The sequence below is a fragment of the Camelus bactrianus genome, chromosome 3 (genome assembly GCF_048773025.1).
Source record: "Camelus bactrianus isolate YW-2024 breed Bactrian camel chromosome 3, ASM4877302v1, whole genome shotgun sequence".
In the NCBI taxonomy this organism is placed as follows: domain Eukaryota; kingdom Metazoa; phylum Chordata; class Mammalia; order Artiodactyla; family Camelidae; genus Camelus; species Camelus bactrianus.
In genome coordinates, this window is record NC_133541.1 from 150,550,199 (window position 1) to 150,694,377 (window position 144,179).

Sequence of the window (144,179 nt, forward strand, 5' to 3'; positions counted from 1 at the left end):
GAAGTGTGTTCGGAACACAGAATATCACGGTGAGTGAATCCATTAAAAATACATGTCTAATGGTTAGATCCCGCTCCAAGAGGTTTTTGCCGTGAAATCGGCTTCATTTTCGTAACTGGCGTTTGGAAAAATCTGTGAAATCACAGAAAATGCTTCTAAGGATCTATATGCATTCCATAGTGAGAAAGTGCAGTAATCCACATGCAAACAACCCTGTAGTGTATATTTGTCGAATATTTTCGGTATGTAGCATGTTCAAAACACGTAAATCCACAGCGGGAGAATCTATGTTATTTACATATCTAATGGGTACAACACGCTCCAACAGTTTTTCCTTTGAAAACTGCCTGATTTTTGAAACTGTTATTAAGAAATATCTGCGAACTCAATGTTAAAGTTTCTAGGTGACAATATGCCTTGTATGGTGGATGAAAGTTGTGTAATACACATGTACACAACTCATTAAGAATGTTTGTCAAATCCGTGATGTGTGTAGCGATTTCAGAACATGGACTGTCACAGTGAGGCAAACTATGTAAATTACATATCTATTGGTTTAGAACACTCTCCAGGAGCATTTTAATGAAAAATCTGACTCAGTTTGGAAACTGGTGTTATGAAAACGCTGCAAAATCGGAATAAAAGCTTTAAGGTGAAAATATGTTTTCAATGGGATATTAAAGATGTGTAATTCACATGCTAAAAGAACTAAGCAGTGAATATTAGTTGAATCCGTGGTGCATGGACCATTTTCGGAACACGGAATGTTACGGTGAAGGTATCTATGAAAATGAGATGTCTATTGGATAGAACATGCACCAAGAGAATTTCTCTGCAAAAACTGCCTGATTTTCGTAACTGACGTTAGGAAAACCGGCGAAATCTATGTAAATGTTTCTAGGTGTAAATATGCCTTGTATTGTGGTTGAAAAACCGGTAATCCATATGCTCACGGTCTTTAAAGAATGTTTGTCGAAGCCGTGATGAATGTAATGTTCTCGGAACACGGAATGTCTCGGTGAGTGAAGCTCTGAAAATAAAAATTCTGCTGGATAGAACTCGCTTGAATTGAATATTTCAGTGAAAATTTCATGATTTTCAAAACTGGATGTTAGGAAAAAACTGTGAAATCAGAATAACTACTTCTAGGTGTAAATATGCTTTGTATGGTGGATGAAAGTTCGGTAATCCACATGCTAACAAATTTGTAGTGAATGTTTTTCGAGTCCTTTATGCATGTAACATGTTCGGAACACGGAATTTCACGGCCAGGGAATTTATGTAAATTACATTTCCCTTGGTTAGAAATCACTCCAAGAGTTTTTTCCTGAGAAATCGGCCTGATTTTCGAAACTGGTGTTAGGAAAAACCTGCGAACCCAGATTACTAGATTCTCGGTGTACATCTGCCTTTTATGGTGGATGAAAGTTCGGTAATCCGCATGCTAACTAGTCTGTAGAGAATATTTGTCGAATCCGAGATACATGAAGTGTGTTCGGAACACAGAATATCACGGCGAGCGTATGTATGTAAAATAAATTTCTCTTGGGTAGAATTTGCTCTAAGAGTTTTTTCTGAGAATTCTGCCTCATTTTTGAACCTGGCGTTTGAAAATCTCTGCAAAATCAGAGAAAATGCTTCAAAGTGTCAATATTCCTCGTATTGTGATGCAAGATCGTAAAACCACATGCAAACAAATCTGTGGTGAATATTTTTAGAAAGCGTTATGCATGCAGTGGGATCGTATCACGGAAAATCCCCGTGATGGACTCAATGTAAATTACACACCTCTTGGTTAGAATTCGCTCCAAAAATTTTTCCCTGATAAAACGGCCTGATTTTCCAAATTGGCATTAGGAAAAAGCTGCAAATTCAGAGTTAATGTTTCTACTTCTAAATATGCCATGTATGGTGGATGAAAGTTCTGTAATCTACATGTTCACAACTCATTCGAGAAAGTTTGTTGAAACCTTGATGTATGAAGCGTGTGACGAAAATGGAATGTCACTGTGAGGGAAACTATGTAAATTACAATTCTATTGGGAAGTACACGCTCCACGAGAATTTTTCTGCCAAATCTGCCTCCTTTTCAAAACTGGCATTAGGAAAAACTTTCGAAATGTGAGAAAATGCTTCAAATTGTCAACATGGCTTTTATGGTGGATGAAAGTTCGGTAATCCACATGCTAACAACTCTGTAGTGAATATTTGTTGAATCCGTGATGCATGTAGCTTTTTCGGAACACGGAATTTCACGATGACGGGTTCTATGTAAATTGCATGTCTATTGGGTAGAACTCGCTCCAAGAGGATTTTTCTGTGGAAACTGCATGATTTTAGAGACTGACATTAGGAGAACACTACTAAATCAGAATAAAATTTCTATGTATAAATATGCACTGTAAGGTGGATTAAAGTTCGTTAAAACACATGTACACAACTCATTAAAGAATGTTTGTTGAATCCGTGGTGCATGTAACGTGTTCAGAACATGGAATGTCACGGTGATTGAAAGTAGGGAAATTACCTATCTTTTGGGTAGAAATGGCTCCAAGAGCATTTTTCTGCCAAATCTGCCTCATTTTCAAAACTGGCGTTCAAACTAACGTGTGAAATCTGAGAAAATTCTTCAAATTGTCAGTAAGCCTTATATGGTGGATGAAAGTGCTGTAATCCACTTGCTAAAAACTCTGTAGTGAATATTTGTCGCATCCGAGTTGCTCGTAGCGTGTTCGGAACACGGAATTTGACGGTGAGCGAATCCATGTAAATTACTTGTCTATTGGTTAGAACCCACTCCAAGAGGTTTTTGCCGTGATATCGGCCTCATTTTCGAAACTGGCGTTTGGAAATCTCTGTGAAATCACAGAAAATGCTTCTAAGAATTTATATGCCTTCTATAGTGAGAAAGTCCTGTAATCCTCATGCAAACAACACTGTAGTGTATTTTTGTCGAAACTTTTCTGCATGTAGCATGTTCGTAACACGTAAATTCACAGCGGGAAAATCTATGAAATTTACATATCTATTAGATACAACACGCTCCAACAGTTTTTTCCTTTGAAAACTGCCTGATTTTCGAAACTGCTATTAGGAAATTACTGCGAACTCAGTGTTAAGGTTTCTAGATGTCAATATGTCTGGTATGGTGGATGAAAGTTGTGTAACACACATGTACACAACTCATGAAGAATGTTTGTCAAATCGTGATGTGTGTAGCGCGTTTGGAAAAAGGACTGTCACGGTGAGGCAAAGTATGTAAATTACATTTCTATTGGTTAGAACACGCTCCAGGAGCATTTTACTGAAAAATCTGACTCAGTTTGGAAACTGGTGTTATGAAAACGCTGCAAAATCTGAATAAAAGCTTTAAGGTGACAATATGTATTCAACAGGTTATTAAAGATGTGTAATTCACATGCTAAGAACTCAGAAGTGAATATTTGTTGAATCCGTGGTACATGGACCGTTTTCGGAACACGGAATGTTACGGTGAAGGTATCTATGAAAATGAGATGTCTATTGGATAGAACATGCACCAAGAGAATTTCTCTGCGAAAACTGCCTGATTTTCGTAACTGACGTTAGGAAAACCGGCGAAATCTAAGTAAATGTTTCTAGGTGTAAATATGCCTTGTATTGTGGTTGAAAAACCGGTAATCCATATGCTCACGGTCATTAAAGAATGATTGTCGAAGCCGTGATGAATGTAATGTTTTCGGAACACGGAATGTCTCGGTGAGTGAAGCTCTGAAAATAACAATTCTGCTGGTTAGAACTCGCTTGAATTGAATATTTCAGTGAAAATTTCATGATTTTCGAAACTGGATGTTAGGAAAAACCTGTGAAATCAGAATAACTACTTCTAGGTGTAAATATGCTTTGTATGGTGGATGAAAGTTCGGTAATCCACATGCTAACAAATTTGTAGTGAATGTTTTTCGAGTCCTTTATGCATGTAACATGTTCGAAACAGGGAATTTCACGGCCAGGGAATTTATGTAAATTACATTCCCCTTGGTTAGAAATCACTCCAAGAGCTTTTTCGTGAGAAATCGGCCTGATTTTGGAAACAGGCGTTAGGAAATCCTGTGAACCAAGATTACTAGATTCTCGTTGGACATCTGCCTTTTATGGTGGACGAAAGTTCGGTAATCCACATTCTAACAAATTTGTAGTCAATATTTTTCGAGTCCTTTATGCATGTAACATGTTCGGAACACGGAATTTCACGGCCAGGGAATTTATGTAAATTACATTTCCCTTGGTTAGAAATCACTCCAAGAGTTTTTTCCTGAGAAATCGGCCTGATTTTCGAAACTGGCGTTAGGAAAATCCTGCGAACCCAAATTACTAGATTCTCGGTGTACATCTGCCTTTTATGGTGGATGAAAGTTCAGTAATCCGCATGCTAACTAGTCTGTAGAGAATATTTGTCGAATCCGAGATACATGAAGTGTGTTCGGAACACAGAATATCACGGTGAGCGTATCTATGTAAGATACATTTCTCTTGGGTAGAATTTGCTCTAAGAATTTTTTCTGTGAAATCTGCCTCATTTTTGAACCTGGCGTTTGAAAATATCTGCAAAATCAGAGAAAATGCTTCAAAGTGTCAATATGCCTTCTATTGTGATGCAAGATCGTAAAACCACATGCAAAACAATCTGTGGTGAATATTTTAAGAAAGCGTTATGCATGCATTGGGATCGTATCACGGAAAATCCCCGCGATGGAATCTATGTAAATTACACACCTATTGGTTAGAATTCGCTCCAAAAATTTTTCCCTGAGAAAACGGCCTGATTTTCCAAATTTGCATTAGGAAAAACTGCAAATTCAGAGTTAATGTTTCTAGTTGTAAATATGCCATATATGGTGGATGAAAGTTCTGTAATCTACATGTTCACAACTCATTCGAGAAAGTTTGTTGAAACCTTGATGTATGAAGCGTGTGACGAAAATGGAATGTCACTGTGAGGGAAACTATCTAAATTACATTTCTATTGGGAAGTACTCGCCCCACGAGAATTTTTCTGCTAATTCTTCCTCCTTTTTCATACTGGCATTAGGAAAAACTTACGAAATGTGAGAAAATTCTTCAAATTGTCAACATGGCTTTTATGGTGGATGAAAGTTCGGTAATCCACATGCTAACAACTCTGTAGTGAATATTTGTCGAATCCGTGATGCATGTAGCTTTTTCGGAACACGGAATTTCACGATGACGGGTTCTATGTAAATTGCATGTCTATTGGGTAGAACTCGCTCCAAGAGGATTTTTCTGTGGAAACTGCATGATTTTAGAGACTGACATTAGGAGAACACTACTAAATCAGAATAAAATTTCTATGTATAAATATGCACTGTAAGGTAAATTAAAGTTCGTTAAAACACATGTACACAACTCATTAAAGAATGTTTGTTGAATCCGTGGTGCATGTATCGTGTTCAGAACATGGAATGTCACGGTGAATGAAAGTAGGGAAATTACCTATCTTTTGGGTAGAAATGGTTCCAAGAGCATTTTTCTGCCAAATCTGCCTCATTTTCAAAACTGGCGTTCAAACTAACATGTGAAATCTGAGAAAATTCTTCAAATTGTCAGTAAGCCTTGTATGGTGGATGAAAGTGCTGTAATCCACTTGCTAAAAACTCTGTAGTGAATATTTGTCGCATCCGAGTTGCACGTAGCGTGTTCGGAACACGGAATTTGACGGTGAGCGAATCCATGTAAATTACATGTCTATTGGTTAGAAACCGCTCCAAGAGGTTTTTGCCGTGAAATCGGCCTCATTTTTGAAACTGGCGTTTGGAAATCTCTGTGAAATCACAGAAAATGCTTCTAAGAATTTATATGTGTTCTATAGTGAGAAAGTCCTGTAATCCACATGCAAACAACAATGTGGTGTATTTTTGTCGAAACTTTTCTGCATGTAACATGTTCGAAACACGTAAATTCACAGAGGGAAAATCTATGAAATTTACATATCTATTAGATAGAACACGCTCCAACAGTTTTTTCCTTTGAAAACTGCCTGATTTTCGAAACTGCTATTAGGAAATAACTGCGAACTCAGTGTTAAGGTTTCTAGATGTCAATATGTCTGGTATGGTGGATGAAAGTTGTGTAACACACATGTACACAACTCATGAATAATGTTTGTCAAATCCGTGATGTGTGTAGCGCGTTTGGAAAATGGACTGTCACGGTGAGGCAAACTATGTAAATTACATACCTATTGGTTAGAACACGCTCCAGGAGCATTTTACTGAAAAATCTGCCTCAGTTTGGAAACTGGTGTTATGAAAACGATGCAAAATCTGAATAAAAGCTTTAAGGTGACAATATGTATTCAACAGGTTATTAAAGATGTGTAATTCACATGCTAAGAACTCAGAAGTGAATATTTGTTGAATCCGTGGTGCATGGACCGTTTTCGGAACACGGAATGTTACGGTGAAGGTATCTATGAAAATGAGATGTCTATTGGATAGAACATGCACCAAGAGAATTTCTCTGCGAAAACTGCCTGATTTTCGTAACTGACGTTAGGAAAACCGGCGAAATCTAAGTAAATGTTTCTAGGTGTAAATATGCCTTGTATTGTGGATGAAAAATCGGTAATCCATATGCTCACGGTCATTAAAGAACGTTTGTCGAAGCCGTGATAATGTAATGTTTTCGAAACACGGAATGTCTCGGTGAGTGAAGCTCTGAAAATAACAATTCTGCTGGATAGAACTCGCTTGAATTTAATATTTCTGTGAAAATTCCATGATTTTCGAAACTGGATGTTAGGAAAAACCTGTGAAATCAGAATAATTAGTTCTAGGTGTAGATATGCTTTGTATGGTGGATGAAAGTTCGGTAATCCACATGCTAACAAATTTGTAGTGAATGTTTTTCGAGTACTTTATGCATGTAACATGTTCGGAACACGGAATTTCACGGCCAGGGAATTTATGTAAATTACATTTCCCTTTTTTAGAAATCACTCCAAGAGTTTTTTCGTGAGAAATCGGCCTGATTTTCGAAACTGGCATTAGGAAAATCCTGCGAACCCAGATTACTAAATTCTCGGTATACATCTGCCTTTTATGGTGGATGAAAGTTCGGAATTCTGCATGCTAACTAGTCTCTAGAGAATATTTGTCGAATCCGAGATACATGAAGTGTGTACGGAACACAGAATATCACGGTGAGCGTATCTATGTAAGATACATTTCTCATGGGTAGAATTTGCTCTAAGAGTTTTTTCTGAGAAATCTGCCTCATTTTTGAACCTGGCGTTTGAAAATCTCTGCAAAATCAGAGAAAATGCTTCAAAGTGTCAATATGCCTTCTATTGTGATGCAAGATCGTAAAACCACATGCAAACAAATCTGTGGTGAATATTTTAGGAAAGCATTATGCATGCATTGGGATCGTATCACGGAAAATCCCCGCGATGGAATCTATGTAAATTACACACCTATTGGTTAGAATTCGCTCCAAAAACTTTTCCCTGAGAAAACGGCCTGATTTTCCAAATTGGCATTATGAAAAAGCTGCAAATTCAGTGTTAATGTTTCTAGTTGTAAATATGCCATATATGTTGGATGAAAGTTCTGTAATCTACATGTTCACAACTCATTCGAGAAAGTTTGTTGAAACCTTGATGTATGAAGCGTGTGACGAAAATGGAATGTAATTGTGAGGGAAACTATGTAAATTACATTTCTATTGGGAAGTACTCGCTCCACGAGAATTTTTCTGGCAAATCTGCCTCCTTTTCAATACTGGCATTAGGAAAAACTTTCGAAATGTGAGAAAATTCTTCAAATTGTCAACATGGCTTTTATGGTGGATGAAAGTTCGGTAATCCACATGCTAAACTCTGTAGTGAATATTTGTCGAATCCGTGATGCATGTAGCTTTTTCGGAACACGGAATTTCACGATGTCATGTTCTATATAAATTGCATGTCTATTGGGTAGAACTCGCTCCAAGAGGATTTTTCTGTGGAAACTGCATGAGTTTAGAGACTGACATTAGGAGAACACTACTAAATCAGAATAAAATTTCTATGTATAAATATGCACTGTAAGGTGGTTTAAAGTTCGTTAAAACACATGTACTCAACTCATTAAAGAATGTTTTTTGCATTCGTGGTGCATGTAACGTGTTCAGAACATGGAATGTCAAGGTGAATGAAAGTAGGGAAATTACCTATCTTTTGGGTAGAAATGGCTCCAAGAGCATTTTTCTACCAAATCTGCCTCATTTTCAAACCTGGCGTTCAAACTAACGTGTGAAATCTGAGAAAATTCTTCAAAGTGTCAGTAAGCCTTGTATGGTGGATGAAAGTGCTGTAATCCAATTTCTAAAAACTCTGTAGTGAATATTTGTCGCATCCGAGTTGCACGTAGCTTGTTCGGAACACGGAAATTGACGGTGAGCGAATCCATGTAAATTACATGTCTATTGGTTAGAAACCGCTCCAAGAGGTTTTTGCCGTGAAATCGGCCTCATTTTCGAAACTGGCATTTGGAAATCTTTCTGAAATCACAGAAATTGCTTCTAAGAATTTATATGCGTTCTATAGTGAGAAAGTCCTGTAATCCACATGCAAACAACACTGTAGTGTATTTTTTCGAAAATTTTCTGCATGCAGCATGTTCGAAACACGTAAATTCACAGCGGGAAAATCTATGAAATTTACATATCTATTGGATAGAACACGTTCCAACAGTTTTTTCCTTTGAAAACTGCCTGATTTTCGAAACTGCTATTAGGAAATATTTGCGAACTCAGTGTTAAGTTTTCTAGATGTCAATATGCCTGGTATGGTGGATGAAAGTTCTGTAACACACATGTACACAACTCATGAAGAATGTTTGACAAATCCGTGATGTGTGTAGCGCGTTTGGAAAATGGACTGTCACGGTGTGGCAAACTATGTAAATTACATATCTATTGGTTAAAACACGCTCCGGGAGCATTTTACTGAAAAATCTGCCTCAGTTTGGAAACTGGTGTTATGAAAACCCTGCAAAATCTGAGTAAAACCTTTAAGGTGACAATATGTCTTCAACGGGTTATTAAAGATGTGTAATTCACATGCTAAGAACTCAGAAGTGAATATTTGTTGAATCCTTGGTGCATGGACCGTTTTCGGAACACGGAATGTTTCGGTGAAGGTATCTATGAAAATGAGATTTCTATTGGATAGAACATGCACCAAGAGAATTTCTCTGCGAAAACTGCCTGATTTTCGTAACTGACGTTAGGAAAACCGGCGAAATCTAAGTAAATGTTTCTAGGTGTAAATATGCCTTGTATTGTGGTTGAAAAACCGGTAATCCATATGCTCACGGTCATTAAAAATGTTTGTCGAAGCCGTGATGATGTAATATTTTCGGAACACGGAATGTCTCGGTGAGTGAAGCTCTGAAAATAACAATTCTGCTGGATAGAACTGGCTTGAATTGAATATTTCAGTGAAAATTTCAAGATTTTCGAAACTGGATGTTAGGAAAAACCTGTGAAATCAGAATAATCAGTTCTAGGTGTAAATATGCTTTGTGTGGTGGATGAAAGTTCAGTAATCCACATGCTAACAAATTTGTAGTGAATATTTGTCGAGCATTTATGCATGAAACTTGTTAGGAACACGGAATTTCACGGCCAGGGAATTAATGTAAATTGCATTTCCCTTGGTTAGAAATCACTCCAAGGGATTTTTCTAAGAAATCGTCCTGATTTTTGAAACTGGCGTTAGGAAAAACCTGTGAACCCAGATTACTAGATTCTCGTAGTACATCTGCCTTTTATGGTGGACGAAATTTCGGTAATCCACATGCTAACAAATTTGTAGTCAATATTTTTCGAGTCATTTATGCATGTAACATGTTCGGAACACGGAATTTCACGGCCAGGGAATTTATGTAAATTACATTTTGTTTGGTTAGAAATCACTCCAAGAGATTTTTCCTGAGAAATCGGCCTGATTTTCGAAACTGGCGTTAGGAAAAACCTGCGAACCCAGATTACTAGATACACGGTGTACATCTGCCTTTAATGGTGGATGATAGTTCGGTAATCTGCATGTTAACTAGTCTGTAGAGAATATTTGTCGAATCCGACTTACATGAAGTGTGTTCGGAACACAGAATATCACGGTGAGCGTATCTATGTAAAATACATTTCTCATGGGTAGAATTTGCTCTAAGAGTTTTTTCTGAGAAATCTGCCTCATTTTTGATCGTGGCATTTGAAAATATCTGCAAAATCTGGGAAAATTATTCAAAGTGTTAATATTCCTTGTATTGTGATGCAAGATCATAAAACCACATGCAAAAAATCTGTGGTGAATATTTTTAGAAAGCGTTATGCATGCAGTGGTATCGTATCACGGAATATCCCCGCGATGGAATCTATGTAAATTACACACCTATTGGTTAGAATTCGCTCCAAAAATTTTTCCCTGAGAAAACGGCATGATTTTCCAAACTGGCATTAGGAAAAAACTGCAAATTCAGAATTAATGTTACTAGTTGAAAATATGCCATATATGGTGGATGAAAGTTCTGTAATCTACATGTTCACAACTCATTCTAGAAAGTTTGTTGGAACCTTGATGCATGTAGCGTGTTCAGAAAATGGAATGTCACTGTGAGGGAAACTATTTAAATTATATTTCTATTGGGAAGTACTCGCTCCACGAGAATTTTCCTGCTAAATCTGCCTCCTTTTCAAAACTGGCGTTAGGAAAAACTTTCGAAATGTGAGAAAATTTTTCAATTTGTCAACATGGCTTTTATGGTGGATGAAAGTTCGGTAATCCTTATGCTAACAACTCTGTAGTCAATATTTGTTGAATCCGTGATGCATGTAGCTTTTTCGGAACACGGAATTTCACGAAGACGGTTTGTATGTAAATTGCATGTCTATTGGGTAGAACTCTCTTCAAGGGGATTTTTCTGTGGAAACTGCATGATTTTAGAGACTGACATTCGGAGAATACTACTAAATCAGAATAAAATTTCTATGTATATATATGCACTGTAATGTGGATTAAAGTTCGTTAATACACATGTACACAACTCATTAAAGAATGTTTGTTGAATCCGTGGTGCATGTAACGTGTTCAGAACATGGAATGTCACGGTGATTGAAAGTAAGGAAATTACCTATCTTTTGGGTAGAAATGGCTCCAAGAGCAGTTATCTGCCAAATCTGCCTCATTTACAAATCTGGCTTTCAAACTAACGTGTGAAATCTGAGAAAATTCTTCAAAGTGTCAGTAAGCCTTGTATGGTGGATGAAAGTGCTGTCATCCACTTGCTAACAACTCTGTAGTGAATATTTGTCGCATCCGAGTTGCACGTAGCGTGTTAGGAACACGGAATTTGACGGTGAGCGAATCCATGTAAATTACATGTCTAATTGTTAGAACCCGCTGCAAGAGGTTTTTGCCGTGAAATCGGCCTCATTTTCGCAACTGGGTTTTGGAAAACTCTGTGAAATCACAGAAAATGCTTCTAAGAAGCTGTATGCCTTCTATAATGAGAAAGTCCTGTAATCCACATGCAAACAACACTGTAGTGTATTTTTGTCGAAACTTTTCTGCATGTAGCATGTTCGAAACACGTAAATTCACAGCGGGAGAATCTATGTAATTTACATATCTATTGGGTAGAACAAGCTCCAACAGTTTTTTCCTTTGAAAACTGCCTGATTTTCGAAACTGCTATAAGGAAATATCTGCGAACTCAGTGTTAATGTTTCTAGGGGTCAATATGCCTTGTATGGTGGATGAAAGTTGTGTAACACACATGTACACAACTCATTAAGAATGTTTGTCAAATCCGTGATGTGTGTAGCGCGTTCGGAAAATGGACTGTCACGGTGAGGCAAACTATGTAAATTACATATCTATTGGTTAGAACACGATCCAGGAGCATTTTACTGAAAAATCTGCCTCTGTTTGGAAACTGGGGTTATGAAAACGCTGCAAAATCTAAGTAAATGCATTAACGTGACAATATGTCTTCAACGGGTTGTTAAAGATGTGTAATTCACATGCGAAGATCTCAGCAGTGAATATTTGTTGAATCCATGGTGCATGGACCGTTTTCGGAACACGGAATGTTACGATGAAGGTATCTATGAAAATGAGATGTCTATTGGACAGAACATGCACCAAGAGAATTTTTCTGCGAAAACTGCCTGATTTTCTTAACTGACGTTAGGAAAACCGGCGAAATTTAAGTAAATGTTTCTAGGTGTAAATATGGCTTGTATTGTGGTTGAAAAATCGGTAATCCACATGATCCCGGTCATTAAACAATGTTTGTCGAAGCCGTGATGAATGTAATGTTTTCGGAACACGGAATGTCTCGGTGAGTGAAGCTCTGAAAATAACAATTCTGCTGAATAGAACTCGCTTGAATTGAATGTTTCTGTGAATATTCCATGATTTTCGAAACTGGATGTTAGGAAAAACCTGTGAAATCAAAATAACTACTTCTAGGTGTAAATATGCCTTGTATGGTGGATGAAAGTTCGGTAATCCACATGCTAACAAATTTGTGGTGAATATTTGTCGAGTCTTTTATGCATGTAACATGTTCGTAACACGGAAATTCACAGCCAGGGAATTTATGTAAATTACATTTCCCTGGGTTAGAAATCACTCCAAGAGATTTTTCCTGAGAAATCGTCCTGATTTTCGAAACTGGAGTTAGGAAAAAACTGCGAACACAGATTGCTAGATTCTCGGTGTACATCTGCCTTTTATGGTGAATGAAAGTTCGGTAATCCGCATGCTAACTAGTCTGTAGAGAATATTTGTCGAATCCGAGAGAAATGAAGTTTGTTCGGAACACAGAATATCACGGTGAGCGTATCTATGTAAAATAAATTTCTCTTGGGTAGAATTTGCTCTAAGAGTTTTTTCTGAGAAATCTGCCTCATTTTTGAAACTGGCGTTTGAAAATCTCTGCAAAATCAGAGAAAATGCTTCAAAGTGTCAATATGCCTTGTATTGTGATGCAAAATCGTAAAACCACATGCAAACAAATCTGTGGTGAATATTTTTAGAAAGCGTTATGCATGCAGTGGGATCGTATCACGGAAAATCCCGGCGGTGGAATCTATGTAAATTACACACCTATTGGTTAGAATTTGCTCCAAAAATTTTTCCCTGAGAAAACGGCCTGATTTTCCAAACTGGCATTAGGAAAAAGCTGCAAATTCAGAGTTAATGTTTCTACTTGTAAATATGCCATGTATGGTGGATGAAAGTTCTGTAATCTACATGTTCACAACTCATTCGAGAAAGTTTGTTGAAACCTTGATGCATGTAGCGTGTTCGGAAAATGAAATGTCACTGTGAGGGAAACTATGTAAATTACAATTCTATTGGGAAGTACTCGCTCCACGAGAATTTTTCTACCAAATCTGCCTCCTTTTCAAAACTGGCATTAGGAAAATCTTTCGAAATGTGAGAAAATGCTTCAAATTGTCAACATGGCTTTTATGGTGGATGAAAGTTCGGTAATCCTTATGCTAACAACTCTGTAGTCAATATTTGTTGAATCCGTGATGCATGTAGCTTTTTCGGAACACGGAATTTCACGATGACGGGTTCTATGTAAATGGCATGTCTATTGGGTAGAACTCGCTCCAAGAGGATTTTTCTGTGGAAACTGCATGATTTTAGAGACTTACATTAGGAGAATACTACTAAATCAGTATAAAATTTCTATGTATAAATATGAACTGTAAGGTGGATTAAAGTTCGTTAATACACATGTACACAACTCATTAAAGAATGTTTTTTGAATCCGTGGTGCATGTAACGTGTTCAGAAAATGGAATGTCACGGTGATTGGAAGTAGGGAAATTACCTATCTTTTGGGTAGAAATGGCTCCAAGAGCATTTTTCTGCCAAATGTGGCTCATTTTCAAAACTGGCTTTCAAAATAACGTGTGAAATATGAGAAAATTCTTCAAAGTGTCAATAAGCCTTGTATGCTGGATGAAAGTGCTGTCATCCACTTGCTAACAACTCTGTAGTGAATATTTGTCGCATCCGAGATGCATGTAGCGTGTTCGGAACACGGAATTTGACGGTGAGCGAATCCATGTAAATTACATGTCTATTGGTTACAACACGCTTCAAGAGTTTTTGCAGTGACATCGGCCTCATTTACGAAACTGGGGTTTGGAAAACTCTGTGAAATCACAGAAAATGCTTCTAAGAAGCTACATGCCTTCTATAGTGAGAAAGTCCTGTAATCCACATGCAAGCAACTCTGTAGTGTATTTTTGTCGAATATTTTCTGCATGTAGCATGTTCGAAACACGTAATTTCACAGCGGGAGACTCTATGTAATTTACATATCTATTGGGTAGAACAAGCTCCAACAGTTTTTTCCTTTGAAAACTGCCTGATTTTCGAAACTGCTATTAGGAAATATCTGCAAACTCAGTGTTAATGTTTCTAGGTGTCAATATGCCTTGTATGGTGGATGAAAGTTGTGTAACACACATGTACACAACTCATTAAGAATGTTTGTCAAATCCGTGTTGTGTGTAGCGCGTTCGGAACATGGACTGTCACGGTGACGGAAACTATATAAATTACATATCTATTGGTTAGAACACGCTCCAGGAGCATTTTACTGAAAAATCTGCCTCAGTTTGGAAACTGTTGTTATGAAAACGCTGCAAAATCTGAGTAAATGCTTTAAGGTGACAATGTGTTTCAATGGGTTATTAAAGAAGTGTAATTCACATGCTAAGAACTCAGCAGTGATATTTGTTGAATCCGTGGTGCATGGAACGTTTTCGGAACACGGAATGTTACGGTGAAGGTATCTATGAAAATGAGATGTCTATTGGACACAACATGCACCAAGAGAATTTTTCAGCGAAAACTGACTGATTTTCGTAACTGTCATTTGGAAAACCGGCGAAATGTAAGTAAATGTGTTTATGTGTAAATATGCCTTGTATTGTGGTTGAAAAATCGGTAATCAACATGCTCACGGTCATTAAATAAAGTTTGTCGAAGCCATGATGAATGAAATGTTTTCGGAACACGGAATGTCTCGGTGAGTGAAGCTCTGAAAATAACAATTCTGCTGGATAGAACTCGCTTGAATTGAATGTTTCTGTGAAAATTTCATGATTTTCGAAACTGGAGGTTAGGAAAAACCTGTGAAATCAGAATAACTACTTCTAGGTGTAAATATGCCTTGTATGGTGGATGAAAGTCCGGTAATCCACATGCAAACAAATTGGTAGTTAATATTTGTCGAGTCCTTTATGCATGTAACATGTTCGGAACATGGAATTTCACGGCCAGGGAATTTATGTAAATTACATTTCCCTTGGTTAGAAATCACTCCAAGAGTTTTTTCCTGAGAAATCGGCCTGATTTTATAAACTGGCGTTAGGAAAAACCTGCGAACCCAGATTACTAGATTCTCGGTGTACATCTGCCTTATATGGTGGATGATAGTTCGGTAATCCGCATGCTAAATAGTGTGTAGAGAATATTTGTCGAATCCGACTTAAATGAAGTGTGTTCGGAACACAGAATATCACGGTGAGCGTATCTATGTAAAATACATTTCTCATGGGTAGAATTTGCTCTAAGAGTTTTTTCTGAGAAATCTGCCTAATTTTTGAACCTGGCGTTTGAAAATCTCTGCAAAATCAGAGAAAATGCTTCAAAGTGTCAATATGCCTAGTATTGTGATGCAAGATCATAAAACCACATGCAAAAAAATCTGTGGTGAATAATTATAGAAAGCGTTATGCATGCATTGGGATCGTATCACGGAAAATCCCCGCGATGGAATCTATGTAAATTACACACCTATTGGTTAGAATTCGCTCCAAAAAATTTTCCCTGAGAAAACGGCCTGATTTTCCAAACTGGCATTAGGAAAAAGCTGCAAATTCAGAGTTAATGTTACTAGTTGAAAATATGCCATATATGGTGGATGAAAGTTCTGTAATCTACATGTTCACAACTCATTCGAGAAAGTTTTTTGAAACCTTGATGCATGTAGCGTGTTCGGAAAATGGAATGTCACTGTGAGGGAAACTATGTAAATTACATTTCTATTGGGAAGTACTCGCTCCACGAGAAGTTTTCTGCTAAATCTGCCTCCTTTTCAAAACTGGCATTAGGAAAAACTTTTGAAATGTGAGAAAATGCTTCAAATTGTCAACATGGCTTTTATGGTGGATGAAAGTTCGGTAATCCTTATGCTAACAACTCTGTAGTGAATATTTGTAGAATCCGTGATGCATGTAGCTTTTTCAGGACACGGAATTTCACGATGACGGGTTCTTTGTAAATTGCATGTCATTTGGGTAGAACTCTCTCCAAGAGGATTTTTCTGTGGAAACTGCATGATTTTAGAGACTGAATTTAGGAGAATACTACTAAACCAAAATAAATTTCTATCTATAAATATGCACTGTAATGTGGATTAAAGTTCGTTAATACACATGTTCACAACTCATTAAAGATTGTTTGTTGAATCCGTGGTGCATGTAACGTGTTTAGATCATGGAATGTCACGGTGATTGAAAGTAGGGAAATTACCTATCTTTTGGGTAGAAATGGCTCCAAGAGCATTTTTCTGCCAAATCTGGCTCATTTTCAAAACTGGCGTTCAAACTAACGTGTGAAATCTGAGAAAATTCTTCAAAGTGTCAGTAAGCCTTTAATGGTGGATGAAAGTGCTGTCATCCACTTGCTAACAACTCTGTAGTGAATATTTGTCGCATCCGAGTTGCACGTAGCGTGTTAGGAACACGGAATTTGACGGTGAGCGAATCCATGTAAATTACATGTCTAATTGTTAGAACTCGCTCCAAGAGGTTTTTGCCGTGAAATCGGCCTCATTTTCGAAACTGGGTTTTGGAAAACTCTGTGAAATCACAGAAAATGCTTCTAAGAAGCTGTATGCCTTCTATAATGAGAAAGTCCTGTAATCCACATGCAAACAACACTGTAGTGTATTTTTGTCGAAACTTTTCTGCATGTAGCATGTTCGAAACACGTAAATTCACAGCGGGAGAATCTATGTAATTTACATATCTATTGGGTAGAACAAGCTCCAACAGTTTTTTCCTTTGAAAACTGCCTGATTTTCGAAACTGCTATAAGGAAATATCTGCGAACTCAGTGTTAATGTTTCTAGGGGTCAATATGCCTTGTATGGTGGATGAAAGTTGTGTAACACACATGTACACAACTCATTAAGAATGTTTGTCAAATCCGTGATGTGTGTAGCGCGTTCGGAAAATGGACTGTCACGGTGAGGCAAACTATGTAAATTACATATCTATTGGTTAGAACACGCTCCAGGAGCATTTTACTGAAAAATCTGCCTCTGTTTGGAAACTGGGGTTATGAAAACGCTGCAAAATATAAGTAAATGCATTAACGTGACAATATGTCTTCAACGGGTTGTTAAAGATGTGTAATTCACATGCTAAGAACTCAGCAGTGAATATTTGTTGAATCCATGCTGCATGGACCGTTTTCAGAACACGGAATGTTACGGTGAAGGTATCTATGAAAATGAGATGTCTATTGGATAGAACATGCACCAAGAGTATTTTTCTGCGAAAACTGCCTGATTTTCTTAACTGACGTTAGGAAAACCGGCGAAATTTAAGTAAATGTTTCTAGGTGTAAATATGGCTTGTATTGTGGTTGAAAAATCGGTAATCCACATGATCCCGGTCATTAAACAATGTTTGTCGAAGCCGTGATGAATGTAATGTTTTCGGAACACGGAATGTCTCGGTGAGTGAAGCTCTGAAAATAACAATTCTGCTGAATAGAACTCGCTTGAATTGAATGTTTCTGTGAATATTCCATGATTTTCGAAACTGGATGTTAGGAAAAACCTGTGAAATCAAAATAACTACTTCTAGGTGTAAATATGCCTTGTATGGTGGATGAAAGTTCGGTAATCCACATGCTAACAAATTTGTGGTGAATATTTGTCGAGTCTTTTATGCATGTAACATGTTCGTAACACGGAAATTCACAGCCAGGGAATTTATGTAAATTACATTTCCCTGGGTTAGAAATCACTCCAAGAGATTTTTCCTGAGAAATCTTCCTGATTTTCGAAACTGGAGTTAGGAAAAAACTGCGAACACAGATTGCTAGATTCTCGGTGTACATCTGCCTTTTATGGTGAATGAAAGTTCGGTAATCCGCATGCTAACTAGTCTGTAGAGAATATTTGTCGAATCCGAGAGAAATGAAGTATGTTCAGAACACAGAATATCACGGTGAGCGTATCTATGTAAAATAAATTTCTCTTGGGTAGAATTTGCTCTAAGAGTTTTTTCTGAGAAATCTGCCTCATTTTTGAACCTGGCGTTTGAAAATCTCTGCAAAATCAGAGAAAATGCTTCAAAGTGTCAATATGCCTTGTATTGTGATGCAAGATCGTAAAACCACATGCAAACAAATCTGTGGTGAATATTTTTAGAAAGCGTTATGCATGCAGTGGGATCGTATCACGGAAAATCCCGGCGGTGGAATCTATGTAAATTACACACCTATTGGTTAGAATTTGCTCCAAAAATTTTTCCCTGAGAAAACGGCCTGATTTTCCAAACTGGCATTAGGAAAAAGCTGCAAATTCAGAGTTAATGTTTCTACTTGTAAGTATGCCATGTATGGTGGATGAAAGTTCTGTAATCTACATGTTCACAACTCATTCGAGAAAGTTTGTTGAAACCTTGATGCATGTAGCGTGTACGGAAAATGAAATGTCACTGTGAGGGAAACTATGTAAATTACAATTCTATTGGGAAGTACTCGCTCCACGAGAATTTTTCTACCAAATCTGCCTCCTTTTCAAAACTGGCATTAGGAAAATCTTTCGAAATGTGAGAAAATGCTTCAAATTGTCAACATGGCTTTTATGGTGGATGAAAGTTCGGTAATCCTTATGCTAACAACTCTGTAGTCAATATTTGTTGAATCCGTGATGCATGTAGCTTTTTCGGAACACGGAATTTCACGATGACGGGTTCTATGTAAATGGCATGTCTATTGGGTAGAACTCGCTCCAAGAGGATTTTTCTGTGGAAACTGCATGATTTTAGAGACTTACATTAGGAGAATACTACTAAATCAGTATAAAATTTCTATGTATAAATATGAACTGTAAGGTGGATTAAAGTTCGTTAATACACATGTACACAACTCATTAAAGAATGTTTTTTGAATCCGTGGTGCATGTAACGTGTTCAGAAAATGGAATGTCACGGTGATTGGAAGTAGGGAAATTACCTATCTTTTGGGTAGAACTGGCTCCAAGAGCATTTTTCTGCCAAATGTGGCTCATTTTCAAAACTGGCTTTCAAAATAACGTGTGAAATATGAGAAAATTCTTCAAAGTGTCAGTAAGCCTTGTATGCTGGATGAAAGTGCTGTCATCCACTTGCTAACAACTCTGTAGTGAATATTTGTCGCATCCGAGATGCATGTAGCGTGTTCGGAACACGGAATTTGACGGTGAGCGAATCCATGTAAATTACATGTCTATTGGTTACAACCCGCTCCAAGAGTTTTTTGCCGTGACATCGGCCTCATTTACGAAACTGGGGTTTGGAAAACTCTGTGAAATCACAGAAAATGCTTCTAAGCATCTATATGCCTTCTATAGTGAGAAAGTCCTGTAATCCACATGCAAGCAACTCTGTAGTGTATTTTTGTCGAATATTTTCTGCATGTAGCATGTTCGAAACACGTAATTTCACAGCGGGAGAATCTATGTAATTTACATATCTATTGGGTAGAACAGGCTCCAACAGTTTTTTCCTTTGAAAACTGCCTGATTTTCGAAAATGCTTTTAGGAAATATCTGCGAACTCAGTGTTAATGTTTCTAGGTGTCAATATGCCTTGTATGGTGGATGAAAGTTGTGTAACACACATGTACACAACTCATTAAGAATGTTTGTCAAATCCGTGTTGTGTGTAGCGCGTTCGGAACATGGACTGTCACGGTGACGGAAACTATATAAATTACATATCTATTGGTTAGAACACGCTCCAGGAGCATTTTACTGAAAAATCTGCCTCAGTTTGGAAACTGTTGTTATGAAAACGCTGCAAAATCTGAGTAAATGCTTTAAGGTGACAATGTGTTTCAATGGGTTATTAAAGAAGTGTAATTCACATGCTAAGAACTCAGCAGTGATATTTGTTGAATCCGTGGTGCATGGACCGTTTTCGGAACACGGAATGTTACGGTGAAGGTATCTATGAAAATGAGATGTCTATTGGACACAACATGCACCAAGAGAATTTTTCAGCGAAAACTGACTGATTTTCGTAACTGTCATTTGGAAAACCGGCGAAATGTAAGTAAATGTGTCTATGTGTAAATATGCCTTGTACTGTGGTTGAAAAATCGGTAATCAACATGCTCACGGTCATTAAATAATGTTTGTCGAAGCCGTGATGAATGAAATGTTTTCGGAACACGGAATGTCTCGGTGAGTGAAGCTCTGAAAATAAAAATTCTGCTGGATAGAACTCGCTTGAATTGAATGTTTCTGTGAAAATTTCATGATTTTCGAAACTGGAGGTTAGGAAAAACCTGTGAAATCAGAATAACTACTTCTAGGTGTAAATATGCCTTGTATGGTGGATGAAAGTCCGGTAATCCACATGCAAACAAATTGGTAGTTAATATTTGTCGAGTCCTTTATGCATGTAACATGTTCGGAACATGGAATTTCACGGCCAGGGAATTTATGTAAATTACATTTCCCTTGGTTAGAAATCACTCCAAGAGTTTTTTCCTGAGAAATTGGCCTGATTTTATAAACTGGCGTTAGGAAAAACCTGCGAACCCAGATTAATAGATTCTCGGTGTACATCTGCCTTTTATGGTGGATGATAGTTCGGTAATCCGCATGCTAACTAGTCTGTAGAGAATATTTGTCGAATCCGACTTACATGAAGTGTGTTCGGAACACAGAATATCACGGTGAGCGTATCTATGTAAAATACATTTCTCATGGGTAGAATTTGCTCTAAGAGTTTTTTCTGAGAAATCTGCCTAATTTTTGAACCTGGCGTTTGAAAATCTCTGCAAAATCTGGGAAAATGCTTCAAAGTGTCAATATGCCTAGTATTGTGATGCAAGATCATAAAACCACATGCAAAAAAATCTGTGGTGAATAATTTTAGAAAGCGTTATGCATGCAGTGGGATCGTATCACGGAAAATCCCCGCGATGGAATCTATGTAAATTACACACCTATTGGTTAGAATTCGCTCCAAAAAATTTTCCCTGAGAAAACGGCCTGATTTTCCAAACTGGCATTAGGAAAAAGCTGCAAATTCAGAGTTAATGTTACTAGTGGTAAATATGCCATGTATGGTGGATGAAAGTTCTGTAATCTACATGTTCACAACTCATTCGAGAAAGTTTTTTGAAACCTTGATGCATGTAGCGTGTGAAGAAAATGGAATGTCACTGTGAGGGAAACTATGTAAATTACATTTCTATTGGGAAGTACTCGCTCCACGAGAAGTTTTCTGCTAAATCTGCCTCCTTTTCAAAACTGGCATTAGGAAAAACTTTTAAAATGTGAGAAAATGCTTCAAATTGTCAACATGGCTTTTATGGTGGATGAAAGTTCGGTAATCCTTATGCTAACAACTCTGTAGTGAATATTTGTAGAATCCGTGATGCATGTAGCTTTTTCAGAACACGGAATTTCACGATGACGGGTTCTTTGTAAATTGCATGTCATTTGGGTAGAACTCTCTCCAAGAGGATTTTTCTGTGGAAACTGCATGATTTTAGAGACTGACATTAGGAGAATACTACTAAACCAAAATAAATTTCTATGTATAAATATGCACTGTAATGTGGATTAAAGTTCGTTAATACACATGTTCACAACTCATTAAAGATTGTTTGTTGAATCCGTGGTGCATGTAACGTGTTTAGATCATGGAATGTCATGGTGATTGAAAGTAGGGAAATTACCTATCTTTTGGGTAGAAATGGCTCCAAGAGCATTTTTCTGCCAAATCTGGCTCATTTTCAAAACTGGCGTTCAAACTAACGTGTGAAATCTGAGAAAATTCTTCAAAGTGTCAGTAAGCCTTTAATGGTGGATGAAAGTGCTGTCATCCACTTGCTAACAACTCTGTAGTGAATATTTGTCGCATCCGAGTTGCACGTAGCGTGTTAGGAACACAGAATTTGACGGTGAGCGAATCCATGTAAATTACATGTCTAATTGTTAGAACTCGCTCCAAGAGGTTTTTGCCGTGAAATCGGCCTCATTTTCGAAACTGGGGTTTGGAAAACTCTGTGAAATCACAGAAAATTCTTCTAAGAAGCTATATGCCTTCTATAGTGAGAAAGTCCTGTAATCCATATGCAAACAACACTGTAGTGTATTTTTGTCGAAACTTTTCTGCATGTAGCATGTTTGAAACACGTAAATTCACAGCGGGAGAATCTATGTAATTTACATATCTATTGGGTAGAACAAGCTCCAACAGTTTTTTCCTTTGAAAACTGCCTGATTTTCGAAACTGCTATAAGGAAATATCTGCGAACTCAGTGTTAATGTTTCTAGGGGTCAATATGCCTTGTATGGTGGATGAAAGTTGTGTAACACACATGTACACAACTCATTAAGAATGTTTGTCAAATCCGTGATGTGTGTAGCGCGTTCGGAAAATGGACTGTCACGGTGAGGCAAACTATGTAAATTACATATCTATTGGTTAGAACACGCTCCAGGAGCATTTTACTGAAAAATCTGCCTCTGTTTGGAAACTGGGGTTATGAAAACGCTGCAAAATATAAGTAAATGCATTAACGTGACAATATGTCTTCAACGGGTTGTTAAAGATGTGTAATTCACATGCTAAGAACTCAGAAGTGAATATTTGTTGAATCCATGGTGCATGGACCGTTTTCGGAACACGGAATGTTACGGTGAAGGTATCTATGAAAATGAGATGTCTATTGGATAGAACATGCACCAAGAGTATTTTTCTGCGAAAACTGCCTGATTTTCTTAACTGACGTTAGGAAAACCGGCGAAATTTAAGTAAATGTTTCTAGGTGTAAATATGGCTTGTATTGTGGTTGAAAAATCGGTAATCCACATGATCCCGGTCATTAAACAATGTTTGTCGAAGCCGTGATGAATGTAATGTTTTCGGAACACGGAATGTCTCGGTGAGTGAAGCTCTGAAAATAACAATTCTGCTGAATAGAACTCGCTTGAATTGAATGTTTCTGTGAATATTCCATGATTTTCGAAACTGGATGTTAGGAAAAACCTGTGAAATCAAAATAACTACTTCTAGGTGTAAATATGCCTTGTATGGTGGATGAAAGTTCGGTAATCCACATGCTAACAAATTTGTGGTGAATATTTGTCGAGTCTTTTATGCATGTAACATGTTCGTAACACGGAAATTCAAAGCCAGGGAATTTATGTAAATTACATTTCCCTGGGTTAGAAATCACTCCAAGAGATTTTTCCTGAGAAATCGTCCTGATTTTCGAAACTGAAGTTAGGAAAAAACTGCGAACACAGATTGCTAGATTCTCGGTGTACATCTGCCTTTTATGGTGAATGAAAGTTTGGTAATCCGCATGCTAACTAGTCTGTAGAGAATATTTGTCGAATCCGAGAGAAATGAAGTTTGTTCGGAACACAGAATATCACGGTGAGCGTATCTATGTAAAATAAATTTCTCTTGGGTAGAATTTGCTCTAAGAGTTTTTTCTGAGAAATCTGCCTCATTTTTGAACCTGGCGTTTGAAAATCTCTGCAAAATCAGAGAAAATGCTTCAAAGTGTCAATATGCCTTGTATTGTGAGGCAAAATCGTAAAACCACATGCAAACAAATCTGTGGTGAATATTTTTAGAAAGCGTTATGCATGCAGTGGGATCGTATCACGGAAAATCCCGGCGGTGGAATCTATGTAAATTACACACCTATTGGTTAGAATTTGCTCCAAAAATTTTTCCCTGAGAAAACGGCCTGATTTTCCAAACTGGCATTAGGAAAAAGCTGCAAATTCAGAGTTAATGTTTCTACTTGTAAATATGCCATGTATGGTGGATGAAAGATCTGTAATCTACATGTTCACAACTCATTCGAGAATGTTTGTTGAAACCTTGATGCATGTAGCGTGTTCGGAAAATGAAATGTCACTGTGAGGGAAACTATGTAAATTACAATTCTATTGGGAAGTACTCGCTCCACGAGAATTTTTCTACCAAATCTGCCTCCTTTTCAAAACTGGCATTAGGAAAATCTTTCAAAATGTGAGAAAATGCTTCAAATTGTCAACATGGCTTTTATGGTGGATGAAAGTTCGGTAATCCTTATGCTAACAACTCTGTAGTCAATATTTGTTGAATCCGTGATGCATGTAGCTTTTTCGGAACACGGAATTTCACGATGACGGGTTCTATGTAAATTGCATGTCTATTGGGTAGAACTCGCTCCAAGAGGATTTTTCTGTGGAAACTGCATGATTTTAGAGACTTACATTAGGAGAATACTACTAAATCAGTATAAAATTTCTATGTATAAATATGAACTGTAAGGTGGATTAAAGTTCGTTAATACACATGTACACAACTCATTAAAGAATGTTTTTTGAATCCGTGGTGCATGTAACGTGTTCAGAAAATGGAATGTCACGGTGATTGGAAGTAGGGAAATTACCTATCTTTTGGGTAGAAATGGCTCCAAGAGCATTTTTCTGCCAAATGTGGCTCATTTTCAAAACTGGCTTTCAAAATAACGTGTGAAATATGAGAAAATTCTTCAAAGTGTCAGTAAGCCTTGTATGCTGGATGAAAGTGCTGTCATCCACTTGCTAACAACTCTGTAGTGAATATTTGTCGCATCCGAGATGCATGTAGCGTGTTCGGAACACGGAATTTGACGGTGAGCGAATCCATGTAAATTACATGTCTATTGGTTACAACCCGCTCCAAGAGTTTTTTGCCGTGACATCGGCCTCATTTACGAAACTGGGGTTTGGAAAACTCTGTGAAATCACAGAAAATGCTTCTAAGCATCTATATGCCTTCTATAGTGAGAAAGTCCTGTAATCCACATGCAAGCAACTCTGTAGTGTATTTTTGTCGAATATTTTCTGCATGTAGCATGTTCGAAACACGTAATTTCACAGCGGGAGACTCTATGTAATTTACATATCTATTGGGTAGAAAAAGCTCCAACAGTTTTTTCCTTTGAAAACTGCCTGATTTTCGAAACTGCTATTAGGAAATATCTGCAAACTCAGTGTTAATGTTTCTAGGTGTCAATATGCCTTGTATGGTGGATGAAAGTTGTGTAACACACATGTACACAACTCATTAAGAATGTTTGTCAAATCCGTGTTGTGTGTAGCGCGTTCGGAACATGGACTGTCACGGTGACGGAAACTATATAAATTACATATCTATTGGTTAGAACACGCTCCAGGAGCATTTTACTGAAAAATCTGCCTCAGTTTGGAAACTGTTGTTATGAAAACGCTGCAAAATCTGAGTAAATGCTTTAAGGGGACAATGTGTTTCAATGGGTTATTAAAGAAGTGTAATTCACATGCTAAGAACTCAGCAGTGATATTTGTTGAATCCGTGGTGCATGGACCGTTTTCGGAACACGGAATGTTACGGTGAAGGTATCTATGAAAATGAGATGTCTATTGGACACAACATGCACCAAGAGAATTTTTCAGCGAAAACTGACTGATTTTCGTAACTGTCATTTGGAAAACCGGCGAAATGTAAGTAAATGTGTCTATGTGTAAATATGCCTTGTACTGTGGTTGAAAAATCGGTAATCAACATGCTCACGGTCATTAAATAATGTTTGTCGAAGCCGTGATGAATGAAATGTTTTCGGAACACGGAATGTCTCGGTGAGTGAAGCTCTGAAAATAAAAATTCTGCTGGATAGAACTCGCTTGAATTGAATGTTTCTGTGAAAATTTCATGATTTTCGAAACTGGAGGTTAGGAAAAACCTGTGAAATCAGAATAACTACTTCTAGGTGTAAATATGCCTTGTATGGTGGATGAAAGTCCGGTAATCCACATGCAAACAAATTGGTAGTTAATATTTGTCGAGTCTTTTATGCATGTAACATGTTCGGAACATGGAATTTCACGGCCAGGGAATTTATGTAAATTACATTTCCCTTGGTTAGAAATCACTCCAAGAGTTTTTTCCTGAGAAATTGGCCTGATTTTATAAACTGGCGTTAGGAAAAACCTGCGAACCCAGATTAATAGATTCTCGGTGTACATCTGCCTTTTATGGTGGATGATAGTTCGGTAATCCGCATGCTAACTAGTCTGTAGAGAATATTTGTCGAATCCGACTTACATGAAGTGTGTTCGGAACACAGAATATCACGGTGAGCGTATCTATGTAAAATACATTTCTCATGGGTAGAATTTGCTCTAAGAGTTTTTTCTGAGAAATCTGCCTAATTTTTGAACCTGGCGTTTGAAAATCTCTGCAAAATCTGGGAAAATGCTTCAAAGTGTCAATATGCCTAGTATTGTGATGCAAGATCATAAAACCACATGCAAAAAAATCTGTGGTGAATAATTTTAGAAAGCGTTATGCATGCAGTGGGATCGTATCACGGAAAATCCCCGCGATGGAATCTATGTAAATTACACACCTATTGGTTAGAATTCACTCCAAAAATTTTTCCCTGAGAAAACGGCCTGATTTTCCAAACTGGCATTAGGAAAAAGCTGCAAATTCAGAGTTAATGTTACTAGTTGAAAATATGCCATATATGGTGGATGAAAGTTCTGTAATCTACATGTTCACAACTCATTCGAGAAAGTTTTTTGAAACCTTGATGTATGAAGCGTGTGAAGAAAATGGAATGTCACTGTGAGGGAAACTATGTAAATTACATTTCTATTGGGAAGTACTCGCTCCACGAGAAGTTTTCTGCTAAATCTGCCTCCTTTTCAAAACTGGCATTAGGAAAAACTTTTAAAATGTGAGAAAATGCTTCAAATTGTCAACATGGCTTTTATGGTGGATGAAAGTTCGGTAATCCTTATGCTAACAACTCTGTAGTGAATATTTGTAGAATCCGTGATGCATGTAGCTTTTTCAGAACACGGAATTTCACGATGACGGGTTCTTTGTAAATTGCATGTCATTTGGGTAGAACTCTCTCCAAGAGGATTTTTCTGTGGAAACTGCATGATTTTAGAGACTGACATTAGGAGAATACTACTAAACCAAAATAAATTTCTATGTATAAATATGCACTGTAATGTGGATTAAAGTTCGTTAATACACATGTTCACAACTCATTAAAGATTGTTTGTTGAATCCGTGGTGCATGTAACGTGTTTAGATCATGGAATGTCATGGTGATTGAAAGTAGGGAAATTACCTATCTTTTGGGTAGAAATGGCTCCAAGAGCATTTTTCTGCCAAATCTGGCTCATTTTCAAAACTGGCGTTCAAACTAACGTGTGAAATCTGAGAAAATTCTTCAAAGTGTCAGTAAGCCTTTAATGGTGGATGAAAGTGCTGTCATCCACTTGCTAACAACTCTGTAGTGAATATTTGTCGCATCCGAGTTGCACGTAGCGTGTTAGGAACACAGAATTTGACGGTGAGCGAATCCATGTAAATTACATGTCTAATTGTTAGAACTCGCTCCAAGAGGTTTTTGCCGTGAAATCGGCCTCATTTTCGAAACTGGGGTTTGGAAAACTCTGTGAAATCACAGAAAATTCTTCTAAGAAGCTATATGCCTTCTATAGTGAGAAAGTCCTGTAATCCATATGCAAACAACACTGTAGTGTATTTTTGTCGAAACTTTTCTGCATGTAGCATGTTTGAAACACGTAAATTCACAGCGGGAGAATCTATGTAATTTACATATCTATTGGGTAGAACAAGCTCCAACAGTTTTTTCCTTTGAAAACTGCCTGATTTTCGAAACTGCTATAAGGAAATATCTGCGAACTCAGTGTTAATGTTTCTAGGGGTCAATATGCCTTGTATGGTGGATGAAAGTTGTGTAACACACATGTACACAACTCATTAAGAATGTTTGTCAAATCCGTGATGTGTGTAGCGCGTTCGGAAAATGGACTGTCACGGTGAGGCAAACTATGTAAATTACATATCTATTGGTTAGAACACGCTCCAGGAGCATTTTACTGAAAAATCTGCCTCAGTTTGGAAACTGTTGTTATGAAAACGCTGCAAAATCTGAGTAAATGCTTTAAGGGGACAATGTGTTTCAATGGGTTATTAAAGAAGTGTAATTCACATGCTAAGAACTCAGCAGTGATATTTGTTGAATCCGTGGTGCATGGACCGTTTTCGGAACACGGAATGTTACGGTGAAGGTATCTATGAAAATGAGATGTCTATTGGACACAACATGCACCAAGAGAATTTTTCAGCGAAAACTGACTGATTTTCGTAACTGTCATTTGGAAAACCGGCGAAATGTAAGTAAATGTGTCTATGTGTAAATATGCCTTGTACTGTGGTTGAAAAATCGGTAATCAACATGCTCACGGTCATTAAATAATGTTTGTCGAAGCCGTGATGAATGAAATGTTTTCGGAACACGGAATGTCTCGGTGAGTGAAGCTCTGAAAATAAAAATTCTGCTGGATAGAACTCGCTTGAATTGAATGTTTCTGTGAAAATTTCATGATTTTCGAAACTGGAGGTTAGGAAAAACCTGTGAAATCAGAATAACTACTTCTAGGTGTAAATATGCCTTGTATGGTGGATGAAAGTCCGGTAATCCACATGCAAACAAATTGGTAGTTAATATTTGTCGAGTCTTTTATGCATGTAACATGTTCGGAACATGGAATTTCACGGCCAGGGAATTTATGTAAATTACATTTCCCTTGGTTAGAAATCACTCCAAGAGTTTTTTCCTGAGAAATTGGCCTGATTTTATAAACTGGCGTTAGGAAAAACCTGCGAACCCAGATTAATAGATTCTCGGTGTACATCTGCCTTTTATGGTGGATGATAGTTCGGTAATCCGCATGCTAACTAGTCTGTAGAGAATATTTGTCGAATCCGACTTACATGAAGTGTGTTCGGAACACAGAATATCACGGTGAGCGTATCTATGTAAAATACATTTCTCATGGGTAGAATTTGCTCTAAGAGTTTTTTCTGAGAAATCTGCCTAATTTTTGAACCTGGCGTTTGAAAATCTCTGCAAAATCTGGGAAAATGCTTCAAAGTGTCAATATGCCTAGTATTGTGATGCAAGATCATAAAACCACATGCAAAAAAATCTGTGGTGAATAATTTTAGAAAGCGTTATGCATGCAGTGGGATCGTATCACGGAAAATCCCCGCGATGGAATCTATGTAAATTACACACCTATTGGTTAGAATTCACTCCAAAAATTTTTCCCTGAGAAAACGGCCTGATTTTCCAAACTGGCATTAGGAAAAAGCTGCAAATTCAGAGTTAATGTTACTAGTTGAAAATATGCCATATATGGTGGATGAAAGTTCTGTAATCTACATGTTCACAACTCATTCGAGAAAGTTTTTTGAAACCTTGATGTATGAAGCGTGTGAAGAAAATGGAATGTCACTGTGAGGGAAACTATGTAAATTACATTTCTATTGGGAAGTACTCGCTCCACGAGAAGTTTTCTGCTAAATCTGCCTCCTTTTCAAAACTGGCATTAGGAAAAACTTTTAAAATGTGAGAAAATGCTTCAAATTGTCAACATGGCTTTTATGGTGGATGAAAGTTCGGTAATCCTTATGCTAACAACTCTGTAGTGAATATTTGTAGAATCCGTGATGCATGTAGCTTTTTCAGAACACGGAATTTCACGATGACGGGTTCTTTGTAAATTGCATGTCATTTGGGTAGAACTCTCTCCAAGAGGATTTTTCTGTGGAAACTGCATGATTTTAGAGACTGACATTAGGAGAATACTACTAAACCAAAATAAATTTCTATGTATAAATATGCACTGTAATGTGGATTAAAGTTCGTTAATACACATGTTCACAACTCATTAAAGATTGTTTGTTGAATCCGTGGTGCATGTAACGTGTTTAGATCATGGAATGTCATGGTGATTGAAAGTAGGGAAATTACCTATCTTTTGGGTAGAAATGGCTCCAAGAGCATTTTTCTGCCAAATCTGGCTCATTTTCAAAACTGGCGTTCAAACTAACGTGTGAAATCTGAGAAAATTCTTCAAAGTGTCAGTAAGCCTTTAATGGTGGATGAAAGTGCTGTCATCCACTTGCTAACAACTCTGTAGTGAATATTTGTCGCATCCGAGTTGCACGTAGCGTGTTAGGAACACAGAATTTGACGGTGAGCGAATCCATGTAAATTACATGTCTAATTGTTAGAACTCGCTCCAAGAGGTTTTTGCCGTGAAATCGGCCTCATTTTCGAAACTGGGGTTTGGAAAACTCTGTGAAATCACAGAAAATTCTTCTAAGAAGCTATATGCCTTCTATAGTGAGAAAGTCCTGTAATCCATATGCAAACAACACTGTAGTGTATTTTTGTCGAAACTTTTCTGCATGTAGCATGTTTGAAACACGTAAATTCACAGCGGGAGAATCTATGTAATTTACATATCTATTGGGTAGAACAAGCTCCAACAGTTTTTTCCTTTGAAAACTGCCTGATTTTCGAAACTGCTATAAGGAAATATCTGCGAACTCAGTGTTAATGTTTCTAGGGGTCAATATGCCTTGTATGGTGGATGAAAGTTGTGTAACACACATGTACACAACTCATTAAGAATGTTTGTCAAATCCGTGATGTGTGTAGCGCGTTCGGAAAATGGACTGTCACGGTGAGGCAAACTATGTAAATTACATATCTATTGGTTAGAACACGCTCCAGGAGCATTTTACTGAAAAATCTGCCTCTGTTTGGAAACTGGGGTTATGAAAACGCTGCAAAATATAAGTAAATGCATTAACGTGACAATATGTCTTCAACGGGTTGTTAAAGATGTGTAATTCACATGCTAAGAACTCAGAAGTGAATATTTGTTGAATCCATGGTGCATGGACCGTTTTCGGAACACGGAATGTTACGGTGAAGGTATCTATGAAAATGAGATGTCTATTGGATAGAACATGCACCAAGAGTATTTTTCTGCGAAAACTGCCTGATTTTCTTAACTGACGTTAGGAAAACCGGCGAAATTTAAGTAAATGTTTCTAGGTGTAAATATGGCTTGTATTGTGGTTGAAAAATCGGTAATCCACATGATCCCGGTCATTAAACAATGTTTGTCGAAGCCGTGATGAATGTAATGTTTTCGGAACACGGAATGTCTCGGTGAGTGAAGCTCTGAAAATAACAATTCTGCTGAATAGAACTCGCTTGAATTGAATGTTTCTGTGAATATTCCATGATTTTCGAAACTGGATGTTAGGAAAAACCTGTGAAATCAAAATAACTACTTCTAGGTGTAAATATGCCTTGTATGGTGGATGAAAGTTCGGTAATCCACATGCTAACAAATTTGTGGTGAATATTTGTCGAGTCTTTTATGCATGTAACATGTTCGTAACACGGAAATTCAAAGCCAGGGAATTTATGTAAATTACATTTCCCTGGGTTAGAAATCACTCCAAGAGATTTTTCCTGAGAAATCGTCCTGATTTTCGAAACTGAAGTTAGGAAAAAACTGCGAACACAGATTGCTAGATTCTCGGTGTACATCTGCCTTTTATGGTGAATGAAAGTTTGGTAATCCGCATGCTAACTAGTCTGTAGAGAATATTTGTCGAATCCGAGAGAAATGAAGTTTGTTCGGAACACAGAATATCACGGTGAGCGTATCTATGTAAAATAAATTTCTCTTGGGTAGAATTTGCTCTAAGAGTTTTTTCTGAGAAATCTGCCTCATTTTTGAACCTGGCGTTTGAAAATCTCTGCAAAATCAGAGAAAATGCTTCAAAGTGTCAATATGCCTTGTATTGTGAGGCAAAATCGTAAAACCACATGCAAACAAATCTGTGGTGAATATTTTTAGAAAGCGTTATGCATGCAGTGGGATCGTATCACGGAAAATCCCGGCGGTGGAATCTATGTAAATTACACACCTATTGGTTAGAATTTGCTCCAAAAATTTTTCCCTGAGAAAACGGCCTGATTTTCCAAACTGGCATTAGGAAAAAGCTGCAAATTCAGAGTTAATGTTTCTACTTGTAAATATGCCATGTATGGTGGATGAAAGATCTGTAATCTACATGTTCACAACTCATTCGAGAATGTTTGTTGAAACCTTGATGCATGTAGCGTGTTCGGAAAATGAAATGTCACTGTGAGGGAAACTATGTAAATTACAATTCTATTGGGAAGTACTCGCTCCACGAGAATTTTTCTACCAAATCTGCCTCCTTTTCAAAACTGGCATTAGGAAAATCTTTCGAAATGTGAGAAAATGCTTCAAATTGTCAACATGGCTTTTATGGTGGATGAAAGTTCGGTAATCCTTATGCTAACAACTCTGTAGTCAATATTTGTTGAATCCGTGATGCATGTAGCTTTTTCGGAACACGGAATTTCACGATGACGGGTTCTATGTAAATTGCATGTCTATTGGGTAGAACTCGCTCCAAGAGGATTTTTCTGTGGAAACTGCATGATTTTAGAGACTTACATTAGGAGAATACTACTAAATCAGTATAAAATTTCTATGTATAAATATGAACTGTAAGGTGGATTAAAGTTCGTTAATACACATGTACACAACTCATTAAAGAATGTTTTTTGAATCCGTGGTGCATGTAACGTGTTCAGAAAATGGAATGTCACGGTGATTGGAAGTAGGGAAATTACCTATCTTTTGGGTAGAACTGGCTCCAAGAGCATTTTTCTGCCAAATGTGGCTCATTTTCAAAACTGGCTTTCAAAATAACGTGTGAAATATGAGAAAATTCTTCAAAGTGTCAGTAAGCCTTGTATGCTGGATGAAAGTGCTGTCATCCACTTGCTAACAACTCTGTAGTGAATATTTGTCGCATCCGAGATGCATGTAGCGTGTTCGGAACACGGAATTTGACGGTGAGCGAATCCATGTAAATTACATGTCTATTGGTTACAACCCGCTCCAAGAGTTTTTTGCCATGACATCGGCCTCATTTACGAAACTGGGGTTTGGAAAACTCTGTGAAATCACAGAAAATGCTTCTAAGCAACTATATGCCTTCTATAGTGAGAAAGTCCTGTAATCCACATGCAAGCAACTCTGTAGTGTATTTTTGTCGAATATTTTCTGCATGTAGCATGTTCGAAACACGTAATTTCACAGCGGGAGACTCTATGTAATTTACATATCTATTGGGTAGAAAAAGCTCCAACAGTTTTTTCCTTTGAAAACTGCCTGATTTTCGAAACTGCTATTAGGAAATATCTGCAAACTCAGTGTTAATGTTTCTAGGTGTCAATATGCCTTGTATGGTGGATGAAAGTTGTGTAACACACATGTACACAACTCATTAAGAATGTTTGTCAAATCCGTGTTGTGTGTAGCGCATTCGGAACATGGACTGTCACGGTGACGGAAACTATATAAATTACATATCTATTGGTTAGAACACGCTCCAGGAGCATTTTACTGAAAAATCTGCCTCAGTTTGGAAACTGTTGTTATGAAAACGCTGCAAAATCTGAGTAAATGCTTTAAGGTGACAATGTGTTTCAATGGGTTATTAAAGAAGTGTAATTCACATGCTAAGAACTCAGCAGTGATATTTGTTGAATCCGTGGTGCATGGACCGTTTTCGGAACACGGAATGTTACGGTGAAGGTATCTATGAAAATGAGATGTCTATTGGACACAACATGCACCAAGAGAATTTTTCAGCGAAAACTGACTGATTTTCGTAACTGTCATTTGGAAAACCGGCGAAATGTAAGTAAATGTGTCTATGTGTAAATATGCCTTGTACTGTGGTTGAAAAATCGGTAATCAACATGCTCACGGTCATTAAATAATGTTTGTCGAAGCCGTGATGAATGAAATGTTTTCGGAACACGGAATGTCTCGGTGAGTGAAGCTCTGAAAATAAAAATTCTGCTGGATAGAACTCGCTTGAATTGAATGTTTCTGTGAAAATTTCATGATTTTCGAAACTGGAGGTTAGGAAAAACCTGTGAAATCAGAATAACTACTTCTAGGTGTAAATATGCCTTGTATGGTGGATGAAAGTCCGGTAATCCACATGCAAACAAATTGGTAGTTAATATTTGTGGAGTCCTTTATGCATGTAACATGTTCGGAACATGGAATTTCACGGCCAGGGAATTTATGTAAATTACATTTCCCTTGGTTAGAAATCACCCCAAGAGTTTTTTCCTGAGAAATCGGCCTGATTTTATAAACTGGCGTTAGGAAAAACCTGCGAACCCAGATTAATAGATTCTCGGTGTACATCTGCCTTTTATGGTGGATGATAGTTCGGTAATCCGCATGCTAACTAGTCTGTAGAGAATATTTGTCGAATCCGACTTACATGAAGTGTGTTCGGAACACAGAATATCACGGTGAGCGTATCTATGTAAAATACATTTCTCATGGGTAGAATTTGCTCTAAGAGTTTTTTCTGAGAAATCTGCCTCATTTTTGAACATGGCGTTTGAAAATCTCTGCAAAATCTGGGAAAATGCTTCAAAGTGTCAATATGCCTAGTATTGTGATGCAAGATCATAAAACCACATGCAAAAAAATCTGTGGTGAATAATTTTAGAAAGCATTATGCATGCAGTGGGATCGTATCACGGAAAATCCCCGCGATGGAATCTATGTAAATTACACACCTATTGGTTAGAATTCGCTCCAAAAATTTTTCCCTGAGAAAACGGCCTGATTTTCCAAACTGGCATTAGGAAAAAGCTGCAAATTCAGAGTTAACGTTACTAGTTGAAAATATGCCATATATGGTGGATGAAAGTTCTGTAATCTACATGTTCACAACTCATTCGAGAAAGTTTTTTGAAACCTTGATGTATGAAGCGTGTGAAGAAAATGGAATGTCACTGTGAGGGAAACTATGTAAATTACATTTCTATTGGGAAGTACTCGCTCCACGAGAAGTTTTCTGCTAAATCTGCCTCCTTTTCAAAACTGGCATTAGGAAAAACTTTTAAAATGTGAGAAAATGCTTCAAATTGTCAACATGGCTTTTATGGTGGATGAAAGTTCGGTAATCCTTATGCTAACAACTCTGTAGTGAATATTTGTAGAATCCGTGATGCATGTAGCTTTTTCAGAACACGGAATTTCACGATGACGGGTTCTTTGTAAATTGCATGTCATTTGGGTAGAACTCTCTCCAAGAGGATTTTTCTGTGGAAACTGCATGATTTTAGAGACTGACATTAGGAGAATACTACTAAACCAAAATAAATTTCTATGTATAAATATGCACTGTAATGTGGATTAAAGTTCGTTAATACACATGTTCACAACTCATTAAAGATTGTTTGTTGAATCCGTGGTGCATGTAACGTGTTTAGATCATGGAATGTCATGGTGATTGAAAGTAGGGAAATTACCTATCTTTTGGGTAGAAATGGCTCCAAGAGCATTTTTCTGCCAAATCTGGCTCATTTTCAAAACTGGCGTTCAAACTAACGTGTGAAATCTGAGAAAATTCTTCAAAGTGTCAGTAAGCCTTTAATGGTGGATGAAAGTGCTGTCATCCACTTGCTAACAACTCTGTAGTGAATATTTGTCGCATCCGAGTTGCACGTAGCGTGTTAGGAACACAGAATTTGACGGTGAGCAAATCCATGTAAATTACATGTCTAATTGTTAGAACTCGCTCCAAGAGGTTTTTGCCGTGAAATCGGCCTCATTTTCGAAACTGGGGTTTGGAAAACTCTGTGAAATCACAGAAAATTCTTCTAAGAAGCTATATGCCTTCTATAGTGAGAAAGTCCTGTAATCCATATGCAAACAACACTGTAGTGTATTTTTGTCGAAACTTTTCTGCATGTAGCATGTTCGAAACACGTAAATTCACAGCGGGAGAATCTATGTAATTTACATATCTATTGGGTAGAACAAGCTCCAACAGTTTTTTCCTTTGAAAACTGCCTGATTTTCGAAACTGCTATAAGGAAATATCTGCGAACTCAGTGTTAATGTTTCTAGGGGTCAATATGCCTTGTATGGTGGATGAAAGTTGTGTAACACACATGTACACAACTCATTAAGAATGTTTGTCAAATCCGTGATGTGTGTAGCGCGTTCGGAAAATGGACTGTCACGGTGAGGCAAACTATGTAAATTACATATCTATTGGTTAGAACACGCTCCAGGAGCATTTTACTGAAAAATCTGCCTCTGTTTGGAAACTGGGGTTATGAAAACGCTGCAAAATATAAGTAAATGCATTAACGTGACAATATGTCTTCAACGGGTTGTTAAAGATGTGTAATTCACATGCTAAGAACTCAGAAGTGAATATTTGTTGAATCCATGGTGCATGGACCGTTTTCGGAACACGGAATGTTACGGTGAAGGTATCTATGAAAATGAGATGTCTATTGGATAGAACATGCACCAAGAGTATTTTTCTGCGAAAACTGCCTGATTTTCTTAACTGACGTTAGGAAAACCGGCGAAATTTAAGTAAATGTTTCTAGGTGTAAATATGGCTTGTATTGTGGTTGAAAAATCGGTAATCCACATGATCCCGGTCATTAAACAATGTTTGTCGAAGCCGTGATGAATGTAATGTTTTCGGAACACGGAATGTCTCGGTGAGTGAAGCTCTGAAAATAACAATTCTGCTGAATAGAACTCGCTTGAATTGAATGTTTCTGTGAATATTCCATGATTTTCGAAACTGGATGTTAGGAAAAACCTGTGAAATCAAAATAACTACTTCTAGGTGTAAATATGCCTTGTATGGTGGATGAAAGTTCGGTAATCCACATGCTAACAAATTTGTGGTGAATATTTGTCGAGTCTTTTATGCATGTAACATGTTCGTAACACGGAAATTCACAGCCAGGGAATTTATGTAAATTACATTTCCCTGGGTTAGAAATCACTCCAAGAGATTTTTCCTGAGAAATCGTCCTGATTTTCGAAACTGAAGTTAGGAAAAAACTGCGAACACAGATTGCTAGATTCTCGGTGTACATCTGCCTTTTATGGTGAATGAAAGTTTGGTAATCCGCATGCTAACTAGTCTGTAGAGAATATTTGTCGAATCCGAGAGAAATGAAGTTTGTTCGGAACACAGAATATCACGGTGAGCGTATCTATGTAAAATAAATTTCTCTTGGGTAGAATTTGCTCTAAGAGTTTTTTCTGAGAAATCTGCCTCATTTTTGAACCTGGCGTTTGAAAATCTCTGCAAAATCAGAGAAAATGCTTCAAAGTGTCAATATGCCTTGTATTGTGAGGCAAAATCGTAAAACCACATGCAAACAAATCTGTGGTGAATATTTTTAGAAAGCGTTATGCATGCAGTGGGATCGTATCACGGAAAATCCCGGCGGTGGAATCTATGTAAATTACACACCTATTGGTTAGAATTTGCTCCAAAAATTTTTCCCTGAGAAAACGGCCTGATTTTCCAAACTGGCATTAGGAAAAAGCTGCAAATTCAGAGTTAATGTTTCTACTTGTAAATATGCCATGTATGGTGGATGAAAGTTCTGTAATCTACATGTTCACAACTCATTTGAGAAAGTTTGTTGAAACCTTGATGCATGTAGCGTGTTCGGAAAATGAAATGTCACTGTGAGGGAAACTATGTAAATTACAATTCTATTGGGAAGTACTCGCTCCACGAGAATTTTTCTACCAAATCTGCCTCCTTTTCAAAACTGGCATTAGGAAAATCTTTCGAAATGTGAGAAAATGCTTCAAATTGTCAACATGGCTTTTATGGTGGATGAAAGTTCGGTAATCCTTATGCTAACAACTCTGTAGTCAATATTTGTTGAATCCGTGATGCATGTAGCTTTTTCGGAACACGGAATTTCACGATGACGGGTTCTATGTAAATTGCATGTCTATTGGGTAGAACTCGCTCCAAGAGGATTTTTCTGTGGAAACTGCATGATTTTAGAGACTTACATTAGGAGAATACTACTAAATCAGTATAAAATTTCTATGTATAAATATGAACTGTAAGGTGGATTAAAGTTCGTTAATACACATGTACACAACTCATTAAAGAATGTTTTTTGAATCCGTGGTGCATGTAACGTGTTCAGAAAATGGAATGTCACGGTGATTGGAAGTAGGGAAATTACCTATCTTTTGGGTAGAACTGGCTCCAAGAGCATTTTTCTGCCAAATGTGGCTCATTTTCAAAACTGGCTTTCAAAATAACGTGTGAAATATGAGAAAATTCTTCAAAGTGTCAGTAAGCCTTGTATGCTGGATGAAAGTGCTGTCATCCACTTGCTAACAACTCTGTAGTGAATATTTGTCGCATCCGAGATGCATGTAGCGTGTACGGAACACGGAATTTGACGGTGAGCGAATCCATGTAAATTACATGTCTATTGGTTACAACCCGCTCCAAGAGTTTTTTGCCGTGACATCGGCCTCATTTACGAAACTGGGGTTTGGAAAACTCTGTGAAATCACAGAAAATGCTTCTAAGAAGCTATATGCCTTCTATAGTGAGAAAGTCCTGTAATCCACATGCAAGCAACTCTGTAGTGTATTTTTGTCGAATATTTTCTGCATGTAGCATGTTCGAAACACGTAATTTCACAGCGGGAGACTCTATGTAATTTACATATCTATTGGGTAGAAAAAGCTCCAACAGTTTTTTCCTTTGAAAACTGCCTGATTTTCGAAACTGCTATTAGGAAATATCTGCGAACTCAGTGTTAATGTTTCTAGGTGTCAATATGCCTTGTATGGTGGATGAAAGTTGTGTAACACACATGTACACAACTCATTAAGAATGTTTGTCAAATCCGTGTTGTGTGTAGCGCGTTCGGAACATGGACTGTCACGGTGACGGAAACTATATAAATTACATATCTATTGGTTAGAACACGCTCCAGGAGCATTTTACTGAAAAATCTGCCTCAGTTTGGAAACTGTTGTTATGTAAACGCTGCAAAATCTGAGTAAATGCTTTAAGGGGACAATGTGTTTCAATGGGTTATTAAAGAAGTGTAATTCACATGCTAAGAACTCAGCAGTGATATTTGTTGAATCCGTGGTGCATGGAACGTTTTCGGAACACGGAATGTTACGGTGAAGGTATCTATGAAAATGAGATGTCTATTGGACACAACATGCACCAAGAGTTTTTTTCAGCGAAAACTGACTGAATTTCGTAACTGTCATTTGGAAAACCGGCGAAATGTAAGTAAATGTGTCTATGTGTAAATATGCCTTGTACTGTGGTTGAAAAATCGGTAATCAACATGCTCACGGTCATTAAATAATGTTTGTCGAAGCCGTGATGAATGAAATGTTTTCGGAACACGGAATGTCTCGGTGAGTGAAGCTCTGAAAATAACAATTCTGCTGGATAGAACTCGCTTGAATTGAATGTTTCTGTGAAAATTTCATGATTTTCGAAACTGGAGGTTAGGAAAAACCTGTGAAATCAGAATAACTACTTCTAGGTGTAAATATGCCTTGTATGGTGGATGAAAGTCCTGTAATCCACATGCAAACAAATTGGTAGTTAATATTTGTCGAGTCCTTTATGCATGTAACATGTTCGGAACATGGAATTTCACGGCCAGGGAATTTATGTAAATTACATTTCCCTTGGTTAGAAATAACCCCAAGAGTTTTTTCCTGAGAAATCGTCCTGATTTTATAAACTGGCGTTAGGAAAAACCTGCGAACCCAGATTAATAGATTCTCGGTGTACATCTGCCTTTTATGGTGGATGATAGTTCGGTAATCCGCATGCTAACTAGTCTGTAGAGAATATTTGTCGAATCCGACTTACATGAAGTGTGTTGGGAACACAGAATATCACGGTGAGCATATCTATGTAAAATACATTTCTCATGGGTAGAATTTGCTCTAAGAGTTTTTTCTGAGAAATCTGCCTCATTTTTGAACCTGGCGTTTGAAAATCTCTGCAAAATCTGGGAAAATGCTTCAAAGTGTCAATATGCCTAGTATTGTGATGCAAGATCATAAAACCACATGCAAAAAAATCTGTGGTGAATAATTTTAGAAAGCGTTATGCATGCAGTGGGATCGTATCACGGAAAATCCCCGCGATGGAATCTATGTAAATTACACACCTATTGGTTAGAATTCGCTCCAAAAATTTTTCCCTGAGAAAACGGCCTGATTTTCCAAACTGGCATTAGGAAAAAGCTGCAAATTCATAGTTAATGTTACTAGTTGAAAATATGCCATATATGGTGGATGAAAGTTCTGTAATCTACATGTTCACAACTCATTCGAGAAAGTTTTTTGAAACCTTGATGTATGAAGCGTGTGAAGAAAATGGAATGTCACTGTGAGGGAAACTATGTAAATTACATTTCTATTGGGAAGTACTCGCTCCACGAGAAGTTTTCTGCTAAATCTGCCTCCTTTTCAAAACTGGCATTAGGAAAAACTTTTGAAATGTGAGAAAATGCTTCAAATTGTCAACATGGCTTTTATGGTGGATGAAAGTTCGGTAATCCTTATGCTAACAACTCTGTAGTGAATATTTGTAGAATCCGTGATGCATGTAGCTTTTTCAGAACACGGAATTTCACGATGACGGGTTCTTTGTAAATTGCATGTCTATTGGGTAGAACTCTCTCCAAGAGGATTTTTCTGTGGAAACTGCATGATTTTAGAGACTGACATTAGGAGAATACTACTAAACCAAAATAAAATTTCTATGTATAAATATGCACTGTAATGTGGATTAAAGTTCGTTAATACACATGTACACAACTCATTAAAGAATGTTTGTTGAATCCGTGGTGCATTTAACGTGTTTAGAACATGGAATGTCACGGTGATTGAAAGTAGGGAAATTACCTATCTTTTGGGTAGAAATGGCTCCAAGAGCATTTTTCTGCCAAATCTGGCTCATTTTCAAAACTGGCGTTCAAACTAAGGTGTGAAATCTGAGAAAATTCTTCAAAGTGTCAGTAAGCCTTGTATGGTGGATGAAAGTGCTGTAATCCACTTGCTAACAACTCTGTAGTGAATATTTGTCGCATCCGAATTGCACGTAGTGTTTAGGAACACGGAATTTGACGGTGAGCGAATCCATGTAAATTACATGTCTAATGGTTAGAACCAGCTCCAAGAGGTTTTTGCCGTGAAATCGGCCTCATTTTCGAAACTGGCGTTTGGAAAACTCTGTGAAATCACAGAAAATTCTTCTAAGAAGCTATATGCCTTCTATAGTGAGAAAGTCCTGTAATCCACATGCAAACAACTCTGTAGTGTATTTTTGTCGAAACTTTTCTGCATGTAGCATGTTTGAAACACGTAAATTCACAGCGGGAGAATCTATGTAATTTACATATCTATTGGGTAGAACAAGCTCCAACAGTTTTTTCCATTGAATACTGCCTGATTTTCGAAACTGCTATAAGGAAATATCTGCGAACTCAGTGTTAATGTTTCTAGGGGTCAATATGCCTTGTATGGTGGATGAAAGTTGTGTAACACACATGTACACAACTCATTAAGAATGTTTGTCAAATCCGTGATGTGTGTAGCGCGTTCGGAAAATGGACTGTCATGGTGAGGCAAACTATGTAAATTACATATCTATTGGTTAGAACACGCTCCAGGAGCATTTTACTGAAAAATCTGCCTCAGTTTGGAAACTGGGGTTATGAAAACGCTGCAAAATATAAGTAAATGCTTTAAGGTGACAATATGTCTTCAACGGGTTGTTAAAGATGTGTAATTCACATGCTAAGAACTCAGCAGTGAATATTTGTTGAATCCGTGGTGCATGGACCGTTTTCGGAACACGGAATGTTACCGTGAAGGTATCTATGAAAATGAGATGTCTATTGGATAGAACATGCAACAAGAGTATTTTTCTGCGAAAACTGCCTGATTTTCGTAACTGACGTTAGGAAAACTGGCGAAATATAAGTAAATGTTTCTAGGTGCAAATATGGCTTGTATTGTGGTTGAAAAATCGGGAATCCCCATGATCACGGTAATTAAACAATGTTTGTCGAAGCCGTGATGAATGTAATGTTTTCGGAACACGGAATGTCTCGATGAGTGAAGCTCTGAAAATAACAATTCTGCTGGATAGAACTCGCTTGAAATGAATCTTTCTGTGAAAATTTCATGATTTTCGAAACTGGATGTTAGGAAAAAACTGTGAAATCAAAATAACTACTTCTAGGTGTAAATATGCCTTGTATGGTGGATGAAAGTTCGGTAATCCACATGCTAACAAATTTGTGGTGAATATTTGTCGAGTCTTTTATGCATGTAGTATGTTCGTATCATGGAAATTCACAGCCAGTGAATTTATGTAAATTACATTTCCCTGGGTTAGAAATCACTCCAAGAGGTTTTTCCTGAGAAATCGTACTGATTTTCGAAACTGGAGTAAGGAAACAACTGCGAACACAGATTGCTAGATTCTCGGTGTACATCTGCCTTTTATGGTGGATGATAGTTCGGTAATCCGCATGCTAACTAGTCTGTAGAGAATATTTGTCGAATCCGACTTACATGAAGTGTGTTCGGAACACAGAATATCACGGTGAGCGTATCTATGTAAAATACATTTCTCATGGGTAGAATTTGCTCTAAGAGTTTTTTCTGAGAAATCTGCCTCATTTTTGATACTGGCGTTTGAAAATCTCCGCAAAATCTGGGAAAATTATTCAAAGTGTCAATATGCCTAGTATTGTGATGCAAGATCATAAAACCACATGCAAAAACATCTGTGGTGAATATTTTTAGAAAGCGTTATGCATGCAGTGGGATCGTATCACGGAAAATCCCCGCGATGGAATCTATGTAAATTACACACCTATTGGTTAGAATTTGCTCCAAAAATTTTTCCCTGAGAAAACGGCCTGATTTTCCAAACTGGCATTAGGAAAAAGCTGCAAATTCAGAGTTAATGTTTCTACTTGTAAATATGCCATGTATGGTGGATGAAAGTTCTGTAATCTACATGTTCACAACTCATTCGAGAAAGTTTGTTGAAACCTTGATGCATGTAGCGTGTTCGGAAAATGGAATGTCACTGTGAGGGAAACTATTTAAATTACATTTCTATTAGGAAGTACTCGCTCCATGAGGATATTTCTGCTAAATCTGCCTCCTTTTCAATACTGGCATTAGGAAAAACTTTCGAAATGTGAGAAAATGTTTCAAATTGTCAACATGGCTTTTATGGTGGATGAAAGTTCGGTAATCCTTATGCTAACAACTCTGTAGTGAATATTTGTAGAATCCGTGATGCATGTAGCTTTTTCGGAACACGGAATTTCACGATGACGGGTTCTATGTAAATTGCATGTCTATTGGGTAGAACTCTCTCCAAGAGGATTTTTATGTGGAAACTGCATGATTTTAGAGACTGACATTAGGAGAATACTACTAAACCAAAATAAAATTTCTATGTATAAATATGCACTGTAATGTGGATTAAAGTTCGTTAATACACATGTACACAACTCATTAAAGAATGTTTGTTGAATCCGTGGTGCATGTAACGTGTTTAGAACATGGAATGTCACGGTGATTGAAAGTAGGGAAATTACCTATCTTTTGGGTAGAAATGGCTCCAAGAGCATTTTTCTGCCAAATCTGGCTCATTTTCAAAACTGGCGTTCAAACTAAGGTGTGAAATCTGAGAAAATTCTTCAAAGTGTCAGTAAGCCTTGTATGGTGGATGAAAGTGCTGTAATCCACTTGCTAACAACTCTGTAGTGAATATTTGTCGCATCCGAATTGCACGTAGTGTTTAGGAACACGGAATTTGACGGTGAGCGAATCCATGTAAATTACATGTCTAATGGTTAGAACCAGCTCCAAGAGGTTTTTGCTGTGAAATCGGCCTCATTTTCGAAACTGGGGTTTGGAAAACTCTGTGAAATCACAGAAAATTCTTCTAAGAAGCTATATGCCTTCTATAGTGAGAAAGTCCTGTAATCCACATGCAAACAACACTGTAGTGTATTTTTGTCGAAACTTTTCTGCATGTAGCATGTTTGAAACACGTAAATTCACAGCGGGAGAATCTATGTAATTTACATATCTATTGGGTAGAACAAGCTCCAACAGTTTTTTCCTTTGAAAACTGCCTGATTTTCGAAACTGCTATAAGGAAATATCTGCGAACTCAGTGTTAATGTTTCTAGGGGTCAATATGCCTTGTATGGTGGATGAAAGTTGTGTAACACACATGTACACAACTCATTAAGAATGTTTGTCAAATCCGTGATGTGTGTAGCGCGTTCGGAAAATGGACTGTCACGGTGAGGCAAACTATGTAAATTACATATCTATTGGTTAGAACACGCTCCAGGAGCATTTTACTGAAAAATCTGCCTCTGTTTGGAAACTGGGGTTATGAAAACGCTGCAAAATATAAGTAAATGCATTAACGTGACAATATGTCTTCAACGGGTTGTTAAAGATGTGTAATTCACATGCTAAGAACTCAGCAGTGAATATTTGTTGAATCCGTGGTGCATGGACCGTTTTCGGAACACGGAATGTTACGGTGAAGGTATCTATGAAAATGAGATGTCTATTGGATAGAACATGCACCAAGAGTATTTTTCTGCGAAAACTGCCTGATTTTCTTAACTGACGTTAGGAAAACCGGCGAAATTTAAGTAAATGTTTCTAGGTGTTAATATGGCTTGTATTGTGGTTGAAAAATCGGTAATCCACATGATCCCGGTCATTAAACAATGTTTGTCGAAGCCGTGATGAATGTAATGTTTTCTTAACACGGAATGTCTCGGTGAGTGAAGCTCTGAAAATAACAATTCTGCTGAATAGAACTCGCTTGAATTGAATGTTTCTGTGAATATTCCATGATTTTCGAAACTGGATGTTAGGAAAAACCTGTGAAATCAAAATAACTACTTCTAGGTGTAAATATGCCTTGTATGGTGGATGAAAGTTCGGTAATCCACATGCTAACAAATTTGTGGTGAATATTTGTCGAGTCTTTTATGCATGTAACATGTTCGTAACACGGAAATTCACAGCCAGGGAATTTATGTAAATTACATTTCCCTGGGTTAGAAATCACTCCAAGAGATTTTTCCTGAGAAATCGTCCTGATTTTCGAAACTGATGTTAGGAAAAAACTGCGAACACAGATTGCTAGATTCTCGGTGTACATCTGCCTTTTATGGTGAATGAAAGTTCGGTAATCCGCATGCTAACTAGTCTGTAGAGAATATTTGTCGAATCCGAGAGAAATGAAGTTTGTTCGGAACACAGAATATCACGGTGAGCGTATCTATGTAAAATAAATTTCTCTTGGGTAGAATTTGCTCTAAGAGTTTTTTCTGAGAAATCTGCCTCATTTTTGAACCTGGCGTTTGAAAATCTCTGCAAAATCAGAGAAAATGCTTCAAAGTGTCAATATGCCTTGTATTGTGAGGCAAAATCGTAAAACCACATGCAAACAAATCTGTGGTGAATATTTTTAGAAAGCGTTATGCATGCAGTGGGATCGTATCACGGAAAATCCCGGCGGTGGAATCTATGTAAATTACACACCTATTGGTTAGAATTTGCCCCAAAAATTTTTCCCTGAGAAAACGGCCTGATTTTCCAAACTGGCATTAGGAAAAAGCTGCAAATTCAGAGTTAATGTTTCTACTTGTAAATATGCCATGTATGGTGGATGAAAGTTCTGTAATCTACATGTTCACAACTCATTCGAGAAAGTTTGTTGAAACCTTGATGCATGTAGCGTGTTCGGAAAATGAAATGTCACTGTGAGGGAAACTATGTAAATTACAATTCTATTGGGAAGTACTCGCTCCACGAGAATTTTTCTACCAAATCTGCCTCCGTTTCAAAACTGGCATTAGGAAAATCTTTCGAAATGTGAGAAAATGCTTCAAATTGTCAACATGGCTTTTATGGTGGATGAAAGTTCGGTAATCCTTATGCTAACAACTCTGTAGTCAATATTTGTTGAATCCGTGATGCATGTAGCTTTTTCGGAACACGGAATTTCACGATGACGGGTTCTATGTAAATTGCATGTCTATTGGGTAGAACTCGCTCCAAGAGGATTTTTCTGTGGAAACTGCATGATTTTAGAGACTTACATTAGGAGAATACTACTAAATCAGTATAAAATTTCTATGTATAAATATGAACTGTAAGGTGGATTAAAGTTCGTTAATACACATGTATACAACTCATTAAAGAATGTTTTTTGAATCCGTGGTGCATGTAACGTGTTCAGAAAATGGAATGTCACGGTGATTGGAAGTAGGGAAATTACCTATCTTTTGGGTAGAACTGGCTCCAAGAGCATTTTTCTGCCAAATGTGGCTCATTTTCAAAACTGGCTTTCAAAATAACGTGTGAAATATGAGAAAATTCTTCAAAGTGTCAGTAAGCCTTGTATGCTGGATGAAAGTGCTCTCATCCACTTGCTAACAACTCTGTAGTGAATATTTGTCGCATCCGAGATGCATGTAGCGTGTTCGGAACACGGAATTTGACGGTGAGCGAATCCATGTAAATTACATGTCTATTGGTTACAACCCGCTCCAAGAGTTTTTTGCCGTGACATCGGCCTCATTTACGAAACTGGGGTTTGGAAAACTCTGTGAAGTCACAGAAAATGCTTCTAAGAAGCTATATGCTTTCTATAGTGAGAAAGTACTGTAATCCACATGCAAGCAACTCTGTAGTGTATTTTTGTCGAATATTTTCTGCATGTAGCATGTTCGAAACACGTAATTTCACAGCGGGAGACTCTATGTAATTTACATATCTATTGGGTAGAAAAAGCTCCAACAGTTTTTTCCTTTGAAAACTGCCTGATTTTCGAAACTGCTATTAGGAAATATCTGCGAACTCAGTGTTAATATTTCTAGGTGTCAATATGCCTTGTATGGTGGATGAAAGTTGTGTAACACACATGTACACAACTCATTAAGAATGTTTGTCAAATCCGTGTTGTGTGTAGCGCGTTCGGAACATGGACTGTCACGGTGACGGAAACTATATAAATTACATATCTATTGGTTAGAACACGCTCCAGGAGCATTTTACTGAAAAATCTGCCTCAGTTTGGAAACTGTTGTTATGTAAACGCTGCAAAATCTGAGTAAATGCTTTAAGGGGACAATGTGTTTCAATGGGTTATTAAAGAAGTGTAATTCACATGCTAAGAACTCAGCAGTGATATTTGTTGAATCCGTGGTGCATGGAACGTTTTCGGAACACGGAATGTTACGGTGAAGGTATCTATGAAAATGAGATGTCTATTGGACACAACATGCACCAAGAGAATTTTTCAGCGAAAACTGACTGATTTTCGTAACTGTCATTTGGAAAACCGGCGAAATGTAAGTAAATGTGTCTATGTGTAAATATGCCTTGTATTGTGGTTGAAAAATCGGTAATCAACATGCTCACGGTCATTAAATAATGTTTGTCGAAGCCGTGATGAATGAAATGTTTTCGGAACACGGAATGTCTCGGTGAGTGAAGCTCTGAAAATAACAATTCTGCTGGATAGAACTCGCTTGAATTGAATATTTCTGTGAAAATTTCATGATTTTCGAAACTGGAGGTTAGGAAAAACCTGTGAAATCAGAATAACTACTTCTAGGTGTAAATATGCCTTGTATGGTGGATGAAAGTCCGGTAATCCACATGCAAACAAATTGGTAGTTAATATTTGTGGAGTCCTTTATGCATGTAACATGTTCGGAACATGGAATTTCACGGCCAGGGAATTTATGTAAATTACATTTCCCTTGGTTAGAAATCACCCCAAGAGTTTTTTCCTGAGAAATCGGCCTGATTTTATAAACTGGCGTTAGGAAAAACCTGCGAACCCAGATTAATAGATTCTCGGTGTACATCTGCCTTTTATGGTGGATGATAGTTCGGTAATCCGCATGCTAACTAGTCTGTAGAGAATATTTGTCGAATCCGACTTACATGAAGTGTGTTCGGAACACAGAACATCACGGTGAGCATATCTATGTAAAATACATTTCTCATGGGTAGAATTTGCTCTAAGAGTTTTTTCTGAGAAATCTGCCTCATTTTTGAACCTGGCGTTTGAAAATCTCTGCAAAATCTGGGAAAATGCTTCAAAGTGTCAATATGCCTAGTATTGTGATGCAAGATCATAAAACCACATGCAAAAAAATCTGTGGTGAATAATTTTAGAAAGCGTTATGCATGCAGTGGGATCGTATCACGGAAAATCCCCGCGATGGAATCTATGTAAATTACACACCTATTGGTTAGAATTCGCTCCAAAAATTTTTCCCTGAGAAAACGGCCTGATTTTCCAAACTGGCATTAGGAAAAAGCTGCAAATTCAGAGTTAATGTTACTAGTTGAAAATATGCCATATATGGTGGATGAAAGTTCTGTAATCTACATGTTCACAACTCATTCGAGAAAGTTTTTTGAAACCTTGATGTATGAAGCGTGTGAAGACAATGGAATGTCACTGTGAGGGAAACTATGTAAATTACATTTCTATTGGGAAGTACTCGCTCCACGAGAAGTTTTCTGCTAAATCTGCCTCCTTTTCAAAACTGGCATTAGGAAAAACTTTTGAAATGTGAGAAAATGCTTCAAATTGTCAACATGGCTTTTATGGTGGATGAAAGTTCGGTAATCCTTATGCTAACAACTCTGTAGTGAATATTTGTAGAATCCGTGATGCATGTAGCTTTTTCAGAACACGGAATTTCACGATGACGGGTTCTTTGTAAATTGCATGTCTATTGGGTAGAACTCTCTCCAAGAGGATTTTTCTGTGGAAACTGCATTATTTTAGAGACTGACATTAGGAGAATACTACTAAACCAAAATAAAATTTCTATGTATAAATATGCACTGTAATGTGGATTAAAGTTCGTTAATACACATGTACACAACTCATTAAAGAATGTTTGTTGAATCCGTGGTGCATTTAACGTGTTTAGAACATGGAATGTCACGGTGATTGAAAGTAGGGAAATTACCTATCTTTTGGGTAGAAATGGCTCCAAGAGCATTTTTCTGCCAAATCTGGCTCATTTTCAAAACTGGCGTTCAAACTAAGGTGTGAAATCTGAGAAAATTCTTCAAAGTGTCAGTAAGCCTTGTATGGTGGATGAAAGTGCTGTAATCCACTTGCTAACAACTCTGTAGTGAATATTTGTCGCATCCGAATTGCACGTAGTGTTTAGGAACACGGAATTTGACGGTGAGCGAATCCATGTAAATTACATGTCTAATGGTTAGAACCAGCTCCAAGAGGTTTTTGCCGTGAAATCGGCCTCATTTTCGAAACTGGCGTTTGGAAAACTCTGTGAAATCACAGAAAATTCTTCTAAGAAGCTATATGCCTTCTATAGTGAGAAAGTCCTGTAATCCACATGCAAACAACTCTGTAGTGTATTTTTGTCGAAACTTTTCTGCATGTAGCATGTTTGAAACACGTAAATTCACAGCGGGAGAATCTATGTAATTTACATATCTATTGGGTAGAACAAGCTCCAACAGTTTTTTCCATTGAATACTGCCTGATTTTCGAAACTGCTATAAGGAAATATCTGCGAACTCAGTGTTAATGTTTCTAGGGGTCAATATGCCTTGTATGGTGGATGAAAGTTGTGTAACACACATGTACACAACTCATTAAGAATGTTTGTCAAATCCGTGATGTGTGTAGCGCGTTCGGAAAATGGACTGTCATGGTGAGGCAAACTATGTAAATTACATATCTATTGGTTAGAACACGCTCCAGGAGCATTTTACTGAAAAATCTGCCTCAGTTTGGAAACTGGGGTTATGAAAACGCTGCAAAATATAAGTAAATGCTTTAAGGTGACAATATGTCTTCAACGGGTTGTTAAAGATGTGTAATTCACATGCTAAGAACTCAGCAGTGAATATTTGTTGAATCCGTGGTGCATGGACCGTTTTCGGAACACGGAATGTTACCGTGAAGGTATCTATGAAAATGAGATGTCTATTGGATAGAACATGCAACAAGAGTATTTTTCTGCGAAAACTGCCTGATTTTCGTAACTGACGTTAGGAAAACTGGCGAAATATAAGTAAATGTTTCTAGGTGCAAATATGGCTTGTATTGTGGTTGAAAAATCGGGAATCCCCATGATCACGGTAATTAAACAATGTTTGTCGAAGCCGTGATGAATGTAATGTTTTCGGAACACGGAATGTCTCGATGAGTGAAGCTCTGAAAATAACAATTCTGCTGGATAGAACTCGCTTGAAATGAATCTTTCTGTGAAAATTTCATGATTTTCGAAACTGGATGTTAGGAAAAAACTGTGAAATCAAAATAACTACTTCTAGGTGTAAATATGCCTTGTATGGTGGATGAAAGTTCGGTAATCCACATGCTAACAAATTTGTGGTGAATATTTGTCGAGTCTTTTATGCATGTAGTATGTTCGTATCATGGAAATTCACAGCCAGTGAATTTATGTAAATTACATTTCCCTGGGTTAGAAATCACTCCAAGAGGTTTTTCCTGAGAAATCGTACTGATTTTCGAAACTGGAGTAAGGAAACAACTGCGAACACAGATTGCTAGATTCTCGGTGTACATCTGCCTTTTATGGTGGATGATAGTTCGGTAATCCGCATGCTAACTAGTCTGTAGAGAATATTTGTCGAATCCGACTTACATGAAGTGTGTTCGGAACACAGAATATCACGGTGAGCGTATCTATGTAAAATACATTTCTCATGGGTAGAATTTGCTCTAAGAGTTTTTTCTGAGAAATCTGCCTCATTTTTGATACTGGCGTTTGAAAATCTCCGCAAAATCTGGGAAAATTATTCAAAGTGTCAATATGCCTAGTATTGTGATGCAAGATCATAAAACCACATGCAAAAACATCTGTGGTGAATATTTTTAGAAAGCGTTATGCATGCAGTGGGATCGTATCACGGAAAATCCCCGCGATGGAATCTATGTAAATTACACACCTATTGGTTAGAATTTGCTCCAAAAATTTTTCCCTGAGAAAACGGCCTGATTTTCCAAACTGGCATTAGGAAAAAGCTGCAAATTCAGAGTTAATGTTTCTACTTGTAAATATGCCATGTATGGTGGATGAAAGTTCTGTAATCTACATGTTCACAACTCATTCGAGAAAGTTTGTTGAAACCTTGATGCATGTAGCGTGTTCGGAAAATGGAATGTCACTGTGAGGGAAACTATTTAAATTACATTTCTATTAGGAAGTACTCGCTCCATGAGGATATTTCTGCTAAATCTGCCTCCTTTTCAATACTGGCATTAGGAAAAACTTTCGAAATGTGAGAAAATGTTTCAAATTGTCAACATGGCTTTTATGGTGGATGAAAGTTCGGTAATCCTTATGCTAACAACTCTGTAGTGAATATTTGTAGAATCCGTGATGCATGTAGCTTTTTCGGAACACGGAATTTCACGATGACGGGTTCTATGTAAATTGCATGTCTATTGGGTAGAACTCTCTCCAAGAGGATTTTTATGTGGAAACTGCATGATTTTAGAGACTGACATTAGGAGAATACTACTAAACCAAAATAAAATTTCTATGTATAAATATGCACTGTAATGTGGATTAAAGTTCGTTAATACACATGTACACAACTCATTAAAGAATGTTTGTTGAATCCGTGGTGCATGTAACGTGTTTAGAACATGGAATGTCACGGTGATTGAAAGTAGGGAAATTACCTATCTTTTGGGTAGAAATGGCTCCAAGAGCATTTTTCTGCCAAATCTGGCTCATTTTCAAAACTGACGTTCAAACTAACGTGTGAAATCTGAGAAAATTCTTCAAAGTGTCAGTAAGCCTTGTATGGTGGATGAAAGTGCTGTAATCCACTTGCTAACAACTCTGTAGTGAATATTTGTCGCATCCGAATTGCACGTAGTGTTTAGGAACACGGAATTTGACGGTGAGCGAATCCATGTAAATTACATGTCTAATGGTTAGAACCAGCTCCAAGAGGTTTTTGCTGTGAAATCGGCCTCATTTTCGAAACTGGGGTTTGGAAAACTCTGTGAAATCACAGAAAATTCTTCTAAGAAGCTATATGCCTTCTATAGTGAGAAAGTCCTGTAATCCACATGCAAACAACACTGTAGTGTATTTTTGTCGAAACTTTTCTGCATGTAGCATGTTTGAAACACGTAAATTCACAGCGGGAGAATCTATGTAATTTACATATCTATTGGGTAGAACAAGCTCCAACAGTTTTTTCCTTTGAAAACTGCCTGATTTTCGAAACTGCTATAAGGAAATATCTGCGAACTCAGTGTTAATGTTTCTAGGGGTCAATATGCCTTGTATGGTGGATGAAAGTTGTGTAACACACATGTACACAACTCATTAAGAATGTTTGTCAAATCCGTGATGTGTGTAGCGCGTTCGGAAAATGGACTGTCACGGTGAGGCAAACTATGTAAATTACATATCTATTGGTTAGAACACGCTCCAGGAGCATTTTACTGAAAAATCTGCCTCTGTTTGGAAACTGGGGTTATGAAAACGCTGCAAAATATAAGTAAATGCATTAACGTGACAATATGTCTTCAACGGGTTGTTAAAGATGTGTAATTCACATGCTAAGAACTCAGCAGTGAATATTTGTTGAATCCGTGGTGCATGGACCGTTTTCGGAACACGGAATGTTACGGTGAAGGTATCTATGAAAATGAGATGTCTATTGGATAGAACATGCACCAAGAGTATTTTTCTGCGAAAACTGCCTGATTTTCTTAACTGACGTTAGGAAAACCGGCGAAATTTAAGTAAATGTTTCTAGGTGTTAATATGGCTTGTATTGTGGTTGAAAAATCGGTAATCCACATGATCCCGGTCATTAAACAATGTTTGTCGAAGCCGTGATGAATGTAATGTTTTCTTAACACGGAATGTCTCGGTGAGTGAAGCTCTGAAAATAACAATTCTGCTGAATAGAACTCGCTTGAATTGAATGTTTCTGTGAATATTCCATGATTTTCGAAACTGGATGTTAGGAAAAACCTGTGAAATCAAAATAACTACTTCTAGGTGTAAATATGCCTTGTATGGTGGATGAAAGTTCGGTAATCCACATGCTAACAAATTTGTGGTGAATATTTGTCGAGTCTTTTATGCATGTAACATGTTCGTAACACGGAAATTCACAGCCAGGGAATTTATGTAAATTACATTTCCCTGGGTTAGAAATCACTCCAAGAGATTTTTCCTGAGAAATCGTCCTGATTTTCGAAACTGATGTTAGGAAAAAACTGCGAACACAGATTGCTAGATTCTCGGTGTACATCTGCCTTTTATGGTGAATGAAAGTTCGGTAATCCGCATGCTAACTAGTCTGTAGAGAATATTTGTCGAATCCGAGAGAAATGAAGTTTGTTCGGAACACAGAATATCACGGTGAGCGTATCTATGTAAAATAAATTTCTCTTGGGTAGAATTTGCTCTAAGAGTTTTTTCTGAGAAATCTGCCTCATTTTTGAACCTGGCGTTTGAAAATCTCTGCAAAATCAGAGAAAATGCTTCAAAGTGTCAATATGCCTTGTATTGTGAGGCAAAATCGTAAAACCACATGCAAACAAATCTGTGGTGAATATTTTTAGAAAGCGTTATGCATGCAGTGGGATCGTATCACGGAAAATCCCGGCGGTGGAATCTATGTAAATTACACACCTATTGGTTAGAATTTGCTCCAAAAATTTTTCCCTGAGAAAACGGCCTGATTTTCCAAACTGGCATTAGGAAAAAGCTGCAAATTCAGAGTTAATGTTTCTACTTGTAAATATGCCATGTATGGTGGATGAAAGTTCTGTAATCTACATGTTCACAACTCATTCGAGAAAGTTTGTTGAAACCTTGATGCATGTAGCGTGTTCGGAAAATGAAATGTCACTGTGAGGGAAACTATGTAAATTACAATTCTATTGGGAAGTACTCGCTCCACGAGAATTTTTCTACCAAATCTGCCTCCGTTTCAAAACTGGCATTAGGAAAATCTTTCGAAATGTGAGAAAATGCTTCAAATTGTCAACATGGCTTTTATGGTGGATGAAAGTTCGGTAATCCTTATGCTAACAACTCTGTAGTCAATATTTGTTGAATCCGTGATGCATGTAGCTTTTTCGGAACACGGAATTTCACGATGACGGGTTCTATGTAAATTGCATGTCTATTGGGTAGAACTCGCTCCAAGAGGATTTTTCTGTGGAAACTGCATGATTTTAGAGACTTACATTAGGAGAATACTACTAAATCAGTATAAAATTTCTATGTATAAATATGAACTGTAAGGTGGATTAAAGTTCGTTAATACACATGTATACAACTCATTAAAGAATGTTTTTTGAATCCGTGGTGCATGTAACGTGTTCAGAAAATGGAATGTCACGGTGATTGGAAGTAGGGAAATTACCTATCTTTTGGGTAGAACTGGCTCCAAGAGCATTTTTCTGCCAAATGTGGCTCATTTTCAAAACTGGCTTTCAAAATAACGTGTGAAATATGAGAAAATTCTTCAAAGTGTCAGTAAGCCTTGTATGCTGGATGAAAGTGCTCTCATCCACTTGCTAACAACTCTGTAGTGAATATTTGTCGCATCCGAGATGCATGTAGCGTGTTCGGAACACGGAATTTGACGGTGAGCGAATCCATGTAAATTACATGTCTATTGGTTACAACCCGCTCCAAGAGTTTTTTGCCGTGACATCGGCCTCATTTACGAAACTGGGGTTTGGAAAACTCTGTGAAGTCACAGAAAATGCTTCTAAGAAGCTATATGCTTTCTATAGTGAGAAAGTACTGTAATCCACATGCAAGCAACTCTGTAGTGTATTTTTGTCGAATATTTTCTGCATGTAGCATGTTCGAAACACGTAATTTCACAGCGGGAGACTCTATGTAATTTACATATCTATTGGGTAGAAAAAGCTCCAACAGTTTTTTCCTTTGAAAACTGCCTGATTTTCGAAACTGCTATTAGGAAATATCTGCGAACTCAGTGTTAATGTTTCTAGGTGTCAATATGCCTTGTATGGTGGATGAAAGTTGTGTAACACACATGTACACAACTCATTAAGAATGTTTGTCAAATCCGTGTTGTGTGTAGCGCGTTCGGAACATGGACTGTCACGGTGACGGAAACTATATAAATTACATATCTATTGGTTAGAACACGCTCCAGGAGCATTTTACTGAAAAATCTGCCTCAGTTTGGAAACTGTTGTTATGTAAACGCTGCAAAATCTGAGTAAATGCTTTAAGGGGACAATGTGTTTCAATGGGTTATTAAAGAAGTGTAATTCACATGCTAAGAACTCAGCAGTGATATTTGTTGAATCCGTGGTGCATGGAACGTTTTCGGAACACGGAATGTTACGGTGAAGGTATCTATGAAAATGAGATGTCTATTGGACACAACATGCACCAAGAGAATTTTTCAGCGAAAACTGACTGATTTTCGTAACTGTCATTTGGAAAACCGGCGAAATGTAAGTAAATGTGTCTATGTGTAAATATGCCTTGTATTGTGGTTGAAAAATCGGTAATCAACATGCTCACGGTCATTAAATAATGTTTGTCGAAGCCGTGATGAATGAAATGTTTTCGGAACACGGAATGTCTCGGTGAGTGAAGCTCTGAAAATAACAATTCTGCTGGATAGAACTCGCTTGAATTGAATATTTCTGTGAAAATTTCATGATTTTCGAAACTGGAGGTTAGGAAAAACCTGTGAAATCAGAATAACTACTTCTAGGTGTAAATATGCCTTGTATGGTGGATGAAAGTCCGGTAATCCACATGCAAACAAATTGGTAGTTAATATTTGTGGAGTCCTTTATGCATGTAACATGTTCGGAACATGGAATTTCACGGCCAGGGAATTTATGTAAATTACATTTCCCTTGGTTAGAAATCACCCCAAGAGTTTTTTCCTGAGAAATCGGCCTGATTTTATAAACTGGCGTTAGGAAAAACCTGCGAACCCAGATTAATAGATTCTCGGTGTACATCTGCCTTTTATGGTGGATGATAGTTCGGTAATCCGCATGCTAACTAGTCTGTAGAGAATATTTGTCGAATCCGACTTACATGAAGTGTGTTCGGAACACAGAACATCACGGTGAGCATATCTATGTAAAATACATTTCTCATGGGTAGAATTTGCTCTAAGAGTTTTTTCTGAGAAATCTGCCTCATTTTTGAACCTGGCGTTTGAAAATCTCTGCAAAATCTGGGAAAATGCTTCAAAGTGTCAATATGCCTAGTATTGTGATGCAAGATCATAAAACCACATGCAAAAAAATCTGTGGTGAATAATTTTAGAAAGCGTTATGCATGCAGTGGGATCGTATCACGGAAAATCCCCGCGATGGAATCTATGTAAATTACACACCTATTGGTTAGAATTCGCTCCAAAAATTTTTCCCTGAGAAAACGGCCTGATTTTCCAAACTGGCATTAGGAAAAAGCTGCAAATTCAGAGTTAATGTTACTAGTTGAAAATATGCCATATATGGTGGATGAAAGTTCTGTAATCTACATGTTCACAACTCATTCGAGAAAGTTTTTTGAAACCTTGATGTATGAAGCGTGTGAAGACAATGGAATGTCACTGTGAGGGAAACTATGTAAATTACATTTCTATTGGGAAGTACTCGCTCCACGAGAAGTTTTCTGCTAAATCTGCCTCCTTTTCAAAACTGGCATTAGGAAAAACTTTTGAAATGTGAGAAAATGCTTCAAATTGTCAACATGGCTTTTATGGTGGATGAAAGTTCGGTAATCCTTATGCTAACAACTCTGTAGTGAATATTTGTAGAATCCGTGATGCATGTAGCTTTTTCAGAACACGGAATTTCACGATGACGGATTCTTTGTAAATTGCATGTCTATTGGGTAGAACTCTCTCCAAGAGGATTTTTCTGTGGAAACTGCATTATTTTAGAGACTGACATTAGGAGAATACTACTAAACCAAAATAAAATTTCTATGTATAAATATGCACTGTAATGTGGATTAAAGTTCGTTAATACACATGTACACAACTCATTAAAGAATGTTTGTTGAATCCGTGGTGCATTTAACGTGTTTAGAACATGGAATGTCACGGTGATTGAAAGTAGGGAAATTACCTATCTTTTGGGTAGAAATGGCTCCAAGAGCATTTTTCTGCCAAATCTGGCTCATTTTCAAAACTGGCGTTCAAACTAAGGTGTGAAATCTGAGAAAATTCTTCAAAGTGTCAGTAAGCCTTGTATGCTGGATGAAAGTGCTGTAATCCACTTGCTAACAACTCTGTAGTGAATATTTGTCGCATCCGAATTGCACGTAGTGTTTAGGAACACGGAATTTGACGGTGAGCGAATCCATGTAAATTACATGTCTAATGGTTAGAACCAGCTCCAAGAGGTTTTTGCCGTGAAATCGGCCTCATTTCCGAAACTGGCGTTTGGAAAACTCTGTGAAATCACAGAAAATTCTTCTAAGAAGCTATATGCCTTCTATAGTGAGAAAGTCCTGTAATCCACATGCAAACAACTCTGTAGTGTATTTTTGTCGAAACTTTTCTGCATGTAGCATGTTTGAAACACGTAAATTCACAGCGGGAGAATCTATGTAATTTACATATCTATTGGGTAGAACAAGCTCCAACAGTTTTTTCCATTGAAAACTGCCTGATTTTCGAAACTGCTATAAGGAAATATCTGCGAACTCAGTGTTAAAGTTTCTAGGGGTCAATATGCCTTGTATGGTGGATGAAAGTTGTGTAACACACATGTACACAACTCATTAAGAATGTTTGTCAAATCCGTGATGTGTGTAGCGCGTTCGGAAAATGGACTGTCATGGTGAGGCAAACTATGTAAATTACATATCTATTGGTTAGAACACGCTCCAGGAGCATTTTACTGAAAAATCTGCCTCAGTTTGGAAACTGGGGTTATGAAAACGCTGCAAAATATAAGTAAATGCATTAACGTGACAATATGTCTTCAACGGGTTGTTAAAGATGTGTAATTCACATGCTAAGAACTCAGCAGTGAATATTTGTTGAATCCGTGGTGCATGGACCGTTTTCGGAACACGGAATGTTACGGTGAAGGTATCTATGAAAATGAGATGTCTATTGGATAGAACATGCACCAAGAGTATTTTTCTGCGAAAACTGCCTGATTTTCGTAACTGACGTTAGGAAAACTGGCGAAATATAAGTAAATGTTTCTAGGTGCAAATATGGCTTGTATTGTGGTTGAAAAATCGGGAATCCCCATGATCACGGTCATTAAACAATGTTTGTCGAAGCCGTGATGAATGTAATGTTTTCGGAACACGGAATGTCTCGATGAGTGAAGCTCTGAAAATAACAATTCTGCTGGATAGAACTCGCTTGAATTGAATGTTTCTGTGAAAATTTCATGATTTTCGAAACTGGATGTTAGGAAAAAACTGTGAAATCAAAATAACTACTTCTAGGTGTAAATATGCCTTGTATGGTGGATGAAAGTTCGGTAATCCACATGCTAACAAATTTGTGGTGAATATTTGTCGAGTCTTTTATGCATGTAGTATGTTCGTATCATGGAAATTCACAGCCAGGGAATTTATATAAATTACATTTCCCTGGGTTAGAAATCACTCCAAGAGGTTTTTCCTGAGAAATCGTCCTGATTTTCGAAACTGGAGTTAGGAAACAACTGCGAACACAGATTGCTAGATTCTCGGTGTACATCTGCCTTTTATGGTGGATGATAGTTCGGTAATCCGCATGCTAACTAGTCTGTAGAGAATATTTGTCGAATCCGACTTACATGAAGTGTGTTCGGAACACAGAATATCACGGTGAGCGTATCTATGTAAAATACATTTCTCATGGGTAGAATTTGCTCTAAGAGTTTTTTCTGAGAAATCTGCCTCATTTTTGAACCTGGCGTTTGAAAATCTCCGCAAAATCTGGGAAAATTATTCAAAGTGTCAATATGCCTAGTATTGTGATGCAAGATCATAAAACCACATGCAAAAACATCTGTGGTGAATATTTTTAGAAAGCGTTATGCATGCAGTGGGATCGTATCACGGAAAATCCCCGCGATGGAATCTATGTAAATTACACACCTATTGGTTAGAATTCGCTCCAAAAATTTTTCCCTGAGAAAACGGCCTGATTTTCCAAACTGGCATTAGGAAAAAGCTGCAAATTCAGAGTTAATGTTACTAGTTGAAAATATGCCATATATAGTGGATGAAAGTTCTGTAATCTACATGTTCACAACTCATTCGAGAAAGTTTGTTGAAACCTTGATGCATGTAGCGTGTTCGGAAAATGTAATGTCACTGTGAGGGAAACTATGTAAATTACATTTCTATTAGGAAGTACTCGCTCCATGAGGATTTTTCTGCTAAATCTGCCTCCTTTTCAAAACTGGCATTAGGAAAAAATTTCGAAATGTGAGAAAATGTTTCAAATTGTCAACATGGCTTTTATGGAGGATGAAAGTTCGGTAATCCTTATGCTAACAACTCTGTAGTGAATATTTGTAGAATCCGTGATGCATGTAGCTTTTTCGGAACACGGAATTTCACGATGACGGGTTCTATGTAAATTGCATGTCTATTGGGTAGAACTCTCTCCAAGAGGATTTTTCTGTGGAAACTGCATGATTTTAGAGACTGACATTAGGAGAATACTACTAAACCAAAATAAAATTTCTATGTATAAATATGCACTGTAATGTGGATTAAAGTTCGTTAATACACATGTACACAACTCATTAAAGAATGTTTGTTGAATCCGTGGTGCATGTAACGTGTTTAGAACATGGAATGTCACGGTGATTGAAAGTAGGGAAATTACCTATCTTTTGGGTAGAAATGGCTCCAAGAGCATTTTTCTGCCAAATCTGGCTCATTTTCAAAACTGACGTTCAAACTAACGTGTGAAATCTGAGAAAATTCTTCAAAGTGTCAGTAAGCCTTGTATGGTGGATGAAAGTGCTGTAATCCACTTGCTAACAACTCTGTAGTGAATATTTGTCGCATCCGAATTGCACGTAGTGTTTAGGAACACGGAATTTGACGGTGAGCGAATCCATGTAAATTACATGTCTAATGGTTAGAACCAGCTCCAAGAGGTTTTTGCCGTGAAATCGGCCTCATTTTCGAAACTGGGGTTTGGAAAACTCTGTGAAATCACAGAAAATTCTTCTAAGAAGCTATATGCCTTCTATAGTGAGAAAGTCCTGTAATCCACATGCAAACAACACTGTAGTGTATTTTTGTCGAAACTTTTCTGCATGTAGCATGTTTGAAACACGTAAATTCACAGCGGGAGAATCTATGTAATTTACATATCTATTGGGTAGAACAAGCTCCAACAGTTTTTTCCTTTGAAAACTGCCTGATTTTCGAAACTGCTATAAGGAAATATCTGCGAACTCAGTGTTAATGTTTCTAGGATTCAATATGCCTTGTATGGTGGATGAAAGTTGTGTAACACACATGTACACAACTCATTAAGAATGTTTGTCAAATCCGTGATGTGTGTAGCGCGTTCGGAAAATGGACTGTCACGGTGAGGCAAACTATGTAAATTACATATCTATTGGTTAGAACACGCTCCAGGAGCATTTTACTGAAAAATCTGCCTCTGTTTGGAAACTGGGGTTATGAAAACGCTGCAAAATATAAGTAAATGCATTAACGTGACAATATGTCTTCAACGGGTTGTTAAAGATGTGTAATTCACATGCTAAGAACTCAGCAGTGAATATTTGTTGAATCCGTGGTGCATGGACCGTTTTCGGAACACGGAATGTTACGGTGAAGGTATCTATGAAAATGAGATGTCTATTGGATAGAACATGCACCAAGAGTATTTTTCTGCGAAAACTGCCTGATTTTCGTAACTGACGTTAGGAAAACCGGCGAAATTTAAGTAAATGTTTCTAGGTGCAAATATGGCTTGTATTGTGGTTGAAAAATCGGTAATCCACATGATCACGGTCATTAAACAATGTTTGTCGAAGCCGTGATGAATGTAATGTTTTCGGAACACGGAATGTCTCGATGAGTGAAGCTCTGAAAATAACAATTCTGCTGGATAGAACTCGCTTGAATTGAATGTTTCTGTGAAAATTTCATGATTTTCGAAACTGGATGTTAGGAAAAAACTGTGAAATCAAAATAACTACTTCTAGGTGTAAATATGCCTTGTATGGTGGATGAAAGTTCGGTAATCCACATGCTAACAAATTTGTGGTGAATATTTGTCGAGTCTTTTATGCATGTAGTATGTTCGTATCACGGAAATTCACAGCCAGGGAATTTATGTAAATTACATTTCCCTGGGTTAGAAATCACTCCAAGAGTTTTTTCCTGAGAAATCTTCCTGATTTTCGAAACTGGAGTTAGGAAACAACTGCGAACCCTTATTGCTAGATTCTCGGTGTACATCTGCCTTTTATGGTGAATGAAAGTTCGGTAATCCGCATGCTAACTAGTCTGTAGAGAATATTTGTCGAATCCGAGATAAATGAAGTTTGTTCGGAACACAGAATATCACAGTGAGCGTATCTAAGTAAAATAAATTTCCCTTGGGTAGAATTTGCTCTAAGAGATTTTCTGAGAAATCTGCCTCATTTTTGAACCTGGCGTTTGAAAATCTCTGCAAAATCAGAGAAAATGCTTCAAAGTGTCAATATGCCTTGTATTGTGATGCAAGATCGTAAAACCACATGCAAACAAATCTGTGGTGAATATTTTTAGAAAGCATTATGCATGCAGTGGGATCGTATCACAGAAAATCCCGGCGGTGGAATTTATGTAAATTACACACCTATTGGTTAGAATTTGCTCCAAAAATATTTCCCTGAGAAAACGGCCTGATTTTCTAAACTGGCATTAGGAAAAAGCTGCAAATTCAGAGTTAATGTTTCTACTTGTAAATATGCCATGTATGGTGGATGAAAGTTCTGTAATCTACATGTTCACAACTCATTCGAGAAAGTTTGTTGAAACCTTGATGCATGTAGCGTGTTCGGAAAATGGAATGTCACTGTGAGGGAAACTATGTAAATTACAACTCTATTGGGAAGTACTCGCTCCACGAGTATTTTTCTGCTAAATCTGCCTCCTTTTCAAAACTGGCATTAGGAAAATCTTTCGAAATTTGAGAAAATGCTTCAAATTGTCAACATGGCTTTTATGGTGGATGAAAGTTCGGTAATCCTTATGCTAACAACTCTGTAGTCAATATTTGTTGAATCCGTGATGCATGTAGCTTTTTCGGAACACGGAATTTCACGATGACGGGTTCTATGTAAATTGCATGTCTATTGGGTAGAACTCGCTCCAAGAGGATTTTTCTGTGGAAACTGCATGATTTTAGAGACTTACATTAGGAGAATACTACTAAATCAGTATAAAATTTCTATGTATAAATATGAACTGTAAGGTGGATTAAAGTTCGTTAATACACATGTATACAACTCATTAAAGAATGTTTTTTGAATCCGTGGTGCATGTAACGTGTTCAGAAAATGGAATGTCACGGTGATTGGAAGTAGGGAAATTACCTATCTTTTGGGTAGAACTGGCTCCAAGAGCATTTTTCTGCCAAATGTGGCTCATTTTCAAAACTGGCTTTCAAAATAACGTGTGAAATATGAGAAAATTCTTCAAAGTGTCAGTAAGCCTTGTATGCTGGATGAAAGTGCTCTCATCCACTTGCTAACAACTCTGTAGTGAATATTTGTCGCATCCGAGATGCATGTAGCGTGTTCGGAACACGGAATTTGACGGTGAGCGAATCCATGTAAATTACATGTCTATTGGTTACAACCCGCTCCAAGAGTTTTTTGCCGTGACATCGGCCTCATTTACGAAACTGGGGTTTGGAAAACTCTGTGAAATCACAGAAAATGCTTCTAAGAAGCTATATGCTTTCTATAGTGAGAAAGTACTGTAATCCACATGCAAGCAACTCTGTAGTGTATTTTTGTCGAATATTTTCTGCATGTAGCATGTTCGAAACACGTAATTTCACAGCGGGAGACTCTATGTAATTTACATATCTATTGGGTAGAAAAAGCTCCAACAGTTTTTTCCTTTGAAAACTGCCTGATTTTCGAAACTGCTATTAGGAAATATCTGCGAACTCAGTGTTAATGTTTCTAGGTGTCAATATGCCTTGTATGGTGGATGAAAGTTGTGTAACACACATGTACACAACTCATTAAAAATGTTTGTCAAATCCGTGTTGTGTGTAGCGCGTTCGGAACATGGACTGTCACGGTGACGGAAACTATATAAATTACATATCTATTGGTTAGAACACGCTCCAGGAGCATTTTACTGAAAAATCTGCCTCAGTTTGGAAACTGTTGTTATGTAAACGCTGCAAAATCTGAGTAAATGCTTTAAGGGGACAATGTGTTTCAATGGGTTATTAAAGAAGTGTAATTCACATGCTAAGAACTCAGCAGTGATATTTGTTGAATCCGTGGTGCATGGAACGTTTTCGGAACACGGAATGTTACGGTGAAGGTATCTATGAAAATGAGATGTCTATTGGACACAACATGCACCAAGAGAATTTTTCAGCGAAAACTGACTGATTTTCGTAACTGTCATTTGGAAAACCGGCGAAATGTAAGTAAATGTGTCTATGTGTAAATATGCCTTGTATTGTGGTTGAAAAATCGGTAATCAACATGCTCACGGTCATTAAATAATGTTTGTCGAAGCCGTGATGAATGAAATGTTTTCGGAACACGGAATGTCTCGGTGAGTGAAGCTCTGAAAATAACAATTCTGCTGGATAGAACTCGCTTGAATTGAATATTTCTGTGAAAATTTCATGATTTTCGAAACTGGAGGTTAGGAAAAACCTGTGAAATCAGAATAACTACTTCTAGGTGTAAATATGCCTTGTATGGTGGATGAAAGTCCGGTAATCCACATGCAAACAAATTGGTAGTTAATATTTGTGGAGTCCTTTATGCATGTAACATGTTCGGAACATGGAATTTCACGGCCAGGGAATTTATGTAAATTACATTTCCCTTGGTTAGAAATCACCCCAAGAGTTTTTTCCTGAGAAATCGGCCTGATTTTATAAACTGGCGTTAGGAAAAACCTGCGAACCCAGATTAATAGATTCTCGGTGTACATCTGCCTTTTATGGTGGATGATAGTTCGGTAATCCGCATGCTAACTAGTCTGTAGAGAATATTTGTCGAATCCGACTTACATGAAGTGTGTTCGGAACACAGAACATCACGGTGAGCATATCTATGTAAAATACATTTCTCATGGGTAGAATTTGCTCTAAGAGTTTTTTCTGAGAAATCTGCCTCATTTTTGAACCTGGCGTTTGAAAATCTCTGCAAAATCTGGGAAAATGCTTCAAAGTGTCAATATGCCTAGTATTGTGATGCAAGATCATAAAACCACATGCAAAAAAATCTGTGGTGAATAATTTTAGAAAGCGTTATGCATGCAGTGGGATCGTATCACGGAAAATCCCCGCGATGGAATCTATGTAAATTACACACCTATTGGTTAGAATTCGCTCCAAAAATTTTTCCCTGAGAAAACGGCCTGATTTTCCAAACTGGCATTAGGAAAAAGCTGCAAATTCAGAGTTAATGTTACTAGTTGAAAATATGCCATATATGGTGGATGAAAGTTCTGTAATCTACATGTTCACAACTCATTCGAGAAAGTTTTTTGAAACCTTGATGTATGAAGCGTGTGAAGACAATGGAATGTCACTGTGAGGGAAACTATGTAAATTACATTTCTATTGGGAAGTACTCGCTCCACGAGAAGTTTTCTGCTAAATCTGCCTCCTTTTCAAAACTGGCATTAGGAAAAACTTTTGAAATGTGAGAAAATGCTTCAAATTGTCAACATGGCTTTTATGGTGGATGAAAGTTCGGTAATCCTTATGCTAACAACTCTGTAGTGAATATTTGTAGAATCCGTGATGCATGTAGCTTTTTCAGAACATGGAATTTCACGATGACGGATTCTTTGTAAATTGCATGTCTATTGGGTAGAACTCTCTCCAAGAGGATTTTTCTGTGGAAACTGCATGATTTTAGAGACTGACATTAGGAGAATACTACTAAACCAAAATAAAATTTCTATGTATAAATATGCACTGTAATGTGGATTAAAGTTCGTTAATACACATGTACACAACTCATTAAAGAATGTTTGTTGAATCCGTGGTGCATTTAACGTGTTTAGAACATGGAATGTCACGGTGATTGAAAGTAGGGAAATTACCTATCTTTTGGGTAGAAATGGCTCCAAGAGCATTTTTCTGCCAAATCTGCCTCATTTTCAAAACTGGCGTTCAAACTAAGGTGTGAAATCTGAGAAAATTCTTCAAAGTGTCAGTAAGCCTTGTATGCTGGATGAAAGTGCTGTAATCCACTTGCTAACAACTCTGTAGTGAATATTTGTCGCATCCGAATTGCACGTAGTGTTTAGGAACACGGAATTTGACGGTGAGCGAATCCATGTAAATTACATGTCTAATGGTTAGAACCAGCTCCAAGAGGTTTTTGCCGTGAAATCGGCCTCATTTCCGAAACTGGCGTTTGGAAAACTCTGTGAAATCACAGAAAATTCTTCTAAGAAGCTATATGCCTTCTATAGTGAGAAAGTCCTGTAATCCACATGCAAACAACTCTGTAGTGTATTTTTGTCGAAACTTTTCTGCATGTAGCATGTTTGAAACACGTAAATTCACAGCGGGAGAATCTATGTAATTTACATATCTATTGGGTAGAACAAGCTCCAACAGTTTTTTCCATTGAAAACTGCCTGATTTTCGAAACTGCTATAAGGAAATATCTGCGAACTCAGTGTTAATGTTTCTAGGGGTCAATATGCCTTGTATGGTGGATGAAAGTTGTGTAACACACATGTACACAACTCATTAAGAATGTTTGTCAAATCCGTGATGTGTGTAGCGCGTTCGGAAAATGGACTGTCATGGTGAGGCAAACTATGTAAATTACATATCTATTGGTTAGAACACGCTCCAGGAGCATTTTACTGAAAAATCTGCCTCAGTTTGGAAACTGGGGTTATGAAAACGCTGCAAAATATAAGTAAATGCATTAACGTGACAATATGTCTTCAACGGGTTGTTAAAGATGTGTAATTCACATGCTAAGAACTCAGCAGTGAATATTTGTTGAATCCGTGGTGCATGGACCGTTTTCGGAACACGGAATGTTACGGTGAAGGTATCTATGAAAATGAGATGTCTATTGGATAGAACATGCACCAAGAGTATTTTTCTGCGAAAACTGCCTGATTTTCGTAACTGACGTTAGGAAAACTGGCGAAATATAAGTAAATGTTTCTAGGTGCAAATATGGCTTGTATTGTGGTTGAAAAATCGGGAATCCCCATGATCACGGTCATTAAACAATGTTTGTCGAAGCCGTGATGAATGTAATGTTTTCGGAACACGGAATGTCTCGATGAGTGAAGCTCTGAAAATAACAATTCTGCTGGATAGAACTCGCTTGAATTGAATGTTTCTGTGAAAATTTCATGATTTTCGAAACTGGATGTTAGGAAAAAACTGTGAAATCAAAATAACTACTTCTAGGTGTAAATATGCCTTGTATGGTGGATGAAAGTTCGGTAATCCACATGCTAACAAATTTGTGGTGAATATTTGTCGAGTCTTTTATGCATGTAGTATGTTCGTATCATGGAAATTCACAGCCAGGGAATTTATATAAATTACATTTCCCTGGGTTAGAAATCACTCCAAGAGGTTTTTCCTGAGAAATCGTCCTGATTTTCGAAACTGGAGTTAGGAAACAACTGCGAACACAGATTGCTAGATTCTCGGTGTACATCTGCCTTTTATGGTGGATGATAGTTCGGTAATCCGCATGCTAACTAGTCTGTAGAGAATATTTGTCGAATCCGACTTACATGAAGTGTGTTCGGAACACAGAATATCACGGTGAGCGTATCTATGTAAAATACATTTCTCATGGGTAGAATTTGCTCTAAGAGTTTTTTCTGAGAAATCTGCCTCATTTTTGAACCTGGCGTTTGAAAATCTCCGCAAAATCTGGGAAAATTATTCAAAGTGTCAATATGCCTAGTATTGTGATGCAAGATCATAAAACCACATGCAAAAACATCTGTGGTGAATATTTTTAGAAAGCGTTATGCATGCAGTGGGATCGTATCACGGAAAATCCCCGCGATGGAATCTATGTAAATTACACACCTATTGGTTAGAATTCGCTCCAAAAATTTTTCCCTGAGAAAACGGCCTGATTTTCCAAACTGGCATTAGGAAAAAGCTGCAAATTCAGAGTTAATGTTACTAGTTGAAAATATGCCATATATAGTGGATGAAAGTTCTGTAATCTACATGTTCACAACTCATTCGAGAAAGTTTGTTGAAACCTTGATGCATGTAGCGTGTTCGGAAAATGTAATGTCACTGTGAGGGAAACTATGTAAATTACATTTCTATTAGGAAGTACTCGCTCCATGAGGATTTTTCTGCTAAATCTGCCTCCTTTTCAAAACTGGCATTAGGAAAAACTTTCGAAATGTGAGAAAATGTTTCAAATTGTCAACATGGCTTTTATGGAGGATGAAAGTTCGGTAATCCTTATGCTAACAACTCTGTAGTGAATATTTGTAGAATCCGTGATGCATGTAGCTTTTTCGGAACACGGAATTTCACGATGACGGGTTCTATGTAAATTGCATGTCTATTGGGTAGAACTCTCTCCAAGAGGATTTTTCTGTGGAAACTGCATGATTTTAGAGACTGACATTAGGAGAATACTACTAAACCAAAATAAAATTTCTATGTATAAATATGCACTGTAATGTGGATTAAAGTTCGTTAATACACATGTACACAACTCATTAAAGAATGTTTGTTGAATCCGTGGTGCATGTAACGTGTTTAGAACATGGAATGTCACGGTGATTGAAAGTAGGGAAATTACCTATCTTTTGGGTAGAAATGGCTCCAAGAGCATTTTTCTGCCAAATCTGGCTCATTTTCAAAACTGACGTTCAAACTAACGTGTGAAATCTGAGAAAATTCTTCAAAGTGTCAGTAAGCCTTGTATGGTGGATGAAAGTGCTGTAATCCACTTGCTAACAACTCTGTAGTGAATATTTGTCGCATCCGAATTGCACGTAGTGTTTAGGAACACGGAATTTGACGGTGAGCGAATCCATGTAAATTACATGTCTAATGGTTAGAACCAGCTCCAAGAGGTTTTTGCCGTGAAATCGGCCTCATTTTCGAAACTGGGGTTTGGAAAACTCTGTGAAATCACAGAAAATTCTTCTAAGAAGCTATATGCCTTCTATAGTGAGAAAGTCCTGTAATCCACATGCAAACAACACTGTAGTGTATTTTTGTCGAAACTTTTCTGCATGTAGCATGTTTGAAACACGTAAATTCACAGCGGGAGAATCTATGTAATTTACATATCTATTGGGTAGAACAAGCTCCAACAGTTTTTTCCTTTGAAAACTGCCTGATTTTCGAAACTGCTATAAGGAAATATCTGCGAACTCAGTGTTAATGTTTCTAGGATTCAATATGCCTTGTATGGTGGATGAAAGTTGTGTAACACACATGTACACAACTCATTAAGAATGTTTGTCAAATCCGTGATGTGTGTAGCGCGTTCGGAAAATGGACTGTCACGGTGAGGCAAACTATGTAAATTACATATCTATTGGTTAGAACACGCTCCAGGAGCATTTTACTGAAAAATCTGCCTCTGTTTGGAAACTGGGGTTATGAAAACGCTGCAAAATATAAGTAAATGCATTAACGTGACAATATGTCTTCAACGGGTTGTTAAAGATGTGTAATTCACATGCTAAGAACTCAGCAGTGAATATTTGTTGAATCCGTGGTGCATGGACCGTTTTCGGAACACGGAATGTTACGGTGAAGGTATCTATGAAAATGAGATGTCTATTGGATAGAACATGCACCAAGAGTATTTTTCTGCGAAAACTGCCTGATTTTCGTAACTGACGTTAGGAAAACCGGCGAAATTTAAGTAAATGTTTCTAGGTGCAAATATGGCTTGTATTGTGGTTGAAAAATCGGTAATCCACATGATCACGGTCATTAAACAATGTTTGTCGAAGCCGTGATGAATGTAATGTTTTCGGAACACGGAATGTCTCGATGAGTGAAGCTCTGAAAATAACAATTCTGCTGGATAGAACTCGCTTGAATTGAATGTTTCTGTGAAAATTTCATGATTTTCGAAACTGGATGTTAGGAAAAAACTGTGAAATCAAAATAACTACTTCTAGGTGTAAATATGCCTTGTATGGTGGATGAAAGTTCGGTAATCCACATGCTAACAAATTTGTGGTGAATATTTGTCGAGTCTTTTATGCATGTAGTATGTTCGTATCACGGAAATTCACAGCCAGGGAATTTATGTAAATTACATTTCCCTGGGTTAGAAATCACTCCAAGAGTTTTTTCCTGAGAAATCTTCCTGATTTTCGAAACTGGAGTTAGGAAACAACTGCGAACACAGATTGCTAGATTCTCGGTGTACATCTGCCTTTTATGGTGAATGAAAGTTCGGTAATCCGCATGCTAACTAGTCTGTAGAGAATATTTGTCGAATCCGAGATAAATGAAGTTTGTTCGGAACACAGAATATCACAGTGAGCGTATCTAAGTAAAATAAATTTCCCTTGGGTAGAATTTGCTCTAAGAGATTTTCTGAGAAATCTGCCTCATTTTTGAACCTGGCGTTTGAAAATCTCTGCAAAATCAGAGAAAATGCTTCAAAGTGTCAATATGCCTTGTATTGTGATGCAAGATCGTAAAACCACATGCAAACAAATCTGTGGTGAATATTTTTAGAAAGCATTATGCATGCAGTGGGATCGTATCACAGAAAATCCCGGCGGTGGAATTTATGTAAATTACACACCTATTGGTTAGAATTTGCTCCAAAAATATTTCCCTGAGAAAACGGCCTGATTTTCTAAACTGGCATTAGGAAAAAGCTGCAAATTCAGAGTTAATGTTTCTACTTGTAAATATGCCATGTATGGTGGATGAAAGTTCTGTAATCTACATGTTCACAACTCATTCGAGAAAGTTTGTTGAAACCTTGATGCATGTAGCGTGTTCGGAAAATGGAATGTCACTGTGAGGGAAACTATGTAAATTACAACTCTATTGGGAAGTACTCGCTCCACGAGTATTTTTCTGCTAAATCTGCCTCCTTTTCAAAACTGGCATTAGGAAAATCTTTCGAAATTTGAGAAAATGCTTCAAATTGTCAACATGGCTTTTATGGTGGATGAAAGTTCGGTAATCCTTATGCTAACAACTCTGTAGTCAATATTTGTTGAATCCGTGATGCATGTAGCTTTTTCGGAACACGGAATTTCACGATGACGGGTTCTATGTAAATTGCATGTCTATTGGGTAGAACTCTCTCCAAGAGGATTTTTCTGTGGAAACTGCATGATTTTAGAGACTGACATTAGGAGAATACTACTAAATCAGAATAAAATTTCTATTTATATATATGCACTCTAAGGTGGATTAAAGTTCGTTAATACACATGTACACAACTCATTAAAGAATGTTTTTTGAATCCGTGGTGCATGTAACGTGTTCAGAAAATGGAATGTCACGGTGATTTGAAGTAGGGAAATTACCTATCTTTTGGGTAGAACTGGCTCCAAGAGCATTTTTCTGCCAAATCTGGCTCATTTTCAAAACTGGCTTTCAAACTAACGTGTGAAATCTGAGAAAATTCTTCAAAGTGTCAGTAAGCTTTGTATGCTGGATGAAAGTTCTGTCATCCACTTGCTAACAACTCTGTAGTGAATATTTGTCGCATCCGAGATGCATGTAGTGTGTTCGGAAAACGTAATTTGACGGTGAGCGAATCCATGTAAATTACATGTCTATTGGTTAGAACCCGCTCCAAGAGGTTTTTGCCGTGACATCGGCCTCATTTACGAAACTGGGGTTTGGAAAACTCTGTGAAATCACAGAAAATGCTTCTAAGCATCTATATGCCTTCTATAGTGAGAAAGTCCTGTAATCCACATGCAAGCAACTCTGTAGTGTATTTTTGTCGAATATTTTCTGCATGTAGCATGTTCGAAACACGTAATTTCACAGCGGGAGACTCTATGTAATTTACATATCTATTGGGTAGAACAAGCTCCAACAGTTTTTTCCTTTGAAAACTGCCTGATTTTCGAAACTGCTATTAGGAAATATCTGCGAACTCAGTGTTAATGTTTCTAGGTGTCAATATGCCTTGTATGGTGGATGAAAGTTGTGTAACACACATGTTCACAACTCATTAAGAATGTTTGTCAAATCCGTGTTGTGTGTAGCGCGTTCGGAACATGGACTGTCACGGTGAAGGAAACTATATAAATTACATATCTGTTGGTTAGAACACGCTCCAGGAGCATTTTACTGAAAAATCTGCCTCAGTTTGGAAACTGTTGTTATGAAAACGCTGCAAAATCTGAGTAAAATCTTTAAGGTGACAATATGTCTTCAACGGGTTGTTAAAGATGTGTAATTAACGTGCTAAGAACTCAGCAGTGATATTTGTTGAATCCGTGGTGCATGGACCGTTTTCAGAACACGGAATATTATGGTGAAGGTACCTATGAAAATGAGATGTATATTGGACACAACATGCACCAAGAGAATTTTTCAGCGAAAACTGACTGATTTTCGTAACTGTCGTTTGGAAAACTGGCGAAATGTATGTAAATGTTTCTATGTGTAAATATGCCTTGTATTGTGGTTGAAAAATCGGTAATCAACATGCTCACGGTCATTAAATAATGTTTGTCGAAGCCGTGATGAATGAAATGTTTTCGGAACATGGAATGTCTCGGTGAGTGAAGCTCTGAAAATAACAATTCTGCTGGATAGAACTCGCTTGAATTGAATGTTTCTGTGAAAATTTCATGATTTTCGAAACTGGAGGCTAGGAAAAACCTGTGAAATCAGAATAACTACTTCTAGGTGTAAATATGCCTTGTATGGTGGATGAAAGTCCGGTAATCCACATGCAATCAAATTGGTAGTTAATATTTGTCGAGTCCTTTATGCATGTAACATGTTCGGAACACGGAATTTCACGGCCAGGGAATTTATGTAAATTACATTTCCCTTGGTTAGAAATCAGTCCAAGAGTTTTTTTTTGAGAAATCGGCCTGATTTTATAAACTGGCGTTAGGAAAAACCTGCGAACCCAGATTACTAGATTCTCGGTGTACATCTGCCTTTTATGGTGGATGATAGTTCGGTAATCCGCATGCTAACTAGTCTGTAGAGAATATTTGTCGAATCCGACTTACATGAAGTGTGTTCGGAACACAGAATATCACGGTGAGCGTATCTATGTAAAATACATTTCTCATGGGTAGAATTTGCTCTAAGAGTTTTTTCTGAGAAATCTGCCTCATTTTTGAACCTGGCGTTTGAAAATCTCCGCAAAATCTGGGAAAATTATTCAAAGTGTCAATATGCCTAGTATTGTGATGCAAGATCATAAAACCACATGTAAAAAAATCTGTGGTGAATATTTTTAGAAAGCGTTATGCATGCAGTGGGATCGTATCACGGAAAATCCCCGCGATGGAATCTATGTAAATTACACACCTATTGGTTAGAATTCGCTCCAAAAATTTTTCCCTGAGAAAATGGCCTGATTTTCCAAACTGGCATTAGGAAAAAGCTGCAAATTCAGAGTTAATGTTACTAGTTGAAAATATGCCATATATGGTGGATGAAAGTTCTGTAATCTACATGTTCACAACTCATTCGAGAAAGTTTGTTGAAACCTTGATGCATGTAGCGTGTTCGGAAAATGGAATGTCAATGTGAGGGAAACTATGTAAATTAAATTTCTATTAGGAAGTACTCGCTCCACGAGGATTTTTCTGCTAAATCTGCCTCCTTTTCAAAACTGGCATTAGGAAAAACTTTCGAAATGTGAGAAAATGTTTCAAATTGTCAACATGGCTTTTATGGTGGATGAAAGTTCGGTAATCCTTATGCTAACAACCCTGTAGTGAATATTTGTCGAATCCGTGATGCATGTAGCTTTTTCGGAACACGGAATTTCACGATGACGGGTTCTATGTAAATTGCATGTCTATTGGGTAGAACTCTCTCCAAGAGGATTTTTCTGTGGAAACTGCATGATTTTAGAGACTGACATTAGGAGAATACTACTAAACCAAAATAAAATTTCTATGTATAAATATGCACTGTAATGTGGATTAAAGTTCGTTAATACACATGTACACAACTCATTAAAGAATGTTTGTTGAATCCGTGGTGCATGTAACGTGTTTAGAACATGGAATGTCACGGTGATTGAAAGTAGGGAAATTACCTATCTTTTGGGTAGAAATGGCTCCAAGAGCATTTTTCTGCCAAATCTGGCTCATTTTCAAAACTGGCGTTCAAAATAACGTGTGAAATCTGAGAAAATTCTTCAAAATGTCAGTAAGCCATGTATGGCGGATGAAAGTGCTGTCATCCACTTGCTAACAACTCTGTAGTGAATATTTGTCGCATCCGAGTTGCACGTAGTGTGTTAGGAACACGGAATTTGACGGTGAGCGAATCCATGTAAATTACATGTCTAATGGTTAGAACCAGCTCCAAGAGGTTTTTGCCGTGAAATCGGCCTCATTTTCGAAACTGGGTTTTGGAAAACTCTGTGAAATCACAGAAAATGATTCTAAGAATCTATATGCCTTCTTTAGTGAGAAAGCCCTGTAATCCACATGCAAACAACACTGTAGTGTATTTTTGTCGAATATTTTCTGCATGTAGCATGTTCGAAACACGTAAATTCACAGCGGGAAATCTATGTAATTTACATATCTATTGGGTAGAACAAGCTCCAACAGTTTTTTCCTTTGAAAACTGCCTGATTTTCGAAACTGCTATAAGGAAATATCTGCGAACTCAGTGTTAAAGTTTCTAGGTGTCAATATGCCTTGTATGGTGGATGAAAGTTGTGTAACACACATGTACACAACTCATTAAGAATGTTTGTCAAATCCGTGATGTGTGTAGCGCGTTCGGAAAATGGACTGTCATGGTGAGGCAAACTATGTAAATTACATATCTATTGGTTAGAACACGCTCCAGGAGCATTTTACTGAAAAATCTGCCTCTGTTTGGAAAATGGGGTTATGAAAACGCTGCAAAATCTAAGTAAATGCATTAACGTGACAATATGTCTTCAAAGGGTTGTTAAAGATATGTAACTCACATGCTAGGAACTCAGCAGTGATATTTGTTGAATCCGTGGTGCATGGACCGTTTTCGGAACACGGAATGTTACGGTGAAGGTATCTATGAAAATGAGATGTCTATTGGATAGAATATGCACCAAGAGTAGTTTTCTGCGAAAACTGCCTGATTTTCGTAACTGACGTTAGGAAAACCAGCGAAATTTAAGTAAATGTTTCTAGGTGTAAATATAGCTTGTATTGTGGTTGAAAAATCGGTAATCCACATTATCACGGTCATTAAACAATGTTTGTCGAAGCCGTGATGAATGTAATGTTTTCGGAACACGGAATGTCCCGGTGAGTGAAGCTCTGAAAATAACAATTCTGCTGGATAGAACTCGCTTGAATTGAATGTTTCTGTGAAAATTTCATGATTTTCGAAACTGGATGTTAGGAAAAACCTGTGAAATCAGAATAACTACTTCTAGGTGTAAATATGCCTTGTATGGTGGATGAAAGTTCGGTAATCCACATGCTAACAAATTTGTGGTGAATATTTGTCGAGTCTTTTATGCATGTAGTATGTTCGTATCACGGAAATTCACAGCCAGGGAATTTATGTAAATTACATTTCCCTGGGTTAGAAATAACTGCAAGAGGTTTTTCCTGAGAAATCGTCCTGATTTTCGAGACTGGAGTTAGGAAACAGCTGCGAACACAGATTGCTAAATTCTCGGTGTTCATCTGCCTTTTATGGTGAGTGAAAGTTCGGTAATCCGCATGCTAACTAGTCTGTAGAGAATATTTGTCGAATCCGACTTACATGAAGTGTGTTCAGAACACAGAATATCACGGTGAGCGTATCTATGTAAAATACATTTCTCATGGGTAGAATTTGCTCTAAGAGTTTTTTCTGAGAAATCTGCCTAATTTTTGAACCTGGCATTTGAAAATCTCTGCAAAATCAGAGAAAATGCTTCAAAGAGTCAATATGCATTTTATTGTAATGCAAGATCGTAAAACCACATGCAAACAAATCTGTGGTGAATATTTTTAGAAAGCGTTATGCATGCAGTGGGATCGTATCACGGAAAATCCCGGCGGTGGAATCTATGTAAATTACACACCTATTGGTTAGAATTTACTCCAAAAATTTTTCCCTGAGAAAACGGCCTGATTTTCCAAACTGGCATTAGGAAAAAGCTGCAAATTCAGAGTTAATGTTTCTACTTGTAAATATGCCATGTATGGTGGATGAAAGTTCTGTAATCTACATGTTCACAACTCATTCGAGAAAGTTTGTTGAAACCTTGATGCATGTAGCGTGTTTGGAAAATGGAATGTCACTTTGAGGGAAACTATGTAAATTACAATTCTATTGGGAAGTACTCGCTCCACGAGGATTTTTCTGCGAATCTGCCTCCTTTTCAAAACTGGCATTAGGAAAATCTTTCGAAATGTGAGAAAATGCTTCAAATTGTCAACATGGCTTTTATGGTGGATGAAAGTTCGGTAATCTTTATGCTAACAACTCTGTAGTCAATATTTGTTGAATCCGTGATGCATGTAGCTTTTTCGGTACACGGAATTTCACGATGACGGGTTCTATGTAAATTGCATGTCTATTGGGTAGAACTCGCTCCAAGAGGATTTTTCTGTGGAAACTGCATGATTTTAGAGACTGACATTAGGAGAATTCTACTAAATCAGAATAAAATTTCTATGTATAAATATGCACTGTAATGTGGATTAAAGTTCGTTAATACACATGTACACAACTCATTAAAGAATGTTTTTTGAATCCGTGGTGCATGTAACGTGTTCAGAACATGGAATGTCACGGTGATTGGAAGTAGGGAAATTACCTATCTTTTGGGTAGAACTGGCTCCAAGAGCATTTTTCTGCCAAATCTGGCTCATTTTCAAAACTGGCTTTCAAACTAAGGTGTGAAATCTGAGAAAATTCTTCAAAGTGTCAGTAAGCCTTGTATGCTGGATGAAAGTGCTGTCATCCACTTGCTAACAACTCTGTAGTGAATATTTGTCGCATCCGAGATGCATGTAGCGTGTTCGGAACACGGAATTTCACGGTGAGCGAATCCATGTAAATTATATGTCTATTGGTTAGAACCCGCTCCAAGAGGTTTTTGCCGTGAAATCGGCCTCATTTTCGAAACTGGGGTTTGGAAAACTCTGTGAAATCACAGAAAATGCTTCTAAGAAGCTATATGCCTTCTATAGTGAGAAAGTCCTGTAATACACATGCAAACAACTCTGTAGTGTATTTTTGTCGAATATTTTCTGCATGTAGCATGTTCGAAACACGTAATTTCACAGCGGGAGAATCTATGTAATTTACATATCTATTGGGTAGAACAGGCTCCAACAGTTTTTTCCTTTGAAAACTGCCTGATTTTCGAAAATGCTTTTAGGAAATATCTGCGAACTCAGTGTTAAAGTTTCTAGGTGTCAATATGCCTTGTATGGTGGATGAAAGTTGTGTAACACACATGTACACAACTCATTAAGAATGTTTGTCAAATCCATGTTGTGTGTAGCGCGTTCGGAAAATGGACTGTCATGGTGATGCAAACTATAAAATTACATATCTATTGGTTAGAACACACTCCAGGAGCATTTTACTGAAAAATCTGCCTGTTTGGAAACTGGTGTTATGAAAACGGTGCAAAATCTGAGTAAAAGCTTTAAGGTGGCAATATGTCTTCAACGGGTTGTTAAAGATGTGTAATTCACATGCTAAGAACTCAGAAGTGAATATTTGTTGAATCCGTGGTGCATGGACCGTTTTCGGAACACGGAATATTACGGTGAAGGTACCTATGAAAATGAGATGTCTACTGGACAGAACATGCACCAAGAGAATTTTTCTGCGAAAACTGACTGATTTTCGTAACTGACGTTTTAGAAAACTGGCGAAATGTAAGTAAATGTTTCTAGGTGTAAATATGCCTTGTATTGTGGTTGAAAAATCGGTAATCAACATGCTCACGGTCATTAAATAATGTTTGTCGAAGCCGTGATGAATGTAATGTTTTCGGAACACGGAATGTCTCGGTGAGTGAAGCTCTGAAAATAACAATTCTGCGGGATAGAACTCGATTGAATTGAATGTTTCTGTGAAAATTTCATGATTTTCGAAACTGGAGGCTAGGAAAAACCTGTGAAATCAGAATAACTACTTCTAGGTGTAAATATGCCTTGTATGGTGGATGAAAGTCCGGTAATCCACATGCAAACAAATTGGTAGTGAATATTTGTCGAGTCATTTATGCATGTAACATGTTCGGAACACGGAATTTCACGGCCAGGGAATTTAAGTAAATTACATTTCCCTTGGTTAGAAATCACTCCAAGAGTTTTTTCCTGAGAAATATGCCTGATTTTCGATACTGGCGTTAGGAAAAACCTGCGAACCCAGATTACTAGATTCTCGGTGTACATCTTCCTTTTATGGTGGATGATAGTTCGGTAATCCGCATTCTAACTAGTCTGTAGAAAATATTTGTCGAATCCGACTTACATGAAGTGTGTTCGGAACACAGAATATCACGGTGAGCGTATCTATGTAAAATAAATTTCTCTTGGGTAGAATTTGCTCTAAGAGTTTTTTCTGAGAAATCTGCCTAATTTTTGAACCTGGCATTTGAAAATCTCTGCAAAATCAGAGAAAATGCTTCAAAGAGTCAATATGCATTTTATTGTAATGCAAGATCGTAAAACCACATGCAAACAAATCTGTGGTGAATATTTTTAGAAAGCGTTATGCATGCAGTGGGATCGTATCACGGAAAATCCCGGCGGTGGAATCTATGTAAATTACACACCTATTGGTTAGAATTTACTCCAAAAATTTTTCCCTGAGAAAACGGCCTGATTTTCCAAACTGGCATTAGGAAAAAGCTGCAAATTCAGAGTTAATGTTTCTACTTGTAAATATGCCATGTATGGTGGATGAAAGTTCTGTAATCTACATGTTCACAACTCATTCGAGAAAGTTTGTTGAAACCTTGATGCATGTAGCGTGTTTGGAAAATGGAATGTCACTTTGAGGGAAACTATGTAAATTACAATTCTATTGGGAAGTACTCGCTCCACGAGGATTTTTCTGCGAATCTGCCTCCTTTTCAAAACTGGCATTAGGAAAATCTTTCGAAATGTGAGAAAATGCTTCAAATTGTCAACATGGCTTTTATGGTGGATGAAAGTTCGGTAATCTTTATGCTAACAACTCTGTAGTCAATATTTGTTGAATCCGTGATGCATGTAGCTTTTTCGGTACACGGAATTTCACGATGACGGGTTCTATGTAAATTGCATGTCTATTGGGTAGAACTCGCTCCAAGAGGATTTTTCTGTGGAAACTGCATGATTTTAGAGACTGACATTAGGAGAATTCTACTAAATCAGAATAAAATTTCTATGTATAAATATGCACTGTAATGTGGATTAAAGTTCGTTAATACACATGTACACAACTCATTAAAGAATGTTTTTTGAATCCGTGGTGCATGTAACGTGTTCAGAACATGGAATGTCACGGTGATTGGAAGTAGGGAAATTACCTATCTTTTGGGTAGAACTGGCTCCAAGAGCATTTTTCTGCCAAATCTGGCTCATTTTCAAAACTGGCTTTCAAACTAAGGTGTGAAATCTGAGAAAATTCTTCAAAGTGTCAGTAAGCCTTGTATGCTGGATGAAAGTGCTGTCATCCACTTGCTAACAACTCTGTAGTGAATATTTGTCGCATCCGAGATGCATGTAGCGTGTTCGGAACACGGAATTTCACGGTGAGCGAATCCATGTAAATTATATGTCTATTGGTTAGAACCCGCTCCAAGAGGTTTTTGCCGTGAAATCGGCCTCATTTTCGAAACTGGGGTTTGGAAAACTCTGTGAAATCACAGAAAATGCTTCTAAGAAGCTATATGCCTTCTATAGTGAGAAAGTCCTGTAATACACATGCAAACAACTCTGTAGTGTATTTTTGTCGAATATTTTCTGCATGTAGCATGTTCGAAACACGTAATTTCACAGCGGGAGAATCTATGTAATTTACATATCTATTGGGTAGAACAGGCTCCAACAGTTTTTTCCTTTGAAAACTGCCTGATTTTCGAAAATGCTTTTAGGAAATATCTGCGAACTCAGTGTTAAAGTTTCTAGGTGTCAATATGCCTTGTATGGTGGATGAAAGTTGTGTAACACACATGTACACAACTCATTAAGAATGTTTGTCAAATCCATGTTGTGTGTAGCGCGTTCGGAAAATGGACTGTCATGGTGATGCAAACTATAAAATTACATATCTATTGGTTAGAACACACTCCAGGAGCATTTTACTGAAAAATCTGCCTGTTTGGAAACTGGTGTTATGAAAACGGTGCAAAATCTGAGTAAAAGCTTTAAGGTGGCAATATGTCTTCAACGGGTTGTTAAAGATGTGTAATTCACATGCTAAGAACTCAGAAGTGAATATTTGTTGAATCCGTGGTGCATGGACCGTTTTCGGAACACGGAATATTACGGTGAAGGTACCTATGAAAATGAGATGTCTACTGGACAGAACATGCACCAAGAGAATTTTTCTGCGAAAACTGACTGATTTTCGTAACTGACGTTTTAGAAAACTGGCGAAATGTAAGTAAATGTTTCTAGGTGTAAATATGCCTTGTATTGTGGTTGAAAAATCGGTAATCAACATGCTCACGGTCATTAAATAATGTTTGTCGAAGCCGTGATGAATGTAATGTTTTCGGAACACGGAATGTCTCGGTGAGTGAAGCTCTGAAAATAACAATTCTGCGGGATAGAACTCGATTGAATTGAATGTTTCTGTGAAAATTTCATGATTTTCGAAACTGGAGGCTAGGAAAAACCTGTGAAATCAGAATAACTACTTCTAGGTGTAAATATGCCTTGTATGGTGGATGAAAGTCCGGTAATCCACATGCAAACAAATTGGTAGTGAATATTTGTCGAGTCATTTATGCATGTAACATGTTCGGAACACGGAATTTCACGGCCAGGGAATTTAAGTAAATTACATTTCCCTTGGTTAGAAATCACTCCAAGAGTTTTTTCCTGAGAAATATGCCTGATTTTCGATACTGGCGTTAGGAAAAACCTGCGAACCCAGATTACTAGATTCTCGGTGTACATCTTCCTTTTATGGTGGATGATAGTTCGGTAATCCGCATTCTAACTAGTCTGTAGAAAATATTTGTCGAATCCGACTTACATGAAGTGTGTTCGGAACACAGAATATCACGGTGAGCGTATCTATGTAAAATAAATTTCTCTTGGGTAGAATTTGCTCTAAGAGTTTTTTCTGAGAAATCTGCCTCAATTTTGAAACTGGCGTTTGAAAATCTCTGCAAAATCAGAGAAAATGCTTCAAAGTGTCAATATGCCTTTTATTGTGATGCAAGATCGTAAAACCACATGCAAACAAATCTGTGGTGAATATATTAAGAAAGCATTATGCATGCATTGGGATCGTATCACGGAAAATCCCCGCAATGGAATCTATGTAAATTATACACCTATTGGTTAGAATTCGCTCCAAAAATTTTTCCCTGCGAAAACGGCCTGATTTTCCAAACTGGCATTAGGAAAAAGCTGAAAATTCATTGTTAATGTTTCTAGATGTAAATATGCCATGTATGGTGGATGAAAGTTCTGTAATCTACATGTTCACAACTCATTCGAGAATGTTTGTTGAAACCTTGATGTATGTAGCGTGTTCGGAAAATGGAATGTCACTGTGAGGGAAACTATATAAATTACATTCATATTGGGAAGTACTCGCTCCACGAGTATTTTTCTGCTAAATCTGCCACATTTTCAAAACTGGCATTAGGAAAAAATTTCGAAATGTGAGAAAATGCTTCAAATTGACAACATGGCTTTTATGGTGGTTGAAAGTTCGGTAATCCTTATGCTAACAACTCTGTAGTCAATATTTGTTGAATCCGTGATGCATGTAGCTTTTTCGGAACACGGAATTTCACGATGACGGGTTCTATGTAATTTGCATGTCTATTGGTTAGAACTCGCTCCAAGAGGATTTGTCTGTGGAAACTGCATGATTTTAGAGACTGACATTAGGAGAACACTACTAAATCAGAATAAAATTTCTATGTATAAACATGCACTCTAAGGTGGATTAAAGTTCGTTAATACACATGTACACAACTCATTAAAGAATGTTTTTTGTATCCGTGGTGCATTTAACGTGTTCAGAACGTGGAATGTCACGGGGATTGAAAGTAGGGAAATTACCTATCTTTTGGGTAGAAATGGATCCAAGAGCATTTTTCTGCCAAATCTGCCTCATTTTCAAACCTGGCATTCAAACTAACGTGTGAAATCTGAGAAAATTCTTCAAAGTGTCAGTAAGCCTTGTATGGTGGATGAAAGTGCTGTAATCAACTTGCTAACACGTCTGTAGTGAATATTTGTCGCATCCGAGATGCATGTAGCGTGTTCGGAAGACGGAATTTGACGGTGAGCGAATCCATGTAAATTACATGTCTATTGGTTAAAACCCGCTCCAAGAGGTTTTTGCCGTGAAATCGGCCTCATTTTCGAAACTGGCGTTTGGAAAATTCTGTGAAATCACAGAAAATGCTTCTAAGAAGCTATATGCCTTCTATAGTGAGAATGTCCTCTAATCCACATGCAAACAACACTGTAGTGTATTTTTGTCGAAACTTTTCTGCATGTAACGTGTTCGAAACACGTAATTTCACAGCAGGAGAATCTATGTAATTTACATATCTATTGGGTAGAACACGCTCCAACAATTTTTTCCTTTGAAAACTGCCTGATTTTCGAAACTGCTATAAGGAAATATCTGCGAACTCAGTGTTAATGTTTCTAGGGGTCAATATGCCTTGTATGGTGGATGAAAGTTGTGTAACACACATGTACACAACTCATTAAGAATGTTTGTCAAATCCGTGATGTGTGTAGCGCGTTCGGAAAATGGACTGTCACGGTGAGGCAAACTATGTAAATTACATATCTATTGGTTAGAACACGCTCCAGGAGCATTTTACTGAAAAATCTGCCTCAGTTTTGAAACTGGGGTAATGAAAACGCTGCAAAATCTGAGTAAATGCTTTAACGTGACAATATGTCTTCAACGGGTTTTTAAAGATGTGTAATTCATATGTTAAGAACTCAGCAGTTAATATTTGTTGAATGCGTGGTGCATGGACTGTTTTCGGAACACGGAATGTTACGGTGAAGGTATCTATGAAAATGAGATGTCTATTGGATAGAACATGCACCAAGAGTATTTTTCTGCGAAAACTGCCTGATTTTCGTAACTGACGTTAGGAAAACCGGCAAAATCTAAGTAAATATTTCTAGGTGTAAATATGCCTTGTATTGTGGTTGAAAAATCGGTAATCCACATGTTCACGGTCTTTAAAGAATGTTTGTCGCAGCCGTGATGAATGTAATGTTTTCGGAACACGGAATGTCTCGGTGAGTGAAGCTCTGAAAATAACAATTCTGCTGGATAGAACTCGCTTTAATTGAATGTTTTTGTGAAAATTTCATGATTTTCGAAGCTGGATGTTAGGAAAAACCTGCGAAAAAAGAATAACTACTTCTAGGTGTAAATATGCCTTGTATGGTGGATGAAAGTTCGGTAATCCACATGCTAACAAATCTGTAGTGAATATTTGTCGAGTCCTTTATGCATGTAACATGTTCGTAACACGGAAATTCACAGCCAGGGAATTTATGTAAATTACATTTCCCTTGGTTAGAAATCACTCCAAGAGTTTTTTCCTGAGAAATCGTCCTGATTTTTGAAACTGGCGTTAGGAAAAACCTGCGAACCCTTATTGCTAGATTCTCGGTGTACATCTGCCTTTAATGCTGAATGAAAGTTCGGTAATCCGCATGCTAACTAGTCTGTAGAGAATATTTGTCGAATCCGATATAAATGAAGTGTGTTCGGAACACAGAATATCACGGTGAGCCAATCTATGTAAAATACATATCTCTTGGGTCGAATTTGCTCTAAGAGTTTTTTCTGAGAAATCTGCCTCATTTTTGAACCTGGCGTTTGAAAATCTCTGCAAAGTCAGAGAAAATGCTTCAAAGTGTCTATATGCCTTGTATTGTGATGCAAGATCGTAAAACCACATGCAAACAAATCTGTGGTGAATATTTTTAGAAAGCATTATGCATGCAGTGGGTTCGTATCACGGAAAATCCCGGCGATGGAATCTATGTAAATTACACACCTATTGGTTAGAATTCGCTCCAAAAATTTTTCCCTGAGAAAACGGCCTGATTTTCCAAACTGGCATTAGGAAAAAGCTGCAAATTCAGAGTTAATGTTTCTAGTGGTAAATATGCCATGTATGGTGGATGAAAGTTCTGTAATCTACATGTTCACAACTCATTCGAGAAAGTTTGTTGAAACCTTGATGCATGTAGCGTGTTCGGAAAATGGAATGTCACTGTGAGGGAAACTATGTAAATTACAACTCTATTGGGAAGTACTCGCTCCACGAGAATTTTTCTGCTAAATCTGCCTCCTTTTCACAACTGGCATTAGGAAAATTTTTCGAAATGTGAGAAAATGCTTCAAATTGTCAACATGGCTTTTATGGTGGATGAAAGTTCGGTAATCCACATGGTAACAACTCTGTAGTGAATATTCGTCGAATCCGTGATGCATGTAGCGTGTTCGGAACACGGAATTTCACGATGACGGGTTCTATGTAAATTGCATGTCTATTGGGTAGAACTCGCTCCAAGTGGACTTTTATGTGGAAACTGCATGAGTTTAGAGACTGACATTAGGAGACTACTACTAAATCAGAATAAAATTTCTATGTATAAATATGCACTGTAAGGTGTATTAAAGTTCGTTAATACACATGTTCACAACTCATTAAAGAATGTTTCTTGAATACGTGGTGCATGTAACGTGTTCAGAACATGGAATGTCACGGTGATTGAAAGTAGGGAAATTACCTATCTTTTGGGTAGAACTGGCTCCAAGAGCATTTTTCTGCCAAATCTGCCTCATTTTCAATACTGGCGTTCAAACTAACGTGTGAAATCTGAGAAAATTCTTCAAAGTGTCAGTAAGCCTTGTATGGTGGATGAAAGTGCTGCAATCCACTTGCTAACAACTCTGAAGTGAATATTTGTCGCATCCGAGATGCATGTAGCGTGTTCGGAACACGGAATTTGACGGTGAGCGAATCCATGTAAATTACATGTCTATTGGTTAGAACCCGCTCCAAGAGGTTTTTGCCGTGAAATCGGCCTCATTTTCGAAACTGGCATTTGGAAAACTCTGTGAAATCACAGAAAATGCTTCTAAGCAACTATATGCCTTTTATATTGTGAAAGTCTTGTAATCCACATGCAAACAACACTGTAGTGTATTTTTGTCGAAGCTTATCTGCATGTAGCATGTTCGAAACACGTAAATTCACAGCGAGAGAATCTATGTAATTTACATATGTATTGGGTAGAAATCGCTCCAACAGTTTCCTCCTTTGAAAACTGCCTGATTTTCTAAACTGCTATTAGGAAATATCTGCGAACTCAGTGTTAATTTTTCTAGGTGTCAATATGCCTTGTATGGTGGATGAAAGTTCTGTAACACACATGTACACAACTCATTAAGAATGTTTGTCAAATCCGTGATGTGTGTAGCGCGTTCAGAAAATGGACTGTCACGGTGACGAAGACTATATAAATTACATATCTATTGGTTAGAACACGCTCCAGGAGCATTTTACTGAAAAATCTGCCTCAGTTTGGAAACTGGTGTTATGAAAACGCTGCAAAATCTGAGTAAAAGCTTTAAGGTGACAATATGCCTTCAACGGGTTGTTAAAGAAGTGTAATTCACATGCTAAGAATTCAGAAGTGAATATTTGTTGAATCCGTGGTGCATGGATCGTTTTCGGAACACGGAATGTTACCGTGAAGGTATCTATGAAAATGAGATGTCTATGGGATAGAACATGCACCAAGAGAATTTTTCTGTGAAAACTGCCTGATTTTCGTAACTGACGTTAGGAAAATCGGCGAAATCTAAGTAAATGTTTCTAAGTGTAAATATGCCTTGTACTGTGTTCAAAAATCGGTAATCCACATGCTCATTGTCATTAAATAATGTTTGTTGAAGCCGTGATGTATGTAACGTTTTCAGAACACGGAATGTCTCGGTGAGTGAAGCTCTGAAAATAACAATTCTGCTGGATAGAACTCGCTTGAATTGAATGTTTCTGTGAAAATTTCATGATTTTCGAAACTGGATCATAGGAAAAACCTGCGAAATCAGAATAACTATTTCTAGGTATAAATATGTCTTGTATGGTGGATGAAAGTTCGGTAATCCACATGCTCACACTCATTAAAGAATGTTTGTCGAACTCGTGATGCATGCAAAGTGTTCGGAATACGGAATGTCATAGTGAAGGTAACAATGTAAGTTACATGTCTATTGGGTAGAACTCGCTTGAAGAGAATTTTTTTTGTGAAATGTGCCTCATTTTGAAAACTGCCATTAGGAGAAACCTGTGAAATCTGAGAAAATGCTTCTAAGTGTCAATATGCCTTGACTGGTGAATGAAAGTCCGGTAATCCACATGTTAATAACAGTGTAGTAATCATTTTTTAAACCGTGATTCATGTAGCGCTTTTGGAAAATGGAATTTCACGGTAATGAAAATATGTAAATTACAATTCTATTGAGTAGAACGAGCTAGAAGAGAATTTTTCTGCGAACATTGCATGATTATCGAATCTGAAGTTTGGAAAAAGCTGCAAAAAAGGAGTAAATATTTGCAGGTGTAAGTGTGCCATTATGTTGCAAGAAAGTTCAGTAATACACATATTCACAACATATTAAAGAATCTTTTTCTAATCCGTGATGCATATTACGTGTTCATAACGTGGAATTTCACGGTGATTGAAAAAATGTAAATTATTTCTCTATTGGATAGAACTCGCTCCGAGAGTGTTTTTCTGTGAAAACTTCGTCATTTTTAAACCTGGCGTTTAGAAAACGCTGCAAAATCTGAGAAAATACTTCTAAGAATCAATATTCAATGTATTGTGATGAAAGTTCATTAATCCACATGCTACCAAATTTGTAGTGATTGTTTGTCGAATCCTTTATGCATGTAACATGTTCGGAACACGGAATTTCACGGCCAGGGAATTTATGTAAATTACATTTCCCTTGGTTAGAAATCACTCCAAGAGATTTTTCCTGAGAAATCGGCCTGATTTTCAAACCTGGTTTTAGGAAATATCTGCGAACCCAGATTACTAGATTCTCGGTGTACATCTGCCTTTTATGGTGGATGAAAGTTCGGTAATCCGCATGCTAACTACTCTGTAGTGAATATTTGTCGAATCCGAGATACGTGAAGTGTGTTCGGAACACAGAATATCACGGTGAGCCAATCTATATAAAATACATGTCTCTTGGGTATAATTTGCTCTAAGAGTTTTTTCTGAGAAATCTGCCTCATTTTTGTACCTGGCGTTTGAAAATCTCTGCAAAATCTGGGAAAATTATTCAAAGTGTCAATATGCTTTTATTGTGAGGCAAAATCGTAAAACCACATGCAAACAAATCTGTGGTGAATATTTTTAGAAAGCATTATGCATGCAGTGGGATCGTATCACGGAAAATCCGGGCGATGGAATCTATGTAAATTACACACCTATTGGTTAGAATTTACTCCAAAAATTTTTCCCTGAGAAAACGGCCTGATTTTCCAAACTGGCATTAGGAAAAAGCTGCAAATTCAGAGTTAATGTTTCTAGTGGTAAATATGCCATGTATGGTGGATGAAAGTTCTGTAATCTACATGTTCACAACTCATCCGAGAAAGTTTGTTGAAACCTTGATGCATGTAGCGTGTTCGGAAAATGGAATGTCACTGTGAGGGAAACTATGTAAATTACATTTCTATTGGGAAGTACTCGCTCCACGAGAATTTTTCTGCGAATCTGCCTCCTTTTCAAAACTGGCATTAGGAAAAACTTTCGAAATGTGAGAAAATGCTTCAAATTGTCAACATGGCTTTTATGGTGGATGAAAGTTCGGTAATCCTTATGCTAACAACTCTGTAGTGAATATTTGCGAATCCGTGATGCATGTAGCTTTTTCGGAACACGGAATTTCACGATGACGGGTTCTATGTAAATGGCATGTCTATTGGGTAGAACTCGCTCCAAGAGGATTTTTCTGTGGAAACTGCATGACTTTAGAGACTGACATTAGGAGAATACTACTAAATCAGAATAAAATTTCTATGTATAAATATGCACTGTATGGTGGATTGAAGTACGTTAATACACATGTACACAACTCATTAAAGAATGTTTTTTGAATCCGTGGTGCATGTAACGTGTTCAGAACACGGAATGTCACGGTGATTGGAAGTAGGGAAATTACCTATCTTTTGGGTAGAACTGGCTCCAAGAGCATTTTTCTGCCAAATCTGCCTCATTTTCAAAACTGGCGTTCAAACTCACGTGTGAAATCTGAGAAAATTCTTCAAAGTGTCATTAAGGTTTTTATGGTGGATGAAAGTGCTGTAATCCACTTGCTAACAACTCTGTAGTGAATATATGTCACACCCAAGATGCATGTAGCGTGTTCGGAACATGGAATTTGATGGTGAGCTTATCCATGTAAATTACATGTCTATTAGTTAGAACACGCTCCAAGAGATTTTTGCTGTGAAATCTGCCTCATTTTCGAAACTGGCATTTGGAAAACTCTGTGAAATCACAGAAAATGCTTCTATGCATCTATAGGCCTTATATACTGAGAAAGTCCTTTAATCCACATGCAAACAACTCTGTAGTGTATTTTTGTCGAAACTTTTCTGCATGTAGCATGTTCGAAACACGTAAGTTCACAGCAGGAATATCGATGTAAATTACATATCCATTGGGTAGAACACGCTCCAAATGTTTTTTCCTTTGGAACTGCCTGATTTTCGTTACTGCTATTAGGAAATATCTGCGAAATCAGTGTTAATGTTTCTAGGTGTCAATATGCCTTGTATGGTGGATGAAAGTTGTGTAACAGACATGTACACAACTCATTAAGAATGTTTGTCAAATCCGTGTTGTGTGTAGCGCGTTCGGAACATGGACTGTCACGGTGACGGAAACTATATAAATTACATATCTATTGGTTAGAACACGCTCCAGGAGCATTTTACTGAAACATCTGCCTCAGTTTGGAAACTGTTGTTATGAAAACGCTGCAAAATCTGAGTAAAAGCTTTAAGGTGACAATATGTCTTCAACGGGTTGTTAAAGATGTGTAATTCACATGCTAAGAACTCAGCAGTGAATATTTGTTGAATCCGTGCTGCATGGACCGTTTTCGGAACACGGAATATTACGGTGAAGGTACCTATGAAAATGAGATGTCTATTGGACACAACATGCACCAAGAGAATTTTTCAGCGAAAACTGACTGATTTTCGTAACTGTCATTTGGAAAACCGGCGAAATGTAAGTAAATGTGTCTATGTGTAAATATGCCTTGTATTGTGGTTGAAAAATCGGTAATCAACATGCTCACGGTCATTAAATAATGTTTGTCGAAGCCGTGATGAATGTAATGTTTTCGGAACACGGAATGTCTCGGTGAGTGAAGCTCTGAAAATAACAATTCTGCGGGATAGAACTCGCTTGAATTGAATGTTTCTGTGAAAATTTCATGATTTTCGAAACTGGAGGCTAGGAAAAACCTGTGAAATCAGAATAACTACTTCTAGGTGTAAATATGCCTTGTATGGTGGATGAAAGTCCGGTAATCCACATGCAAACAAATTGGTAGTGAATATTTGTCGAGTCATTTATGCATGTAACATGTTTGGAACACGGAATTTCACGGCCAGGGAATTTAAGTAAATTACATTTCCCTTGGTTAGAAATCACTCCAAGAGTTTTTTCCTGAGAAATATGCCTGATTTTCGATACTGGCGTTAGGAAATACCTGCGAACCCAGATTACTAGATTCTCGGTGTACATCTTCCTTTTATGGTGGATGATAGTTCGGTAATCCGCATGCTAACTAGTCTGTAGAAAATATTTGTCGAATCCGACTTACATGAAGTGTGTTCGGAACACAGAATATCACGGTGAGCGTATCTATGTAAAATACATTTCTCATGGGTAGAATTTGCTCTAAGAGTTTTTTCTGAGAAATCTGCCTCATTTTTGAACCTGGCGTTTGAAAACCTCTGCAAAATCAGAGAAAATGCTTCAAAGTGTCAATATGCATTGTATTGTAATGCAAGAACGTAAAACCACATGCAAACAAATCTGTGGTGAATATTTTTAGAAAGCGTTATGCATGCAGTGGGATCGTATCACGGAAAATCCCGGCGGTGGAATCTATGTAAATTACACACCTATTGGTTAGAATTTACTCCAAAAATTTTTCCCTGAGAAAACGGCCTGATTTTCCAAACTGGCATTAGGAAAAAGCTGCAAATTCAGAGTTAATGTTTCTAGTGGTAAATATGCCATGTATGGTGGATGAAAGTTCTGTAATCTACATGTTCACAACTCATTCGAGAAAGTTTGTTGAAACCTTGATGCATGTAGCGTGTTCGGAAAATGGAATGTCACTGTGAGGGAAACTATGTAAATTACAACTCTATTGGGAAGTACTCGCTCCACGAGGATTTTTCTGCGAATCTGCCTCCTTTTCAAAACTGGCATTAGGAAAATCTTTCGAAATGTGAGAAAATGCTTCAAATTGTCAACATGGCTTTTATGGTGGATGAAAGTTCGGTAATCCTTATGCTAACAACTCTGTAGTCAATATTTGTTGAATCCGTGATGCATGTAGCTTTTTCGGAACACGGAATTTCACGATGACGGGTTCTATGTAAATTGCATGTCTATTGGGTAGAACTCGCTCCAAGAGGATTTTTCTGTGGAAACTGCATGATTTTAGAGACTGACATTAGGAGAATTCTACTAAATCAGAATAAAATTTCTATGTATAAATATGCACTGTAATGTGGTTTAAAGTTCGTTAATACACATGTACACAACTCATTAAAGAATGTTTTTTGAATCCGTGGTGCATGTAACGTGTTCAGAACATGGAATGTCACGGTGATTGGAAGTAGGGAAATTACCTATCTTTGGGTAGAACTGGCTCCAAGAGCATTTTTCTGCCAAATCTGGCTCATTTTCAAAACTGGCTTTCAAAATAATGTGTGAAATCTGAGAAAATTCTTCAAAGTGTCAGTGAGCCTTGTATGCTGGATGAAAGTGCTGTCATCCACTTGCTAACAACTCTGTAGTGAATATTTGTCGCATCCGAGATGCATGTAGCGTGTTCGGAACACGGAATTTCACGGTGAGTGAATCCATGTAAATTACATGTCTATTGGTTAGAACCCGCTCCAAGAGGTTTTTGCCGTGAAATCGGCCTCATTTTCGAAACTGGCGTTTGGAAATCTCTTTGAAATCACAGAAAATGCTTCTAAGAAGCTATATGCCTTCTATAGTGAGAAAGTCCTGTAATACACATGCAAACAACTCTGTAGTGTATTTTTGTCGAATATTTTCTGCATGTAGCATGTTCGAAACACGTAATTTCACAGCGGGAGAATCTATGTAATTTACATATCTATTGGGTAGAACAGGCTCCAACAGTTTTTTCCTTTGAAAACTGCCTGATTTTCGAAAATGCTTTTAGGAAATATCTGCGAACTCAGTGTTAAAATTTCTAGGTGTCAATATTCCTTGTATGGTGGATGAAAGTTGTGTAACACACATGTACACAACTCATTAAGAATGTTTGTCAAATCCGTGTTGTGTGTAGCGCGTTCGGAAAATGGACTGTCATGGTGATGCAAACTATAAAATTACATATCTATTGGTTAGAACACACTCCAGGAGCATTTTACTGAAAAATCTGCCTGTTTGGAAACTGGTGTTATGAAAACGCTGCAAAATCTGAGTAAAAGCTTTAAGGTGGCAATATGTCTTCAACGGGTTGTTAAAGATGTGTAATTCACATGCTAAGAACTCAGAAGTGAATATTTGTTGAATCCGTGGTGCATGGACCGTTTTCGGAACACGGAATGTTACGGTGAAGGTACCTATGAAAATGAGATGTCTATTGGACAGAACATGCACCAAGAGAATTTTTCTGCGAAAACTGACTGATTTTCGTAACTGTCGTTTTAGAAAACTGGCTAAATGTAAGTAAATGTGTCTATGTGTAAATATGCCTTGTATTGTGGTTGAAAAATCGGTAATCAACATGCTCACGGTCATTAAATAATGTTTGTCGAAGCCGTGATGAATGTAATGTTTTCGGAACACGGAATGTCTCGGTGAGTGAAGCTCTGAAAATAACAATTCTGCGGGATAGAACTCGCTTGAATTGAATGTTTCTGTGAAAATTTCATGATTTTCGAAACTGGAGGCTAGGAAAAACCTGCGAAAAAAGAATAACTACTTCTAGGTGTAAATATGCCTTGTATGGTGGATGAAAGTCCGGTAATCCACATGCAAACAAATTGGTAGTGAATATTTGTCGAGTCATTTATGCATGTAACATGTTCGGAACACGGAATTTCACGGCCAGGGAATTTAAGTAAATTACATTTCCCTTGGTTAGAAATCACTTCAAGAGTTTTTTCCTGAGAAATATGCCTGATTTTCGATACTGGCGTTAGGAAAAACCTGCGAACCCAGATTACTAGATTCTCGGTGTACATCTTCCTTTTATGGTGGATGATAGATCGGTAATCCGCATGCTAACTAGTCTGTAGAAAATATTTGTCGAATCCGACTTACATGAAGTGTGTTCGGAACACAGAATATCACGGTGAGCGTATCTATGTAAAATAAATTTCTCTTGGGTAGAATTTGCTCTAAGAGTTTTTTCTGAGAAATCTGCCTCATTTTTGAAACTGGCGTTTGAAAATCTCTGCAAAATCAGAGAAAATGCTTCAAAGTGTCAATATGCCTTGTATTGTGATGCAAGATCGTAAAACCACATGCAAACAAATCTGTGGTGAATATATTAAGAAAGCGTTATGCATGCATTGGGATCGTATCACGGAAAATCCCCGCAATGGAATCTATGTAAATTATACACCTATTGGTTAGAATTCGCTCAAAAAATTTTTCCCTGCGAAAACGGCCTGATTTTCCAAACTGGCATTAGGAAAAAGCTGCAAAATCAGAGTTAATGTTTCTAGATGTAAATATGCCATGTATGGTGGATGAAAGTTCTGTAATCTACATGTTCACAACTCATTCGAGAAAGTTTGTTGAAACCTTGATGTATGTAGCGTGTTCGGAAAATGGAATGTCACTGTGAGGGAAACTATATAAATTACATTCATATTGGGAAGTACTCGCTCCACGAGTATTTTTCTGCTAAATCTGCCACATTTTCAAAACTGGCATTAGGAAAAAATTTCGAAATGTGAGAAAATGCTTCAAATTGACAACATGGCTTTTATGGTGGTTGAAAGTTCGGTAATCCTTATGCTAACAACTCTGTAGTCAATATTTGTTGAATCCGTGATGCATGTAGCTTTTTCGGAACACGGAATTTCACGATGACGGGTTCTATGTAATTTGCATGTCTATTGGTTAGAACTCGCTCCAAGAGGATATGTCTGTGGAAACTGCATGATTTTAGAGACTGATATTAGGAGAACACTACTAAATCAGAATAAAATTTCTATGTATAAATATGCACTGTATGGTGGATTAAAGTTCGTTAATACACATGTACACAACTCATTAAAGAATGTTTTTTGTATCCGTGGTGCATTTAACGTGTTCAGAACGTGGAATGTCACGGGGATTGAAAGTAGGGAAATTACCTATCTTTTGGGTAGAAATGGATCCAAGAGCATTTTTCTGCCAAATCTGCCTCATTTTCAAACCTGGCATTCAAACTAACGTGTGAAATCTGAGAAAATTCTTCAAAGTGTCAGTAAGCCTTGTATGGTGGATGAAAGTGCTGTAATCAACTTGCTAACACGTCTGTAGTGAATATTTGTCGCATCCGAGATGCATGTAGCGTGTTCGGAAGACGGAATTTGACGGTGAGCGAATCCATGTAAATTACATGTCTATTGGTTAAAACCCGCTCCAAGAGGTTTTTGCCGTGAAATCGGCCTCATTTTCGAAACTGGCGTTTGGAAAATTCTGTGAAATCACAGAAAATGCTTCTAAGAAGCTATATGCCTTCTATAGTGAGAATGTCCTCTAATCCACATGCAAACAACACTGTAGTGTATTTTTGTCGAAAATTTTCTGTATGTAGCATGTTCGAAACACGTAATTTCACAGCAGGAGAATCTATGTAATTTACATATCTATTGGGTAGAACACGCTCCAACAGTTTTTTCCTTTGAAAACTGCCTGACTTTCGAAACTGCTATAAGGAAATATCTGCGAACTCAGTGTTAATGTTTCTAGGGGACAATATGCCTTGTATGGTGGATGAAAGTTGTGTAACACACATGTACACAACTCATTAAGAATGTTTGTCAAATCCGTGATGTGTGTAGCGCGTTCGGAAAATGGACTGTCATGGTGAGGCAAACTATGTAAATTACATATCTATTGGTTAGAACACGATCCAGGAGCATTTTACTGAAAAATCTGCCTCAGTTTTGAAACTGGGGTTATGAAAACGCTTCAAAATCTGAGTAAATGCTTTAACGTGACAATATGTCTTCAACGGGTTTTTAAAGATGTGTAATTCAAATGCTAAGAACTCAGCAGTTAATATTTGTTGAATCCGTGGTGCATGGACCGTTTTCGGAACACGGAATGTTACGGTGAAAGTATCTATGAAAATGAGATGTCTATTGGATAGAACATGCACCAAGAGAATTTTTCTGCGAAAACTGCCTGATTTTCGTAACTGACGTTAGGAAAACCGGCGAAATCTAAGTAAATATTTCTAGGTGTAAATATGCCTTGTATTGTGGTTGAAAAATCGGTAATCCACATGTTCACGGTCTTTAAACAATGTTTGTCGCAGCCGTGATGAATGTAATGTTTTCGGAACACGGAATGTCTCGGTGAGTGAAGCTCTGAAAAAAACAATTCTGCTGGATAGAACTCACTTTAATTGAATGTTTTTGTGAAAATTTCATGATTTTCGAAGCTGGATGTTAGGAAAAACCTGCGAAAAAAGAATAACTACTTCTAGGTGTAAATATGCCTTGTATGGTGGATGAAAGTTCGGTAATCCACATGCTAACAAATTTGTAGTGAATATTTGTCGAGTCCTTTATGCATGTAACATGTTCGTAACACGGAAATTCACAGCCAGGGAATTTATGTAAATTACATTTCCCTTGGTTAGAAATCACTCCAAGAGTTTTTCCCTGAGAAAACGGCCTGATTTTCCAAACTGGCATTAGGAAAAAGCTGCAAATTCAGAGTTAATCTCTCTAGTTGTAAATATGCCATGTATGGTGGATGAAAGTTCTGTAATCTACATGTTCACAACTCATTCGAGAAAGTTTGTTGAAACCTTGATGCATGTAGCGTGTTCGGAAAATGGAATGTCACTGTGAGGGAAACTATGTAAATTACAACTCTATTGGGAAGTACTCGCTCCACGAGTATTTTTCTGCTAAATCTGCCTCCTTTTCACAACTGGTATTAGGAAAATCTTTCGACATTTGAGAAAATGCTTCAAATTGTCAACATGGCTTTTATGGTGGATGAAAGTTCGGTAATCCACATGGTAACAACCCTGTAGTGAATATTTGTCGAATCCGTGATGCATGTAGCGTGTTCGGAACACGGAATTTCACGATGACGGGTTCTATGTAAATTGCATGTCTATTGGGTAGAACTCGCTCCAAGTGGACTTTTATGTGGAAACTGCATGAGTTTAGAGACTGACATTAGGAGAACACTACTAAATCAGAATAAAATTTCTATGTATAAATATGCACTGTAACGTGTATTAAAGTTCGTTAATACACATGTTCACAACTCATTAAAGAATGTTTCTTGAATACGTGGTGCATGTAACGTGTTCAGAACATGGAATGTCACGGTGATTGAAAGTAGGGAAATTACCTATCTTTTGGGTAGAAATGGCTCCAAGAGCATTTTTCTGCCAAATCTGCCTCATTTTCAAAACTGGCTTTCAAACTAACGTGTGAAATCTGAGAAAATTCTTCAAAGTGTCAGTAAGCCTTGTATGGTGGATGAAAGTGCTCTCATCCACTTGCTAACAACTCTGTAGTGAATATTTGTCGCATCCGAGATGCATGTAGTGTGTTCGGAACATGGAATTTGACGGTGAGCGAATCCATGTAAATTACATGTCTATTGGTTAGAACCCGCTCCAAGAGGTTTTTGCCGTGAAATCGGCCTCATTTTCGAAAGTGGCGTTTGGAAAACTCTGTGAAATCACAGAAAATGCTTCTAAGCAACTATATGCCTTTTATATTGTGAAAGTCTTGTAATCCACATGCAAACAACACTGTAGTGTATTTTTGTCGAAGCTTATCTGCATGTAGCATGTTCGAAACACGTAAATTCACAGCGAGAGAATCTATGTAATTTACATATGTATTGGGTAGAACACGCTCCAACAGTTTCCTCCTTTGAAAACTGCCTGATTTTCTAAACTGCTATTAGGAAATATCTGCGAACTCAGTGTTAATGTTTCTAGGTGTCAATATGCCTTGTATGGTGGATGAAAGTTCTGTAACACACATGTAAACAACTCATTAAGAATGTTTGTCAAATCCGTGATGTGTGTAGCGCGTTCAGAAAATGGACAGTCACGGTGACGAAGACTATATAAATTACATATCTCTTGGTTAGAACACGCTCCAGGAGCATTTTACTGAAAAATCTGCCTCAGTTTGGAAACTGGTGTTATGAAAACGCTGCAAAATCTGAGTAAAAGCTTTAAGGTGGCAATATGTCTTCAACGGGTTGTTAAAGATGTGTAATTCACATGCTAAGAACTCAGAAGTGAATATTTGTTGAATCCGTGGTGCATGGACCGTTTTCGGAACACGGAATGTTACGGTGAAGGTACCTATGAAAATGAGATGTCTATTGGACAGAACATGCACCAAGAGAATTTTTCTGCGAAAACTGACTGATTTTCGTAACTGTCGTTTTAGAAAACTGGCGAAATGTAAGTAAATGTTTCTAGGTGTAAATATGCCTTGTATTGTGGTTGAAAAATCGGTAATCAACATGCTCACGGTCATTAAATAATGTTTGTCGAAGCCGTGATGAATGTAATGTTTTCGGAACACGGAATGTCTCGGTGAGTGAAGCTCTGAAAATAACAATTCTGCTGGATAGAACTCGCTTTAATTGAATGTTTCTGTGAAAATTTCATGATTTTCGAAACTGGAGGCTAGGAAAAACCTGTGAAATCAGAATAACTACTTCTAGGTGTAAATATGCCTTTTATGGTGGATGAAAGTCCGGTAATCCACATGCAAACAAATTGGTAGTGAATATTTGTCGAGTCATTTATGCATGTAACATGTTCGGAACACGGAATTTCACGGCCAGGGAATTTAAGTAAATTACATTTCCCTTGGTTAGAAATCACTCCAAGAGTTTTTTCCTGAGAAATATGTCTGATTTTCGATACTGGCGTTAGGAAAAACCTGCGAACCCAGATTACTAGATTCTCGGTGTACATCTTCCTTTTATGGTGGATGATAGTTCGGTAATCCGCATGCTAACTAGTCTGTAGAAAATATTTGTCGAATCCGACTTACATGAAGTGTGTTCGGAACACAGAATATCACGGTGAGCGTATCTATGTAAAATAAATTTCTCTTGGGTAGAATTTGCTCTAAGAGTTTTTTCTGAGAAATCTGCCTCATTTTTGAAACTGGCGTTTGAAAATCTCTGCAAAATCAGAGAAAATGCTTCAAAGTGTCAATATGCCATGTATTGTGATGCAAGATCGTAAAACCACATGCAAACAAATCTGTGGTGAATATATTAAGAAAGCGTTATGCATGCATTGGGATCGTATCACGGAAAATCCCCTCAATGGAATCTATGTAAATTATACACCTATTGGTTAGAATTCGCTCCAAAAATTTTTCCCTGCGAAAACGGCCTGATTTTCCAAACTGGCATTAGGAAAAAGCTGCAAAATCAGAGTTAATGTTTCTAGATGTAAATATGCCATGTATGGTGGATGAAAGTTCTGTAATCTACATGTTCACAACTCATTCGAGAAAGTTTGTTGAAACCTTGATGTATGTAGCGTGTTCGGAAAATGGAACGTCACTGTGAGGGAAACTATATAAATTACATTCATATTGGGAAGTACTCGCTCCACGAGTATTTTTCTGCTAAATCTGCCACCTTTTCAAAACTGGCATTAGGAAAAAATTTCGAAATGTGAGAAAATGCTTCAAATTGACAACATGGCTTTTATGGTGGTTGAAAGTTCGGTAATCCACATGGTAACAACTCTGTAGTGAATATTTGTCGAATCCGTGATGCATGTAGCGTGTTCGGAACACGGAATTTCACGATGACGGGTTCTATGTAAATTGCATGTCTATTGGGTAGAACTCGCTCCAAGTGGACTTTTATGTGGAAACTGCATGAGTTTAGAGACTGACATTAGGAGAACACTACTAAATCAGAATAAAATTTCTATGTATAAATATGCACTGAAAGATGTATTAAAGTTCGTTAATACACATGTTCACAACTCATTAAAGAATGTTTCTTGAATACGTGGTGCATGTAACGTGTTCAGAACGTGGAATGTCACGGGGATTGAAAGTAGGGAAATTACCTATCTTTTGGGTAGAAATGGCTCCAAGAGCATTTTTCTGCCAAATCTGCCTCATTTTCAAAACTGGCTTTCAAACTAACGTGTGAAATCTGAGAAAATTCTTCAAAGTGTCAGTAAGCCTTGTATGGTGGATGAAAGTGCTGCAATCCACTTGCTAACAACACTGAAGTGAATATTTGTCGCATCCGAGATGCATGTAGCGTGTTCGGAACACGGAATTTGACGGTGAGCGAATCCATGTAAATTACATGTCTATTGGTTAGAACCCGCTCCAAGAGGTTTTTGCCGTGAAATCGGACTCATTTTCGAAACTGGCGTTTGGAAAACTCTGTGAAATCACAGAAAATGCTTCTAAGCAACTATATGCCTTTTATATTGTGAAAGTCTTGTAATCCACATGCAAACAACACTGTAGTGTATTTTTGTCGAAGCTTATCTGCATGTAGCATGTTCGAAACACGTAAATTCACAGCGAGAGAATCTATGTAATTTACATATGTATTGGGTAGAAATCGCTCCAACAGTTTCCTCCTTTGAAAACTGCCTGATTTTCTAAACTGCTATTAGGAAATATCTGCGAACTCAGTGTTAATGTTTCTAGGTGTCAATATGCCTTGTATGGTGGATGAAAGTTCTGTAACACACATGTACACAACTCATTAAGAATGTTTGTCAAATCCGTGATGTGTGTAGCGCGTTCAGAAAATGGACTGTCACGGTGACGAAGACTATATAAATTACATATCTATTGGTTAGAACACGCTCCAGGAGCATTTTACTGAAAAATCTGCCTCAGTTTGGAAACTGGTGTTATGAAAACGCTGCAAAATCTGAGTAAAAGCTTTAAGGTGACAATATGCCTTCAACGGGTTGTTAAAGAAGTGTAATTCACATGCTAAGAATTCAGAAGTGAATATTTGTTGAATCCGTGGTGCATGGATCATTTTCGGAACGCGGAATGTTACCGTGAAGGTATCTATGAAAATGAGATGTCTATGGGATAGAACATGCACCAAGAGAATTTTTCTGCGAAAACTGCCTGATTTTCGTAACTGACGTTAGGAAAATCGGCGAAATCTAAGTAAATGTTTCTAAGTGTAAATATGCCTTGTACTGTGGTTCAAAAATCGGTAATCCACATGCTCATGGTCATTAAATAATGTTTGTTGAAGCCGTGATGTATGTAACGTTTTCAGAACACGGAATGTCTCGGTGAGTGAAGCTCTGAAAATAACAATTCTGCTGGATAGAACTCGCTTTAATTGAATGTTTCTGTGAAAATTTCATGATTTTCGAAACTGGAGGCTAGGAAAAACCTGTGAAATCAGAATAACTATTTCTAGGTATAAATATGTCTTGTATGGTGGATGAAAGTTCGGTAATCCACATGCTCACACTCATTAAAGAATGTTTGTCGAACTCGTGATGCATGCAAATTGTTCGGAATACGGAATGTCATAGTGAAGGTAACAATGTAAGTTACATGTCTATTGGGTAGAACTCGCTTGAAGAGAATTTTTTTGCGAAATGTGCCTCATTTTGAAAACTGCCATTAGGAGAAACCTGTGAAATCTGAGAAAATGCTTCTAAGTGTCAATATGCCTTGACTGGTGAATGAAAGTCCGGTAATCCACATGTTAATAACAGTGTAGTAATCATTTTTTAAACCGTGATTCATGTAGCGCTTTTGGAAAATGGAATTTCACGGTAATGAAAATATGTAAATTACAATTCTATTGAGTAGAACGAGCTAGAAGAGAATTTTTCTGCGAACATTGCATGATTATCGAATCTGAAGTTTGGAAAAAGCTGCAAAAAAGGAGTAAATATTTGCAGGTGTAAGTGTGCCATTATGTTGCAAGAAAGTTCAGTAATACACATATTCACAACATATTAAAGAATCTTTTTCTAATCCGTGATGCATATTACGTGTTCAGAACGTGGAATTTCACGGTGATTGAAAAAATGTAAATTATTTCTCTATTGGATAGAACTCGCTCCGAGAGTGTTTTTCTGTGAAAACTTCGTCATTTTTAAACCTGGCGTTTAGAAACCGCTGCAAAATCTGAGAAAATACTTCTAAGAATCAATATTCAATGTATTGTGATGAAAGTTCATTAATCCACATGCTACCAAATTTGTAGTGATTGTTTGTCGAATCCTTTATGCATGTAACATGTTCGGAACACGGAATTTCACGGCCAGGGAATTTATGTAAATTACATTTCCCTTGGTTAGAAATCACTCCAAGAGATTTTTCCTGAGAAATCGGCCTGATTTTCAAACCTGGTTTTAGGAAATATCTGCGAACCCAGATTACTAGATTCTCGGTGTACATCTGCCTTTTATGGTGGATGAAAGTTCGGTAATCCGCATGCTAACTACTCTGTAGTGAATATTTGTCGAATCCGAGATACGTGAAGTGTGTTCGGAACACAGAATATCACGGTGAGCGTATCTATGTAAAATACATTTCTCATGGGTAGAATTTGCTCTAAGAGTTTTTTCTGAGAAATCTGCCTAATTTTTGAACCTGGCATTTGAAAATCTCTGCAAAATCAGAGAAAATGCTTCAAAGAGTCAATATGCATTTTATTGTAATGCAAGATCGTAAAACCACATGCAAACAAATCTGTGGTGAATATTTTTAGAAAGCGTTATGCATGCAGTGGGATCGTATCACGGAAAATCCCGGCGGTGGAATCTATGTAAATTACACACCTATTGGTTAGAATTTACTCCAAAAATTTTTCCCTGAGAAAACGGCCTGATTTTCCAAACTGGCATTAGGAAAAAGCTGCAAATTCAGAGTTAATGTTTCTACTTGTAAATATGCCATGTATGGTGGATGAAAGTTCTGTAATCTACATGTTCACAACTCATTCGAGAAAGTTTGTTGAAACCTTGATGCATGTAGCGTGTTTGGAAAATGGAATGTCACTTTGAGGGAAACTATGTAAATTACAATTCTATTGGGAAGTACTCGCTCCACGAGGATTTTTCTGCGAATCTGCCTCCTTTTCAAAACTGGCATTAGGAAAATCTTTCGAAATGTGAGAAAATGCTTCAAATTGTCAACATGGCTTTTATGGTGGATGAAAGTTCGGTAATCTTTATGCTAACAACTCTGTAGTCAATATTTGTTGAATCCGTGATGCATGTAGCTTTTTCGGTACACGGAATTTCACGATGACGGGTTCTATGTAAATTGCATGTCTATTGGGTAGAACTCGCTCCAAGAGGAGTTTTCTGTGGAAACTGCATGATTTTAGAGACTGACATTAGGAGAATTCTACTAAATCAGAATAAAATTTCTATGTATAAATATGCACTGTAATGTGGATTAAAGTTCGTTAATACACATGTACACAACTCATTAAAGAATGTTTTTTGAATCCGTGGTGCATGTAACGTGTTCAGAACATGGAATGTCACGGTGATTGGAAGTAGGGAAATTACCTATCTTTTGGGTAGAACTGGCTCCAAGAGCATTTTTCTGCCAAATCTGGCTCATTTTCAAAACTGGCTTTCAAACTAAGGTGTGAAATCTGAGAAAATTCTTCAAAGTGTCAGTAAGCCTTGTATGCTGGATGAAAGTGCTGTCATCCACTTGCTAACAACTCTGTAGTGAATATTTGTCGCATCCGAGATGCATGTAGCGTGTTCGGAACACGGAATTTCACGGTGAGCGAATCCATGTAAATTACATGTCTATTGGTTAGAACCCGCTCCAAGAGGTTTTTGCCGTGAAATCGGCCTCATTTTCGAAACTGGGGTTTGGAAAACTCTGTGAAATCACAGAAAATGCTTCTAAGAAGCTATATGCCTTCTATAGTGAGAAAGTCCTGTAATCCACATGCAAACAACTATGTAGTGTATTTTTGTCGAATATTTTCTGCATGTAGCATGTTCGAAACACGTAATTTCACAGCGGGAGAATCTATGTAATTTACATATCTATTGGGTAGAACAGGCTCCAAAAGTTTTTTCCTTTGAAAACTGCCTGATTTTCGAAAATGCTTTTAGGAAATATCTGCGAACTCAGTGTTAAAGTTTCTAGGTGTCAATATGCCTTGTATGGTGGATGAAAGTTGTGTAACACACATGTACACAACTCATTAAGAATGTTTGTCAAATCCATGTTGTGTGTAGCGCGTTCGGAAAATGGACTGTCATGGTGATGCAAACTATAAAATTACATATCTATTGGTTAGAACACACTCCAGGAGCATTTTACTGAAAAATCTGCCTGTTTGGAAACTGGTGTTATGAAAACGGTGCAAAATCTGAGTAAAAGCTTTAAGGTGGCAATATGTCTTCAACGGGTTGTTAAAGATGTGTAATTCACATGCTAAGAACTCAGAAGTGAATATTTGTTGAATCCGTGGTGCATGGACCGTTTTCGGAACACGGAATATTACGGTGAAGGTACCTATGAAAATGAGATGTCTACTGGACAGAACATGCACCAAGAGAATTTTTCTGCGAAAACTGACTGATTTTCGTAACTGACGTTTTAGAAAACTGGCGAAATGTAAGTAAATGTTTCTAGGTGTAAATATGCCTTGTATTGTGGTTGAAAAATCGGTAATCAACATGCTCACGGTCATTAAATAATGTTTGTCGAAGCCGTGATGAATGTAATGTTTTCGGAACACGGAATGTCTCGGTGAGTGAAGCTCTGAAAATAACAATTCTGCGGGATAGAACTCGCTTGAATTGAATGTTTCTGTGAAAATTTCATGATTTTCGAAACTGGAGGCTAGGAAAAACCTGTGAAATCAGAATAACTACTTCTAGGTGTAAATATGCCTTGTATGGTGGATGAAAGTCCGGTAATCCACATGCAAACAAATTGGTAGTGAATATTTGTCGAGTCATTTATGCATGTAACATGTTCGGAACACGGAATTTCACGGCCAGGGAATTTAAGTAAATTACATTTCCCTTGGTTAGAAATCACTCCAAGAGTTTTTTCCTGAGAAATATGCCTGATTTTCGATACTGGCGTTAGGAAAAACCTGCGAACCCAGATTACAAGATTCTCGGTGTACATCTTCCTTTTATGGTGGATGATAGTTCGGTAATCCGCATTCTAACTAGTCTGTAGAAAATATTTGTCGTATCCGACTTACATGAAGTGTGTTCGGAACACAGAATATCACGGTGAGCGTATCTATGTAAAATAAATTTCTCTTGGGTAGAATTTGCTCTAAGAGTTTTTTCTGAGAAATCTGCCTCATTTTTGAAACTGGCGTTTGAAAATCTCTGCAAAATCAGAGAAAATGCTTCAAAGTGTCAATATGCCTTGTATTGTGATGCAAGATCGTAAAACCACATGCAAACAAATCTGTGGTGAATATATTAAGAAAGCGTTATGCATGCATTGGGATCGTATCACGGAAAATCCCCGCAATGGAATCTATGTAAATTATACACCTATTGGTTAGAATTCGCTCCAAAAATTTTTCCCTGCGAAAACGGCCTGATTTTCCAAACTGGCATTAGGAAAAAGCTGAAAATTCATTGTTAATGTTTCTAGATGTAAATATGCCATGTATGGTGGATGAAAGTTCTGTAATCTACATGTTCACAACTCATTCGAGAATGTTTGTTGAAACCTTGATGTATGTAGCGTGTTCGGAAAATGGAATGTCACTGTGAGGGAAACTATATAAATTACATTCATATTGGGAAGTACTCGCTCCACGAGTATTTTTCTGCTAAATCTGCCACATTTTCAAAACTGGCATTAGGAAAAAATTTCGAAATGTGAGAAAATGCTTCAAATTGACAACATGGCTTTTATGGTGGTTGAAAGTTCGGTAATCCTTATGCTAACAACTCTGTAGTCAATATTTGTTGAATCCGTGATGCATGTAGCTTTTTCGGAACACGGAATTTCACGATGACGGGTTCTATGTAATTTGCATGTCTATTGGTTAGAACTCGCTCCAAGAGGATTTGTCTGTGGAAACTGCATGATTTTAGAGACTGACATTAGGAGAACACTACTAAATCAGAATAAAATTTCTATGTATAAACATGCACTCTAAGGTGGATTAAAGTTCGTTAATACACATGTACACAACTCATTAAAGAATGTTTTTTGTATCCGTGGTGCATTTAACGTGTTCAGAACGTGGAATGTCACGGGGATTGAAAGTAGGGAAATTACCTATCTTTTGGGTAGAAATGGATCCAAGAGCATTTTTCTGCCAAATCTGCCTCATTTTCAAACCTGGCATTCAAACTAACGTGTGAAATCTGAGAAAATTCTTCAAAGTGTCAGTAAGCCTTGTATGGTGGATGAAAGTGCTGTAATCAACTTGCTAACACGTCTGTAGTGAATATTTGTCGCATCCGAGATGCATGTAGCGTGTTCGGAAGACGGAATTTGACGGTGAGCGAATCCATGTAAATTACATGTCTATTGGTTAAAACCCGCTCCAAGAGGTTTTTGCCGTGAAATCGGCCTCATTTTCGAAACTGGCGTTTGGAAAATTCTGTGAAATCACAGAAAATGCTTCTAAGAAGCTATATGCCTTCTATAGTGAGAATGTCCTCTAATCCACATGCAAACAACACTGTAGTGTATTTTTGTCGAAACTTTTCTGCATGTAACGTGTTCGAAACACGTAATTTCACAGCAGGAGAATCTATGTAATTTACATATCTATTGGGTAGAACACGCTCCAACAGTTTTTTCCTTTGAAAACTGCCTGATTTTCGAAACTGCTATAAGGAAATATCTGCGAACTCAGTGTTAATGTTTCTAGGGGTCAATATGCCTTGTATGGTGGATGAAAGTTGTGTAACACACATGTACACAACTCATTAAGAATGTTTGTCAAATCCGTGATGTGTGTAGCGCGTTCGGAAAATGGACTGTCATGGTGAGGCAAACTATGTAAATTACATATCTATTGGTTAGAACACGCTCCAGGAGCATTTTACTGAAAAATCTGCCTCAGTTTTGAAACTGGGGTAATGAAAACGCTGCAAAATCTGAGTAAATGCTTTAACGTGACAATATGTCTTCAACGGGTTTTTAAAGATGTGTAATTCAAATGTTAAGAACTCAGCAGTTAATATTTGTTGAATCCGTGGTGCATGGACCGTTTTCGGAACACGGAATGTTACGGTGAAGGTATCTATGAAAATGAGATGTCTATTGGATAGAACATGCACCAAGAGTATTTTTCTGCGAAAACTGCCTGATTTTCGTAACTGACGTTAGGAAAACCGGCAAAATTTAAGTAAATGTTTCTAGGTGCTAATATGCTTTGTATTGTGGTTGAAAAATCGGTAATCCACATGTTCACGGTCTTTAAAGAATGTTTGTCGCAGCCGTGATGAATGTAATGTTTTCGGAACACGGAATGTCTCGGTGAGTGAAGCTCTGAAAAAAACAATTCTGCTGGATAGAACTCGCTTTAATTGAATGTTTTTGTGAAAATTTCATGATTTTCGAAGCTGGATGTTAGGAAAAACCTGCGAAAAAAGAATAACTACTTCTAGGTGTAAATATGCCTTGTATGGTGGATGAAAGTTCGGTAATCCACATGCTAACAAATCTGTAGTGAATATTTGTCGAGTCCTTTATGCATGTAACATGTTCGTAACACGGAAATTCACAGCCAGGGAATTTATGTAAATTACATTTCCCTTGGTTAGAAATCACTCCAAGAGTTTTTTTCCTGAGAAATCGTCCAGATTTTTGAAACTGGCGTTAGGAAAAACCTGCGAACCCTTATTGCTAGATTCTCGGTGTACATCTGCCTTTAATGCTGAATGAATGTTCGGTAATCCGCATTCTAACTAGTCTGTAGAGAATATTTGTCGAATCCGATATAAATGAAGTGTGTTCGGAACACAGAATATCACGGTGAGCCAATCTATGTAAAATACATATCTCTTGGGTCGAATTTGCTCTAAGAGTTTTTTCTGAGAAATCTGCCTCATTTTTGAACCTGGCGTTTGAAAATCTCTGCAAAGTCAGAGAAAATGCTTCAAAGTGTCTATATGCCTTGTATTGTGATGCAAGATCGTAAAACCACATGCAAACAAATCTGTGGTGAATATTTTTAGAAAGCATTATGCATGCAGTGGGTTCGTATCACGGAAAATCCCGGCGATGGAATCTATGTAAATTACACACCTATTGGTTAGAATTCGCTCCAAAAATTTTTCCCTGAGAAAACGGCCTGATTTTCCAAACTGGCATTAGGAAAAAGCTGCAAATTCAGAGTTAATGTTTCTAGTGGTAAATATGCCATGTATGGTGGATGAAAGTTCTGTAATCTACATGTTCACAACTCATTCGAGAAAGTTTGTTGAAACCTTGATGCATGTAGCGTGTTCGGAAAATGGAATGTCACTGTGAGGGAAACTATGTAAATTACAACTCTATTGGGAAGTACTCGCTCCACGAGTATTTTTCTGCTAAATCTGCCTCCTTTTCACAACTGGCATTAGGAAAATTTTTCGAAATGTGAGAAAATGCTTCAAATTGTCAACATGGCTTTTATGGTGGATGAAAGATCGGTAATCCACATGGTAACAACTCTGTAGTGAATATTCGTCGAATCCGTGATGCATGTAGCGTGTTCGGAACACGGAATTTCACGATGACGGGTTCTATGTAAATTGCATGTCTATTGGGTAGAACTCGCTCCAAGTGGACTTTTATGTGGAAACTGCATGAGTTTAGAGACTGACATTAGGAGACTACTACTAAATCAGAATAAAATTTCTATGTATAAATATGCACTGTAAGGTGTATTAAAGTTCGTTAATACACATGTTCACAACTCATTAAAGAATGTTTCTTGAATACGTAGTGCATGTAACGTGTTCAGAACATGGAATGTCACGGTGATTGAAAGTAGGGAAATTACCTATCTTTTGGGTAGAAATGGCTCCAAGAGCATTTTTCTGCCAAATCTGCCTCATTTTCAAAACTGGCTTTCAAACTAACGTGTGAAATCTGAGAAAATTCTTCAAAGTGTCAGTAAGCCTTGTATGGTGGATGAAAGTGCTGCAATCCACTTGCTAACAACTCTGAAGTGAATATTTGTCGCATCCGAGATGCATGTAGCGTGTTCGGAACACGGAATTTGACGGTGAGCGAATCCATGTAAATTACATGTCTATTGGTTAGAACCCGCTCCAAGAGGTTTTTGCCGTGAAATCGGCCTCATTTTCGAAACTGGCGTTTGGAAAACTCTGTGAAATCACAGAAAATGCTTCTAAGCAACTATATGCCTTTTATATTGTGAAAGTCTTGTAATCCACATGCAAACAACACTGTAGTGTATTTTTCTCGAAGGTTATCTGCATGTAGCATGTTCGAAACACGTAAATTCACAGCGAGAGAATCTATGTAATTTACATATGTATTGGGTAGAAATCGCTCCAACAGTTTCCTCCTTTGAAAACTGCCTGATTTTCTAAACTGCTATTAGGAAATATCTGCGAACTCAGTGTTAATTTTTCTAGGTGTCAATATGCCTTGTATGGTGGATGAAAGTTCTGTAACACACATGTACACAACTCATTAAGAATGTTTGTCAAATCCGTGATGTGTGTAGCGCGTTCAGAAAATGGACTGTCACGGTGACGAAGACTATATAAATTACATATCTATTGGTTAGAACACGCTCCAGGAGCATTTTACTGAAAAATCTGCCTCAGTTTGGAAACTGGTGTTATGAAAACGCTGCAAAATCTGAGTAAAAGCTTTAAGGTGACAATATGCCTTCAATGGGTTGTTAAAGAAGTGTAATTCACATGCTAAGAATTCAGAAGTGAATATTTGTTGAATCCGTGGTGCATGGATAGTTTTCGGAACACGGAATGTTACCGTGAAGGTATCTATGAAAATGAGATGTCTATGGGATAGAACATGCACCAAGAGAATTTTTCTGCGAAAACTGCCTGATTTTCGTAACTGACGTTAGGAAAATCGGCGAAATCTAAGTAAATGTTTCTAAGTGTAAATATGCCTTGTACTGTGGTTCAAAAATCGGTAATCCACATGCTCATGGTCATTAAATAATGTTTGTTGAAGCCGTGATGTATGTAACGTTTTCAGAACACGGAATGTCTCGGTGAGTGAAGCTCTGAAAATAACAATTCTGCTGGATAGAACTCGCTTGAATTGAATGTTTCTGTGAAAATTTCATGATTTTCGAAACTGGATCATAGGAAAAACCTGCGAAATCAGAATAACTATTTCTAGGTATAAATATTTCTTGTATGGTGGATGAAAGTTCGGTAATCCACATGCTCACACTCATTAAAGAATGTTTGTCGAACTCGTGATGCATGCAAAGTGTTCGGAATACGGAATGTCATAGTGAAGGTAACAATGTAAGTTACATGTCTATTGGGTAGAACTCGCTTGAAGAGAATTTTTTTTGCGAAATGTGCCTCATTTTGAAAACTGCCATTAGGAGAAACCTGTGAAATCTGAGAAAATGCTTCTAAGTGTCAATATGCCTTGACTGGTGAATGAAAGTCCGGTAATCCACATGTTAATAACAGTGTAGTAATCATTTTTTAAACCGTGATTCATGTAGCGCTTTTGGAAAATGGAATTTCACGGTAATGAAAATATGTAAATTACAATTCTATTGAGTAGAACGAGCTAGAAGAGAATTTTTCTGCGAACATTGCATGATTATCGAATCTGAAGTTTGGAAAAAGCTGCAAAAAAGGAGTAAATATTTGCAGGTGTAAGTGTGCCATTATGTTGCAAGAAAGTTCAGTAATACACATATTCACAACATATTAAAGAATCTTTTTCTAATCCGTGATGCATATTACGTGTTCAGAACGTGGAATTTCACGGTGATTGAAAAAATGTAAATTATTTCTCTATTGGATAGAACTCGCTCCGAGAGTGTTTTTCTGTGAAAACTTCGTCATTTTTAAACCTGGCGTTTAGAAAACGCTGCAAAATCTGAGAAAATACTTCTAAGAATCAATATTCAATGTATTGTGATGAAAGTTCATTAATCCACATGCTACCAAATTTGTAGTGATTGTTTGTCGAATCCTTTATGCATGTAACATGTTCGGAACACGGAATTTCACGGCCAGGGAATTTATGTAAATTACATTTCCCTTGGTTAGAAATCACTCCAAGAGATTTTTCCTGAGAAATCGGCCTGATTTTCAAACCTGGTTTTAGGAAATATCTGCGAACCCAGATTACTAGATTCTCGGTGTACATCTGCCTTTTATGGTGGATGAAAGTTCGGTAATCCGCATGCTAACTACTCTGTAGTGAATATTTGTCGAATCCGAGATACGTGAAGTGTGTTCGGAACACAGAATATCACGGTGAGCCAATCTATATAAAATACATGTCTCTTGGGTAGAATTTGCTCTAAGAGTTTTTTCTGAGAAATCTGCCTCATTTTTGTACCTGGCGTTTGAAAATCTCTGCAAAATCTGGGAAAATTATTCAAAGTGTCAATATGCTTTTATTGTGATGCAAGATCGTAAAACCACATGCAAACAAATCTGTGGTGAATATTTTTAGAAAGCATTATGCATGCAGTGGGATCGTATCACGGAAAATCCGGGCGATGGAATCTATGTAAATTACACACCTATTGGTTAGAATTTACTCCAAAAATTTTTCCCTGAGAAAACGGCCTGATTTTCCAAACTGGCATTAGGAAAAAGCTGCAAATTCAGAGTTAATGTTTCTACTTGTAAATATGCCATGTATGGTGGATGAAAGTTCTGTAATCTACATGTTCACAACTCATCCGAGAAAGTTTGTTGAAACCTTGATGCATGTAGCGTGTTCGGAAAATGGAATGTCACTGTGAGGGAAACTATGTAAATTACATTTCTATTGGGAAGTACTCGCTCCACGAGAATTTTTCTGCGAATCTGCCTCCTTTTCAAAACTGGCATTAGGAAAAACTTTCGAAATGTGAGAAAATGCTTCAAATTGTCAACATGGCTTTTATGGTGGATGAAAGTTCGGTAATCCTTATGCTAACAACTCTGTAGTGAATATTTGCGAATCCGTGATGCATGTAGCTTTTTCGGAACACGGAATTTCACGATGACGGGTTCTATGTAAATGGCATGTCTATTGGGTAGAACTCGCTCCAAGAGGATTTTTCTGTGGAAACTGCATGACTTTAGAGACTGACATTAGGAGAATACTACTAAATCAGAATAAAATTTCTATGTATAAATATGCACTGTATGGTGGATTGAAGTACGTTAATACACATGTACACAACTCATTAAAGAATGTTTTTTGAATCCGTGGTGCATGTAACGTGTTCAGAACACGGAATGTCACGGTGATTGGAAGTAGGGAAATTACCTATCTTTTGGGTAGAACTGGCTCCAAGAGCATTTTTCTGCCAAATCTGCCTCATTTTCAAAACTGGCGTTCAAACTCACGTGTGAAATCTGAGAAAATTCTTCAAAGTGTCATTAAGGTTTTTATGGTGGATGAAAGTGCTGTAATCCACTTGCTAACAACTCTGTAGTGAATATATGTCACACCCAAGATGCATGTAGCGTGTTCGGAACATGGAATTTGATGGTGAGCTTATCCATGTAAATTACATGTCTATTAGTTAGAACACGCTCCAAGAGATTTTTGCTGTGAAATCTGCCTCATTTTCGAAACTGGCATTTGGAAAACTCTGTGAAATCACAGAAAATGCTTCTATGCATCTATAGGCCTTATATACTGAGAAAGTCCTTTAATCCACATGCAAACAACTCTGTAGTGTATTTTTGTCGAAACTTTTCTGCATGTAGCATGTTCGAAACACGTAAGTTCACAGCAGGAATATCGATGTAAATTACATATCCATTGGGTAGAACACGCTCCAAATGTTTTTTCCTTTGGAACTGCCTGATTTTCGTTACTGCTATTAGGAAATATCTGCGAAATCAGTGTTAATGTTTCTAGGTGTCAATATGCCTTGTATGGTGGATGAAAGTTGTGTAACAGACATGTACACAACTCATTAAGAATGTTTGTCAAATCCGTGTTGTGTGTAGCGCGTTCGGAACATGGACTGTCACGGTGACGGAAACTATATAAATTACATATCTATTGGTTAGAACACGCTCCAGGAGCATTTTACTGAAACATCTGCCTCAGTTTGGAAACTGTTGTTATGAAAACGCTGCAAAATCTGAGTAAAAGCTTTAAGGTGACAATATGTCTTCAACGGGTTGTTAAAGATGTGTAATTCACATGCTAAGAACTCAGCAGTGAATATTTGTTGAATCCGTGCTGCATGGACCGTTTTCGGAACACGGAATATTACGGTGAAGGTACCTATGAAAATGAGATGTCTATGGGATAGAACATGCACCAAGAGAATTTTTCAGCGAAAACTGACTGATTTTCGTAACTGTCATTTGGAAAACCGGCGAAATGTAAGTAAATGTGTCTATGTGTAAATATGCCTTGTATTGTGGTTGAAAAATCGGTAATCAACATGCTCACGGTCATTAAATAATGTTTGTCGAAGCCGTGATGAATGTAATGTTTTCGGAACACGGAATGTCTCGGTGAGTGAAGCTCTGAAAATAACAATTCTGCGGGATAGAACTCGCTTGAATTGAATGTTTCTGTGAAAATTTCATGATTTTCGAAACTGGAGGCTAGGAAAAACCTGTGAAATCAGAATAACTACTTCTAGGTGTAAATATGCCTTGTATGGTGGATGAAAGTCCGGTAATCCACATGCAAACAAATTGGTAGTGAATATTTGTCGAGTCATTTATGCATGTAACATGTTCGGAACACGGAATTTCACGGCCAGGGAATTTAAGTAAATTACATTTCCCTTGGTTAGAAATCACTCCAAGAGTTTTTTCCTGAGAAATATGCCTGATTTTCGATACTGGCGTTAGGAAATACCTGCGAACCCAGATTACTAGATTCTCGGTGTACATCTTCCTTTTATGGTGGATGATAGTTCGGTAATCCGCATGCTAACTAGTCTGTAGAAAATATTTGTCGAATCCGACTTACATGAAGTGTGTTCGGAACACAGAATATCACGGTGAGCGTATCTATGTAAAATACATTTCTCATGGGTAGAATTTGCTCTAAGAGTTTTTTCTGAGAAATCTGCCTCATTTTTGAACCTGGCATTTGAAAACCTCTGCAAAATCAGAGAAAATGCTTCAAAGTGTCAATATGCATTGTATTGTAATGCAAGATCGTAAAACCACATGTAAACAAATCTGTGGTGAATATTTTTAGAAAGCGTTATGCATGCAGTGGGATCGTATCACGGAAAATCCCGGCGGTGGAATCTATGTAAATTACACACCTATTGGTTAGAATTTACTCCAAAAATTTTTCCCTGAGAAAACGGCCTGATTTTCCAAACTGGCATTAGGAAAAAGCTGCAAATTCAGAGTTAATGTTTCTACTTGTAAATATGCCATGTATGGTGGATGAAAGTTCTGTAATCTACATGTTCACAACTCATTCGAGAAAGTTTGTTGAAACCTTGATGTATGTAGCGTGTTTGGAAAATGGAATGTCACTTTGAGGGAAACTATGTAAATTACAATTCTATTGGGAAGTACTCGCTCCACGAGGATTTTTCTGCGAATCTGCCTCCTTTTCAAAACTGGCATTAGGAAAATCTTTCGAAATGTGAGAAAATGCTTCAAATTGTCAACATGGCTTTTATGGTGGATGAAAGTTCGGTAATCCTTATGCTAACAACTCTGTAGTCAATATTTGTTGAATCCGTGATGCATGTAGCTTTTTCGGAACACGGAATTTCACGATGACGGGTTCTATGTAAATTGCATATCTATTGGGTAGAACTCGCTCCAAGAGGATTTTTCTGTGGAAACTGCATGATTTTAGAGACTGACATTAGGAGAATTCTACTAAATCAGAATAAAATTTCTATGTATAAATATGCACTGTAATGTGGTTTAAAGTTCGTTAATACACATGTACACAACTCATTAAAGAATGTTTTTTGAATCCGTGGTGCATGTAACGTGTTCAGAACATGGAATGTCACGGTGATTGGAAGTAGGGAAATTACCTATCTTTGGGTAGAACTGGCTCCAAGAGCATTTTTCTGCCAAATCTGGCTCATTTTCAAAACTGGCTTTCAAAATAATGTGTGAAATCTGAGAAAATTCTTCAAAGTGTCAGTAAGCCTTGTATGCTGGATGAAAGTGCTGTCATCCACTTGCTAACAACTCTGTAGTGAATATTTGTCGCATCCGAGATGCATGTAGCGTGTTCGGAACACGGAATTTCACGGTGAGCGAATCCATGTAAATTACATGTCTATTGGTTAGAACCCGCTCCAAGAGGTTTTTGCCGTGAAATCGGCCTCATTTTCGAAACTGGCGTTTGGAAATCTCTTTGAAATCACAGAAAATGCTTCTAAGAAGCTATATGCCTTCTATAGTGAGAAAGTCCTGTAATACACATGCAAACAACTCTGTAGTGTATTTTTGTCGAATATTTTCTGCATGTAGCATGTTCGAAACACGTAATTTCACAGCGGGAGAATCTATGTAATTTACATATCTATTGGGTAGAACAGGCTCCAACAGTTTTTTCCTTTGAAAACTGCCTGATTTTCGAAAATGCTTTTAGGAAATATCTGCGAACTAAGTGTTAAAATTTCTAGGTGTCAATATTCCTTGTATGGTGGATGAAAGTTGTGTAACACACATGTACACAACTCATTAAGAATGTTTGTCAAATCCGTGTTGTGTGTAGCGCGTTCGGAAAATGGACTGTCATGGTGATGCAAACTATAAAATTACATATCTATTGGTTAGAACACACTCCAGGAGCATTTTACTGAAAAATCTGCCTGTTTGGAAACTGGTGTTATGAAAACGCTGCAAAATCTGAGTAAAAGCTTTAAGGTGGCAATATGTCTTCAACGGGTTGTTAAAGATGTGTAATTCACATGCTAAGAACTCAGCAGTGAATATTTGTTGAATCCGTGGTGCATGGACCGTTTTCGGAACACGGAATGTTACGGTGAAGGTACCTATGAAAATGAGATGTCTATTGGACAGAACATGCACCAAGAGAATTTTTCTGCGAAAACTGACTGATTTTCGTAACTGTCGTTTTAGAAAACTGGCGAAATGTAAGTAAATGTTTCTAGGTGTAAATATGCCTTGTATTGTGGTTGAAAAATCGGTAATCAACATGCTCACGGTCATTAAATAATGTTTGTCGAAGCCGTGATGAATGTAATGTTTTCGGAACACGGAATGTCTCGGTGAGTGAAGCTCTGAAAATAACAATTCTGCTGAATAGAACTCGCTTGAATTGAATGTTTCTGTGAAAATTTCATGATTTTCGAAACTGGAGGCTAGGAAAAACCTGCGAAAAAAGAATAACTACTTCTAGGTGTAAATATGCCTTTTATGGTGGATGAAAGTCCGGTAATCCACATGCAAACAAATTGGTAGTGAATATTTGTCGAGTCATTTATGCATGTAACATGTTCGGAACACGTAATTTCACGGCCAGGGAATTTAAGTAAATTACATTTCCCTTGGTTAGAAATCACTCCAAGAGTTTTTTCCTGAGAAATATGCCTGATTTTCGATACTGGCGTTAGGAAAAACCTGCGAACCCAGATTACTAGATTCTCGGTGTACATCTTCCTTTTATGGTGGATGATAGATCGGTAATCCGCATGCTAACTAGTCTGTAGAAAATATTTGTCGAATCCGACTTACATGAAGTGTGTTCGGAACACAGAATATCACGGTGAGCGTATCTATGTAAAATAAATTTCTCTTGGGTAGAATTTGCTCTAAGAGTTTTTTCTGAGAAATCTGCCTCATTTTTGAAACTGGCGTTTGAAAATCTCTGCAAAATCAGAGAAAATGCTTCAAAGTGTCAATATGCCTTGTATTGTGATGCAAGATCGTAAAACCACATGCAAACAAATCTGTGGTGAATATATTAAGAAAGCGTTATGCATGCATTTGGATCGTATCACGGAAAATCCCCGCAATGGAATCTATGTAAATTATACACCTATTGGTTAGAATTCGCTCCAAAAATTTTTCCCTGCGAAAACGGCCTGATTTTCCAAACTGGCATTAGGAAAAAGCTGCAAAATCAGAGTTAATGTTTCTAGATGTAAATATGCCATGTATGGTGGATGAAAGTTCTGTAATCTACATGTTCACAACTCATTCGAGAAAGTTTGTTGAAACCTTGATGTATGTAGCGTGTTCGGAAAATGGAATGTCACTGTGAGGGAAACTATATAAATTACATTCATATTGGGAAGTACTCGCTCCACGAGTATTTTTCTGCTAAATCTGCCACATTTTCAAAACTGGCATTAGGAAAAAATTTCGAAATGTGAGAAAATGCTTCAAATTGACAACATGGCTTTTATGGTGGTTGAAAGTTCGGTAATCCTTATGCTAACAACTCTGTAGTCAATATTTGTTGAATCCGTGATGCATGTAGCTTTTTCGGAACACGGAATTTCACGATGACGGGTTCTATGTAATTTGCATGTCTATTGGTTAGAACTCGCTCCAAGAGGATTTGTCTGTGGAAACTGCATGATTTTAGAGACTGACATTAGGAGAACACTACTAAATCAGAATAAAATTTCTATGTATAAACATGCACTCTAAGGTGGATTAAAGTTCGTTAATACACATGTACACAACTCATTAAAGAATGTTTTTTGTATCCGTGGTGCATTTAACGTGTTCAGAACGTGGAATGTCACGGGGATTGAAAGTAGGGAAATTACCTATCTTTTGGGTAGAAATGGATCCAAGAGCATTTTTCTGCCAAATCTGCCTCATTTTCAAACCTGGCATTCAAACTAACGTGTGAAATCTGAGAAAATTCTTCAAAGTGTCAGTAAGCCTTGTATGGTGGATGAAAGTGCTGTAATCAACTTGCTAACACGTCTGTAGTGAATATTTGTCGCATCCGAGATGCATGTAGCGTGTTCGGAAGACGGAATTTGACGGTGAGCGAATCCATGTAAATTACATGTCTATTGGTTAAAACCCGCTCCAAGAGGTTTTTGCCGTGAAATCGGCCTCATTTTCGAAACTGGCGTTTGGAAAATTCTGTGAAATCACAGAAAATGCTTCTAAGAATTTATATGCCTTCTATAGTGAGAATGTCCTCTAATCCACATGCAAAAAACACTGTAGTGTATTTTTGTCGAAAATTTTCTGTATGTAGCATGTTCGAAACACGTAATTTCACAGCAGGAGAATCTATGTAATTTACATATCTATTGGGTAGAACACGCTCCAACAGTTTTTTCCTTTGAAAACTGCCTGACTTTAGAAACTGCTATAAGGAAATATCTGCGAACACAGTGTTAATGTTTCTAGGGGACAATATGCCTTGTATGGTGGATGAAAGTTGTGTAACACACATGTACACAACTCATTAAGAATGTTTGTCAAATCCGTGATGTGTGTAGCGCGTTCGGAAAATGGACTGTCATGGTGAGGCAAACTATGTAAATTACATATCTATTGGTTAGAACACGATCCAGGAGCATTTTACTGAAAAATCTGCCTCAGTTTTGAAACTGGGGTTATGAAAACGCTTCAAAATCTGAGTAAATGCTTTAACGTGACAATATGTCTTCAACGGGTTTTTAAAGATGTGTAATTCAAATGCTAAGAACTCAGCAGTTAATATTTGTTGAATCCGTGGTGCATGGACCGTTTTCGGAACACGGAATGTTACGGTGAAGGTATCTATGAAAATGAGATGTCTATTGGATAGAACATGCACCAAGAGAATTTTTCTGCGAAAACTGCCTGATTTTCGTAACTGACGTTAGGAAAACCGGCGAAATCTAAGTAAATATTTCTAGGTGTAAATATGCCTTGTATTGTGGTTGAAAAATCGGTAATCCACATGTTCACGGTCTTTAAACAATGTTTGTCGCAGCCGTGATGAATGTAATGTTTTCGGAACACGGAATGTCTCGGTGAGTGAAGCTCTGAAAAAAACAATTCTGCTGGATAGAACTCGCTTTAATTGAATGTTTTTGTGAAAATTTCATGATTTTCGAAGCTGGATGTTAGGAAAAACCTGCGAAAAAAGAATAACTACTTCTAGGTGTAAATATGCCTTGTATGGTGGATGAAAGTTCGGTAATCCACATGCTAACAAATTTGTAGTGAATATTTGTCGAGTCCTTTATGCATGTAACATGTTCGTAACACGGAAATTCACAGCCAGGGAATTTATGTAAATTACATTTCCCTTGGTTAGAAATCACTCCAAGAGTTTTTCCCTGAGAAAACGGCATGATTTTCCAAACTGGCATAAGGAAAAAGCTGCAAATTCAGAGTTAATCTCTCTAGTTGTAAATATGCCATGTATGGTGGATGAAAGTTCTGTAATCTACATGTTCACAACTCATTCGAGAAAGTTTGTTGAAACCTTGATGCATGTAGCGTGTTCGGAAAATGGAATGTCACTGTGAGGAAAACTATGTAAATTACAACTCTATTGGGAAGTACTCGCTCCACGAGTATTTTTCTGCTAAATCTGCCTCCTTTTCACAACTGGTATTAGGAAAATCTTTCGACATTTGAGAAAATGCTTCAAATTGTCAACATGGCTTTTATGGTGGATGAAAGTTCGGTAATCCACATGGTAACAACCCTGTAGTGAATATTTGTCGAATCCGTGATGCATGTAGCGTGTTCGGAACACGGAATTTCACGATGACGGGTTCTATGTAAATTGCATGTCTATTGGGTAGAACTCGCTCCAAGTGGACTTTTATGTGGAAACTGCATGAGTTTAGAGACTGACATTAGGAGAACACTACTAAATCAGAATAAAATTTCTATGTATAAATATGCACTGTAACGTGTATTAAAGTTCGTTAATACACATGTTCACAACTCATTAAAGAATGTTTCTTGAATACGTGGTGCATGTAACGTGTTCAGAACATGGAATGTCACGGTGATTGAAAGTAGGGAAATTACCTATCTTTTGGGTAGAAATGGCTCCAAGAGCATTTTTCTGCCAAATCTGCCTCATTTTCAAAACTGGCTTTCAAACTAACGTGTGAAATCTGAGAAAATTCTTCAAAGTGTCAGTAAGCCTTGTATGGTGGATGAAAGTGCTGCAATCCACTTGCTAACAACTCTGTAGTGAATATTTGTCGCATCCGAGATGCATGTAGCGTGTTCGGAACACGGAATTTGACGGTGAGCGAATCCATGTAAATTACATGTCTATTGGTTAGAACCCGCTCCAAGAGGTTTTTGCCGTGAAATCGGCCTCATTTTCGAAACTGGCGTTTGGAAAACTCTGTGAAATCACAGAAAATGCTTCTAAGCAACTATATGCCTTTTATATTGTGAAAGTCTTGTAATCCACATGCAAACAACACTGTAGTGTATTTTTGTCGAAGCTTATCTGCATGTAGCATGTTCGAAACACGTAAATTCACAGCGAGAGAATCTATGTAATTTACATATGTATTGGGTAGAAATCGCTCCAACAGTTTCCTCCTTTGAAAACTGCCTGATTTTCTAAACTGCTATTAGGAAATATCTGCGAACTCAGTGTTAATGTTTCTAGGTGTCAATATGCCTTGTATGGTGGATGAAAGTTCTGTAACACACATGTACACAACTCATTAAGAATGTTTGTCAAATCCGTGATGTGTGTAGCACGTTCAGAAAATGGACAGTCACGGTGACGAAGACTATATAAATTACATATCTCTTGGTTAGAACACGCTCCAGGAGCATTTTACTGAAAAATCTGCCTCAGTTTGGAAACTGGTGTTATGAAAACGCTGCAAAATCTGAGTAAAAGCTTTAAGGTGGCAATATGTCTTCAACGGGTTGTTAAAGATGTGTAATTCACATGCTAAGAACTCAGAAGTGAATATTTGTTGAATCCGTGGTGCATGGACCGTTTTCGGAACACGGAATGTTACGGTGAAGGTACCTATGAAAATGAGATGTCTATTGGACAGAACATGCACCAAGAGAATTTTTCTGCGAAAACTGACTGATTTTCGTAACTGTCGTTTTAGAAAACTGGCGAAATGTAAGTAAATGTTTCTAGGTGTAAATATGCCTTGTATTGTGGTTGAAAAATCGGTAATCAACATGCTCACGGTCATTAAATAATGTTTGTCGAAGCCGTGATGAATGTAATGTTTTCGGAACACGGAATGTCTCGGTGAGTGAAGCTCTGAAAATAACAATTCTGCTGGATAGAACTCGCTTTAATTGAATGTTTCTGTGAAAATTTCATGATTTTCGAAACTGGAGGCTAGGAAAAACCTGTGAAATCAGAATAACTACTTCTAGGTGTAAATATGCCTTTTATGGTGGATGAAAGTCCGGTAATCCACATGCAAACAAATTGGTAGTGAATATTTGTCGAGTCATTTATGCATGTAACATGTTCGGAACACGGAATTTCACGGCCAGGGAATTTAAGTAAATTACATTTCCCTTGGTTAGAAATCACTCCAAGAGTTTTTTCCTGAGAAATATGTCTGATTTTCGATACTGGCGTTAGGAAAAACCTGCGAACCCAGATTACTAGATTCTCGGTGTACATCTTCCTTTTATGGTGGATGATAGTTCGGTAATCCGCATGCTAACTAGTCTGTAGAAAATATTTGTCGAATCCGACTTACATGAAGTGTGTTCGGAACACAGAATATCACGGTGAGCGTATCTATGTAAAATAAATTTCTCTTGGGTAGAATTTGCTCTAAGAGTTTTTTCTGAGAAATCTGCCTCATTTTTGAAACTGGCGTTTGAAAATCTCTGCAAAATCAGAGAAAATGCTTCAAAGTGTCAATATGCCATGTATTGTGATGCAAGATCGTAAAACCACATGCAAACAAATCTGTGGTGAATATATTAAGAAAGCGTTATGCATGCATTGGGATCGTATCACGGAAAATCCCCGCAATGGAATCTATGTAAATTATACACCTATTGGTTAGAATTCGCTCCAAAAATTTTTCCCTGCGAAAACGGCCTGATTTTCCAAACTGGCATTAGGAAAAAGCTGCAAAATCAGAGTTAATGTTTCTAGATGTAAATATGCCATGTATGGTGGATGAAAGTTCTGTAATCTACATGTTCACAACTCATTCGAGAAAGTTTGTTGAAACATTGATGTATGTAGCGTGTTCGGAAAATGGAACGTCACTGTGAGGGAAACTATATAAATTACATTAATATTGGGAAGTACTCGCTCCACGAGTATTTTTCTGCTAAATCTGCCACCTTTTCAAAACTGGCATTAGGAAAAAATTTCGAAATGTGAGAAAATGCTTCAAATTGACAACATGGCTTTTATGGTGGTTGAAAGTTCGGTAATCCTTATGCTAACAACTCTGTAGTCAATATTTGTTGAATCCGTGATGCATGTAGCTTTTTCGGAACACGGAATTTCACGATGACGGGTTCTATGTAATTTGCATGTCTATTGGTTAGAACTCGCTCCAAGAGGATTTGTCTGTGGAAACTGCATGATTTTAGAGACTGACATTAGGAGAACACTACTAAATCAGAATAAAATTTCTATGTATAAATATGCACTGTAAAGTGGATTAAAGTTCGTTAATACACATGTACACAACTCATTAAAGAATGATTTTGGATCCGTGGTGCATTTAACGTGTTCAGAACGTGGAATGTCACGGGGATTGAAAGTAGGGAAATTAACTATCTTTTGGGTAGAAATGGATCCAAGAGCATTTTTCTGCCAAATCTACCTCATTTTCAAACCTGGCATTCAAACTAACGTGTGAAATCTGAGAAAATTCTTCAAAGTGTCAGTAAGCCTTGTATGGTGGATGAAAGTGCTGTAATCAACTTGCTAACACGTCTGTAGTGAATATTTGTCGCATCCGAGATGCATGTAGCGTGTTCGGAAGACGGAATTTGACGGTGAGCGAATCCATGTAAATTACATGTCTATTGGTTAAAACCCGCTCCAAGAGGTTTTTGCCGTGAAATCGGCCTCATTTTCGAAACTGGCGTTTGGAAAATTCTGTGAAATCACAGAAAATGCTTCTAAGAAGCTATATGCCTTCTATAGTGAGAATGTCCTCTAATCCACATGCAAAAAACACTGTAGTGTATTTTTGTCGAAAATTTTCTGTATGTAGCATGTTCGAAACACGTAATTTCACAGCAGGAGAATCTATGTAATTTACATATCTATTGGGTAGAACACGCTCCAACAGTTTTTTCCTTTGAAAACTGCCTGATTTTCGAAACTGCTATAAGGAAATATCTGCGAACTCAGTGTTAATGTTTCTAGGGGACAATATGCCTTGTATGGTGGATGAAAGTTGTGTAACACACATGTACACAACTCATTAAGAATGTTTGTCAAATCCGTGATGTGTGTAGCGCGTTCGGAAAATGGACTGTCATGGTGAGGCAAACTATGTAAATTACATATCTATTGGTTAGAACACGCTCCAGGAGCATTTTACTGAAAAATCTGCCTCAGTTTTGAAACTGGGGTTACGAAAACGCTTCAAAATCTGAGTAAATGCTTTAACGTGACAATATGTCTTCAACGGGTTTTTAAAGATGTGTAATTCAAATGCTAAGAACTCAGCAGTTAATATTTGTTGAATCCGTGGTGCATGGACCGTTTTCAGAACACGGAATGTTACGGTGAAGGTATCTATGAAAATGAGATGTCTATTGGATAGAACATGCACCAAGAGTATTTTTCTGCGAAAACTGCCTGATTTTCGTAACTGACGTTAGGAAAACCGGCGAAATCTAAGTAAATATTTCTAGGTGTAAATATGCTTTGTATTGTGGTTGAAAAATCGGTAATCCACATGTTCACGGTCTTTAAACAATGTTTGTCGCAGCCGTGATGAATGTAATGTTTTCGGAACACGGAATGTCTCGGTGAGTGAAGCTCTGAAAAAAACAATTCTGCTGGATAGAACTCGCTTTAATTGAATGTTTTTGTGAAAATTTCATGATTTTCGAAGCTGGATGTTAGGAAAAACCTGCGAAAAAAGAATAACTACTTCTAGGTGTAAATATGCCTTGTATGGTGGATGAAAGTGCGGTAATCCACATGCTAACAAATTTGTAGTGAATATTTGTCGAGTCCTTTATGCATGTAACATGTTCGTAACACGGAAATTCACAGCCAGGGAATTTATGTAAATTACATTTCCCTTGGTTAGAAATCACTCCAAGAGTTTTTTCCTGAGAAATCTTCCTGATTTTTGAAACTGGCGTTAGGAAAAACCTGCGAACCCTTATTGCTAGATTCTCGGTGTACATCTGCCTTTTATGCTGAATGAAAGTTCGGTAATCCGCATGCTAACTAGTCTGTAGAGAATATTTGTCGAATCCGATATAAATGAAGTGTTTTCGGAACACAGAATATCACGGTGAGCCAATCTATGTAAAATACATATCTCTTGGGTAGAATTTGCTCTAAGAGTTTTTTCTGAGAAATCTGCCTCATTTTTGAACCTGGCGTTTGAAAATCTCTGCAAAGTCAGAGAAAATGCTTCAAAGTGTCTATATGCCTTGTATTGTGATGCAAGATCGTAAAACCACATGCAAACAAATCTGTGGTGAATATTTTTAGAAAGCATTATGCATGCAGTGGGTTCGTATCACGGAAAATCCCGGCGATGGAATCTATGTAAATTACACACCTATTGGTTAGAATTCGCTCCAAAAAATTTTCCCTGAGAAAACGGCCTGATTTTCCAAACTGGCATTAGGAAAATGCTGCAAATTCAGAGTTAATCTCTCTAGTTGTAAATATGCCATGTATGGTGGATGAAAGTTCTGTAATCTACATGTTCACAACTCATTCGAGAAAGTTTGTTGAAACCTTGATGCATGTAGCGTGTTCGGAAAATGGAATGTCACGGTGAGGGAAACTATGTAAATTACAACTCTATTGGGAAGTACTCGCTCCACGAGTATTTTTCTGCTAAATCTGCCTCCTTTTCAAAACTGGCATTAGGAAAATTTTTCGAAATTTGAGAAAATGCTTCAAATTGTCAACATGGCTTTTATGGTGGATGAAAGTTCGGTAATCCACATGGTAACAACTCTGTAGTGAATATTTGTCGAATCCGTGATGCATGTAGCGTGTTCGGAACACGGAATTTCACGATGACGGGTTCTATGTAAATTGCATGTCTATTGGGTAGAACTCGCTCCAAGTGGACTTTTATGTGGAAACTGCATGAGTTTAGAGACTGACATTAGGAGAACACTACTAAATCAGAATAAAATTTCTATGTATAAATATGCACTGAAAGATGTATTAAAGTTCGTTAATACACATGTTCACAACTCATTAAAGAATGTTTCTTGAATACGTGGTGCATGTAACGTGTTCAGAACATGGAATGTCACGGTGATTGAAAGTAGGGAAATTACCTATCTTTTGGGTAGAAATGGCTCCAAGAGCATTTTTCTGCCAAATCTGCCTCATTTTCAAAACTGGCTTTCAAACTAACGTGTGAAATCTGAGAAAATTCTTCAAAGTGTCAGTAAGCCTTGTATGGTGGATGAAAGTGCTGCAATCCACTTGCTAACAACACTGAAGTGAATATTTGTCGCATCCGAGATGCATGTAGCGTGTTCGGAACACGGAATTTGACGGTGAGCGAATCCATGTAAATTACATGTCTATTGGTTAGAACCCGCTCCAAGAGGTTTTTGCCGTGAAATCGGACTCATTTTCGAAACTGGCGTTTGGAAAACTCTGTGAAATCACAGAAAATGCTTCTAAGCAACTATATGCCTTTTATATTGTGAAAGTCTTGTAATCCACATGCAAACAACACTGTAGTGTATTTTTGTCGAAGCTTATCTGCATGTAGCATGTTCGAAACACGTAAATTCACAGCGAGAGAATCTATGTAATTTACATATGTATTGGGTAGAAATCGCTCCAACAGTTTCCTCCTTTGAAAACTGCCTGATTTTCTAAACTGCTATTAGGAAATATCTGCGAACTCAGTGTTAACGTTTCTAGGTGTCAATATGCCTTGTATGGTGGATGAAAGTTCTGTAACACACATGTACACAACTCATTAAGAATGTTTGTCAAATCCGTGATGTGTGTAGCGCGTTCAGAAAATGGACTGTCACGGTGACGAAGACTATATAAATTACATATCTATTGGTTAGAACACGCTCCAGGAGCATTTTACTGAAAAATCTGCCTCAGTTTGGAAACTGGTGTTATGAAAACGCTGCAAAATCTGAGTAAAAGCTTTAAGGTGACAATATGCCTTCAACGGGTTGTTAAAGAAGTGTAATTCACATGCTAAGAATTCAGAAGTGAATATTTGTTGAATCCGTGGTGCATGGATCATTTTCGGAACGCGGAATGTTACCGTGAAGGTATCTATGAAAATGAGATGTCTATGGGATAGAACATGCACCAAGAGAATTTTTCTGCGAAAACTGCCTGATTTTCGTAACTGACGTTAGGAAAATCGGCGAAATCTAAGTAAATGTTTCTAAGTGTAAATATGCCTTGTACTGTGGTTCAAAAATCGGTAATCCACATGCTCATGGTCATTAAATAATGTTTGTTGAAGCCGTGATGTATGTAACGTTTTCAGAACACGGAATGTCTCGGTGAGTGAAGCTCTGAAAATAACAATTCTGCTGGATAGAACTCGCTTGAATTGAATGTTTCTGTGAAAATTTCATGATTTTCGAAACTGGATGATAGGAAAAACCTGCGAAATCAGAATAACTATTTCTAGGTATAAATATGTCTTGTATGGTGGATGAAAGTTCGGTAATCCACATGCTCACACTCATTAAAGAATGTTTGTCGAACTCGTGATGCATGCAAAGTGTTCGGAATACGGAATGTCATAGTGAAGGTAACAATGTAAGTTACATGTCTATTGGGTAGAACTCGCTTGAAGAGAATTTTTTTTGCGAAATGTGCCTCATTTTGAAAACTGCCATTAGGAGAAACCTGTGAAATCTGAGAAAATGCTTCTAAGTGTCAATATGCCTTGACTGGTGAATGAAAGTCCGGTAATCCACATGTTAATAACAGTGTAGTAATCATTTTTTAAACCGTGATTCATGTAGCGCTTTTGGAAAATGGAATTTCACGGTAATGAAAATATGTAAATTACAATTCTATTGAGTAGAACGAGCTAGAAGAGAATTTTTCTGCGAACATTGCATGATTATCGAATCTGAAGTTTGGAAAAAGCTGCAAAAAAGGAGTAAATATTTGCAGGTGTAAGTGTGCCATTATGTTGCAAGAAAGTTCAGTAATACACATATTCACAACATATTAAAGAATCTTTTTCTAATCCGTGATGCATATTACGTGTTCAGAACGTGGAATTTCACGGTGATTGAAAAAATGTAAATTATTTCTCTATTGGATAGAACTCGCTCCGAGAGTGTTTTTCTGTGAAAACTTCGTCATTTTTAAACCTGGCGTTTAGAAACCGCTGCAAAATCTGAGAAAATACTTCTAAGAATCAATATTCAATGTATTGTGATGAAAGTTCATTAATCCACATGCTACCAAATTTGTAGTGATTGTTTGTCGAATCCTTTATGCATGTAACATGTTCGGAACACGGAATTTCACGGCCAGGGAATTTATGTAAATTACATTTCCCTTGGTTAGAAATCACTCCAAGAGATTTTTCCTGAGAAATCGGCCTGATTTTCAAACCTGGTTTTAGGAAATATCTGCGAACCCAGATTACTAGATTCTCGGTGTATATCTGCCTTTTATGGTGGATGAAAGTTCGGTAATCCGGATGCTAACTACTCTGTAGTGAATATTTGTCGAATCCGAGATACGTGAAGTGTGTTCGGAACACAGAATATCACGGTGAGCCAATCTATATAAAATACATGTCTCTTGGGTAGAATTTGCTCTAAGAGTTTTTTCTGAGAAATCTGCCTCATTTTTGTACCTGGCGTTTGAAAATCTCTGCAAAATCTGGGAAAATTATTCAAAGTGTCAATATGCTTTTATTGTGATGCAAGATCGTAAAACCACATGCAAACAAATCTGTGGTGAATATTTTTAGAAAGCATTATGCATGCAGTGGGATCGTATCACGGAAAATCCCGGCGGTGGAATCTATGTAAATTACACACCTATTGGTTAGAATTTACTCCAAAAATTTTTCCCTGAGAAAACGGCCTGATTTTCCAAACTGGCATTAGGAAAAAGCTGCAAATTCAGAGTTAATGTTTCTAGTGGTAAATATGCCATGTATGGTGGATGAAAGTTCTGTAATCTACATGTTCACAACTCATCAGAGAAAGTTTGTTGAAACCTGGATGCATGTAGCGTGTTCGGAAAATGGAATGTCACTGTGAGGGAAACTATGTAAATTACATTTCTATTGGGAAGTACTCGCTCCACGAGAATTTTTCTGCGAATCTGCCTCCTTTTCAAAACTGGCATTAGGAAAAACTTTCGAAATGTGAGAAAATGCTTCAAATTGTCAACATGGCTTTTATGGTGGATGAAAGTTCGGTAATCCTTATGCTAACAACTCTGTAGTGAATATTAGCGAATCCGTGATGCATGTAGCTTTTTCGGAACACGGAATTTCACGATGACGGGTTCTATGTAAATTGCATGTCTATTGGGTAGAACTCGCTCCAAGAGGATTTTTCTGTGGAAACTGCATGATTTTAGAGACTGACATTAGGAGAATACTACTAAATCAGAATAAAATTTCTATGTATAAATATGCACTGTATGGTGGATTGAAGTACGTTAATACACATGTACACAACTCATTAAAGAATGTTTTTTGAATCCGTGGTGCATGTAACGTGTTCAGAACACGGAATGTCACGGTGATTGGAAGTAGGGAAATTACCTATCTTTTGGGTAGAACTGGCTCCAAGAGCATTTTTCTGCCAAATCTGCCTCATTTTCAAAACTGGCGTTCAAACTCACGTGTGAAATCTGAGAAAATTCTTCAAAGTGTCATTAAGGTTTTTGTGGTGGATGTAAGTGCTGTAATCCACTTGCTAACAACTCTGTAGTGAATATATGTCACACCCAAGATGCATGTAGCGTGTTCGGAACATGGAATTTGATGGTGAGCTTATCCATGTAAATTACATGTCTATTAGTTAGAACACGCTCCAAGAGATTTTTGCTGTGAAATCTGCCTCATTTTCGAAACTGGCATTTGGAAAACTCTGTGAAATCACAGAAAATGCTTCTATGCATCTATAGGCCTTATATACTGAGAAAGTCCTTTAGTCCACATGCAAACAACTCTGTAGTGTATTTTTGTCGAAACTTTTCTGCATGTAGCATGTTCGAAACACGTAAGTTCACAGCAGGAATATCGATGTAAATTACATATCCATTGGGTAGAACACGCTCCAAATGTTTTTTCCTTTGGAACTGCCTGATTTTCGTTACTGCTATTAGGAAATGTCTGAGAAATAAGTGTTAATGTTTCTAGGTGTCAATATGCCTTGTATGGTGGATGAAAGTTGTGTAACAGACATGTACACAACTCATTAAGAATGTTTGTCAAATCCGTTTTGTGTGTAGCGCGTTCGGAACATGGACTGTCACGGTGACGGAAACTATATAAATTACATATCTATCGGTTAGAACACGCTCCAGGAGCATTTTACTGAAACATCTGCCTCAGTTTGGAAACTGTTGTTGTGAAAACGCTTCAAAATCTGAGTAAAAGCTTTAAGGTGACAATATGTCTTCACCGGGTTGTTAAAGATGTGTAATTCACATGCTAAGAACTCAGCAGTGAATATTTGTTGAATCCGTGCTGCATGGACCATTTTCGGAACACCGAATATTACGGTGAAGGTACCTATGAAAATGAGATGTCTATTGGACACAACATGCACCAAGAGAATTTTTCAGCGAAAACTGACTGATTTTCGTAACTGTCATTTGGAAAACCGGCGAAATGTAAGTAAATGTTTCTAGGTGTAAATATGCCTTGTATTGTGGTTGAAAAATCGGTAATCAACATGCTCACGGTCATTAAATAATGTTTGTCGAAGCCGTGATGAATGTAATGTTTTCGGAACACGGAATGTCTCGGTGAGTGAAGCTCTGAAAATAACAATTCTGCTGGATAGAACTCGCTTGAATTGAATGTTTCTGTGAAAATTTCATGATTTTCGAAACTGGAGGCTAGGAAAAACCTGTGAAATCAGAATAACTACTTCTAGGTGTAAATATGCCTTGTATGGTGGATGAAAGTCCGGTAATCCACATGCAAACAAATTGGTAGTGAATATTTGTCGAGTCATTTATGCATGTAACATGTTCGGAACACGGAATTTCACGGCCAGGGAATTTAAGTAAATTACATTTCCCTTGGTTAGAAATCACTCCAAGAGTTTTTTCCTGAGAAATATGCCTGATTTTCGATACTGGCGTTAGGAAAAACCTGCGAACCCAGATTACTAGATTCTCGGTGTACATCTTCCTTTTATGGTGGATGATAGTTCGGTAATCCGCATGCTAACTAGTCTGTAGAAAATATTTGTCGAATACGACTTACATGAAGTGTGTTCGGAACACAGAATATCACGGTGAGCGTATCTATGTAAAATACATTTCTCATGGGGAGAATTTGCTCTAAGAGTTTTTTCTGAGAAATCTGCCTCATTTTTGAACCTGGCGTTTGAAAACCTCTGCAAAATCAGAGAAAATGCTTCAAAGTGTCAATATGCATTGTATTGTAATGCAAGATCGTAAAACCACATGCAAACAAATCTGTGGTGAATATTTTTAGAAAGCGTTATGCATGCAGTGGGATCGTATCACGGAAAATCCCGGCGGTGGAATCTATGTAAATTACACACCTATTGGTTAGAATTTACTCCAAAAATTTTTCCCTGAGAAAACGGCCTGATTTTCAAAACTGGCATTAGGAAAAAGCTGCAAATTCAGAGTTAATGTTTCTACTTGTAAATATGCCATGTATGGTGGATGAAAGTTCTGTAATCTACATGTTCACAACTCATTCGAGAAAGTTTGTTGAAACCTTGATGCATGTAGCGTGTTTGGAAAATGGAATGTCACTTTGAGGGAAACTATGTAAATTACAATTCTATTGGGAAGTACTCGCTCCACGAGGATTTTTCTGCGAATCTGCCTCCTTTTCAAAACTGGCATTAGGAAAATCTTTCGAAATGTGAGAAAATGCTTCAAATTGTCAACATGGCTTTTATGGTGGATGAAAGTTCGGTAATCCTTATGCTAACAACTCTGTAGTCAATATTTGTTGAATCCGTGATGCATGTAGCTTTTTCGGAACACGGAATTTCACGATGACGGGTTCTATGTAAATTGCATGTCTATTGGGTAGAACTCGCTCCAAGAGGATTTTTCTGTGGAAACTGCATGATTTTAGAGACTGACATTAGGAGAATTCTACTAAATCAGAATAAAATTTCTATGTATAAATATGCACTGTAATGTGGATTAAAGTTCGTTAATACACATGTACACAACTCATTAAAGAATGTTTTTTGAATCCGTGGTGCATGTAACGTGTTCAGAACATGGAATGTCACGGTGATTGGAAGTAGGGAAATTACCTATCTTTTGGGTAGAACTGGCTCCAAGAGCATTTTTCTGCCAAATCTGGCTCATTTTCAAAACTGGCTTTCAAAATAATGTGTGAAATCTGAGAAAATTCTTCAAAGTGTCAGTAAGCCTTGTATGCTGGATGAAAGTGCTGTCATCCACTTGCTAACAACTCTGTAGTGAATATTTGTCGCATCCGAGATGCATGTAGCGTGTTCGGAACACGGAATTTCACGGTGAGCGAATCCATGTAAATTACAAGTCTATTGGTTAGAACCCGCTCCAAGAGGTTTTTGCCGTGAAATCGGCCTCATTTTCGAAACTGGCGTTTGGAAATCTCTGTGAAATCACAGAAAATGCTTCTAAGAAGCTATATGCCTTCTATAGTGAGAAAGTCCTGTAATCCACATGCAAACAACTCTGTAGTGTATTTTTGTCGAATATTTTCTGCATGTAGCATGTTCGAAACACGTAATTTCACAGCGGGAGATTGTATGTAATTTACATATTTATTGGGTAGAACAGGCTCCAAAAGTTTTTTCCTTTGAAAACTGCCTGATTTTCGAAAATGCTTTTAGGAAATATCTGCGAACTCAGTGTTAAAGTTTCTAGGTGTCAATATGCCTTGTATGGTGGATGAAAGTTGTGTAACACACATGTACACAACTCATTAAGAATGTTTGTCAAATCCGTGTTGTGTGTAGCGCGTTCGGAAAATGGACTGTCATGGTGATGCAAACTATAAAATTACATATCTATTGGTTAGAACACACTCCAGGAGCATTTTACTGAAAAATCTGCCTGTTTGGAAACTGGTGTTATGAAAACGCTGCAAAATCTGTGTAAAAGCTTTAAGGTGGCAATATGTCTTCAACGGGTTGTTAAAGATGTGTAATTCACATGCTAAGAACTCAGAAGTGAATATTTGTTGAATCCGTGGTGCATGGACCGTTTTCGGAACACGGAATGTTACGGTGAACGTACCTATGAAAATGAGATGTCTATTGGACAGAACATGCACCAAGAGAATTTTTCTGCGAAAACTGAATGATTTTCGTAACTGTCATTTTAGAAAACTGGCGAAATGTAAGTAAATGTTTCTAGGTGTAAATATGCCTTGTATTGTGGTTGAAAAATCGGTAATCAACATGCTCACGGTCATTAAATAATGTTTGTCGAAGCCGTGATGAATGTAATGTTTTCGGAACACGGAATGTCTTGGTAAGTGAAGCTCTGAAAATAACAATTCTGCTGGATAGAACTCGCTTGAATTGAATGTTTCTGTGAAAATTTCATGATTTTCGAAACTGGAGGCTAGGAAAAACCTGTGAAATCAGAATAACTACTTCTAGGTGTAAATATGCCTTGTATGGTGGATGAAAGTCCGGTAATCCACATGCAAACAAATTGGTAGTGAATATTTGTCGAGTCATTTATGCATGTAACATGTTCGGAACACGGAATTTCACGGTCAGGGAATTTAAGTAAATTACATTTCCCTTGGTTAGAAATCACTCCAAGAGTTTTTTCCTGAGAAATATGCCTGATTTTCGATACTGGCGTTAGGAAAAACCTGCGAACCCAGATTACTAGATTCTCGGTGTACATCTTCCTTTTATGGTGGATGATAGTTCGGTAATCCGCATGCTAACTAGTCTGTAGAAAATATTTGTCGAATCCGACTTACATGAAGTGTGTTCGGAACACAGAATATCACGGTGAGCGTATCTATGTAAAATAAATTTCTCTTGGGTAGAATTTGCTCTAAGAGTTTTTTCTAGAAATCTGCCTCATTTTTGAAACTGGCGTTTGAAAATCTCTGCAAAATCAGAGAAAATGCTTCAAAGTGTCAATATGCCTTGTATTGTGATGCAAGATCGTAAAACCACATGCAAACAAATCTGTGGTGAATATATTAAGAAAGCGTTATGCATGCATTGGGATCGTATCACGGAAAATCCCCGCAATGGAATCTATGTAAATTATACACCTATTGGTTAGAATTCGCTCCAAAAATTTTTCCCTGCGAAAACGGCCTGATTTTCCAAACTGGCATTAGGAAAAAGCTGCAAAATCAGAGTTAATGTTTCTAGATGTAAATATGCCATGTATGGTGGATGAAAGTTCTGTAATCTACATGTTCACAACTCATTCGAGAAAGTTTGTTGAAACCTTGATGTATGTAGCGTGTTCGGAAAATGGAATGTCACTGTGAGGGAAACTATATAAATTACATTCATATTGGGAAGTACTCGCTCCACGAGTATTTTTCTGCTAAATCTGCCACCTTTTCAAAACTGGCATTAGGAAAAAAATTCGAAATGTGAGAAAATGCTTCAAATTGTCAACATGGCTTTTATGGTGTTTGAAAGTTCGGTAATCCATATGCTAACATCTCTGTAGTCAATATTTGTTGAATCCGTGATGCATGTAGCTTTTTCAGAACACGGAATTTCACGATGACGGGTTCTATGTAATTTGCATGTCTATTGGGTAGAACTCGCTCCAAGAGGATTTTTCTGTGGAAACTGCATGATTTTAGAGACTGACATTAGGAGAACACTACTAAATCAGAATAAAATTTCTATGTATAAATATGCACTGTAAGGTGGATTAAAGTTCGTTAATACACATGTACACAACTCTTTAAAGAATGTTTTTTGTATCCGTGGTGCATTTAACGTGTTCAGAACGTGGAATATCACGGGGATTGAAAGTAGGGAAATTACCTATCTTTTGGGTAGAAATGGATCCAAGAGCATTTTTCTGCCAAATGTGGCTCATTTTCAAACCTGGCATTCAAACTAACGTGTGAAATCTGAGAAAATTTTTCAAAGTGTCAGTAAGCTTTGTATGGTGGATGAAAGTGCTGTAATCAACTTGCTGACACTTCTGTAGTGAATATTTGTCGCATCCGAGATGCATGTAGCGTGTTCGGAACACGGATTTCGACGGTGAGCGAATCCATGTAAATTATAAGTCTATTGGTTAAAACCCGCTCCAAGAGGTTTTTGTCGTGAAATCGGCCTCATTTTCGAAAGTGGCGTTTGGAAAATTCTGTGAAATCACAGAAAATGCTTCTAAGAAGCTATATGCCTTCTATAGTGAGAATGTCCTCTAATCCACATGCAAACAACACTGTAGTGTATTTTTGTCGAAAATTTTCTGTATGTAGCATGTTCGAAACACGTAATTTCACAGCAGGAGAATCTATGTAATTTACATATCTATTGGGTAGAACACGCTCCAACAGATTTTTCCTTTGAAAACTGCCTGATATTCGAAACTGCTATAAGGAAATATCTGCGAACTCAGTGTTAAGGTTTCTAGATGTCAATATGCCTTGTATGGTGGATGAAAGTTGTGTAACACACATGTACACAACTCATTAAGAATGTTTGTCAAATCCAAGATGTGTGTAGCGTGTTCGGAAAATGGACTGTCATGGTGAGGCAAACTATGTAAATTACATATCTATTGGTTAGAACACGCTCCAGGAGCATTTTACTGAAAAATCTGCCTCAGTTTTGAAACTGGGGTTATGAAAACGCTGCAAAATCTGAGTAAATGCTTTAACGTGACAATATGTCTTCAACGGGTTTTTAAAGATGTGTAATTCAAATGCTAAGAACTCAGCAGTGAATATTTGTTGAATCCGTGGTGCATGGACCGTTTTCGGAACACGGAATGTTACGGTGAAGGTATCTATGAAAATGAGATGTCTATTGGATAGAACATGCACCAAGAGTATTTTTCTGCGAAAACTGCCTGATTTTCGTAACTGACATTAGGAAAACCGGCGAAATCTAAGTAAATATTTCTAGGTGTAAATATGCCTTGTATTGTGGTTGAAAAATCGGTAGTCCACATGTTCACGGTCTTTAAAGAATGTTTGTCGCAGCCGTGATGAATGTAATGTTTACGAAACACGGAATGTCTCGGTGAGTGAAGCTCTGAAAAAAACAATTCTGCTGGATAGAACTCGCTTTAATTGAATGTTTTTGTGAAAATTTCATGATTTTCGAAGCTGGATGTTAGGAAAAACCTGCGAAAAAAGAATAACTACTTCTAGGTGTAAATATGCCTTGTATGGTGGATGAAAGAGCGGTAATCCACATGCTAACAAATTTGTAGTGAATATTTGTCGAGTCCTTTATGCATGTAACATGTTCGTAACACGGAAATTCACAGCCAGGGAATTTATGTAAATTACATTTCCCTTGGTTAGAAATCACTCCAAGAGTTTTTTCCTGAGAAATCGTCCTGATTTTTGAAACTGGCGTTAGGAAAAACCTGCGAACCCTTATTGCTAGATTCTCGGTGTACATCTGCCTTTTATGCTGAATGAAAGTTCGGTAATCCGCATGCTAACTAGTCTGTAGAGAATATTTGTCGAATCCGATATAAATGAAGTGTGTTCGGAAAACAGAATATCACGGTGAGCCAATCTATGTAAAATACATATCTCTTGGGTAGAATTTGCTCTAAGAGTTTTTTCTGAGAAAACTGCCTCATTTTTGAACCTGGCGTTTGAAAATCTCTGCAAAGTCAGAGAAAATGCTTCAAAGTGTCTATATGCCTTGTATTGTGATGCAAGATCGTAAAAGCACATGCAAACAAATCTGTCGTGAATATTTTTAGAAATCATTATGCATGCAGTGGGTTCGTATCACGGAAAGTCCCGGCGATGGAATCTATGTAAATTACACACCTATTGGTTAGAATTCGCTCCAAAAAATTTTCCCTGAGAAAACGGCCTGATTTTCCAAACTGGCATTAGGAAAAAGCTGCAAATTCAGAGTTAATGTTTTTACTTGTAAATATGCCATATATGGTGGATGAAAGTTCTGTAATCTACATGTTCACAACTCATTCGAGAAAGTTTGTTGAAACCTTGATGCATGTAGCGTGTTCGGAAAATGAAATGTCACTGTGAGGGAAACTATGTAAATTACAACTCTATTGGGAAGTACTCGCTCCACGAGTATTTTTCTGCTAAATCTGCCTCCTTTTCAAAACTGGCATTAGGAAAATCTTTCGTAATTTGAGAAAATGCTTCAAATTATCAACATGGCTTTTATGGTGGATGAAAGTTCGGTAATCCACATGGTAACAACTCTGTAGTGAATATTTGTCGAATCCGTGATGCATGTAGCGTGTTCGGAACACGGAATTTCACGATGACGGGTTCTATGTAAATTGCATGTCTATTGGGTAGAACTCGCTCCAAGTGGACTTTTATGTGGAAACTGCATGAGTTTAGAGACTGACATTAGGAGAACACTACTAAATCAGAATAAAATTTCTATGTATAAATATGCACTGTAAGGTGTATTAAAGTTCGTTAATACACATGTTCACAACTCATTAAAGAATGTTTCTTGAATACGTGGTGCATGTAACGTGTTCAGAACATGGAATGTCACGGTGATTGAAAGTAGGGAAATTACCTATCTTTTGAGTACAACTGGCTCCAAGAGCATTTTTCTGCCAAATCTGGCTCATTTTCAAAACTGGCTTTCAAACTAACGTGTGAAATCTGAGAAAATTCTTCAAAGTGTCAGTAAGCCTTGTATGGTGGATGAAAGTGCTGCAATCCACTTGCTAACAACTCTGAAGAGAATATTTGTCGCATCCGAGATGCATGTAGCGTGTTCGGAACACGGAATTTGACGGTGAGCGAATCCATGTAAATTACATGTCTATTGGTTAGAACCCGCTCCAAGAGGTTTTTGCCGTGAAATCGGCCTCATTTTCGAAACTGGCATTTGGAAAACTCTGTGAAATCACAGAAAATGCTTCTAAGCAACTATATGCCTTTTATATTGTGAAAGTCTTGTAATCCACATGCAAACAACACTGTAGTGTATTTTTGTCGAAGCTTATCTGCATGTAGCATGTTCGAAACACGTAAATTCACAGCGAGAGAATCTATGTAATTTACATATCTATTGGGTAGAAATCGCTCCAACAGTTTCCTCCTTTGAAAACTGCCTGATTTTCGAAAATGCTTTTAGGAAATATCTGCGAACTCAGTGTTAATGTTTCTAGGTGTCAATATGCCTTGTATGGTGGATGAAAGTTCTGTAACACACATGTACACAACTCATTAAGAATGTTTGTCAAATCCGTGATGTGTGTAGCGCGTTCAGAAAATGGACTGTCACGGTGACGAAGACTATATAAATTACATATCTATTGGTTAGAACACGCTCCAGGAGCATTTTACTGAAAAATCTGCCTCAGTTTGGAAACTGGTGTTATGAAAACGCTGCAAAATCTGAGTAAAAGCTTTAAGGTGACAATATGCCTTCAACGGGTTGTTAAAGAAGTGTAATTCACATGCTAAGAATTCAGAAGTGAATATTTGTTGAATCCGTGGTGCATGGATCGTTTTCGGAACACGGAATGTTACCGTGAAGGTATCTATGAAAATGAGATGTCTATGGGATAGAACATGCACCAAGAGAATTTTTCTGCGAAAACTGCCTGATTTTCGTAACTGACGTTAGGAAAATCGGCGAAATCTAAGTAAATGTTTCTAAGTGTAAATATGCCTTGTATTGTGGTTGAAATATCGGTAATCCACATGCTCATGGTCATTAAATAATGTTTGTTGAAGCCGTGATGTATGTAACGTTTTCAGAACACGGAATGTCTCGGTGAGTGAAGCTCTGAAAATAACAATTCTGCTGGATAGAACTCGCTTGAATTGAATGTTTCTGTGAAAATTTCATGATTTTCGAAACTGGATGATAGGAGAAACCTGCGAAATCAGAATAACTATTTCTAGGTATAAATATGTCTTGTATGGTGGATGAAAGTTCGGTAATCCACATGCTCACACTCATTAAAGAATGTTTGTCGAACTCGTGATGCATGCAAAGTGTTCGGAATACGGAATGTCATAGTGAAGGTAACAATGTAAGTTACATGTCTATTGGGTAGAACTCGCTTGAAGAGAATTTTTTTGCGAAATGTGCCTCATTTTGAAAACTGCCATTAGGAGAAACCTGTGAAATCTGAGAAAATGCTTCTAAGTGTCAATATGACTTGACTGGTGAATGAAAGTCCGGTAATCCACATGTTAATAACAGTGTAGTAATCATTTTTTAAACCGTGATTCATGTAGCGCTTTTGGAAAATGGAATTTCACGGTAATGAAAATATGTAAATTACAATTCTATTGAGTAGAACGAGCTAGAAGAGAATTTTTCTGCGAACATTGCATGATTATCGAATCTGAAGTTTGGAAAAAGCTGCAAAAAAGGAGTAAATATTTGCAGGTGTAAGTGTGCCATTATGTTGCAAGAAAGTTCAGTAATACACATATTCACAACATATTAAAGAATCTTTTTCTAATCCGTGATGCATATTACGTGTTCATAACGTGGAATTTCACGGTGATTGAAAAAATGTAAATTATTTCTCTATTGGATAGAACTCGCTCCGAGAGTGTTTTTCTGTGAAAACTTCGTCATTTTTAAACCTGGCGTTTAGAAAACGCTGTAAAATCTGAGAAAATACTTCTAAGAATCAATATTCAATGTATTGTGATGAAAGTTCATTAATCCACATGCTACCAAATTTGTAGTGATTGTTTGTCGAATCCTTTATGCATGTAACATGTTCGGAACACGGAATTTCACGGCCAGGGAATTTATGTAAATTACATTTCCCTTGGTTAGAAATCACTCCAAGAGATTTTTCCTGAGAAATCGGCCTGATTTTGAAACCTGGTTTTAGGAAATATCTGCGAACCCAGATTACTAGATTCTCGGTGTACATCTGCCTTTTATGGTGGATGAAAGTTCGGTAATCCGCATGCTAACTACTCTGTAGTGAATATTTGTCGAATCCGAGATACGTGAAGTGTGTTCGGAACACAGAATATCACGGTGAGCCAATCTATATAAAATACATGTCTCGGGTAGAATTTGCTCTAAGAGTTTTTTCTGAGAAATCTGCCTCATTTTTGTACCTGGCGTTTGAAAATCTCTGCAAAATCTGGGAAAATTATTCAAAGTGTCAATATGCTTTTATTGTGATGCAAGATCGTAAAACCACATGCAAACAAATCTGTGGTGAATATTTTTAGAAAGCATTTTGCATGCAGTGGGATCGTATCACGGAAAATCCCGGCGATGGAATCTATGTAAATTACACACCTATTGGTTAGAATTTACTCCAAAAATTTTTCCCTGAGAAAACGGCCTGATTTTCCAAACTGGCATTAGGAAAAAGCTGCAAATTCAGAGTTAATGTTTCTAGTGGTAAATATGCCATGTATGGTGGATGAAAGTTCTGTAATCTACATGTTCACAACTCATCCGAGAAAGTTTGTTGAAACCTTGATGCATGTAGCGTGTTCGGAAAATGGAATGTCACTGTGAGGGAAACTATGTAAATTACATTTCTATTGGGAAGTACTCGCTCCACGAGAATTTTTCTGCGAATCTGCCTCCTTTTCAAAACTGGCATTAGGAAAAACTTTCGAAATGTGAGAAAATGCTTCAAATTGTCAACATGGCTTTTATGGTGGATGAAAGTTTGGTTATCCTTATGCTAACAACTCTGTAGTGAATATTTGCGAATCCGTGATGCATGTAGCTTTTTCGGAACACGGAATTTCACGATGACGGGTTCTATGTAAATGGCATGTCTATTGGGTAGAACTCGCTCCAAGAGGATTTTTCTGTGGAAACTGCATGACTTTAGAGACTGACATTAGGAGAATACTACTAAATCAGAATAAAATTTCTATGTATAAATATGCACTGTATGGTGGATTGAAGTACGTTAATACACATGTACACAACTCATTAAAGAATGTTTTTTGAATCCGTGGTGCATGTAACGTGTTCAGAACACGGAATATCACGGTGATTGGAAGTAGGGAAATTACCTATCTTTTGGGTAGAACTGGCTCCAAGAGCATTTTTCTGCCAAATCTGCCTCATTTTCAAAACTGGCGTTCAAACTCACGTGTGAAATCTGAGAAAATTCTTCAAAGTGTCATTAAGGTTTTTATGGTGGATGAAAGTGCTGTAATCCACTTGCTAACAACTCTGTAGTGAATATATGTCACACCCAAGATGCATGTAGCGTGTTCGGAACATGGAATTTGATGGTGAGCTTATCCATGTAAATTACATGTCTATTAGTTAGAACACGCTCCAAGAGATTTTTGCTGTGAAATCTGCCTCATTTTCGAAACTGGCATTTGGAAAACTCTGTGAAATCACAGAAAATGCTTCTATGCATCTATAGGCCTTATATACTGAGAAAGTCCTTTAGTCCACATGCAAGAAACTCTCTAGTGTATTTTTGTCGAAAGTTTTCTGCATGTAGCATGTTCGAAACACGTAAGTTCACAGCAGGAATATCGATGTAAATTACATATCCATTGGGTAGAACACGCTCCAAATGTTTTTTCCTTTGGAACTGCCTGATTTTCGTTACTGCTATTAGGAAATGTCTGCGAAATCAGTGTTAAAGTTTCTAGGTGTCAATATGCCTTGTATGGTGGATGAAAGTTGTGTAACAGACATGTACACAACTCATTAAGAATGTTTGTCAAATCCGTTTTGTGTGTAGCGCGTTCGGAACATGGACTGTCACGGTGACGGAAACTATATAAATTACATATCTATTGGTTAGAACACGCTCCAGGAGCATTTTACTGAAACATCTGCCTCAGTTTGGAAACTGTTGTTATGAAAACGCTGCAAAATCTGAGTAAAAGCTTTAAGGTGACAATATGCCTTCAACGGGTTGTTAAAGAAGTGTAATTCACATGCTAAGAATTCAGAAGTGAATATTTGTTGAATCCGTGGTGCATGGATCGTTTTCGGAACACGGAATGTTACCGTGAAGGTATCTATGAAAATGAGATGTCTATGGGATAGAACATGCACCAAGAGAATTTTTCTGCGAAAACTGCCTGATTTTCGTAACTGACGTTAGGAAAATCGGCGAAATCTAAGTAAATGTTTCTAAGTGTAAATATGCCTTGTATTGTGGTTGAAATATCGGTAATCCACATGCTCATGGTCATTAAATAATGTTTGTTGAAGCCGTGATGTATGTAACGTTTTCAGAACACGGAATGTCTCGGTGAGTGAAGCTCTGAAAATAACAATTCTGCTGGATAGAACTCGCTTGAATTGAATGTTTCTGTGAAAATTTCATGATTTTCGAAACTGGATGATAGGAGAAACCTGCGAAATCAGAATAACTATTTCTAGGTATAAATATGTCTTGTATGGTGGATGAAAGTTCGGTAATCCACATGCTCACACTCATTAAAGAATGTTTGTCGAACTCGTGATGCATGCAAAGTGTTCGGAATACGGAATGTCATAGTGAAGGTAACAATGTAAGTTACATGTCTATTGGGTAGAACTCGCTTGAAGAGAATTTTTTTGCGAAATGTGCCTCATTTTGAAAACTGCCATTAGGAGAAACCTGTGAAATCTGAGAAAATGCTTCTAAGTGTCAATATGACTTGACTGGTGAATGAAAGTCCGGTAATCCACATGTTAATAACAGTGTAGTAATCATTTTTTAAACCGTGATTCATGTAGCGCTTTTGGAAAATGGAATTTCACGGTAATGAAAATATGTAAATTACAATTCTATTGAGTAGAACGAGCTAGAAGAGAATTTTTCTGCGAACATTGCATGATTATCGAATCTGAAGTTTGGAAAAAGCTGCAAAAAAGGAGTAAATATTTGCAGGTGTAAGTGTGCCATTATGTTGCAAGAAAGTTCAGTAATACACATATTCACAACATATTAAAGAATCTTTTTCTAATCCGTGATGCATATTACGTGTTCATAACGTGGAATTTCACGGTGATTGAAAAAATGTAAATTATTTCTCTATTGGATAGAACTCGCTCCGAGAGTGTTTTTCTGTGAAAACTTCGTCATTTTTAAACCTGGCGTTTAGAAAACGCTGTAAAATCTGAGAAAATACTTCTAAGAATCAATATTCAATGTATTGTGATGAAAGTTCATTAATCCACATGCTACCAAATTTGTAGTGATTGTTTGTCGAATCCTTTATGCATGTAACATGTTCGGAACACGGAATTTCACGGCCAGGGAATTTATGTAAATTACATTTCCCTTGGTTAGAAATCACTCCAAGAGATTTTTCCTGAGAAATCGGCCTGATTTTGAAACCTGGTTTTAGGAAATATCTGCGAACCCAGATTACTAGATTCTCGGTGTACATCTGCCTTTTATGGTGGATGAAAGTTCGGTAATCCGCATGCTAACTACTCTGTAGTGAATATTTGTCGAATCCGAGATACGTGAAGTGTGTTCGGAACACAGAATATCACGGTGAGCCAATCTATATAAAATACATGTCTCGGGTAGAATTTGCTCTAAGAGTTTTTTCTGAGAAATCTGCCTCATTTTTGTACCTGGCGTTTGAAAATCTCTGCAAAATCTGGGAAAATTATTCAAAGTGTCAATATGCTTTTATTGTGATGCAAGATCGTAAAACCACATGCAAACAAATCTGTGGTGAATATTTTTAGAAAGCATTTTGCATGCAGTGGGATCGTATCACGGAAAATCCCGGCGATGGAATCTATGTAAATTACACACCTATTGGTTAGAATTTACTCCAAAAATTTTTCCCTGAGAAAACGGCCTGATTTTCCAAACTGGCATTAGGAAAAAGCTGCAAATTCAGAGTTAATGTTTCTAGTGGTAAATATGCCATGTATGGTGGATGAAAGTTCTGTAATCTACATGTTCACAACTCATCCGAGAAAGTTTGTTGAAACCTTGATGCATGTAGCGTGTTCGGAAAATGGAATGTCACTGTGAGGGAAACTATGTAAATTACATTTCTATTGGGAAGTACTCGCTCCACGAGAATTTTTCTGCGAATCTGCCTCCTTTTCAAAACTGGCATTAGGAAAAACTTTCGAAATGTGAGAAAATGCTTCAAATTGTCAACATGGCTTTTATGGTGGATGAAAGTTTGGTTATCCTTATGCTAACAACTCTGTAGTGAATATTTGCGAATCCGTGATGCATGTAGCTTTTTCGGAACACGGAATTTCACGATGACGGGTTCTATGTAAATGGCATGTCTATTGGGTAGAACTCGCTCCAAGAGGATTTTTCTGTGGAAACTGCATGACTTTAGAGACTGACATTAGGAGAATACTACTAAATCAGAATAAAATTTCTATGTATAAATATGCACTGTATGGTGGATTGAAGTACGTTAATACACATGTACACAACTCATTAAAGAATGTTTTTTGAATCCGTGGTGCATGTAACGTGTTCAGAACACGGAATATCACGGTGATTGGAAGTAGGGAAATTACCTATCTTTTGGGTAGAACTGGCTCCAAGAGCATTTTTCTGCCAAATCTGCCTCATTTTCAAAACTGGCGTTCAAACTCACGTGTGAAATCTGAGAAAATTCTTCAAAGTGTCATTAAGGTTTTTATGGTGGATGAAAGTGCTGTAATCCACTTGCTAACAACTCTGTAGTGAATATATGTCACACCCAAGATGCATGTAGCGTGTTCGGAACATGGAATTTGATGGTGAGCTTATCCATGTAAATTACATGTCTATTAGTTAGAACACGCTCCAAGAGATTTTTGCTGTGAAATCTGCCTCATTTTCGAAACTGGCATTTGGAAAACTCTGTGAAATCACAGAAAATGCTTCTATGCATCTATAGGCCTTATATACTGAGAAAGTCCTTTAGTCCACATGCAAGAAACTCTCTAGTGTATTTTTGTCGAAAGTTTTCTGCATGTAGCATGTTCGAAACACGTAAGTTCACAGCAGGAATATCGATGTAAATTACATATCCATTGGGTAGAACACGCTCCAAATGTTTTTTCCTTTGGAACTGCCTGATTTTCGTTACTGCTATTAGGAAATGTCTGCGAAATCAGTGTTAAAGTTTCTAGGTGTCAATATGCCTTGTATGGTGGATGAAAGTTGTGTAACAGACATGTACACAACTCATTAAGAATGTTTGTCAAATCCGTTTTGTGTGTAGCGCGTTCGGAACATGGACTGTCACGGTGACGGAAACTATATAAATTACATATCTATTGGTTAGAACACGCTCCAGGAGCATTTTACTGAAACATCTGCCTCAGTTTGGAAACTGTTGTTATGAAAACGCTGCAAAATCTGAGTAAAAGCTTTAAGGTGACAATATGTCTTCAACGGGTTGTTAAAGATGTGTAATTCACATGCTAAGAACTCAGCAGTGAATATTTGTTGAATCCGTGCTGCATGGACCGTTTTCGGAACACGGAATATTACGGTGAAGGTACCTATGAAAATGAGATGTCTATTGGACACAACATGCACCAAGAGAATTTTTCAGCGAAAACTGACTGATTTTCGTAACTGTCATTTGGAAAACCGGCGAAATGTAAGTAAATGTGTCTATGTGTAAATATGCCTTGTATTGTGGTTGAAAAATCGGTAATCAACATGCACACGGTCATTAAATAATGTTTGTCGAAGCCGTGATGAATGAAATGTTTTCGGAACACGGAATGTCTCGGTGAGTGAAGCTCTGAAAATAACAATTCTGCTGGATTGAACTCACTTGAATTGAATGTTTCTGTGAAAATTTCATGATTTTCGAAACTGGAGGTTAGGAAAAACCTGTGAAATCAGAATAACTACTTCTAGGTGTAAATATGCCTTGTATGCTGGATGAAAGTCTGGTAATCCACATGCAAACAAATTGGTAGTTAATATTTGTCGAGTCCTTTATGCATGTAACATGTTCGGAACACGGAATTTCACGGCCAGGGAATTTATGTAAATTACATTTCCCTTGGTTAGAAATCAGTCCAAGAGTTTTTTCCTGAGAAATCGGCCTGATTTTATAAACTGGTGTTAGGAAAAACCTGCGAACCCAGATTACTAGATACACGGTGAACATCTGCCTTTTATGGTGGATGATAGTTCGGTAATCCGCATGCTAACTAGTCTGTAGAGAATATTTGTCGAATCCGACTTACATGAAGTGTGTTCGGAACACAGAATATCACGGTGAGCGTATCTATGTAAAATACATTTCTCATGGGTAGAAT